Here is a 131,480-nt window from a genome sequence, read left to right on the forward strand (position 1 = left end):
GAGTATCTGATGCCTCCTGCATGGCCTGCTGCAGTGTGAGAACTCCATGGCCCTAGCATTGGGGCTGTACCCAGTACTGTGCATTCCTAGGTGATACTGTGAAAACATGCAGAAATGTGATTTCTTATATATTGCTTCCTTTTATGGTCTCTCAATGCACCCCTTTGTGTTTTTGTTTAAATACTTCAAGCTCTAGGTTTGCTTTGTTCAGCACAGTCTGTTCAACACAAAGGAAAGTCAGGTATAAGTGATTAATTGGAGCACACTTTCCTTCCTTAGCTGGGCTTTTATGGACCATGCAGGTGCCTATTTCCAAAACAAAGTTTGTTTCTGTGGCTCCACTCTGGAAAGCACCTTCCTGTGCTAGGTTATGATCCCACAGCAATTAATGAAGTGTTGCAGAGCTGGTCATTGCTGTCTATTTAGTGTGGGCCAGTGTGTTTCTAAGTACTGTGACAAATTGGTTAAGGGAGCACATGTACACGATTTGCTACAGCTGAGGAATGACAGCAACAGAATTACCCTGTCCATTTGCATGCCCAAAGGATCTTGACAAGGCCCTAATGACAGCTCTCCTGTTGCTTGTATGAGAAGAAATTGTAATTTTGGGAGCAAGCAGAACTAAGTAGAGCTTGTTTCTGCAAGCTGAGTAGAAAGGTTTCACCAAAGCTGATGCAGTTAGAAAATGTGTATGTGCTGAAGTAGAAATGTTGCATGGAAACACATGTGGTTTGACAAATTTTAATTGTCAGTCTCATGTTGGATAACTTGCCTGTTGTATCACATGCTTGATCTGGGAACTGCACAGAAACAAAGCTGCTGAGGTTTGCCCAGGAATCGCTGCCCTGTAGTCAGTCCTGCATCCTCTGGCTGGCTGAAGTGGGACTTCTTTTGCTCCTTAGAACCTGGAAATTTGATTCTTGCATGAGGCTGATGTGACTCTCCAGTTTTGTTGCTCCACACACCCAAATACGTTTGCCATCATTATTCAGTGCTGTGCAGCTGTGATATTGGAAAAACACCCAGATATGGTCATTTTTCTCAACAGCTACTGAAGTCCTGGCCTGCATCTAATATTTTGTATGTATTAGGATTTCTGAAATAATATCTCACAGGATTTTAGCTTTATAGGAAACTTGCAAACTTTTTAAATGCCTATTTGAAATTACATTTCAAGTTATTGAAAATGTCTACAGAAAGGAAATCCTATTAGTCAGCTAGCTTGAGACCTGACTTCCACCTTATTGTTGCTGAAATTTTGAGCAGATGTGCCTGGAGGTGTTGTGACAACCACTATACTCTTAGATAGAAGTTGCTTTTATTGGTGTTTAAAATATAATTTACACTGAGGTTTACTTGCACACAGGCTCCAGAGGCTCATGCAGTGGAGACTGAGGGCAGAACAAGTCTGGCCATTTTTAAAATTCTTTGCAAGAAAGAAAATTGTTTTACAGGTTCTGATAAGATATTGGTCTGTTCTGTCTCTACAGAATGAGTTTCAAGCTCAACAGAACCAAGAAAAAATAATGTGAGTATTTTCTATATTCAGGAGATGTTTCTTTCTTTGGAATTTGGTCACAGGTGTATTTAAGGCTTGAATAAAACCCCACCTCCGAGAGCCAAAACCTCTAGGGAAGTTTAATTGTTGGCTGAAGAGATCCTATGACCCAATTCTATGTAGTCATCTCAAATCTGAAATATTGTGCCTCTAAAGCCTTGGCATGCCTCCTGCTTCATTTCCAAGTGGCTTCACAGGATATTGACATTATACTACCTGTGGGATGCTTGAGTTTCTCTGTGTGCAATTTTGCTGCCCATAAGTAAACAGAGACTGAGATCTTAATGAAGTAAATTCCAGGAACTGCATTCCTGTAAGAAAAATGAAAAACTCACCCAGAGCCATCAGTATTTACCTTCTAGATCAAATCTCAGGTCAGGCTTGGGGTAAGCTGTTAGGAATTGAAGTCCTGACCTAGGGACAGGACAACTAGTTTGGAGTCAGCTGCTCTGTCATCAGTTTTATGTGATAATTTGGGCAAACAGTTACATTTCACCTGTTCTTGGCTCCTCATTTTCAACGCGGGGGCAGTAATATCTTTCTGTCTCACAGGCGTGGGAACACAGTACAGCTTGTGAGGCTGGGTCATTACTGGTTTGGAAGTAGGACAAATCCACCTGTTCTCCTGATTTTACAGATGGCAAAGGCAACGTGGGGAGCTGGCTTTGTCAGAGGCTGTGCAAGAAGTGATGGACTAATCAGTGTAGTCTGGGAATAGCATGTTCTGATGCCAGATCCCTGCTTTGGCCATCCTGCTGCTGTCTCTGCTATGCTTGGCTTTGCATCCGAGGTGCAGAGGAGTTTCACCTGGGGGAGTAAATGGATATAAAAACCTCTAGTTTCTCTCCTTTACCAGATGAATTTTTTCCTGGAACAGTTTAAGATTAGCTCAGTCATTAGACTCTCTAATTCCTTTAAAAATGGTTTGTTTTTGCTTTCACATGCTGACAACATGCTGATGCTTGTCACTTGACTTGGCTGCGTAGCACTTCCCATGACCCCAGTGAGATATTTTGGAAAGGATAATAAAACAAGCATAAATTGGCCCTGAAGAAGAGCATGTTCAGTAAGTGTGTGTTGCAAGCACTTACGTCAAAGAAGCTAGAAATCTGTGCAGAACTTTTCTGTCCCTGCAAACCTTGTCATGAGGTAATTTTCTGAGGTGCTGACTGCTGACACAAGAAGACCTTGACGGTGTTTATGGAAAATCTGGTTGTCTTTCCCTCTAGTATTTACAGCACTCTCATAGATCCCAAATAACCTTGTTGATCCCACATATCAGTGGAACATAGGAGGCTTTGCTCACGTATCTGTTGGAGCAGTGCACATCTGCCTGGTACCATGCAATTTGGGTTCTGCCACATAGTTGGTTTGCCTATTCAAATGTTACTGACAGAGCTGCATGTGGTCAAAAAAAGTGTGTCCATTTTCATCACTGACAAAAGCCAGTGAAAGAATAATTAATGCAAAGATACGAGAAAAATTAAATCCAGAAATATGTCCATATTACATTTTTTTGCTCCACCTTACCAGATTTTGTTTTCATTTTGCCAAAGACTGCAGTACCCAATTGCTCAAAATGATTGACTAGTTTATGTAAAAATAAGCAGATTGTTTTGTCTATCTATGGCTGAATGTAGACTGATCCATTTTTTGATGTTTCTGTAACAGGATGTTTCATGTTTTGCAGACTGGGTTTCCTATGCAGAACTGGCTAGCAGTTACTGCTGGGTTTCCCAGTCCACCCACTAGGGCAGAAGATATTTTGGTGTGAGAGACCCACATCCAAGCCTCCTTTGGCAAAGGCTGATGCCCAAGTGCTTCAGTCACCAGGGGATCTGCATTAGGTTTGGTTGTACAAATGGGGGATGGCTTCAGGAAAAAGCCTGAAATACACAGGGAGATATCTGATGGTTCCTTGATTGGGAGCTCTAAGAGAAAGGGTGATTAGGGCAGATAGAAGTCCATGAACCTGGATCCTCTCCTACATGATGAACAACCATTGCCAGGGCTACTCTGCCTTCTGTCTCTGCTGAAGCTGCTCCTCTTCATTTCCAGTAACTTCTGAGGTCAAAGGGGGTTCCTTGGCCAGGTGCTTCATTCAGCCCAAGAGGTACCACCTCTCTTCTGTAGCCCAGGAACAGTTTCTGTTCTTTTGGGAATCCAGCCATTCTGTCTGATTCTTTAGGCTTTTGTAGAAAATGCCTCCCAAGGGAAATTACTTGATTTCCACCTAATAAAACATTTCACTTAATCTGAAGCCAAATGTTTTCAATTTACCAGATATTCCAAAATAGGTAATTCTCAGGGGGACCCACAACAACACTTCCTTTTTTTTCTCCTCCTGTTCCATGACAGAACAGAATTAATTAACTGGTGCCTCACCTCCTCTCATGCTAAAGATGAGGTGGCAAAAGCAGCAGCACTATCTGCCCTTGCCTTGCAAAATGTGCTCAGGCTGAGGGAACCTCTGGGGGCAGTGACAAGGGGGCACTCTCCAACCCTGAGGTTGAGCTCATATTTGAGTGAGTCACTCCTGCCTGTTTGCTTCCCAGTGAAAAAGCAGCCCTGCATTAGAGAGGTAAGTGGTTCAGAGGTTCAGGACTGTCCTCTGACAAACAGATGAGTTTCTCAACACCATCTGTCCTTTGGGCACCTTCATCTGTACCCACTGACAGCTGAGCTGCTCCTTTCACATGTCCTGGGGCCACTGAAATGCTCCTTCTTTTGAGTTGTCTGTCTTGCTTGAACTGTATGGAGGACTGAGGTTCCTGCTGTCATGAGAGTGACCTTCCTCCAGGCACCACAGAAAGTGTCCAAGGAAGGATTGTGGGCTCGGTTACATTCCTCCCCTGCAGCTGCTGCCTCTGGCTCTTTTGTTTCGCAGTAACTCTGCCTCCAGGCATGATGCCTGTCTGTGTTATGGGGATACCTTCACCTCAGCTTCCAGTGTCAAATCTGTGATTTCACTCATCAGTCTTTTCTCTCCTGATCTGTCATTTGGGCTGTGATAACACCCCTATGCTACTTAGGAGGGCTAAATGAGGGAGAGGAGGGACAAACTGTCTTCCAGCAAGGCAGGAACATAAAGCTGGAGCTGCAATTGCAGCTAGAGAGCACATAAAAGCCGTAATTTCTTTGCTAGTGCACAGCCCAGAGACAAAGCCTCTGCAAAGCCCTGCTGGCAGCCACCCCAGACAGACATCTGTGTGGCACATCCCCACGGGGGTGCAGAGCAGAGGGGATGAAATGTCTCTACTCTGCAATTAAGGCTCTCATTTTGTCACTTTTATTCCCTTCTTGTGAAAGTGGGTAACATGTTCTGCTTTTCCCAGCTCCCACCCTCAGTGCAGAGCTTCATGGTGCTTGGGTGCTCCCTCCCCACTCCATAGAGCAGCTGCCACCACATCCACCTGTCCCCACTGCCCTGGCAGAGCTGGGTGACCTGCCCCTCTGCCTGCCTGCCTGCCTTCAGCTGAGTGATGGTGTTCCAGTGTTCCTGAGCACTGCTGCAAGGCACTGACCAGCACAGGACCCTGCCTCTGGGAAGCCACTGCGTGAGCCTTGCTCTGAGGCACACTGCAAAGGCTTTCATTGGGTGTCTTTCCTTCTTGTGGCTGACCAGGCCTTTCCCCATTTCTTGTTATTTTTTAGAGAATTTTTTGGGTGAATCCTCTGTTTCTATGTCTGTGATTTAAAGCACTCTGCTGCAGGCACCATGCTATAACCACTTGCCTGTGCAGCTCTCCTGTTCCACCTGGTGCTGTGCTGCCAGGGCACACCAAAGTGCTGAACTCTGAGTAGATGGGCTGCACTGATCAGCTGCTCAGATGCACAACAGCTGCTTCTGGGATGTTATTGATCTGTTGTGATCCTGATTTCACAGAGACCGAAATCTGGACAGACTCTGGGAAGGAATCAGGTCTGCTGCACTTCATTGTCCCATTACACCAGCGTGTGTTGCAGGTTTTCTCTCTTCTCACCTGCAAGATGATGTTGTACATCCTTTATCCTTCTTCTTTGTACCCTCATATACAAAGATCATCTCCAAGCAGAGCTGTATTTCTCAGCATTCTAAATGAGGAGTCACCAGGCAGAATGAGTCACTGGTGCAATTTTCCATAGCCTGATCTAAACTTTTAGGGCCTGATTTCATTATTATTGCTTACTTCAAGTGGTTTCTTCCTTCGTGCTGAAATCAGCAGGATTTCTTGTTCACTTGGGTGGAAAGTTTTTAAAAAACACACAGGTTGTTTCAGGTCAAGGTTCAGTTGGGGGGTGAAGAACAGGAAAAATGCTGGGCAAGTAAACAGCTGGTGATGAAAGCTGGTTTCAGGTAACCTTCCCTCTGCTGCATGTTCTTTTGTGTTAAACACTTGAGTGATTTAGTAACTTCTGTGAGCTCCAGGCTGATGGACTGGCATGCAGTAGGGTAGAGAGATGGCATTCAGTGGACAGCTAAGAAATGCCCACTGAAAATGGTATGAATTTCCATATCTCTTGTGGAAATGTGAAGATTTTGGACAGCAGGGAGTTAGATGCAGTGCTGTTTTTCACATTTCCTTTTCCACTAAATCCTCACTTGGGAAATGGAATAACCATCTGACCATCAGAGCTGAGTACTCCAGAAAAAGCATTTAGGTCTTTGAAGGAACCCAAGGACCTGATACCCTTTCCTCACACATCACAAAATAGATCTCTGTGATTTCTCAGGATGTGTACAAGGATGCCATTATGTCATGTAGAAAGAAAATTAGAAAAGCAAAAGCTCAGCTAGAACTCCATCTGACCACTGCTGTGAAAAATAATAATTAAAAGTGGTTTTATAAGTACATTGGATAGAAGGCAGGAGAAAACAGTCCCCAAGGGTGAGGAAAAAGCCAAGGTACTTAAAGCCTTCTGTACCTCAGTCTTTAAAGGTGGTTATCCTCAGGGCAACTGGCTCCCTGAGCTGGTAGACAGTGACAGGGAGCAGAACAGAACTCCTGTGATGCTCACAAGTCTTTGGGACTGAATGTGCTACATCCAAGGGTGCTGAGAGAGCAGCAGCAGGGTTTGCTAAGCCACTCTGCATCATTTATTCACTGTCCTGGCTGACGGGGAGGGGCCCAGATTATTGGAGGCTGGCCAGTGTGATGCCCACCCACAAGATGGGCCAGAAGGAGGATCCAGGGAACCACAGGCCTGCCAGCCTCGCCTTGGCGCATGAGCAGGTTATGGGATAATGTTGAGGACAGATAATTTTGAGTGAGATCACATGGCAGACACAGGAAAACCAATGGATCAGGCCCATCCAGCGTGGGTTTTGAGAAAGGCAGTCCTGCCTGACCAAGCTGATTGACTTCTATGACCAGGTGACCTGCCCAGGGAATGAGGGAAAGGCTTTGGGTGCAGCTAGCAACCAGACAAGAGGACATAGTCTTAGCTGGTCCAGGGAAAGTTCAAATGGAACATCAGGAGGATTTTCTTCAGAGAAAGGGTTGTTAAACGTTGGAATGGACTGCCCAAGGAGGTGATGCAGTCCCTATCCCTGCAGGTGTTCAAGAAAAGAATGGATGGGGCACTTAGTGCCATGACCTAGTTGAGAAGGTGGTGATTGATAAAAGGTTGGACTCAATGATCTCAGAGGTCTTTTTCAACCTAATTTATTGTGATTTCCCAGCATCACAGATTGTTACTTTTCCCTCCTGTCCTTCCTGCTAAAACAAACCCCGTCCCTCTGCAAGATTTCTTAGTATCATGGCCAGTCTCACTTGAAAAATACTCTAGAATTGAATCTTTCAGACCTACTGTATTACATTACCTTCACCCTACTCACATCTTTCTCTTTTTTTCAGGTAAAGTCCTTTTCACATGCATCAAAAAAATCTTTTGCTTATTTTTGCCATATCTGCAGACTTAGGAGTATACCTGGGGTGTTTTTTATTTTTGTTTTGGGGTTTTTTTTGGGTTTTATTTCAGCCAAACAACAGAGCTCAATTCTGAGAGTGGCAAGAGTTTGTTTTTCCTCTCTGAATTTGTGCTTTCATAATGTCTTACTAGCAATGTGCTACACACCACTAAGTGAAAGTATTCCAGAGAACATCACCCACAGATCTTATCCAGAAGGATTGTTCCTTCTGTCCTTCAGGACAGGATATGTTTTCTCAGATTCTGTCAAGAAAACTTTTGCAGAATAGCTTTCTCCTGACTACCACAGACAGACTTGACTTTTTCAGGTTTAGCTGAGGAAGACTTTGACCCTGCCAGATCTAGGGCAAGAGACCCCTGGGGATACCAAACCAGGTCGTGGACCCCCACTGCACTTGTGCCAGAGTACTGGTGAGTCAGGTTGGTTACTGTGTTCCCCAGTGAGCTCTGCCCTACTTTCTTTCCTTCCTTTATCCCTTTTTCTCTGTTCCTTTTCTCATGGCAGAAGAAATTCAGCCCCTGTTTCTTCAGTTAGTAACTTCTTTTTATTTTTTTTATTCAGTCCAAACTTCCCACACTGCAGAGATTTTTTTCATGCTGGCCATGATATCATTCTGTATGTAGACCCATCTATTTCTGTAACCTTTGAAAGTGTGGCTGAAAATGGTAGAGTATATTCAAATATTTTGAGAAAATTCAATGTTCTAACTCTCAAAATGATTAGATAATAGAGTAGGTTAAAAATATGCCTGCCCCACCTTTTTTTTTCTCTGCTCTTTCCTTATGTCCTATTTCCATAGCTTTTAATCCTTATAATAGCTAATCCTTTGGGAGTAAGGATGAATCCCTTGATACTAGTGGACTTGGAAGGCCTGTAACTTTTCCTTTTCCTGAAGCAAATACTAACTTTGCCAAGCTGCATAATCCCTGCGAATACTCTCTCTGGCAGCCCATGTAACCCATAGGATCTTCCAGGTTGTTATTTGCAGTAGAAATGGTTGAGAGCAAAGGCTGTGTTTCAGATGGAGTGAGCCCTGGTTTTTAAGCTGAGGCACATGGGTGACGAGTAAGAATTGCCCTTGCACATTATCCCAGGAAAGTGCATGTACTCTTTGATATTTTTTGTGGGGGAGTAGCGTCTCTGTCCTAGTTTTGGCCATGAGATAGTTGTTAGTCTATACCACCTCACATGGTTGTTGAGGGTGGAGGAAAGGAACTCTCTGGGTTAGTAAAAGAAGGGTGTAGCTTCTGGCCAAAAAAATGTGGTGGGCAGGAGGGGAGGATACGCTGTCCACCATTCTTCATTGTCTTGGGGTCTGTGGTGAGCATTTTTGCATGTGAATCACCCTCTCTTTTGTGTACTTTTGTAATAAACATTGTTGCTGTTACTGTTTTTTTAAATATCATTGCTGTTTCCAGTAAATTGTTCTTATCTCATCCCATGATCTTCATCTTTTGTGTCTCAATTCTCCACTCCATTCCACCAGAGCAGGAACGGGGAGGAGAAGGGAGAGCAAGAGAATGGCACGTGATTTGAGAGTCTCAGTAGGGGCACTGAACTGGGGAGTAGCATTCCTAAGCCATGACAAACACATAGGTGAAATCCAAACCAAAAGAGAAGGGGACTAGAAGTCGGGCAGAAGGCAGACTGGTTTATGAATAGAGTAGAAAAGGGAAAGCTTTTCCTGGTTTAGCAGAAAGTAAATGAGGAGTGATGAGGGGGATGATCAGAGCCAGACCTGAGCTCTTCCCAGATTTGCAGGTGATACCTGGGGGTCTGGCAGGACCCCATGGGACAGCAGCTGTTATGGCTTCCCCTTTGGCTCTGTGCAGCCTCCCAGCTGGAAAAGTCTCCTGAGGCTCCACCTGCTCCCTGTTTGTACTGCGATACGCGCCGCGGGGCTGTGCGCAAGGGACCTGCTGAAACACGGAGTTTCTGCAGATAAAACATCCCTTGTGACTCGGTGCCTTGTGCTGTGCAGAACAGCCACAAAGCTGCTCCCTCTTGCCAAAACCTCCACTGGCTTAGACCTCCTCTGAAAAGACAAAATGCCCAGGTGTTTGCTTGTTACAGCTGTAGGTTTGAAAAATACCTGTTCTTCTCAGTGTGTGTTGTCTTTAGGGATCTCACACAGAGCTGTGAGTCTGTACATGCTGTACCACCTTCTACAATATTTTCCAGGATCTAGAAAGCTAAAACCCTTAGAGGAAAAGTTGTCCTTCCAGAGAGACTATCCAGACCAGGCAGCTCTCAGAGATGGGGCTGAACTTGCTAAGTTAAAACTCTCACACAGGTCTTTGTTATTGCTCCAACACAGCTGTATCTGGAAGGGGGCTTTGGGCAAGTTCTGCTTGCTCATTCTTATTGAGATCAAAATTTTCACATGCCTGTCCAAATTGTGGCCTGAAATTCCAGCTTGGAGCCTGGCTCACAACCCAGCCCACCCAGTGAAATGGGAGTGAAATTCCCAACAACTGTGGCTGCCGTGAGCTGCCTGGATATTTATTGAGCTCTCACACATGAAGCGGATTTCTTCTCAGAGGGAAAAAAAAAAAAAAAAAAACAACAACAACAAAAACCCCTCCAAAACAAAACTAAAAAAAAACAAAACAAAAAACCTTCTTGATCTCTCCACACTGCACATTTTTTCGTCTCAAAACAGTCAGATGTGATTAAAGCATGACCTGGTTTGTCAAAGCGTTGGTGACTTGAGCAGACCTGGCCTTCACTTGCAGTGAAACCCTGAAGCAGGAGCTCATAGCCTGGGCTTCACTCAGCAGCTGGGATCAGTGCAGCCCCAGCCAATTGGGTTTAATTGCTGCAGACGCCGTACGCTGTGCAGTGGGATGCAAAGTGGAAAACAGGCTTTCAACCCCTCATGTTCTCAACAGACAAACATGAAAGGGGTCCATGGCTTCAAAGGGCAGAGGGTTTGCATGGGAGTTCCAGGGAATTTGCAGGGGGAATTCTGGTGGAGCTAGGTTTGCACAGGGGCCAAGAGCATTCCTAGAGCAACACTGTTGACGTCAGTGCCTCATGCGCTCGGTGTCGGATCCTCATTTGTATTTCCTTCTGAGCTCACAGGGCCTGGCATCTAGTTTGTGCTTTTGTTTCAGCAGCTGTTGCTGGTCTGGCTGCTCCAGTAATTTCCCCAGTCCCTGGAAAACCCACCCATGAGCCCATTCTAGAGCTCTGTGATTGCTCTCTTAGGCATGCAATTCCCAGATTGACTCCCTCTCCACAGACTAATTCATCTGACTAATTACCCCCTTCTTGGTGCTAGTTTGTTTTGAATGCAGAAATTTGGCCATTGCAATTTATTCTATTCTTTAAAATTCCAAAGTCATTGAACAACGAAGAATAGAAAAATCCTTAATTCAAATTCAGCAGTGAACAGAGGCAGCCTCTCTCATTGACCTGGCATGTGAGGCTGTCTTTTCTGAAAAAGTGAGGCTGTGGCCCCAGAAATTCAGCTACTCCAGAGAAGTCAGACAGGAGGATCCTCTTGTCCAGAACTGCAGCAAGCACTGCTTGCAGGCACTTTCTTAAGCAATATACAGGTAAATTATTGGGAGATTTTTTTTTCAGTGGGAAAAATGAAGCAAGACCAGTGACTCCTAGAAAGGAAAAATGGATTTCCCTTAGTGGATTAGAACAAGAAGTATATATCAGCACCTTATCAGTGCAACACTCTGGCACAGGAATTGCCACAGTGGCTTACACAAAAGGTTTGTCATTGAGCCCATCTTTTATTGCTTCAAAGGACAGCACAAAATACCACTAAAACAGGTACTGGGTAGCACCATGTTAACAACCAGGTTTGACTATGAAGAGTACTTCTGCTGTCCATAAATCTCTGCTGGGTACTTTTGCATTCCTGTGAGCACTATTTCTCAAGCAAGATCTCAAGACAAGGGCCATGTCTTTCAAATTCCTGTGGAGCTATGTTTTAATTTGAGGTCATTAGGGATGCCTAAATGATCTCTTACATGGGTGTGCTTATGTCTGCCTTCTTCTATTCTTGCTCATCTGCTTTCTTTTGCTTGTAAAAAAACGTTTTCTCTAGATCCTTCTCTATGTTTTTATATGGATTTTCAAATCTTTCTAGTTGCCTCTCTACAAATTTCAATTTAATTTTGATATTTCTTCTGAAAAAGGATAATGAACACTGTTATTTCAGTGGTTAATTTTGTTCTTAAAACACCAGCAAAGGCAATTTGCCCGGTTCTCTTAATAAGTTAGGACCTTCTGAAAATCTTACTTTTTCTTAATGTCAGGGGTAAATGATGTGCTTCCCAGTTCAGATACCTCTATGCCAAAAATGACTGCTTATGCCAGATTTCCACCTGCTGCATTTTTGCTTAAATGAGTATTTTGAAATCATCTGGATGAGCCTTCTTATCCCAATAACATCTACTTTCAGGGAACTGTGGTTATGCCTCTCTGAAAGTAACTCGCAGACATTCCTTCTTTCTAGGACTATGACTATAATGATGTTTTAGTTTCATGGAAAGTAAGTTAAAGCTAAAATTCCCTGAAGGAGCACAACAGATTGAGTCAAAGTCCATGAAAACCTTGTTATCTTAAGGCAGCCCTGGAATGAAGGATGATCATTTTGCTTCTGTGACCTTCTTGACTCTTTCTTGAGGTCATAGCAGTCAGGCTCACACCTGGTGCTGTTTAGTGGCACGTCTCAGTCATGTTCCCTGGGGCAGTTCTGTTCCAGACAGAAACCACCACAGCTTCTGTCTCATAGATCACATCAGAAAGTGAAGTTTTGGGGAGAGATGGAGTTTGTTGCTTTCTGATCTGTAGATGAAAGATTGCATCCCTTTCCACTTACCTTAAACATGCTGGTTTAAAAGAGATTGTTTTATTATTAAAGTAAATTATTAGCTCAGGAGGTTGCCTTGGTAGGTCTCTCTCAGGTTTCTTCTCCAAAACTCTGTGAGATGTAAAGTGACTTGTACACAAAATACTTGCTGCGGTTAACTGTAGAGAGGACCTGTGAAGCCAGAATCAGAAAATGGTGGGGGAAAAAGAGCAGTGAGATATGGTCATGGAGAAATGAAGAGAATTCCTATGAATGGAAGACTTCCTATAAAAGGCCACACAGTACTACCTGCTTACCCCCATTTGTCTCCCTGGAAAGTTTTAGATTGTGCTGGAATACAACGTTTTCACATTCTTTTCTGTCTAACAAGGTATCCTCTTCCTCTATTCCCTTTCCCCCATCTCTAATATTTGTGTTTGAGTTAAAGGTGGACATAAGGGGAGTGATATTTGGGTTCCCCACTCCTCTTCCCCCATGATCTCTTATTTATTTGTGTAAATGTGTTGTTTTATTGATGCACATGTGCCAGAGAAATGCTGGGCTCAGCTCCAGGCAGTCTCATTTCCCTCTTCCATCTTGAGACATTCCAGACCCAAACAGCATAAGCTTGCACAGCTAAATATTTTGGAGAAAGCAACAAATCTGTGTCACCAAAAAGCTCTAAATATCCCTCATAATTTAGTATGTACAGAAGAAGAAATAACACACCATTTCTATGGAAAATCTTGGATCAAATTAGGAAAGGTTTATATTTAAACCATCAATCATTGTAATCAGCACAGCATCTCACTTCAGTCTGATATCAGAGGTAAAACACCACCATACTCAACTCACTTCTAACCCCAGAGCACTGAATTACCAGTGTGCTGGAGACTCTTTCACTGAAGATCAGCGTCTTTATGCTGTTTCCTCTCATTCCTCTTTTAATCTTTCAGTACTTTCTATGAACACAGAGAGGACTTATGGATAAGCACACTTTGGAGCACAGGCACTGTACTGCCCACCTTTGTTGAGACAAACATCACCTACTGCTATGGGCACTGGACCTGACACCAGCAACTTGGTCTGCAAAGGGTTCTGAAATTCCCAAACTTCTCTTAGAAGTTGGTGCAGAAGTTTGCCCTAGGTTACCACAACCCATAGGAGTGGTGAACTTCAGCAGGAAAGTGAAGAATACAGATGGGACTGTCTGCCTTGTTTATACTGTTGCAACCAATTTTGACAGAGGCTGTGAACCAAAGCATGAAGTCTGAAAAAAGTACCAGAGGTTTGGAGTATCTTCTTTGGACTTTAGTGCTTCTATGAATCAAGCCTTCAGCCTGGACATGTCCTGGACTGTCACATGGCCTGGATGTGAAGGCAGTAGAGGAAATGGAAAGCAAATAGAATTCTGGAGAAAGAGGTCCAATTTATCCTCAGTGATGCTGGAGTAACCCAAAATGGAGGATCCTTCATATCCAAATGCATGAGAGAGACAGTGTCTGGCTGCCTGGCTGTGCTTGCTCTGCCTGGTAGTGACTGGAGCATGCTCCAGTTGCCTCCTGTCCATGTAAAGGTTTTTAGAGCTTCTCTCATCAAGTAAGAGCAACACCATATTTAATTAGTTTCCTGTCAGCTGGCACAATGCCTTGAAATGGTTTGGAGAGGAGGGAATGCAAACATTGCATGCCTGCTTCCAGCCTCTGCCCAAAATGCACTCAATCACACCAGCGCTATCATTGGGTTTGATTCTGGGCTACAACCAAGTGTTGAGACAGGGCTACAGGTTACACAGATGTGCAGTATCTTTGCATCAGCCCAGGCACAGCAATGCCCTCAGTTTAGCTCCTCAGTTCATGGCAAACATCTAAAGCTGGTCACATGCAAATAAATATTCCCAGTGGATAAGAGGGAGGAAAAAGAGAGAGAAAGAGGGAAGAGCTAAGGCGAAGGCTTCACTGACTGCAAACGGGAGAAGAAGTGAACCAGCACTGAGTTGCCAAAGTCTGGATTTTTCTATCAATCTGGTGGTTGTTTTTGCTTTCCTTAATGCCCGAGCTTTATGGAGATCAATGTGTATTTATTATTATTATTTAAATAATTTTAAAATATTTTCTAGCACTATTTTGATGGAAAATAGATGCTGGTTTAATTTCTAATTTTTTATTGGAATAGGGATACACAAATACTGAGAAATTACACATTTTTGTGTCTATTAATATATGTATTTTTCTTTTAGCTGAGCACCTGATGGAGAAAAAAACCCAAACTCTGAAAGATGTAAATAAAAATTCTTTTCTTCCTCCCTTCTTGCAAATTTGTCTGTAAATAACTATGATTGGTTTTAGACTGGAGGCCAGACCTTGACCACCTAATCAGTGGATCAGCTGTGCCTTTTCCCCAGCATCACTTGTGAGCATCTGGCATATTCTCTATGTGGGACAGGCATGTGGCTTGCACCTGGGTTTGGAAGTGAGACAGCAATAATCTTGTTCTTCCCCCAGTGGTTTGGAGCACAAGAGAGTGAAACAACACAGCTAAGGTGACTCCAGCTTGGGCACCCGAGGTCTTCCACACCTTCCACTCCTGGAGATATGTAAGTGACAGACAGCGCTGCCTCTGGGGTACTGAGTGACCACTGCCATTCAGCAAAGTCCCTCTGTCAATGGTCAGTAATGCAGAGGAAATGGGGAGTGGTTTAAAACTAGCTGCTGTTATTAAAGGAGATAATATTAGCTTAAACAGATGCTGGTGCTTTCTGAAAGATGTATCCTTCTGTTTGCAGACAAAAAAAGTTCAAAGTATGCTAATGAGGGGGGCTGGTTTGGAAATTTGTGATGTCTTTCAGAACATAACTATACTCTGGTTTCCCTCATTTTGTATATTTGAATTGAGTGAAGTTTAAGGAGTTTGATGAAGATAGAATAAATGAACTCCCATCAGACTGAAGGAGCCTGGGTACAGGCAGAACACATTTCAATGTATGCTGCCTTTGTTTGCCAACATATTTCTTTCTTCTAATTGGAAGAAAGCAAGTTCAAGTTCTCTTGTGGGACAAACAGCCTGCTTTGAGTCATGACCTCTGGGCCAACAACAGACTTAATGGTTTTTCTGTTAGGTATTCATCATTCCTAAATAGCTGACTCGAAGTGCAACTAATTTCCTTCATAAAGGTTTCTGTAATTTTGGTCACTTCTAAATGAAAGCAACCTCACTCAAACAGGAAAAAAACAGGAAAGCAGAAAGCAGAAAGATGGCCATAATGCATACATTCCAAATTGAAAGTAAATGTGTGTATTCCTTCATAATTCCGTCCTATTCAGCTGCTATGGCGGCAAAACTGCAGAGAAGAACGGGTGAAGGCACATGAACTAAATGTGATCAGCAAGATAACTTTAGGGTAGACTCAAGTTTGGATTCAGTTAAAACAAAATCTCTTGAGGGTGAGGACACTCAAGGAGTGCACAGTCAGATGACAGGACAGGCCAAGAAATTGGGGAAATGATGTGAAGACTCTTCTTTGTAAGTCTTTGACATACTGCAGGTGAGATCATGTTCCCTCTCTCTCACCTGTTCTTGATTTACAGAGGGTGAAAGCTGCCACTACAGTCTGGGTTATAGGCATCTGACTCAAATTCAAGCCAAGCAGCTCACATCTTTAATACTGGTGAACTCTATTTCCTTCTGTCAGTCAGCAAGGGTGGTGATGGTCCTGGACATGTTCCAGCAGTCTGGAGGGGAGATTTAGGTGGAACTGGCCCCTGCTCAGTTTTCACTGCACAACTCCCATGACACAAAAGCAGTTCCCTTTCTGAAGTCTTGCCAGATGCTTTGAAGGCTTAAATAGAAAAAAAAATTATTTTATCTCTTGCAGTCACGCACCAGTTTTAAGCTGGCAGTGGTGGCAAGTCGCACAGGGAAATCTTCCTTTGTTGGCTGAACATGACATGCCCTTTCTGGCTGCACTCAGGGTATGATACCCTGACTCAGATCGCTGCACTTACCTACTATTTTAAGAAACAGCTTACTAAATCAGAGGAAATTCTTTTGCTCCCACAGTGTATCACATTTGGAAAGTGACCTCAACATGTGAGCAGCAGAGACCCGGTAGGCTTGAGACACACACCTGCAAAGGGTGCTGGGCCTCAGCTTGACAAAGCTTTATCAGCTTTGGAAAGAGGGGTTTCAAGTATTCCCTCAGGCTCTGGGGTGGGGATTTGCTGTGACAGTCTTGGGTTAGGAGATGATCTCTGCAGAAGCCCTCTTTGCAATTCTGAAGTTAGAGGCTGAAAACCAGTAAGCATCGGCATTCTTCAAGGCACCAATCTGATTGTTATTAACATCTCAACAAGTGAGTAGATGAACACCTGTCATTTGTTGACCTAGAAATACTTTCTTATATGTTTCTAGAACCTTTTGTGAAGTTCCCTAGAATTAATAATTGTTTAAAAATTGTTTAGTAAACAACTCAGAGTTAAAATGATTTGAACATAACACAGTTCAAACTAAGACTGAGTTTTCAAAGAAAAGGTTTGCCAGAAACTGCAAAACAAACTTTTCTTTTTCCTAATGTAATAAAACACCAGTCAGCCTCCAAAGAACCAGATTTTCAAAAGTTTCTAGCAATAGCTGTGAATTCTGCATGTTCCATTCCACCCTAGAAGGCACACACCTGATGATTGATAACCTGCACGCATTCTGCTCTTTAAGTACTGCAAGGAAGCCACCTGACTCAAACCAAGGCTACAAGGACATGGCTTCTGATTGGGAAAACCATCCAAGGGGGGGGGGGTGTGTGTGTGATTCTCACACATGCTTTTCTGGGAGCTCCTTGATGCAATCTGTTGAGCGTACCTGACAAAGTAAATAAACATCAAAGAGAGCATTTCCTCAGCCTTTTTCCAGAGTTATAACTGCACCTGTATCCAGGATCATAAGGCAAAATCTGTCAGTCCATTTCCTCTTCCAGTAAAGTCTACAGGTAAGAGCAAACTATTACTATCTTCCTCCAGTTGTGTTTTGCTTCAACTGTAAGGTATGGAGAATTATTTTTGTTTGCTTTAGACAATGGGTATAGTTAATTTCTGGGGCATTCTAGTTCTGGATAAATGAAACTGTTATTATCATGAGGCACTGAACTCTGAAAAGACATCTAGCACCTTTTGTTGGTACTTTTCAACAAGAAAAATTTTTGCTTAGTATTTCTTTTGACCTGTAACAAGTCACTGAATTGCCTCTCTTTGTAAAGTGGAACAAGCTGTATGACTCTGTTGTAATGCTGCAGTCATAAACACACAAGGCATTTGCCTATTCTATAGTAGACAATGAGATTAGGGTGACCACAAACTGTATTTTTAAGAGTAATTATTTGCATCTGTTAACCTTTTTGGAACTGGACCAATGTAGTGGGATGCATGTTGGTCAACTCACCATTGTTTGGTGGGTAGGGAAGAATATGCTGTTTATTGGGATGGAGAAGCTGCATGTTGAACCAAACCAGACTCAGGACCAGCAGATCTAAGTAGTTTTGTGGCAGACTCCTAGACGGGTCTGTATCCCTGCAATGTGCACTAGTGAGAAGAAACAGTGGGGTCTGGCAGAGATAAGGAGGTCAGACTCAACATGCCCGCATGTGGTTGTTGTGCTTTAAGAACTGGGTTGGCTCATGATCAGTGTCAGAGGGAATGGGCCTCTAAGAGACTGGAACTGGATTTGTGTAGTTCCACACAACCCTAGATTGTTCAGGCACTGCTCAGATACACATCTTCATGCACCTGGATAAGTCCAGCATTAAGGGAACTGACTGAGAAATATTAGGAAATATTTCTGAGCTATCACAGGAAAGGGATGAGATTCCAAAGTGTAAGAGTAGATAGTGATAGATCTGAAGAAAGGAGAAAGGAAGTGGAACAAACTAGGTAGTAGTCACCACAGTTATAATTTCTGGAAAAAGTGGGAAGAATGAGCTGTGCATAAATCTATAGAAGATAACAAAGGGGTGAGTTGCAGGTACACACACCTGTCAAGAAAAAAATCCTATCAGAGCCACCTGCCCTCTGATTTTTCACAGAGGAACCAACCAGGGAAGAAAAAGGAGATGTCTTATATTCTGACTTGGCTAAGGTTTTCCATGTTCCTTCACATGATACTCATAAGGAAGCTATGGGCTCAGAACCCATGTGAAACTCCAGGAATTTCCATCACAGTCCCATGGAAAAGCTTCTTCACTGAATATTCCTTGGAGCTTTGCATGAAATGGGAGGGAGCAATGGGAAGACTCTTGTATTTAATGGCTTCATAGGTGCAGCAGAGATAATGCTTATCAGATGTGATGGTGGTGTCATGCTGACGAGTATACAAGCACATGGGAGAGCAGGGTCAGAATTCAAAGGGCTCTTCAGGTGCTGGAGGATCAAATGAAATAATATGCAATATGGAGAGGTACAAAATAGGAATTATTAATCTACTGCACAAATACAAAGTAGGTGACAGCTTGCAGGACAGCAAGAAGGTTTTAGTGATTTTAAGTGATCACAAAACGAATGTTTTAAGTGCTTTGCTACTACTGTTAAGAGACCATTCTTGTCCTGGGACAAACAGACATGAATATAGTCTCTGAAACAGCCTCCTTTCTCTGCTTCACACTGGTGGGGTTTTGGATTGAGTGTTATGCCTAACTGTGGATTGCAGGTTTCACAAAAGCCATGGATTAGTTTAAGAGTGTTGAGACAAGAAAAAAAAAATCAGATGTCTAGAGAAGATTTTCTCTACATTTTTTCAATTTGTTGACAAGGCTGTACACTAGTCTCTCAGCTTGTTGTGAAAGAAGAAAAGCAATTTTCTGAGTCAGTGCTAGATAGGATAAGAACTCTCCCTTACAACTTACATTGTAGCAGGAGAGATAAGGGTTAGCCTTTAGGAAGCCCTTCTCATTCCAAATGTAGAAGAGCATTGACTAAGTTGCTTAGGAGAGTTTGGGAGCCTTTTAAGTGAAATTTCAAAAACTCTGTATCTTCCAGGAATTGTCATGGTAGTGCTGCCACAGGTAGATATGTAAATAACAAGAGAACAACAGGGAACCCAGACAGGATAGCTGTGCAAACACAAGAAGTCTTTGGGCAAGCAAGTTTCTTTTCCAGTCTCAAGCTATTGGTAATCTTATTGTGGAACAGACCAGACAGAGTCCCTGCCAAGGGACTCTGTCTAGGCCAAGGGTAGGAGAAATTACTCAGTAAGAAAAGAGGTGTTCGTCAGCCTGTTTACAAACAAAGTTAACAGCACCACCTGCACCCTTCTGTTGACTGTTTCTGTCTTATTTTAGTCTGCAAATACTAATGACAGGTTGTACAACTGTTGGAACAAGGAGGATCTTCTCCCCAGCTTAAATTTAAGTATCCAGAGGCCACTAGTTTTAAAGGGATTTCAAGTTCTGGTTCTGGATCCATGTGAGAAATTGGAAAGATTTCCAGTCTTGGGAGACTTGACTTCCATCCCGACCACTTCTACATTTCTTTTCCTGACCAATTTTTTTCATCCATGCACTACTTTGAAGGGAAGATAAGCTCTTAGAAGCATTGGCAAATATCTACTTACAGCTATCAAAACCTTGTGCTAATCCCACTTCTGGGTGTCTCTTCTTTCCAGACAGAAATCAATCCAGTGTGGTTATTTTAATATAAATATTAGCATAAAATTTCTGCCAGCCTTACATAAAAAGTTATTTCAGGCATCTCAAAAACCTCCCTCTCATTCACTCCCTTTCAGAGCTGGACAGTGGTGGTTCCCCCAGCCTGTTCTCAAGAAGTTTACATTAAAACAATTTTTAAAAACAGGACTTTATTTTTGGTCCACATCAAGTTCAGATAATGATTGCATAGCTGGGTGAGACACCAAAGAGTTGTGCAGATCAGGCAGTTGCCATTACACCAGGCAGTGTTGACCCACAGGGTCTCAGGCTGTTTCCTGAGATACTAATAATTACACAAGGACAATAATGTTCCTGGGAGCAATTGCTGACTTTTTAAGGGCAACATCATTGAAGCTCTTGCGACAGATAGGGAGAATGAGGGAAGGAGAATAGAAAGGTCTCTATCTCTCATGAACTGACTGCAAAGAAAAGCTTAAAAAGACAAAAAATAATTAAAGAGTATTTAGTATTAGTTGCTAAGAAAGCATGACAATATGTGAGGGGACCATTCCTTTTTGGGGAATATATTTGGCTCAGGAAAGCAGAAGCTGAGCTGTCTCTGTAGCTCTCTATGGGCAGTTACAAGTTTTGTGGCTCAGCCTCAGACACAAGGCTACCAGTAAGTGCCAGCACCATTTGTTATTCTCAGGGTGGGCAGAGCAGAAAAGAAGGCCAGGGTGAGGATGATGATCTGCTGTCAGTGCAGCAAGGCTGGAGCAGAAAAGCTATGGGGCTCTGGCAGAACTGAGCTGCACTGGCAGAGCCCTGTAAAAACCAAGGACACCTGTAGCAGTGGCTGGCCTCAAAAAACTGCACTGATACCATCAGCCCTCCCTAGAAAAGGCTCTGTGTGAATGAACAGGTCATTTTGGGGGTCATTAGAAGTCTCCTGCTTGGCTTTTAGTTATGCTACAGGAAACAAGATCCCAGTTTCAGCTCCTGTAGTTAACTCAGGCAAAAGCAGTATAAGCTCCTCACTATTATAAATTAAAATACAGAAGAATTCTCACCCATGGTTTTATATAGGAATTGGATTCCAACTGTTTATTGTATAAGACCAAACATGGAGGTCTCCGTGTCTACCTTTAGCATCAGATAAGGGCAGTTAGCCTGCTCTTCCTTGAGTCTGGCTTTTCTCTTTTAAGGCAAATACAACAGATCCTGAATATGCCTTACGTAAAACTAGAGAGACCAAAAAAAAGAAAAATCATGGCAACTGAAGGGTACAGGGGAGATAAACGGGATGACACCTGATTTTGTTGTGTTGTTACTTAAGGAATTTTATCTCTTGTATTTACCTTAGTGTTCAGTGAATCTGAGTTTAGAGGCCACAAAGAGGAGGGGTTTTTGGCTTGGTATCTGTGGGTTCTGAAATGACCTTCATTGTTTTCTGGCAGTAGAGAGGGAGAAAATATTTGCAAAGAACTCCCAGACCAGAGTCAGCCCAAGAAGCAGCGATGGCCAAAAATGAAAGAAACCAGACAAAAATGCATGCCTGACTAATATAAACAATATGTTAAGAGGGAAGCAACTTCTAGTGCCCATTTTCTAGCTAGAGCCAGTAGCTCTTCTTTACCTCTACTCCCTTGAACGTGATTTTTCCTTGCAGTCCTCTTTCCCTATCAGTGACTATGAAGAAATTGCAAACAGAGGCCACTTTGTCGGATGCCACACCGTGTCCTTCACAGTGAAGCCTCTCATGTTTTTTTTTTCCCTCGGGAGTAATGCAAAATTTCTGTTGTTTAGAAAATGACAATTTCAATGAGCCCTGCAAGGAACTTAAATGTACGTGTGAATGTGCAAGTGCTGAGTTGCCTATGCTTGCCTTGGCCTTGAGTGCCTGGCAAGCCTTAGTGGTGAGCATGAAGCACTGCAAGAGCTTTCTCTGCATGTAGGATGACAAATATCAGTGTCATATGGAAAGTTAAATTTATTTGCCCTAACAGATACATTTGGTTTGATTTCTTGCCTGTGGCCTCAGCCAGTGTTACTTCACCCTGAAGAAGAAAAGGCTCTGTCACTCGCTAGTGGTGTGCTTATAAGTTTAGCAGAAGTGCAATCTGCTCCTGCCCTGAAATTTGCCACCATTTAATCTGTAACATAAACACTTATTCAGTCACAACTTACAGAAATCATATTATGGGAGCTAAATCTACAGAAATTTAGATATCTTGAAGAAGAGAATGGTTTATAGGAATCTAAATCCATTTCTTCTCTTAAATCCCTCTAAAAAATTATTTTAGACACTTAGATTCCCTTTATTTCTGTTTGGTTTTAGTCACAGGGTTAGCCAGTACTTGAAACACCCCCAGTCTAACCACCACTTCCTGCTCCAGGGAATACCATTAAATATTTGCATGGGATGAGTAAGCAGACTTATCAAAGTGATTTCCACAGAAAGTGTATAAACCACAAATCCTTAATTGTTTGTGTAGCTGTTACACTGACTTTGAGGGTGGAAAACACTCAGCACTTCCAATAGCTCACTCTGCTTGCAGTGGGACAGGTCCCGTGGGTCTGCTCAGGATTTCACTGGAAATGCAATGTGCTGTTTAATCGTGCACAAAACTGACACTTGGGAAAAAAAGAAGAATCAGTCCCAGAAAACCTAGGAACTGAACAGCTTGTGTCTTCTTTTCTTCTGCAGTTTTCTTTGTCCAACTCCACTTAACAAAGTATTTTTGAAGACCGTCCTACTGCCCTCTGTGGGCTTTACTGTGAAGTACCTTAAATAACTGTGGGCATGCATTGGGATATGACTCCCGCAAAACTTTTGCTTCTCTTCTCTCATGCCCATGCGCTGCAGCTGCTTATTGAAGTGATACCTTAATTTAGCAAAGCAATTGTACACTCCCCACCCCTTCATGTGCCTGCCAATGCAATAAGAAGCCTAAGAAAGGCAACTGTAATGGCTGTTTGGTCTTGCTGGTTCTGAAAGGCAGTGAGATATAATAAACTCATCTCCAAATAAACATACAGAAATAGAAGAATTAGTAATAACTTTGGAAGGAAGATCCTGGTACGTATGAGATCCTGCCTTAGTTTTAGTTGAGGTGCTTTGTTTCAATCAGCATTTTGTGGTTTTTCAGAGGCTGGCCTGAAAGGTTTTGCAGGAAATCAAGTGGATAATGAATATTACTAATAAGCTTTACAACTAGGAAGTCTGTGAAGCAGAAAGGATGTTTTCCATTTCTTTACAATGGTCAGTTTTTAAAGAATGTAAAAATAAAAGCTGCTTTGGCTTCAGTTGTTTAATGCCTCTTGGCAATCTGGGGAATCAGATGCAGAACAGAGAGTGCCTGGGAGTGCACTTCTGCGCCATCCCTGGCCAGAGCAGTAGCTCAGATCCAGAGGAACTGGCAGAATTAAGAGAGTTTAAACTTGTTCCCATTTGCTTGATAACATTGCAAAATATTATATTTATTTATTTAAACTATCTACCAAACTAGGGAGATGCATGAAGTTTCTTGCCTCAATGGTTGATTTGGACTTTAATTTGTAAACTGCAATTATGCCAATGAATTTTTGTTAGAGTAACCTCTTGAGAAATAGCCCTCAGTCTGCTCAACTAGTCTGGTTCCAAGGCAGTTATGTGAATGGGCATCAGGTGGTTGTGGTTTTGGTCACAGTGTTTCTGGGCTTTGCTTAAGCGCTGCCAGCAGCCACTACACATCCTGGGAAGTAACCTTCCTGTGATCTAGAGCATTGTAAGAGCCAACCCAGCCCCTTTCCCGTGCCAGACGCTCCTGTGCTTCACTTAACTGCAGCAGAAACTTCCCTTTCCACCCAACCATGGAAAGCCATGTACTGAACTTTTGGAAAACGAGCCTGCTGGGCAACTGGCCCTCCTGTTAAATCTCTCGCTAACACACTCCCAGCCTGCCAGAGCTCTCCACATGTTCCTTCCCACCCGCAGGTTTCCACGCACACCCACCGTGGCAGGCAGAGGAAGGTAGCTGGGGCTGGAGCACCCTCTGCAGGGACCTTCCTCCCGTCTGCCTGGAGGGGACAGCCCAGCCCCAACCTACCGCACTGCCACGGTGGATGGAGCGGAAAGGTCAGAGAGGTCCTGCTGTGCCCAGCCTTGGCCTCTCCGCTGGCAGGCTATGCCAAGGGCATTCTTTGGGAGAGGGAAGCAGCGTGACAGCGGAGATGCTAACCCACATGCTGCTTGTATGAGCCATCGTCTTTGCAGCCTGAAGGCATTTATGGTTTTAAGGCTTCATCATCATCATCCTCCTTATTATTATTATTACTATTATTATTATTATTATTCCTATGTAATAACAAAATAATTTATTGTTTTATCAGTGAAAATAACTGAGCCATGAAAACTAGTTCAAGAATTATTGTATTTTTTAATATAGTGAATCTAAGTTCCATTCCTTTTAATGTTTGCCTTTTGAAACTGCGGCTTTTCCTGATGCCAGGATATATGACAAGTTACTTTTGAGAATACTCTGCTGATGCCTGGCTAAGTTATGGCCCCCAGGTATAACAGGCTCTAGCCAAGCTCTCAGGCTTATTTGAAAAGCTTTTTTAAAAGGCTATTTCATGCTGCCTTTAATCTATATTTACTACTTAACTTCTGTCATCAATGACTCTACTCATGGTTGCCCCGGTCTTTTTGTACTCCAGTATACAATCTATATAAAAGTCCTTATGTAATTAAGTATGTACTTGTAGAGCATAGAGTGCCATTCCCATGAAAAAAAGCCAGGAAAGTAAAAGCACATCTTATGGACATGTGGAAATACAAACTCGAGTTCAGCAGATCACTAAAAAATCCAAACTACTCTCTCTGGTCATCACACCATATTAAGAAAGATAGTGCGATTTTTAAAGCTAAGTATTTTTTTTTTTTTTTTAGTCTTTTTGCCTCTTTTTTCTATTGCCCCTGCCGCCAAGACAAAGTATTTAATGAAATTTAGCCAAGATCAAGTTTTCTGTTTCCTTTTCACAGACTGAGAAATGGAATCATAGAGGCTGTGAATGATTTATTAAAATCCAGAATGAAGGTATTACAGTTGGATAAAAAACCTAGGGCTGCAATGAAGTGGATCTCTTGGTCTAAGAGGAAAATTAGAAACTTAGTGTGTGCTTCACCACCTGTACAATGGCCACAGGTGATACAGGATATGGACACACTGTGTCATTCTGGTTTCCTCATTAATTACTGGTTTATGTTTGTACTTGGTGCCTTAGGGCTCAGTCCTTATCCTGCCGGACTGGGGTCTGGACTGAGATTTTGACACCGATGTGGCACGGTGCTGCCAGCTCTGTCCTGCAGCGTGCCTCGAGGCCACCTTCATGGCTGAAGCGGCAGGAAAGCTCTGTGAAGTCGAGTTCCGCAATCACAGATCCCTGCAGGGCTTCGAGCTGGTGTGGAGGAAAAGGAAGAAATCTTGCATTCACTCTCTGCGGTCCTTCAGCCCAGTTAGAGATGTGGTAGAAGACGGAGTGCGTACTCGATCTCACGGTGGCGTGTAAACAAAGGACCGAGCTGGTGCAATGCCTGGTCGCTCGGGACGGCCAGGCTGGAGGCACAGATCCTTCGCTGGTGTCCAGGAGCGCTGGGCAGTGCCCCCGTGCGTGTCTCCCCGAGGCTGCTGTTCCCCAAGGGACACGGGGGCAGGGGGGACAGCCGCTATCACGGACTGCCGCCGACTCCCGCAGCTCTCGCCAGGCCAGGCCCGCCCCCCCAAAGGCGCGGTCAGTGACCCGGGCCCGGAGGCGCGGTGGGAGCGGGGCCGGCCGCTCCACGCCGGCATTCGACGGCACCGCTCCCGATGTCTCCGCCCCGCCGGAGCCGGGGGTGTTGCGGGCGAAGCCGTGCCGGGCCGTGCCTGGCAGCGCCGGGCGGGGCGGGGCGGGGCCGCAGTGCCGAGCGCCGTGAGGGGGGGCGCGGCTGCGGCGCGGCCGTGGCTCGGCACGGCCCGGCACGGGGTGATGCGGCACGGCCGGTGCTGCCTCCTCCCGGGCCGGAGCGTGCGGAGGGACGGACGGCAGGAGGCAGGAAAAGAGGCAGGGTGGGAGGGACCCCACGGCGCCGCTCGGAGCCCGGCCCGGCCCCGGGAGAGCGACAAGCGCCTGGCACGGGATAAAGTTATCCCGGAATAAGGCTGCACGCATGTGCGTCACCCCGGATGTGAACATGCCGGCCCGGCTCCCCGCTAGCTCGCTCCGCCTGGCTCCAGCGGATGGGCTGAGCCGTGCCGAGCCGAGCCGAGCCGTGCCGAGCCGTGCCCGAGGCCCTGCAGCCCGGTAGGGGCTGGGGGAGGCCGGGCCGCCCGAGCGCCCTCGAGGGCCGAGGTGCGAAAGCCCCTCCCGGCGGGCCCGGGGCAGGTGCGCAGCCGGGGGCGAGCGGCGGGCGCGGCCCCGGGAGCGATGGATTTTCGTGGGAAAAAGTACGAGCGCGGCAGTAACTGGTCGGACCCCGAGGTGGTGGAGCTGCTGCAGCTCTGGGCCGACGAGTCGGTGCAGATAGAGCTGGAGAGCTGCTTGCGCAACCAGCACGTCTTCAACCGCATCGCCGAGGTGCTGCGGGAGAAGGGCATCCACCGCACGGGAGACCAGTGCCGGGAAAAGATCAAGAAGATGAAGCTGGAGTACCGGCGGATCAAGGACAATAGCAAGGCCCCGCGGGGCGGGAGGACGTGGAAGTTCTACGAGGTGATGGACCGGGTGCTGACCAGCCGGCCGGCCCTGGCCTATGGCTCCCTGAGCGGCAGCATGATGGCTCAGCAGGTGCTGCAGGGCAGCATGGTGGAGAGCTACCACCACCAGTTCACCTCCTCCACCCTGCCCTTCGGACACTCCCAGCACCCCGAGCTGATGGAAATCAAATGTGAGGAGGTGAACTCTGATGACCACAGCTTGACCCCAGAGCCCCCACAAGCCATGCCTTACCAGCAGGGCTCCCCTGAAGAACAGGAGATGGAGAGAGCCTTCTTGGAGAGGGCCCAAAATGACTCTCCCATCTCCAGGGTGGAGATTCCCATTGAAACCAGTGTTTCACCTTCAGGTAGGGATAGCCTTTTACATTCCAGCATAAGGTTTCTGCCCATTTTCCCAGAAAGAGAAGATTAATTCTGGTGCAGAGATAGACACCTGGTTTTCTCAATGACATTTGGGTCCTTGCTTTTCCACATCCCAGAAAGCTTTAAAGTAGAAGGCTGATATCTGAATTTATGGTGTTTTCACCATTCCCAAAATGCAGGTATCTCACTGCAGGTAAATATAATCTAGAATTACTGAGCTAGGTGAAATACTGTGCATGAAATCCAAAGAGCTCCATAAGTTGGGCTAGTTAGATTTCTGTATATAATGCTGACAGTAAAAAACTCATTTGCATGCTCCTATGGCATCACTTGAACATAACCAGAGCTGTCTGCTGTCCTCATGCTGAATTGTATCATGACACCCTCTTCTGCCGCGGTTGCACTGTAAACTGTCCTTGCATTGTTTTAAAATAATGTTCCAGATCTTACATTTTAGCCCACTCAACAGTGAAGAATACTTGGGAGTAATCATTGCCTGACTTTCTAAGCTATTTGGTGGGACTTGCACAGAAGATGTTTGTGCAAGTCACTGGCAGAAACCGTGTTTGTTTAAAGGAGATGTGTTTCCTGCACTGAAAATGCAGCTGGGCATTGCTTAGCTACCAGGATGTGTATAGTCTGGGAATCCTGGGGGTTTCAAACCAGTCTAGGACAGGCTGATGGAAGACCATGAATTGTTGGAGAAGAAGAGATGATAACAAATGTGAGGTTCATGTCTGAGTTCAGGAAGAAGTTGTATGTCCTCTTGGCTGTGGTGCTTACAAAGTTAGCCTAGTGGAGGGAACTGATGATTATTCAGGTTAATGCGAAGACCATGTAAGGGGCTGGGGCCGGCATCGTCATGGTGTGCCCAATGTGTGATGTTAAAAACAAACTTCAAAACCGTTTGCAAACCTCAGGATGTACCTGACAGGTTTTACTTTGTTATTTCTATAAACTCTATGGTAGATAAAAGGTTGTTCTTAGGCAGGAGAAGGAAGCGAGGTGTGCCCATGCCACTTTGCTTGCTGCACTTTTTCTTCGTTGCTTTTGTGTATTCACAGGTTTCAGTGAGCCAAACATGGCAAACTCATCACGGATCCAGAACGTTGTTCCCCGGCCTGGCTTCTCTGCCTTGCATCGGCTGAGAAAGAAGCGGAAAGGGCAGCGCATGAGGGACCCACTGGACGATCTGCTGCTGAAGACTCTGACGTCCCAGCGCGCCATGGAGGAGCGCTTCCTGCAGATGGAAGAGCGCCGCTTCCAGCGAGATCTGGACGTGGAGGAGCGCCGGATGCAACTGGAGCAGCGCCGCTTTGAACTGGAGAGGGAACATGAGTTTCGCATGTTCAATGTCTTTGCTCAGATGCTCAGCATCCTAAAGCAGAGCCATAGTGGCTCCTCCTCCTCTGTTGCCATGCCTCAGGGTTTGGACTTCAGCCAGGCACTGTCTGAAATTGAGGGAATGGGAGGAAGAGGGAGCAACCTGCAGGAGATGAGGCTTCGGCCACTTGCCAAGAGGAGGGTTGACGTGCACAGCTTCTGTAACCCCAGCGGCTTCCAGAGAAGCCCCTACCTCTCTGCTCGTGGCAACTTTGCCTGCGCTTTTCAGGGCTCCACTGAGGAAGGGTACAATGCCTATCATGCTGACAAGTATGATGAAGACAAGAACCCCAACGTGAGTAAGAGCCTCAAAGTGTTTTCCTGGCTTCCTTGTTCGGAAAAAATAGTTCCTTAGAAGTTTGCTGGCAGATGTGCTAAAAGTGTGGGGGTTTTTTTTGACCTCAGTAATACAAGGTGAATAAAACTGCTTGTTTGAGGAAAAGAAGTTAAAAGTAGCTTTGTGGATCATCTAGATACCAAGGATGAATGCTGTGTTCAGCTCAGGTTTGCACACTCTGATTTTTTAATCAGGGTAGTAATAGCAGTAGCAGACCTTGAAAAATGTAAGCAATCTGCAGGAAGAGAGCTTATGTTCCTCCTTCCACCTCATGACCTCTATTGCCCACTGAGGACTGTCTCTGCTTATCTGATTATATCTGATTATTGCAGATGATGGGTGCAGGAAGTAGAACTACTAAGTAGTGGCCTTTTTTTTTTTTAATTACTGTTAATAACACTCATCACTTTCTGCCCATTTACACTCAGCTGCTTGGTTTTAAGTAGCTCATCATAGCCCTCTTGTGGCACAAAGGCTGTGTTAATAGTTCATGGCAAACTATTACTGAGTAACAAATATAGTAAATGTAAATAATTTATATGTGGATTACTTTTATTTTGATCCTTCATTCACATGCTGAACTAATTTCTTGAAACATTAAAAATATTCTGTTACTAGCCCTGACTTAAGTTGCGCTGTGTTGCAGGGATGAAAATTAGATTGTTAAACTAGAAATACACTGGGAAGTTTTTGCTACAAGGTGTATTATGAGGTACAGGGTTCTGCTTCTACAAACTGTTGTCTATGTAGGAGGTAGGTTTTTTAAACAAATACCTAAAATTAGACTTGTACTTTAATAACATCAGAAGTGTATAGTTATTTCAATTTTCTTTCACATAATAAAATTTTATTTACCCAAACTCTTCTAATAATGAGAATGTACTAGTCGATTTGAACTCTTCAGGATCTAATGCCATAGTATATATGGCCAAATCATAAACCTGGAACTGTAGAGTCATCCCTTCAGAGAGGAAAACTCAGTATTTTAACTACTTATCATGACTACATGTTTATATGTTTCTTGAGCAAATCAGTAGAGTGGAATAGTAATTAATGGTAAACAAATGCTTTTAAGATAAACATATCCAAAACCTTGTTTAAAACTGCTGTTGAAGTGTTAACCTTGTTTTTTTCAGAGTTGTTTTAGGGTTTCTTTTTTTAGTTACATATCATAGTGAGTGAATTCAAGATAAGATTAAACATGTTCTGTAAAGAAGTATAAACTATTAGTACATGTTCTTTACAGACAGTTTATTATTATTGACTAAGAAGCCAAGTGCTTGGAATATATATGGAAATGTACACATGTAGATGCATGTCTTGAGTTTTATATAGTGAAGTTTATGAGAACTCTATTTTGACTTTTCCTTGGTAAGCTTTTTGGATTCAGTTTAGTGAGGTGATAGCTAAGGTGATGTACTCACATGTTTTATGTGTCTATAAACAATACTGTTTCTTTTCTAGGGTATAATAAACTTTGGCACCAGTGAGAACAAGCTCTGCTTTGACCTGATGTCCAAGCGGGTAAGTTCTATTCCAAAATAAAACACTGAATTTGCTGTGCAGTCCCTCTTCAAAGCTTGCACTTTCCTAGAGTTACTGCTATTACTCAGGTTTCTCTGGTGAAGTTTTTCATTGCAGATTTTAAATTTGTTGGAAGTCACTTTTGAATACAACTACTTGTACATTTATTTATTTTATTTTTCCAAGAGGATAGGAAGATGAGTGTTTTTCTCTTCCTCTTCATGATGGGTTTACCTCTGGGGATGTACTTATAAAAGAAAACTAGGTTAAAATAAGATGAATTTTATTTTCCCTTGCTCACAGTAGGTTATTTAATACATATATTTTGAAATTACTTTTGAAATCTATTTAATTTTGGATATCTTTACACCTGTCCATTATAAAGTCACACAACTTGGACACCTGGTTCTGAACTCACCTGAAATGTGCAAGTGTGGCAGCAGTGAAATCTCTCAAAATCAGAGTGGGTCAGCTGCTACCTGCTGGCTTTGCACCAGGCAGAGAAGTGCAACACATAGCAGAACTGAAAAAGTAGAAAAAGTTGAAAGGAAACAAAAGAACTATGCTGTAGAGGAATGCTTCTAGATTTCCATTAAAATCACTGCCTGTGGCAGGCAGCCTTTGAGGTGGGCAGGTAGCACCTTTTCCTACCTGTGGCTGTGTGGGGGGAGGGAAGGTGCCTCAGGGTTGGACAGTTGGACAGTCTCTGCAGTTTGAAGTTCTTAGTTTCTCCCATTCCACCACTTCCCACCCTCAAAGTGTTCCCTGCTTTATTTCTCCCTGCTACTCCACTGGCTCGGGGGATGCTACCCCACCACTCCTCCTTCCAGCTAAAAGAACATGTAAGGCAGAGCTGCTGCCTGCACAGAAAGGTCTTCTAGGCTGTGTAGGTGGTGCCTTCCTTCCTTCCTTCCTTCCTTCCTTCCTTCCTTCCTTCCTTCCTTCCTTCCTTCCGCCACTTCCGCCACTTCCGCCACTTCCTTCCGCCACTTCCTTCCTTCCTTCCTTCCGCCACTTCCTTCCGCCACTTCCTTCCGCCACTTCCTTCCGCCACTTCCTTCCGCCACTTCCTTCCTTCCTTCCTTCCACCACTTCCTTCCGCCACTTCCTTCCGCCACTTCCTTCCGCCACTTCCTTCCGCCACTTCCTTCCGCCACTTCCTTCCGCCACTTCCTTCCTTCCGCCACTTCCTTCCGCCACTTCCTTCCTTCCGCCACTTCCTTCCGCCACTTCCTTCCGCCACTTCCTTCCTTCCTTCCTTCCTTCCTTCCTTCCTTCCTTCCTTCCTTCCTTCCTTCCTTCCGCCACTTCCTTCCTTCCTTCCTTCCTTCCTTCCTTCCTTCCTTCCGCCACTTCCTTCCTTCCTTCCGCCACTTCCTTCCGCCACTTCCTTCCGCCACTTCCTTCCTTCCTTCCGCCACTTCCTTCCTTCCTTCCGCCACTTCCTTCCGCCCCTTCCTTCCTTCCTTCCTTCCTTCCTTCCTTCCTTCCTTCCTTCCTTCCGCCACTTCCTTCCTTCCGCCACTTCCTTCCGCCACTTCCTTCCGCCACTTCCTTCCGCCACTTCCTTCCGCCACTTCCTTCCTCACTTCCTCACTTCCTTCCGCCACTTCCTTCCGCCACTTCCTCCACTTCCTTCCTTCCGCCACTTCCTTCCTTCCGCCACTTCCTTCCTTCCTTCCTTGTCCCTTCTCCTTTGAACTAACACCATGTCAGCAGTAAGTAGTGCAGAGGGAGACAGTAGTAAGCTGCATCTTCATTAGCCCTTCTATGAAAGTGAGTTGAGACTTTGTCAGGTACTGTGTTCATGCTTGTGGCAACAAGCAGAACAAAGATGTTGTTGCCAGCTTCTCAGTCCTTGCAGCCTTGAGTAACAGTATGGATTCACTGAAGCTGATACAGCATCAGCAGGGATTGTAGGCAAGTAATTTTTTTGCTATCTGGGATTAAAAATACTTATTGCTGCCACTGAATAATGTATCCAGTTTCTGTTTTCAACTTCTGACCCTTAGAGAACACTTAACACATTACTTTTAGGGGTTCTCCTCTTATTAATTCAGAGTCATTTTTGGCCAAGTATGCTGGTATGTTTGGTGTTTCATTCTCTAGATAAGTTTAGGAGAGAGATGTAAGGAGGCACAGTTCTTGGAGCTACATAGACTCCAAGAACATCTACAGCAGAAGGAACTTTTATCCTATACTATCAGGTTGTAATTCTGCATGGGATAAGGACATTGTCTTTAAACTCCAGAGCTTGGCACCAGTTATTAAAACACCTCTAGAAAATGTTATGGTTTTGTTATCAAGTGTGAAACTTTCACACTCCATGTGGAATTTCCCTCCTCCTTTGCACTATCACCTACTTGGGTCACGTCCACCTTTATTTTTTTTAGTATTAACTCACAGATTTGATTGCCATTAAATGTTTGGAAGGGGCATTGTATATAATACTTGTTTATTGCCTTTTGTTTATCTAAAATGTTCCCTCAGCCTGTATCAATGCTTGCTGTGCTTTCCCTTACAACTTCACAGAACTGGATTATGTGAAAGCCTGATATTTAAAACCTTGAAAATATTTAGGTAAAAGCAGTGTGCACATTTTATCTAATTATAAATATTAAAAAGGACCTCCATAGTTCAGGTCAATCTGTCTTTGGGATCAGAATGAGCTTCTTATAAGGAACAAAGTGCCTGCCCTGGGAAATAATTATTAGGAAGATAATTTCAATCTTCTTGTGTCTTTTGAAAGCTCCTGTTACATTTCAACATTTACCAAACTGATCAGAAAAATAAATCTGAAGAATCTGCCATAACTTTGAACTGAGACATAAATGAAAGCTGTAATTCATTTAAAAAATTAATAGATTGAAAGTTAATTAAGGAAAACGCATATCTGACTCCAAATTCCTTTCTAACTCTTTCTGACAGTCTGGACCTGATCTTTCACAACTGGCACTTATTTTTCCAGCCAAAACCTGTTGTCCTCAAAGCTTGGTCAAAACACTCTTGGTTTTTCTTTGTTTGCTGAGAAAGACTTTTGCAGACGCCTTGGTTATGGGCATCTTTTTTGTAGATTTCTGTGCAGAGAAGTTTTGGCTGCAGTAGCTTAGCAGAAACCTGTAGTTCATACAACCTGAAGGTATCACAGATCAGTTCGCTGGTTCTTGCTTCTTCAAGCTGCATTAATTTTGATGGTCAGTAGCTTTCCCAATCCAGTTTTACAACTGAAATTGCACAAGTGTCTGTGCAGATGTGTGCCTATGCAAGGATCCTGTCTATCTCCATATTTCCCTTACCAATAACTGATTTTAATGATTCTTCTCATTTTTCCCAGCTGACACAGGCTGATATGAATCTCATGGACCCTTCACTGCTTCAGTATCCTGACTGGAAAGGGCATCTGTTGTAAGTCTTTTCTGTAACACTTCTCTTTTTTGACTACTTGTTTAATAAACAGAACGGATGAATACAAACCTTTTCTGCTACATCCTCTAGTTAAAATGTTTCTAGGTCACTTAAGTAATCTTTTTCTTTGCAAAACTTTCATTAGCTGTCCTATCAGTTCATCCAGTTAAAGTCTTTTATGTGAGAGAAGATGCAAATTTTCTAAACCAGAGTTTTAAAAGCACTTGGATACATTAACAAATTGGATAACTCCAAACAATTCTTTGAAACATAGTGAACACTTGGGGTTGTTAATCCTTTTCTGTGCCAGATTAAAGCTCATCAGAAATGTACGCACCATTATAGACATTATCTGCGGCACCTCTGCTGGGTATAAAAATCATGTCTGTTCCATGGGCCAGAGCTATCCTGTTTTCTAGCTATTTTCACCAGACTGTACTATCCCTGACTTTCCTAAGATGTGAACCTGGTTTGGAAGCCTCTTGGAGAATATTTCAATCAGTATTTGCTTTTGTGTTTTTCAGTTTACGGGAAGAAGTGGCTCGATTTCTGACCTATTACTGCAAGGCCCCTGCACCTCTCAAAGCAGAGAATGTAGGTAACCCAGTGCTGGTTGGTGTCTGTACTAATGTGTTGCCATTTGTTGGGAAAAAGTTTCAAATTCTGTTTCTTTAAACAAATGATTTGGTAAGAATGCAAGCTATTATCAAGTAAATGAGATTGATTCTGCATTTCAGTAGCTTTTGATGCACACTTCCACCAGAACACTTCAGGCCTACTGCATATTTGCCTCATGTTTCACTTTTGTGTGCCAGCTCCTCCTGCTGGTACTCTTAATGGGGCTTTGCATTTTGATCTCCCTATTTAGCTCAGGGACCTACTCTGCCTGTATCCCTCAGCCTTGACAAAGAGTGCCCACTGTTTCAGTTGAGTTCCATGTCATCACATTCCTCTGTTACACCTCAAGACAGAGATTTGTAATTGAACCAAGAGTTAGTTTTAGCCTGTGAAATTTGTGGCAGTGTTGCTATAAAGACATCAGGACCTGAATCTCTGCAGGACTTGCTGACTTGTGAGAGATACAACCTGGATAAAGGGGCCTGTGGAGGTCAGGAGCTCCTGTCTCTGCTGAGTGCTGAAGGCAGCAGGAGCTGGTGCGGCCATTGCTTTTCTGGCTGCAGTAATTCAGCAGAACCCCACGCTTCCTGTGAACTGAGGTTAACACTGATCAGATTGCTGATCACTGCCTCCTCAAGGCACCAGATTTGTCCTGATATTTGGAATGAAGCTCACGGTACCTGTGAGCATTTGTCCGAGACAGTAGTTTCCACTTTTTGCCCAAATTTGGCAGGACGTCAGAACTGCTGTTACCATGAAGAAATGATGACACATTTACTGTTGAAAAGTATTTTGATTTACTAGCATCTCAGAACTGCTCCCCAGCTTTTTCACTACCTATTCTTTTTCTAAATTGCTTATTAGAATGAAAAATGGCACTAGAATGAAGTGTCTATGAAAACAGGATTAAAGTTATTGTGGTAGAAGTGGGATTTCAGCAGGAAAATTCTAATGGAGTATTAGGGAGGAAATTTATTTCAGTGATATTGTCAGTGATACTGCTTTATAGTGTTGACTCTCTATGTATGGATTTATCACTAGCATTTCTCTTTCTTCTGTAGGTGATTGTTTTAAATGGTTGTGGCTCTTTATTTTCTGCATTAGCTACAGTCCTTTGTGATCCAGGAGGTAAGTGGATGGTTGGAACATAGTTTTGTTTTGTTTTGGTTTTTTTTCTGCTGGGAAATAATGTTACTTTGTTTAAATACTGTTAGACAGAAGTGAAGTAGTGGAATTGGCATTGGCCTGCTGCAAAGTTCTTGTTTCCTGCAAAGTTGTGCTGTGAAATTCTTCATTTCTGTGGTCTGCAGGTGTCATGCACGCACACTTGTTGCCTGCCCTGTCTGCCTTCACTGTTTTGTGGTACACTTTTTTAGCTTGCCAGACTAGACATGGGCTATACTCATGGTTACCTGGGCACTTGCAGAAGAATAAAGAATTAAAGTAAACATAAAGTGAAGAAAGAGGCAGTAGAATTGCAGTGTTTCCAAGGGACACAGCTGTAAAAATGCTTTCGTGTTTAGCTAAAGCACATTAGGAGAGAAAACTGTGACCTGTTGGTAACTAACTTTGTTTTCTTGGTTCCAGAAGCTATTCTGATTGCTACTCCCTGTTATGGTGGTATTACCCAGAGTATCTTCCTCTATGGTAATGTCAAGCTGGTGTATGTCTATTTAGACAGTAAGGTAAGATCTGGGAGAAGGGAATAACAACCTCTGCAGTTAAACTGGAAAGTTGAGCTTTGGGAATCTCTGCAAGCAGTTCTCAGAACAAGGGTACACTACAGCCAGTGGACATTTACACAGTTTATTGCTGGGAAAATGGACACATGGTTTACAAGAAAGTCACTTGAGACCATGAATCTGAATTCCAGTTTTGTAGTTTTCTTGTATTTTACTCCCAGTAAAAGTCCTTGAAAGGAAAAAAATTACCATTTTGAACCTTGGAGAGAGAAGTTTTCCTACGTGTCCTACTGAAGGTGGTCCCAGGGTGCAAGAGCAGATGGAAATCTTGCATTGCTTTAGTTATTCAAGGATAGCAAGAAAATTCTGGTTTTGGCCAGCCTGTGATGGACTTTACTTTGATTTTACTTATTGATTTATTTATTCTCTCTGTAGTATAGGAGGATAAGAAGATGGTTGCTAGGTCATTATTGTTGGGGGTTTATTTTCTTTCAGGGAACATTTGTCAGTGGATTGGCCCAAGGCAGTCTCTATTGAAACAACTTTGCCTTTTCAATCTTTTCTATGTCTTTCAGATTACTGGAACAAGTACTCGACCCTTTCAGCTTACAGTGGAAAAACTGGAAAAAGCCTTCCAGGATGCCCGGGCAGAGGTGAGTTTAGCTGAGCTTCACATTACCAGCTAAGTTTACAATATATTGGAGATGTCACATCCCACATGTGGCCTAAAGATCAAAGCATTTTCAAAGCCTAGCACCTGGCTTTCTGGTTGTTCTTGTAGATCATCTGAGATGATGGCTTGTGAACTCAGGGGCACTTCTAGGGGGAATGTCTCAGTTTTGTGTCTGTCCAGTTTTGGTCACAGCACAAAAGGATAAACGAGACAATTCACAAATCACTGGAACCCATTCATATAACCAAAAATAATGTACTTGGGCATGCACTAAAATTTGGGACTACCCAGGATTTCCCCTCAGAAAGGCAGCTGATTTGCCTGAAAACTGTTTGCTCTACACAGCAGGGCAGATGAATACACTAAGAATGCCGAAAGTTTTTGCAGGAGAGAACTCTAGAGAATAAAATGCAAGTGAATATCACTTTTCTGAAGAGTTAGTCTGTAAGTTTGGCATTGTCCTAAATCCCATATATGTTAAGCTGCATCTTTGAATTGTTACCAGCTCTGACATCTCCAGCCAAGTGTGCTTTAGATGAGTACACTTTGCATTCACCTAATTCAAATTCTCATCTTTCTTGCCACTTTCATGGGCAGTCTTCAGTAATTTATTATTTCCCAATTACTAATGAAACTCAGAAAAAGTACTTCCATACTGAGAAAATGTAGACCATCTCTGTCATTAATCGGTTGACCAGATGGCAAATAATTACTTGGTAGTGGCAATTCCCTCTTTTCAAAATCATAGATTAATTCTATAATATTTTGCTCATTTCACTTTGCAAATGAATTAATTGTAAACAACAAAAAAAAATCTTAATTTGTGGCTGAAAGTTTTCTCATACATATTTAACTTTGAGGTGAAAAGTCATAGTGGAAGCTTCAGGGGAATTCTGTGTCACACTCAAGTGAGGGACTGCTCAAGTAGAGGAACTGAAAATTTATCCCATGGTAGGCACTCTCTTAATACTATGGTGTTTGTATTCTGCAGGGTGTCACTGTAAGGGCCTTAATTCTTTTGAATCCCCAAAATCCTCTTGGGGACATCTACTCCTTGTCAGAGCTACGGGATTACCTGGAATTTGCTAAAAGGTATGTCACTTTGGAAAGCTGAGATATCCTGAGTCAGATACAGCTTTCAAACTCTGGTGGACTACTTGCTGTCCCTGAATTTATCTGTGAATATCTTTCAAGTCAGGTGAATAGTCTGTTCTTTATACATATTGGTGGACTTAGGAAAGGAGAGGGGAATGCTGGGATCATGGACCCTGCAGTCATCTGGGCTGGCAAAGCAGCTTGTATCAAGGAATGCAAGTTTTATTTTTCAGTGATCTGAGGAAACACTGGCACTGGGCCTCCCTGGTAGAAAGCTGTGTTCTTTTCCTCCCAGTTTTTGAGTACCTGTAAAGACAAAGAAGTGTATGGATATGGTTTCATCGTGGATCATAATACTGTTTGAGATTCGGATTCTATGAGATGCTGAGTGGATGGGTAGCACATATAGGAATTAATTTTCACATTGGCAATTATAGGATCTTTGTCTTGTTACATGGTTACAGTGGGTGACAGGTGGATATACCGCAAATCATTTCAATGTACACAAAATAGATCTAAGTTGAGAAAAGTTGCTTTATTTCTGCAAAATTTGGCATCCCCTCTTCTTTGTATAAAGCAGGTATTTGGAGGCCTGAATTTATCTCTGTTAAACCAGAAGCAGCCTTCTTTTGTAATCTCCATTTTGTCCTTTTGCAGACATGAATTGCATGTGATAGTAGATGAGATCTACATGCTGTCAGTTTTTGATGAATCAGCCACGTTTCACAGTGTCCTAGGCATGGACAGGTAAAAGCAGCTCCTACTTCCCTGGCCATCTTCCAGTGACAGTTCAACATGATGCCTTGCTGAGAACTTGTGACTGGAAGTTAAGTCATGAGCTAGTAAATTCTGAATCCACCTTACATTGATTTATGCCCCTTTTTCTTTTTCAGTAATTTCTGAATGGCAAATGCATTTTGTCAAGTACAATCTAGCAAGTAAAAAATGGTAGCTAGCTTTTCATTGTGGTATATTTCTCAATGTGTGCATCAGTATTTGGTTATGACAGTCCCCAAAACAGAAAACAGATTTTTCTTTTGTTGAAAGTGATGCTCTTCTTCCTACCTAAACGTCTTTTTCCCATGTTTCTGTTGATGCTTGCAAAGACTTTCAATTGGTGTTTACTTCCTAATTTTCCATAGAGTAGTCCCAGATCACAGTAGTATTACAGACTGGATAATGGCTTTTTTTAGGTATTGTTTTAATGAGATGAAGAACTTTTAAAATATTTTTTAAAATGTGGTGTGTTGTTGAGTTGTTTGGGTTTTTTTTTTTAATTTTTAGTCTTCACCAGTGCTGCTAGCTATCTTTTTGTGCTCAGTTGCAAGGAAATTAAATATACTCAGTTAAGTGTTAGCTCTGTCTTGCTGGGCTTAGATGTAAAGGAACATCATTTTGATTCTTGACAAAATACATTGGCAGAAGCCTGATTTCTGGCATTAAATGTACGAGCTTCAGGAAATCTGCATGTAAAATGTAGCACTTGTAAGCATCTGTGTCTTTGAAATATTTGAAAACTGTGTCTAAAGCTACTTCCAAGGGGTTCCCAGCTTCTAAAGTTAGGTCACATTTGAATTTTCCCTGCTTGACTGCTGTTCAGTGGTGCACTGTCTGTCATTGTGTAATGCTGCCTCTCTGTTTCTGCAATGCTGCACTGGTGATCCAAAAGCTTCAGCACCTATGACACTAACTGCCCATCTGCATCCTTCTACATACAGATTGCCTGATCCACAGCGGACTCACGTGATGTGGGGCATAACCAAGGTGAGTGCTGGTTCTTACCGTGCTGTGCCTTTGTGGCTGCTGTTCCTCATGCTGGAAAGATCAAGTTAGTAGTAATAGGATCCCAGTTGTTCAGTGTAATAAAGTAGTCTCTCTGTGCCTTCTGCAGGATTTTGCTGTTTCTGGGATTCGTTTTGGTACTTTATATACAGAGAACCAAGATGTTGTTAATGCAGTGGCTTCTTTGTGTTATTTCCATGGGGTTTGTGGACCTGTCCAGCACAAGGTTGCACAGCTCCTCAGAGACAGAGGTGAGTCAGTAGCTCCATATACAGTCTTCTGCCATTCTGTGTGTTTTAATACCTGGAAAATCTCCCCTTCCCTTACGTTCCCTAGTGGTCTCCTCTTTCTACACCTTAATTGACAGTCTTCCATTACCCTGAAGCTGCCCATGCAACACAAGGCTGACAGCTCTGCAGAAAAGCACCATTTATGCAGAACTTCTGATCAGCAGAGTTAGAGGAGCAGCTTGGAGGAAGCATGGTAGCTATTTATACAGAAATTGCCTGAGTTACCCAGAACGAGATGAGCAGAAACAAAGAATACAGGCTTGTAGGACAAGGAAAATGGAAATGGGCTTCTTACTCTGCCCAGGGTGGAATGTTAACAGTCCATGATGACTAAGAACTATAAATGTAGGGAAACTTCCTCAGGAAGGTCAGGGAGATACTCTTCTGCACAGACATGAAACTGCAAAATACTTCTTGGCTGTCCTTTTGTTATTTGAGGAAACAGAAAACAAAAAAAGGAGGTAAAGTGTGAAGCAGAAAAAGACAACTGGGCATTTTCAAAGCTTCAACAGATCTGAATGCTTCCTCAGTTTGTGATTCTTTTCTTTTTCTTCTTCTTCTTCTGGTCAGACTGGATCAACCAGGTGTACCTGAGGGCCAACCATGCCCGCCTAAAAGCTGCCCATACGTACGTGACAGATGAGCTGAAGACACTTGGGGTTCCTTTTCTCAACCGCAATGCAGGCTTCTTTGTCTGGATTGACTTCCGAAAGGTTGGTACTTCTGGGAAGTGAGGCTTCCCCTGGGGTGAGGGCAGGCATGTAGTGCAACTGCATCTAGAGGAAGAGTTAATATTGTGACAAGCATTTTGTTTCAACAAATCTGTCATCTGATGAGGAGAGGGAAGGGCTGCCAGGTGTTTCAGTCTGATCTTTTCCTTTTGTCAATCTGTGAACTTCCATCCTTGCAGGAGTCTTACTGCTCTCAAGCCACTTCCCTCCCCATTTCTTCCTTTGTATCACAACTGATGTACTTCAGAGGTAAAAGGTGTCTCACTTGGCCTTTGCAGACTTTATGGGAATCACAAATTCATGAGGATCTCAGTGATGTAGTCTATATGGTACTAACCTCTGGCCCTTCTGATGACTCTCCTAGTACCTTAAGACAGGCACATTTGAGGAGGAGTTGCTGCTCTGGAAGCGTTTTCTGGATAATAAGGTCCTCCTGTCCTGTGGAAAAGCCTTTGAGTGCAGTGAACCTGGATGGTTCCGCATCATCTTTTCTGACAAGACCCACCGGCTGCAGTTAGGTGAGTAATGTTCTTTTTCCTCCCACCACAATTTCTGCACCACTATTCCCATCTCTTCTCAATCCTAAATTTAGGCTATTATTATCCTCCTGTCTTCTCTGTTTTTTTCTCCCTTTCTCCATTATCCTTTCCTGGATCTGATGGATTTGGAGATGCTTGTGGCTTAAATTAATCCACCAGTGTTTCTCCTCATTGTACCACTGCAGGCATGCAACGGATACGCAAGGTTTTGGAGGAGCGTGAGCAGGAGTTACTGGCTGAGGAGAAGGAGCAGCCTTGTCAGTCAGATCAGGATGGTAAAGCAGATAGCACAGATGAAGTCATTTTTGTATCCCGCCACCAGGACCCTCTCTGTGCCAGCAGCTCCAGCCTTGGTGACCTCATTGGCCTCCTGCAGCAACAGATGCGTTCATCTGACTGGCTACAGAAAAACACAGCTGAGCAGTTTGCCCAGGAAAAGCCAGAGATCTATGATGTGTTCAGCAAACTGGTGGGGAAGCAATAGGGGTCAGTGTGCCTCCAGGGGCTTTCCTGAACAGTAACTGACGCCTAACAACTCAGTAGTGACTTCCAGCAAATAATATATTTTCTGTATAGCAAGAGAATTACTTTGTAGGCCCCCTCCTCTCCCCTCTGTTTGAGATCTCTGATTTGTACTATATACCTGTGTTTGCTTGGATTGGGGTGAGGGTAGGGAAGGGGGGGTGTCTTGTTTGTGTGCTGCTCTCTGTTCTGCAGCATCATTGTATTTTATATTTAATTAATTTCTAATGAATATGCTCTTAACTCTCTTATAAGGTCCTGTGGTGTAATTTTTTATTCTTCTTCACACTTTCCAAAAACAGATTCTAGATTAAGTTATGTGAGGTTTCCCTTTTCTTAAATGATGGTCAGATATAACTATTTGGGGGCCAGCTGTCTCAAAGAGGTGTTTTTGGGAGATAGAATCTAGTGTCAGCCCTAACTTAGCCCTAGCTAAGGGTAAATAAACATGTGCATAGATTCATCTTCATGACTGAAGCTCTTAGGACCATAGTCATCTAGGCTGAGTTCTTTAAATCATTTTGTTTGGAGCTGGTTTCCAGTCTGACCTCAGATCAGACAGTATCCACTGCCTCAGGCTGGTGAAATGCCTGGTTTTGTTTCTATTCTTCTTTTTTGTATTCCTATAAATAAAATGCACTCATTGGCCTCTTGGCAGATTGTCCAGAAAAGAGCTACAAATGGAGAGGCAATAGAAAGTAGATGTTGTTTTTGCATTTTTCTATTCCTGGAAGTTCATCCCTTGTGGTTAACAACAGCATATATTGGCAAAAGAGTGCAGAGAATGCTTCTGCCATCATGTTAGGTGTACCTGCAGGTACAGCTGCTTCTGTCACCTACCACAGGCATCCAAGGATGCACCTTCCACCATCATCACAATATTGAATGCAATTTTTTTTTTGTGTTTCTCAGTTTGCAGGGTAATTTTTTTTTGACTGAATGGTATTCTTCTGTCTCCTCCTCTTTCCCATTTTAAGAAACTGTTTTCTGTATGCTGGTGATACAGTATTTCAACTGGAAGGCCTCTTTCACAGATAAAAAACTATTTAACTTCTGGTACTATAAAATTTAGGTATCCTAAAGGAATTGGAGCTTGTTTTTCTGCATACGTATTAATCAAGAGTTGAAGGAAATTGCTCATGAAAAATGAATAGAAGTGCATAATTTCCCTCCTCATAGATTTTGGCAGATGGGCATGAGTGACAAAAGCACATCTGCATCATAAACCAAATTACCAAAGCATAGGCAATTAATGCAACCACAGTTTGCTGTGTGGTGATGGCAGAGAACTGCTTGGACAGGGGAAGAAAAGTCTGAGCAGTGGCTGAAGAGAAGATGGTGCTGCTTGTGACTGCTGTGAGCAGTAACCAGCTACCCCTTCAGTGCTGAGGCCAGGCTGGTGAGGTGACAGGTAAGATCAGTGTAAGGGACAGTTATAAACAGAGTATTTGCTAACTAGTCTGGCATTTGTCCATGGACAATATTTCCAAGTCCACAAAGAAAGCTATAGCAGAAGACAGATGTCATTAATGGAGTGGGAAGTGCGATTTACAGCCAAATCACAAATGGACTTCCTGATTTTCCCCCTCTTATGTCCCCAAGGCGGACATGAGCAACAAAACTTTAGGGATCGAGCTCTTTGAAATCAAGAACAAGGTAAGACATTAGTTGAAGTGATATTTTAGGGAATCCCTGTAGCAAATTCAACCCATTAATTACTCCTCATTTTCTTTTGTTCTAGTCATTCTTTCTGTTGGAGTATATGAATATACAAAAGTAACAATTTATATAATATTTTTCACCCATATATATTTACTGCTCAGGAAGCAGATTTATTGTACTGTTTCTGTGTGGATTCAGCTAGTAAAGCACGCCTCTGCAGGAAAGAGGGTATGATGTGCTTTCAGAATCCTCACAGCTAGTACAGTATGGCTGACAGTCACATCTGAGCTTGCTGTAACTCAACAGAACGCACATATAGAGTATTTTCTATGTTATTTTGAATTTTAACACCTGCCTTAGGATCTGTCCACTGAGGAATGTTAGTTTGGTCACAGAAAATATAAATATAACTAGAAATGAGGCAAGAAAGAAACATGGTCATGAGACTGCTGTTGGAAAAAAAATGGGGTTTTTTGACTGTGCAAACCCCATAAATTTTGTAAATGGCCTTAACTGGTTTACAAGAAGTGGTAAACATGTAGAAAGTCCTGTGCATATGTATACAGAAACTAAGTCAATTCCTATTTTCTCTAAGATTTGCTCTAAGATTACCCCTAGAGGAAAAACACAGGTTCTGCCTGTACAACTTGTTTGTTCTTTCTGCTACCTTCATGTTAGATGTTTTCTCTACTTGATATATCTCATAGTTCTCATTAATAGCCTTTTCTTTTTCTTTGTGGCAAACCTCTACTGATAAAAAACATCGCAAAAAGATTAAAGATTCTTCCGTGCTGTCCCTGCCTTCACTTTTTTTTTTTTTGACCTGCTTGTCAAGTGATGGGCAAAGAGACCAGCACTTCAAATGAAGCCAGTCAGATCTATGTTTTTAAAACTTCTACATTTCATCTAAAACAAGAAATGCCACAAAAATGAGTATAACACTTCATTGCCTTCATTGCTTGTATTCATTGTAATCATACAAGGTGATAAAATCCACTTTGCATACAATATTTATATTCCAGTTATCATTCATTTTAGCACAGAAAGGATGCTAGATGGTTTCAAGGTCCTTGCCGTGTTCCAGTCACTCTCTCTTCCAGTTCCCCTCCTTCTCTGTCCCCCTCCTTTGCCCCCTTGCCCATTCTGTCTCTCTTCTCCAGGGAAGTATTCAATACTTTTAGGGTAGAGGTGGGAATTTCCTGTCCAGGACTGCTCTCTGTCATAGAAACTTCTACAGCATACATTTCAGGTATACACTTGACATTTCATGTTTCTGGGAAGGAAAAAAATCTGTAAATCTCGAAATTATTAACCTGTGTTACATTGAAGTTAAGCAGACAACATAAGTGGAGCCCGTTCAAAATATATATTTATGAAAAATCATGCATACTTACAGAAAGAATCTGTGAAAGTAAGTTTTCCTTACAGAAATTTAGTAAGTCCTAAGCAAAATACCTGTAAGGGAAAATATTCACTGATAACTTAAGAGTTTTCCACCTTAACTGAAGAAAGGAAGTTGCTCAAATGTACTGTGTGATAGACTATATTTTTTAAAAAATAAATGTTAATCCTTTAATTGTTGCCTTTCTATCTTGAAACATCCAACAGGTCACACAGTTGGGCTGACTGCTTTGTCTTTCCCCCTTCCCCATAATGACTCAGCTTCTTGAAACCTGCCTTGGGGTCAAACTATCATTTATACTGACAATTTCTCTGCAGTCCTCTTCCAGTTACTTGGTTACAGAATCCCTCTGTTGCTCTCATCCTGCTGGCAGAGTGGTGATTTCATTTCATCAGAGAGATAGTGGCACACAGGGGCTCTATGCTAAAAAACCTCTCATGGAGGAAGCCATGTGAATTGCACCCCTGAAAATTTCTGCACCTAAAGTATCAGGCATACAAAACTGCTTTTGCACTTTCATTACTTGTGCAGCTATTTTTGTAAGATTGGCTGACCTAACAAGAAGTTGTTTTGGTTATTTCTGAAGCAATTCAGACCACATAATGAAGAATAGGGCAAGGTAGCCTACAAGGATTATATGCAGAATGATATGTGTTCCATCTGAGAAAATCAGAGTGGCAAGATCGACTCATTTTCCATTCCAATTAATGCTTTATTTATTACTGACTTACATAAAACACTGGCAACTGACTGATGACAAGATCCGAGATTATTTGCAGCCAGCAAATGTACTAAAGAGTCTGAGGAGGTTATAAATACTTTTTGTCCTCAGTTTGCCAGGATTGGTTATTTTTAGCAAATAGCCAGTCGACCTTATCAAAATGAAGAATCAAAAATAGTCTGGAAAAACACTGCAAGGAAAGGCTATTTTTAGCTCTCTGTCTATTCCCTGCTGCTATCCAGCAAGGTCTGATGGCACAGCTCATGCACGACTGCTTAGTTATTCTAGGCGAGTGCTTGTTATGACCTGTCCTTTCCCTGGATGCCTCTCTGCAGAAGGCATTCAATTGATTAAAGATTAATGCCTCTGCAGACCATGACAGCTGAAAGCTTTAGGGAGGGGAGAACACACACTGGCAGATTGTTTCTATCTGCATCTTTCTGCCACATTAACAGTTTCGTTAAGAGAATCTTGTCTAACTGAATTTCCTTGTGTCTCTTATCCCTCAGTGGGAGCTATTGCAGCACCCCTTCTAAGTATATTTGCACCTCTTTTTTCTTTCAGTTCAGGAAGGGAGTAAGGAAAGTAAGAGTTAAAACATAAATCAAATCACTGTTTTGACCAGTGTCATCCATCACAAACCAGTAGCACTGGAGGTGTATGATGGACTGGATCAAGACAGAAAACCATGTAATTGGCTGCTAGATAGTTTGTTGATCAGACTAGTTAAAAACTGATATAAATGAGGGTACCATTTGGTTGTAAGACTTTAACCAGAACAGTGAACCAAAGCAAGGACCTGGCTGCTACAATATCCTTCTTTCTCTTATAATAGAAACTCTTTAATTTAGTTCAGTACCTTATGTATTGGCAGTAGCCAATAACAAAATTTTCAGAAGAATGAACTGAATTATGAGTTTTTAGTTGTTATGCCATAGGTAGAAAATAAGGTTGTCCTCAAACCGTTAGATTTCCCCTTCATATTTGCTTTTTAAAATTACCTCCTTGTACTCATTGTAATCATACAAGATGGAGGCAGAATGTGCTGCTTCCATCACTGCACGAGGTGCACCACAATCTCACATGCAGCTTCTTTACACATGGAGACACAGTAGCTAGCAAAAGGTTCTCCTCTGTACACTGATCATCCCAGCAGAAAATGCAGGATGCTGTATGCGACAGCCGGCAAATGTATGGTGACACGGTAAAGCCCTTAAATTGCAAATGATCCCAAAGAACCACATAAGGCAGGACATTAAAGGGCAAAGCAAAGAGAAGTGAAATATCTGATTTCTCCTGTGCATTTATAAAAATTGATAGCTGGTTATCCAGATGCTGATGAATATTTTCACAAGCTATAAATGGCAACCTGGAGTCTAAAAATAGATGCTGTGCCGCAGACTTGTCTGGCTTAGCTACATCACTAGAATATAAACAGGCTCCCTGGTGTGGTTTCAGGGAAATCTCTAGCAAGACAGACCACATCCTCCATTTTTCTTGCTACATAGCTGATGCCTCTTGAATGTGTTTAATATAGCTTTTAATAAAATTGCATCGGTTTTCAAATTTTCCTACAGGGATAAAAGGATCATCAAGTCTCCGTGAATATTTCAGCCGCAATTGATTCGATGCACTTTCTTCTCCCCGGCGGAGCAGGGATGCGGAGGAGGCGTCCGCGGGCGCTGCGTGGGTTGGCGCAGGCTGGCTCGGTGACCCCCTCCCTTCTCCCGCCGCTGCACGTGGCCCAGCCAGTGTCCCTGTCACAGCGATGGGATCCCCTCTCCTTGGCTCCGGCACATCCAGGCACCGCTCATGCTGCTGAGTCCCATAACTGCAGGGATCCAGCGCTCATCCGAGCGGCCCCAACGCGTGAATGGGGCACCCTCCAATTCACAAAAACCAGACACAGACCCATCCTCCCGAAGGAGGGCTCCTGCCTCTGATTTATGAATGGGGCAGCTTGCGGCAATTGGAAACTGATGGGTTACGCCCAGAAACATAAAGTGCTGTAACAAACCCCGGTAACTTGTGCTTGAGGGGACGAACAAGCAGTACCAGAGGAGAAAGCCAGTACTAAGGCTCAGAAAGGTGCTTTGAGATCTGAGTGCTGTCTGTTGTTGGTTTGAATGTCACATTCATAAAAAGAAGAAGGTAGCAGTGAGTCTGAGGAGAATGCTACATCACCTGCAATGCCACGTGTGTGAGGAGAAGCTGAAGGGAGGAGGAGAAAGCACTGCAGTGACAGTGTTCTGCCTTTTTTTGTGGGAGCACCGAGCTGTCTGTGCGTGCATGTGGATGGCTTTACAGAAAGCAGTTTTCCCAAGGGCAGGTGAAGTGAAAGAGAACTAATCTGTTGCTGCCAGTCAAGGCTGTTTAAGGACACTACTGTGTGTGTGACAGAGAGATTCAGTTTAGAGGCTTACAGCAGGGATAGGTGCAAACCCCCATCCTTTCACAAACACACATTATAGGACAGCACACCATCACATCACCATTGTACATAAGATACAAATCTATAAAAATGGCTACAATAAGAGTTGAAAAGGGGAAAAATACAAAAGCTGACACTGACAAGAGATACTCATGGTAAGAGTCTTTCAAAGACCAAGGATTACAAGATAGAAGCAGAGCTGCTCTGCATTTTCTCCCAGGGGGCAGAGAGACTGGAAATGCTTCTGGCTCAGAGATTGGGGGGCTGAAGGGGCTGCAGCAGGAGAAATTTTTGCGGCAGGACATAATTGTTGAAAACTTAATGGTTAAAGTGTAACAGTTGAAACAGTTGCAGTCCTAACAGCTGAAAGTTGTTTACAGGTGAGAGATACAGAGTCAGCCGTGGGTCTGCTGTTCTAGCCCAGAGAGCAGAGAGGGATGAAGGACATGGTGTCACAGGCAGGGACACCAGGCTGCTGCGGCTGGAACATCTCCATTGCACCACTGCCCTGTGCACGGTTCAGCTGCAGCGCTTGTGGATTGCTCAGCTGGGGAAGAGAACGCTCTGGGGGACCTCAGAGCAGCCTGAAGGGAGCCTACAAGAAAGCTCGAGAGGGACTTGTTACAAAGGCATGTAGTGATGGGGTAAGGGGGAATGGCTTCATACTGAGAGAGGATTTAGATCAGGTATGAGGAAGAAATTCTACACTGTGAGGGTGGTGAGGCACGGGTAGCCCAGGGAAGCTGGGAATGCACCATCCCTGGAAGTCTTCAAGGCCAGGTTGGAGGGGCTTTGAGCAAACTGGTCTGGTGGAAGTGTCCCTGCCTATGGAAGAGAGGTTGGAAAGAGATGATCTTTAAGATGGCCTCTTTTAACAAAAACCATTCTATGATCTTACCTACTTGAGGGTTTTTTTTTGTTTTTTTTTTGTTTGTTCTTGTTGTTTCCTTTTCTGCCTGTTTTTTGGGTGGGAGGGGGGTTTGTGGGTTTTTGTTGTTGGTTGGTTGGCTTTTTAAAAATTTTTTGGGGTTTTTTTTTGTGTTTGGCTTTGTTTTGGTTTTTTGTTTGTTTTGGGTTTTATTTGGCTTACAGACCAAGTCAGCTCCCATTTTTGGGAATGAAACCAATGTCTCTGATTCCCACACAGCTGGAGTTTTGTGCAACATATTTTCCTTCTCTATCTTCTATTTGAAGAAGATACTTCCAGTTACTTTTATGAAGGGTTTGGGGAAAGTGTAGATTTGGGATATTTCCTTACTGAAGTAGTGTGTTCCAGCAGAAAGTGGCACATGACCCAAATGTCCTCTGTCAACGAGAAAGCCCAGTACGGTTTTGAAAAGGCACATGGGACTGGAGAACGCGGATGCGTTGGAAAGCAGGCTGGCGGCAGCTCATGGGAACAAGTGTTGCACAGGTAGATGATGGCTGAGGTGCTCCCCATGCCCTCTCCGCCGGGAGAAGCTCCCATCCCATCCCATCCCATCCCATCCCATCCCATCCCATCCCATCCCATCCCATCCCATCCCATCCCATCCCATGCCATCTCATCCCATCCCATGCCATCTCTGTGGGGAGACCCCCGCGGGCCGGGTCTCGCTGCACGCCCGCCCTCCGGCCGCGAGAGGGCGCTGGGCGGGCGGGGCCGCTGGGCGGGCGGGGCCGCGCGTGCGCACCGGCGGGGGCGGGCCGGGGGCGGCGGTGCGGGCGGGCCCCGCGCGGAGCGGCCGGGGCGGGCGGGGCGCGGCCGGGCGGCCCCGGCGACTGCGGGCGGCGGTGAGTGCGGGCGGCGGTGAGTGCGGGCGGCGGGGGCGGCCTGTGCCGTTCCGGCGGGTGGGCGGAGAGCAGGGGCTGCGGGGGCCACAGCGGGGTGGCGGCCCGGCTGCTGCCGGCCGGGTTCCGTGCTGGCTTGGGCCCGCCCGCCGCGTCGCTCGGAAGGCGGCCCGTCCCGTCCCGTCCCGTCCCGTCCCGTCCCGTCCCGTCCCTCGGCCCTTGCGGCCCGTCACGCTGTTGCCGCCTGTGTGTGCTGCGTCTTGCTCCCGTTACTTCCCGCACCCCAAGCCCGTACGGCTTGTGCCGTGCTTGCAGCTGCCCAGGCGGATTGTTGCTGTGTGAGAGGGAAGGTTTCCGTGCATGGAGCGGTGCCTTCCATTGAGGGCTCTTCCAGCCGGGCTCCGGGCTGGACAGGTTTGAAATGCTCGCTGCAGAGTGTCATCACGTAGCTGGTTCTGGTGCTGGGTCAGAATGAGGAATAAAGGACGTGGTTAACAGTCGGAAGCATATGGGAAGTTTTTAGTTGTAAAGCTGACTGTAATGTAGCATTCTGGCTTCTGTCCTGATAACAGCATGACACGTGTATTGCCTTGCACAGGAGATTTTAGAGGCTTCCTCCAGAATCAGATTGTGGCCATAAAGTGATGAGAAGAGCCGTTAAAAGTGGAATGTTTATTAGCATCTGAGATTATTTTAGTGCTACTGTGTGTAAGTACAGTCAAGTCATGCATTAGCCACCCCATCCTAACAGTCTTTTGTTAAGAACACAAAATAAACATAATTCAATTTGTTGCATCTTTTGATTAATAATGAAATTAATGCTTTTGTTCATTTATACTTATTTTATTCATATTTGATGTCTGCTGGATAGTTGACATGTCAGACTTACTTTATAGCTCACAGAGCAAGAAAACATCCCATTTTTCCAAAAGAAAAACACATAATTATACCATTCACATTCTTTTTCTGGAAAACATGCTTACTACTCTTCAAAAGTTCTCATTATGGAGAATTCAGGTTGAATTTACTTATTATTGAAAGTTTTAGCTGAAAACCTAAGCAAGTTGTTGCTTGCTGATTTTTCAGTCTGTAGTAAATGTAAATTGTCTTTTGCAGGAACTACAATTCTTTGTGTAGGAGCTTGTAAGAAATATCGAAGATGACAGTAGTTCGTGATACTTTATATTACATCATGTTTTTCATTTCAGCTGTAGTTCAGGCTGTAGTGAACTGATTAAATGCTTTTCTCAGTGTGGCTGCAGTGGCAGCTCATAGAACACTTTTGTGCCCCACAAGGCACATTTACAAAGATGACAAATCAATTCGTTTTTCTTGCCAGAAGTAGTTTGCCATCATTTTAATCAGATATGGTGGGACTCCTATGAAATTCTGTTTAGAAGCACCTTTACCTTAGAAACAGTATCATGGTCCTACGTTGTGTGTGATGCCCCGTTATAAGCCCTTTGTAGGTATCCAGGTTGTTTCTCCTGTAGATAAGCATTTTGTTTTTTTATTAGCATTGCCTCTGACTATGCTTTGTTGTAGGCGTAGTGGGACTTATGAGGCCTCACCACTTCTGCAGTGTCTGAGATTTCCTCTCCCTCTCTCTGCCCAAGCTGTGCCTTTTTCTGGCCAGCGGTTGTTGATTGGCCCTCATCATTTCATTCGAGCCAGGCCCAGCAGATCAGCCTCAGCTGGTGCCTGCCAAGTGGCAGGCCTGCTTGGCATCCTGTGTTCCAGTGGGACTCATGAGCATCTGAAGAAAGCCTACTTCAATCTGCTGAGGCAAAGACCCTTTCCTGAAAGGAGTAACTGCATCTTTCTCTGCATTGTGGTAACTGTGTCTCTATTGTAGAGTTCCTCCTAAAACCTCTCTCTCTGTTTTATAGTGACAAGAGATAATTGGTGCCATTATGTGTGCCTCGGCCAAATACAACACCCGGGGTCCAGCCCTCATCCCAAGGATGAAAACCAAGCACCGCATCTATTACATCACTCTCTTTTCCATAGTTCTGCTTGGCCTCATTGCCACAGGAATGTTCCAGTTCTGGCCTCACTCCATTGAATCATCCAGTGACTGGACCGTTGAAAAGCGCAGTGTCCATGATGTGCCTGTGGTCAAGCTTCCTGCCGATAGCCCCATTCCTGAGCGGGGAGACCTCAGCTGCAGGATGCACACCTGCTTCGATGTCTACAGGTGTGGCTTCAATCCCAAGAACAAAATCAAAGTGTACATCTATTCACTGAAAAAGTATGTGGATGAGTATGGGACGTTGGTGAGCAACACCATTTCCAGGGAGTACAATGAGCTGCTGACGGCCATCTCTGACAGCGAATTCTACACAGACGATGTCAACCGGGCCTGCCTTTTTGTGCCATCCATAGATGTCCTCAATCAGAACGCCCTCCGGATCAAAGAGACAGCTCAGGCTTTGGCACAGCTATCCAGGTATGTGCTGAAACTTCAGTGTGTGAATGTGAAGAACACAAAGTGAAAAAAGTGAGTCTAATGCAGGAGGGGAGAACGCAGTGAGTTAATGCCAGCAGTAGGCTTTGACAGAACTTGTCTCTATGTAGAGAACACCTTTCTAACTGCAGTTTATTTCTTCTTTTGCTGTAGGTGGGATCGAGGCACAAATCATTTGCTCTTCAATATGCTGCCTGGAGGGCCACCGGATTATAACACTGCCCTAGATGTTCCTAGAGATAGGTATGTGTTGTGCTGTGTGATGGACAGATCTGGGTTTAAGTGCCACTGAAGAAGCAACAAGCTCAGAAGGGCAATTGGTAGCAAAGGATGTGCTCCTTAAACTTTGCAAAGATAGACTATGACTTGCTTGCTTCTCAAAAAAGGAAAGTAAAGCCTTGTATAGAAGAGGTATTTACTTTTGAAATTTGATAGTTTAGCCCCATCCTTAAATTTATAAGGGATGTGGCTGATAGTTTGCTTTTAACTCTTGGACTTGCTATAAAGTTGGAGAACCATGATCTGGTGTGTAACTGATTATGAATGCTTTACAGAATGTTCCATTTGATGCAAATTAGAAATTCAAAGATGACTGTAGCAGCAGCTTTCTAATAGAAGTCAGGTTCTTCAGGGATATTTTAAAGCAGCTGCTCTGCTTGACAAAACTATGCTGAATTTCAATAGTTTTTGTTGTCTTAATAATTAGACTATATTAGTAATTGAACAAGTGCTCTTAGTTATTCTCTGGCAAGTGTGCTTTAAAAATATTTACCAGGAACTTAAAAGGCATACATTCTGAGCTCAATTTTCACTTGCAGGGTAGTTTAGTTTTGGAAGAGGAAAGGAGGTTGCAAGGCAAAGAAAATTGGAATTAGAGCAAGGCGATACTGTTGCTGAATGTTTCTAATATGTCAGCCTATGTGTGCTTAGTTCTGCTGAGTTAGGTCCATTGTAACCAGGGCTTTTCCTGAAGGTCAAACTTAACTTTCTTCTGCCAAATGTTAATAAAATCTTTCCTGAGATATGGGATCTTTGCTAAGATGGTGGTCTGTGAAGTGTATCTTGTTTTCTTTTCAGCAAAGACAATTTAAAACATCCTCCCGTACCAGAACAGATTTTTTTCCTGCACATGTTTAAACAGTAAATTTCCTCATTGTAATTACATCACTGTGAAATATGTGTAAGTTTTTTCCTCCTCTGTATGAAACATGCTATATGTATGGATTAACCTGGAGAGGGCAGTCGAGCATCAGTCTCCTGCAGACAAGTCTGTTAATCTGTTAGTAAATACTTGAATTTGTTACCTTAGATTTATACTTAAGGAAAATTTTCATTTGACAATGGCATGGACTGCATGCTTATGGATACGTGTGTCTATCAAAGAATTGAATATATTAACTGAAAGTAGTAGATATGCTACAGAACTTTTTATTTTTACTTTTTGATCTCAAATCTCTGTTTACATTTGGCCTTGCATGCCTTGGCTTAGCAGGCAGGAAGCCTATTATTTTGGTAGGTGTTTCTCCTAAGTATTTGTCATGCTAACATGGAAAACTGAGTAATTTAAGTAAAAAACTGAAGTCTTTTTTGGCATTCAGCTGATGTAGTTTGCCAATCTGACTCAGTCCACAGCTGTATGATCATGAGCTGTAATACATTAGAGAGGCAATAACAGTGCTTGGGATGGAAGAAAAAAAAGGATATTCCTTTTTGTAGGCAGTCAGCAGTTGGGCTGTTTGATGTACAGAACCTATTCTACAGGTCACAGGTATGAAGACAAGGGACCTGTGAAAGAAGTTGGGAGTGTGGACCTAGTCCTGGGGAGGCCTGAGGGTGCAGTGTGAGCTTTCAGTATGATTTTAGAGACCTTTGGAGTTCTTAGTTCATGTCTAACAGAACAAGCAACGTGGGTGTGTTTCCTTAATTTGAGAATATTTAAAGGTGTTAGGAATGGGTACACCTATGAAAGACAATTGTTTGTAGCATCACAGGGTGAGAAGCTGCTGGCCAAAATAAAGGCATGCTGGCATGGTTCAGTTGGTTTTCAATGACTTCTCTGAACTCTACCATGACAACTCTAGAAAGACTGCATTTGTGGGAGTTTGTGGATCACTTGTGAAATCCACAGGTAATATTTGTGTAGTTTGCACAGGAGTGTGGCCTGCCTTCTAATCAACATGTCTGAGACAGTTGAACTGTAGTGGATCATGAAGTTTAATAAACTTGTGTTCCAATCACTTGCTGCAGAATGTTGATCCAGATAAAGTAAGACCTTATACACAGGGGGTTCAGTTATATAATAATTTTACATCTGGAAAAATTCTTGGCTAAGATACTTCACTAAGGGGTTGTTTGTTTATTAAATCTTTAAATCCAATTTCCAAAGGCAGTGTAAAAGTGCTTTATTCCATAATTTCAAAGGTGAAATTTTGCCTTGTGGGCATGGAGTTTATGTTGCTAGTATTAGCTGCCGTTTACATTTGTAATCTCCTGCCATAAAACCTAAAAGATAAGCTCTATATTGTCTGTTAATTAGTGCTGTTGGATTCAGTACAATGATGAGGTTGAAAGGATTTCTTTTGCAGAGAAATTCTGGTGCTGTAGAATTGAATTTATGAACTAAGATACTTTTTATTTATTTCTGTTTCAGTCCGTGAATTGGGTTCAGTGCCTTGTGAAGTTTGGCAGAAAGCTACTGCAGATGGCATTGGACAGAAACATTTAGAGTACAGGCCAGCTGGAGCACTTCATGGAGAGAAAGAAGGATCAATATTTGAAAAGTGGTGAAAAGTTGCTCAGGGACAGTCATTCCTTGCTGATCAGTGCAATTTAAAGATTATTTGTCTTGAGTACATTAGGAGTTAATATCCCTACTCTCTTAATGCACTGTACAATGAAAATCCAAGTGGAGTTACTTAACTGGTGTTGGTTCCCTGTGGATTTATTTAGGTAAAAGTCTGCATGACACACATCTGCTTTCTCAAGGCTGATGAGGTGCTGTCGTGTTTTCACTGGATCCTATTAAGACAATCTGGTTCTGGTTTCCCAGTTTGGGAGGAGGGGGTGTAAAAAAGAGAAGGGAGATATAAACTGCAAGAACAGTAACACTCAAGCTAATTTTTTTTTCTCTCTTCGTGTAACTGAATTAATATGGATAAGATATAGAACATGCAGCTTCCACTGTGAGACCTAGTCATAGCACTGTTGTACATGTCACCAAAAGCAGGGGGATGGGGGACATTGGAAAGAAATTAGAAATTATTTGGAACCTAAACTCAGCATGTACTTAATTTATCATCTGGTTCTCAAGTTGATTTTTGTTCCTATCATAGTTTGTGTTCCGAATGAAGAGTCACATTTATGGCAAAGTGTGATCATGGTGTTTGAGCACTGAACAATTGTGCTGCAGGTCAGAGCAGGAAGTGAAGTATCTGTGGGCCATCTGATGGGGATTAGAACAGGCACAACATACTGGTGTTCATCCTGAGTGTCTTGTTCTGATGGGAAAAATCTTGGGTGATAATTCGGTATGATGGTAATCTCTTGTCTAACATTTGTGGAAAACTGCTTTTCCAAACACCTTACCAAGGATTTCATTCAGTGATATCTGAAAACAAGAATAGTAGCTAATGGATTGTTGGTGACTCTTCCAGTCTCATGCTGACATTTTGTTCCTGTGTGTGTCCTGATTACTGAGACCTGTGCCTGCTCTGACCTGAGCTGTGACAGTAAGGCTTCTCAGTGTAATCATAGCTGCAACAATGGGTACAGCTCCTCGAGATCATTTCTTTAGTGCCTTGTCTAGTAATGTATTTGTGTCCTGCTCCTTTCCACAGAGAAGGAGACAAACTGGAATTGAGAAATATGGTACCTCAAGCAGAACCAGTATCCCAGAAGCAGCTAAAAGTATAGCACACCCTCCTGTTGAGTGGCAAAGGACTGAAAGTTTGATCAGCTCTTTGAGAAGTCTCACAAAAGAAGCTGAATCTGGGCTTCTTTTGGAACTAGGATGATGTGTTCCTGATGCCACCTGGTCACTGGACATGAAATGACAATGGAAAAACTGTTGTCCTGTACTAGCATATTTCAAAGAGGCTTGGTTTGTGATAGGAGATAGTAGCAAACTTTTTTTTTTCTGGAATTCTGCATGATATATTGCTTTCTTCTATACATATTGTTCTCTTTTGTTTCTTAAAGCACTTCTGTGTGGCAAAAGGTTGTCCCATCTAGGAAAAGGCGCTATGCAGGTCATCCTTTTGGAAGGTTGAATTGCATTTTAATTTATCAGTCCTTGATTTTTGCCTTGCTGTCTAGAATATAGTGTCACAAGCAACCTCTCCTGTTGGAACTTAGTGTCATAACATACAGATTTCTTGTTTTCATGTTTTCTGTTTATAGAATTTTTGTGTAATATAAAAATGAAATAAATTTCACTATTACGATAACTTTGAAAATACAGTTGCAAATAATTTCCATCCTGAGACATCCAAAGTCACTATAAGATGCTAAAATACTCTACTGTGATTTGTATCTGAAATACAGCTTGTCTCAAACACTTTGAAAGTTGTGCTATACCCAATTTTAGTACAGGCATCAAGGAATATCTTAACTAGTACAAATAACTCAGAATGTGTTTCTTCAGATTAAAATTGTCTTAGGATATGTAAACTTGGAAATTGCAACAATAACAGCAATATATTAATTTCCCTATATTAATGCAAAAATGGTCCATTCCTCAGTGATCCTACACAATTGTAAGCACTCTGTTAGAATGCTTACAATTACACGATCCAATTTAGCAGTAAACCAAGATGACAAAAACTAAAGTCAGCCTAAAACCAACATGAAAACATGCCACTGACAAATGCTGGGGGAAAAGCTTGTCTCGGAGCACGTGCCTTCTTGTTCTGGCAATGACAAGCAGTGAATCACTGGAGTTTGAATGTTATACATTGTCAGTTTAAACTTTCTTGTATTTTCCAGAGCTCTGTTGGCTGGTGGAGGCTTCTCCACTTGGACTTACCGGCAAGGCTACGATGTCAGCATTCCTGTTTACAGCCCATTGTCAGCAGAAGTGGATCTGCCAGAAAGAGGACCAGGGTAAAATAATACCCATGAATTGTGCAAAGTATATTCAATATTATAGTCAATTCAATATCATATTTCATATTGGTGATTGTGAAATATAAATATAGCTAATAACTTTATGGTGAGCTTGGGCAATTTTGTGTTGTTTTTAACAGCTCTTGCTGTTAAAATAGATGATGCTTTCAATGCTGATGGTTCCAGTGGTGATAGTTCAATTGTCAACTGCTCCCTCTAATAGCTTTATACTTTTCTTATATTGTGGTGCCCAAAACTGTGCAGAGGACTCAGAGTGGAGCAGTCCCCTCCTTTGACCAGCTGCCTGATGCACTCCAGGACATGGCTGGCCACCCTGGCTGCCAGGGCACTGCTGACTCATATTCAGCTTGCCATTGACTAGGACCCCCAGGTCTCTTTCCACAGGGCTGCTCTCCAGCCTCTCGTTTCCCAGTCTGTCCATACATCCAGGTTTGCCCTGTCCCAGGTACAGCCTGACATTTGTCTTTGTTAAACTTCATACTGTTGGTGATTGCCCAGTCCTTTGATTTGTTGCAATCTCTCTGCAGGGCTTCTCTGCCTTCAAGAGAGCCAAGAGCTCCTCCCAGTTTTTTGTTGTTGACAAACTTATTTAGTATCCCTTCCAGTCCCGTGTCCAAGTTGTTTATGAAGATGTGGAAGAGCTCAGGCCCTAGGCTGGAGCCCTGAGGAACCCCACTGTGACTGGTTGGCTGCCTGATGTAACACCCACCATTTGCACCTGACCTGTCATTGAGCTCATAAAAAAGAAGGACAAAAACTTGTATGTGTGATTATGGGAATACATACATCTGGAGCTTAGAATACTGATTTGATTTGTTTCTTTTTTTAAAGTAATGGAGTAAGAGATAAACACAAACAACACAACCCTCCCCTACCCGAACCTTGTAGTTGGAAATAAAGCAAGACAGTTGGGAAATAAAGCACTGATTTTCTAAGAACATGTAATTAGCCATTGAAATTAACTATCCTGGCAATGGTGGCTTCTCTAATCTGTTCATGTCTTCAGAATAAGAGGAGGTAGAGGTTTGGAAGACATGCTTTAACTGGTTATGGAAGGTTCTTTTTATATTTCATAAATCTTCTAATTACACAGCTGGAAAAGTTCCACTGTAACAAGGTCTTACTCTATTATGGTTTAAAAGATGAGCAGACAGAGGCAGTGGGGATCAGTGATCTGTCTGCTCATTGTCAACATCAAGTTTACAAATGTAGAAGCTTTAGGTCCTTTTCTTCTTACAGTGTTCTGAAGAGAATATGAATTTTCAAAATGGAAAACTGATTGAAATGGTGCACCCTGTGTTGGACACAAAAGTTATCAGTCTTTGGGTTCAGTTGTCTTTTCTGGTAAGGGCAGTGCTCCTGCTGTTGCTCTTGGCTGCTTCAAGTACAGTAATGCAGTCAGTTAGGACAAACTTGTGCAGCAGTGGTTTACTTTGCTCACACCCTTTGTGTCCCTGCTTTGTGATGCCTTGGACCAGGCCAGCGAGTGGCATCTGGTTGCATCCCAGCTGATTGTTCGTAGGTCTCAGGTGTCACTACATTGTGACACAGAGTGAAAGCAAGCTTTTTGTTTCTGTCTGGGGAGCAGAAATGTGATGATAGGCTCCAGCATGTACAGAGCCAGTTGTAAAGAGAGAAGCAGTCATATTGTTCATGTCCATGTAGTCAGATAAACTCTGTGTCTCATTTTGGGTCGAATAAGAGAAGTAGGTCCTGTGTTCAGTAAAGGTTTTGGAGATTCCGTTTCTCAAAACTGTTTTTTTTTTTTTTTTTTTAATAGTGTTGGGCAGCCTGGTGTCCGGAGTGCCATCCAGTGGCCACTCAGCGTTACTAGTGAGACGGGTTCCCAGCCTCGACTGCTTTTTGCAGGAGGGATGGGATGGGGACACACCGCCCAGAATCCAGGCTTGCTTGGGATAAACCTTTTCATCACACTGTGTTAGTGTGTTGTTTCTTGGGAGATGGCCTGTTCTTTCCTTTGTAGCAATGTTTGATAAGCTAGATTTTGAGTGTCATAGAGTGATGACAGTTTCAAGGCAAAATTTGCTTTTAAACGTGTACACAAACAGACCTTTTTTTTTTTTAGCTGGTTATATGCATTTATTATCACTCATCTGTATCATTATTTCCTTTTTTTAAGGCCTCTTACAGAGCTGAACTGAGGGGGTTTGATTTACTTGCCTTTTTATTTGGATTGCTTAAAATCCACTTCTGCTGGTAGCAAGTTGGTAGCAGAGCAGCTGGAGACTTGTGAGAAAGAATGTTTAAAAAAAATACTATGCATCTGTTAATTGGAGCAACTAGAGTGACCAGCATGAAAATGAGTAGAAGAGGTGAGAAGAGCAGCAGGAGAGGTCTGACTTTATAAAGTGTGTATGTTTGTGTGTTTTCAGAGCTGTAAATTAAAGATAGCATCACATGGAGTAAAACTGGAACCCTAAGTACAGGCCTTGTGCTTCCTGTGTTCTTTTGGCAGCATGAGGGCACTCACTCACTATATGTGTTCCTTTCACTGGGGAGTGGTTGGAGCAGTCTGACTTCAGCTGACCTGTTTTAAAAGAAAACCCAAGTAGATGAGTATAACAATTATATTACATGCTATTTTCCAGTATTAGTATAACTTTTTTAAGCAGCAAGTGCCTAATTTTAGTTGTATTCCTGTATGGTTTACTTCCAGTGTTTTTAAACATGTCAGTATTTAAAATGTTCAGCACATTTTAAATATTCATGGTTTTAGAGCATGGTATGAGTTGAGAGTGTATGAGATAACATACACCATATGGACCTTCAACTTTTCATTGGAAGTGTTGCCTTTATATTGCCCCAAGGGATAGAACTGAATCACAGTTAAAAAGATGAGCTTGTGCTATTGCTGCTGTCACCATATCAAGACTAAATAAGCTAAATACTAAATACTGAGTTGTTAGCTCAGCATCTTTTCTCAAGTAAAATTCATGAGAACATATATGGGAGGAGAAACTAGAAGCACTCAGCACTCAGTGTCCTATCTACTTTGTTTTAGTACACAAACACCAAACAAAAGTACAAACAATCCTGGCATCAGTAGCAGGCTGATTTAAAATGAAGCTAAATAATGTTTCTCTAAGTTTGTGTAGAAGTTATAATGCAGGTGCCTATTCTAATGCAATAAGCACTCTTACCAAGTACAAATAAATTCAGAATTGTAAATGATGTTGAGCCACTTGCTATCCCAGACTTAATTATATTTCATCATTACCCTTTCCAGTGTTGTCTGAAAATCTGGTCTTGGCAGCATATCCACATTTAGTAAATCTTGTTCTGCTTCTCCAGAATGGAGGGAAATGTGTTCTTGAGATCTTGGAAGTAAACTTGCAGTGCAGTCAGGTGACCTGGCTGTGTGTTTTCAGCCCTCGCAGGTATTTCATTCTCTCATCTCAGATGGCTCTGCACCCAGAGTACCACCTGGAGCTGGAGGCTCTTCAGGCTGAGAATGGGGAGTCAGTGCTGATCCTGGACAAATGCTCAAACCTGTCAGATGGAGTCCCTGCCGTTCGCAAGCGCTGCTACAAGAATCAAGTCTTTGATTATCCTCAGGTGCTTCAGGTAAGGCTGTCTGTCCTGCAGACTCCCCTTCCCAGCAGTGTCTGTTTTAGCTGTGATTCTGTTCCTCTTTAGCAGTGGTAGGGTACTTCCTTGTATTTAATTAGTATGCTGGATATCTTTTAAAACTGCATAATTTGTTATGTTAGCTTGAGTATTATGTCCTAACTTCATCCTTATTTTTAAGAGGGCCAAAAACGATGTGCTCAAACTTATATGTAGACTATGATTATATGAGACTGGTCATGGTGGTTTAGTAACACAAGACAGTGTTATGTAAACTTAAAAAAATTACACAGAGGATGCTGTCAAATCCAACAGCAATGGGATGCTAAAATGGAGGAAGGGAAGGAAAAACTTTTAGAGGCAGATAAAGTTGCTCACTTCAAAACTGGAGAGGAACATTGGAATCTACATCTTCCAAAACAGCTGACAAAAGGGCTTTCAGCAGGCATGAATTTGTAATTAATTTCTCAGCTATGACAATCCAGGCCTTGCTAGATGAAGCTTGGAGCTGAAGATGGCTTTGTCAATTGGATAGAAGGTTAAAATTAACTCTACTTACATGTAACACTCTTGCTGTTTAGAGTTAGTCAGATTACATTTTTTGTATGCAGCTTAGTAGTTAAATTGTACAAAACTATCTGTGTAGATATGACAGACTGAGCTAGAAGGCTTGTCAGCATGCAGCTATGAAAACATCTAGGTGAAATGTGTTTCATGGCCTTGGCCCAACTTCCAGAGGCCTTTTGATGTGTCAGTGAAGATAAAACTAGATAGTGTTCTCAGACCCCTGTGTCTCTTGGCAGTTCACTAGCAGAGGTGCTTTGGCATGCAGTGTAGTGAAGTGAGTTATGCCATAGGCCACTGTGCTCTGTCTGTGGCCACCAGCATATAATCTGTCTTTGAACTTCAGCAAATGATGGTAAAATAACAAACAAGCTGAGGAAAGCCAAAGTTTCCACCCCTCCTGTTATGTTTTGTAGGAAATATGTTTAAAATTCCATGTGGAGGAGGAGGAGAGGGAGGAAAGGGTCACTATGAGTCCTAAACTTTGAGTAAAAAAAAAAAAAACTTGTTTGCTTTATTTCTTTAAATACAGATTGAATTGCTAAAGGATGGCAAGTCAGGCAATCTCTATCTTGCTATATATGATTTTATAGCTCAGAAGAGAGCTGGCACATGCCGAGATTGTTAAAATACTTTCCCCTGCATTTCCCTTTGGAATGTCTGGCTGATAACAGTGGTGATGTGAGGAGATGTATTTATAGTAACCTTTGTCTAGACAGGAAAAATGGTTATCTGGGCAGATGAGCATGTGTGTCCACATCTGGGCTTTTTTTTTTCCTTTTTTGTCTCTCCCAGACCTTACTAGTCTCTTCCACCTGCTACTGTGTGATCTAGTGAGTCAATGGTTAAAATGTGTGTTCATTTTCTCTGCTCCTTCCCTTCCCCACACCCTTCTTTTCCTTCTCTTCCTGTCTAAGAGTGGGGGAAGGGGGACTGGGATCACAGTTCATCCTTTCCAGCACTGCCTTTACAGATGTCTTACTAGACAGACTCTTGGACTTCTGGGTTGTTAATGCTTCCTGTTTGCAGTCTTCTCTTGGATGAGATTTTCAAGGCTCTTAGTGCTCTATGGGTATGAACACAGGTCTTATGATTGCATCAGGAGACAAGTGAAGAGCCAGCAAAGCCCCTTGTATTTCCTAGTTCCATCTTGATGTTTTGCTGCCCTGCTGAGCATTCTGGCTCCTTCAGGCCATGGAACACAAGCTGGAAAGATGTTTTCTTATCTGTGGGAATCTCTGTATCAACTTTATAATTTTTCTTTCTTAAACTTAGGGATAATACTGACTTGAGATTTTCCCTGTTGTGTAGCTGAACTCTACTAGCATTTGGTTTGAGACCTTGAATCTGTAGCAAGATTCCTCAGTGGCAGTGAGAACCAAAGTCCCTAAATACAGGGTGAGGGCAACATAGTCAAGAAGTCTCTGCTGGAGGTTAAACTCAGTGCACTTTGTCTTGTTTGTTGTGGACATGAGTAAATGTCCACATTATACTCTTCTCTGTGACAACTTTTTTATCTTTGAAGCTCCTTTCCTTCTGCCCTCATTCCTTTAGAATAAGTAGCATTGATAGAGTCAATCTTTCCTTGTAGATTTCCTTTCAAGGTAAGTAATCATCCTTTATTTACCACTGGAAGTGCACTGCCCAAGACTGAACCCTGCTCTGAGTTTTGTTACTGTGAAGAGTAAGTGAATCCTTCAGATTTCTTCAATTGTACATCTTTTTGGGCTGTAATATTACCTGTGAATGGAGTGGTTTGTTTTTTCAACAGTACCACATTTCTATCCCATGAATACCTTTTATTTTCCTGTTCTTTTGTAGGAAATGTCCTCTTCTGCAAAGTGCAAATCTTAGCCAGTTACTTCATGTTTTGTATTTGTGCAGTTTGCTATTTTTCTCTAGGTGTTGAATTCTATATGCATCAGTATTTCTTAGGTGATTTATGCATATGATGTCAAAGTCTAATCCTGATATCCATTATACCTGCTAATCCCACAAAATCATAGGTAATGTGAGCTTTAATAAGTATGGCCTTAATTCTGCTACTCAGTTAACTGAGGGACACATTGAATGCTGTTGTACTTAAAAAAGATTACTTGGTCCATCACTGTTTTATTTGTGAGCCACTGCTACCTACTTTATACTTGGAGTTCTGTAACTGGAGTTTTTGCAACTGTGGAGCCTGTAAGGGCTTTATCTAGCCCTGATTTCTTAATTTGCATGGGAAAATGCTGCCAAACATGTCAAGTGAGTTGAGATATGAAATCTGATACTTCCTCACTATCCATAGAGCTGCACTGCCTTATAACAAAAGAAAATTAAGTTGTCTCCATACTGTTTATACTCAAATAAGTTTATCTTAATTGTTGTTCATCTTGTTGTGGCAGACCTTTGAAATGTTTGAAACTTATTTTTCTCCTTGAGTTTTCTCAACTGAATTTTAAAGTTTGGCCATTAAAATAAAGCACAGAATTGTCCTACCAGTCCATTTCTCATTCCTCCACTTGTGATATTTTTCCTAGCCTCTGGAAGATAAAATTGTAAAATTATTTTGAATTAGCTAATAATTCAGAATATATTGATTGCACAGAGCAACTTGGTTTTCCTTTTGACTTGTTTTTTTGTTGTTTTTTTTTTTAATGAAAGGAAGGGCAGGAAAACATAATGCATATATACATACACACACATAATGCAAATATAACATTTCCTTTTTTTCCTCATCTGTGTGTCATTTGTTGACAGGAGTCTACGTTCTGTGTTGTTCTACGTGGAGCCCGCCTGGGACAGGCAGTGCTGAGTGATGTTCTTCAAGCTGGCTGTGTCCCAGTCATCATTGCTGACTCCTACATTTTACCTTTCTCTGAGGTTCTGGACTGGAAGAGGTCTGTGCCCTCACTGTTGTACATTGAACCACTGCCTGGGATACTTCACTGCCTCAGTGATTTGAATCAAATCTGTGTGATAAGTCGAGTGTACTGTGGGTTACAGGAAATGAAATACAGAGGAAGATGCACACTGTCTTTGCTCTTGATCTATTATGTATCAAAAATAGGAGAGGAAAATAAATGAGGCTGATATGACAGAGCATTTGAATAGCTTGTAGCCCATCATTTTTTCTTCTAAAACAGATTTGCTGTATAATCTTGTGCTTGAATTCAATGAGGACTGGTTTCCATTCAGGCTCTTTTAAGGAAAATATATACTAAATATTGCATCACAGAAATGCAAATTTTCTGTATTGCACTATGATTCCTAAGTTTATATGAGATGGAAAGATATCGTTACTTTGTTACTGAGTACACTGCTAGGAGTTTAGATTGTTTTTCTATGCACTGTGCCCAGTTACATGGTCTTGGGATAGGGATAATATGTACAAAAATTATTTGGTTTATTTTTAACACTGTATATGCTATTACTGTTTGATTATTGTCAGCAAGTCAGTGGCAATCCAGAGATGAGAATTCAAGATTTCTGAATCTCTGTCCCTTCCATAGTTATTTGATTGTCTGGACAGATCAGTCTACAGACTTTGGTGGCATTATCTTTGGGCAGACTGGCTGGTGTTGGGAAGGAACTGCTGTGGAGTATTTTGTTACACTGAAAGAAAACTGCTTCTTTTTGCTTGTGTTTTTTGAATATGTCTTGTTAAAATAGGACAAGATTCTGGATTGGAAAAGCAGTCTTTTAATGAAAATTTCTTCTGGAAAACTTCTTTCAGTGTAGAATTTCTTTCTTCTCACCTTGCCATATGTTTTCTTTCCTTTGCTTGTAGGGCCTCTGTTGTCATCCCTGAAGAGAAGATGCCTGAAATGTACAGTATTCTGCAAAGCATCCCTCAGCGACAGATTGAAGAGATGCAAAGACAGGTAAAGCAATGTACCATGGTCAAATTATTGTCCTTGCTTTACTCTTGGGGTGTAGGTTCATACACCTGCCTTGTTCTGAAAGCTTTGGAATGCAGAAATATCCACTGTACTCTCATGATAATATTTTTATTATTTGACCCTGTTCTTTCTTTGTGCTAAACATCTGCATTTGGCATCACTTTTCAGTGGGATGGAAGCTCTCCCTGAGTGTACTGCCTACTGACCTCTATTAACATATTTCTGATGAAATCATGCTGTATATTTGTTTTTCTACATGGTATTTAAATGGTAGTAAAGAAGTTCAAGAGTCTGTGTTTATTTCAAAGGAACCTTTGGTTTGTATAAAAATTTTAGTCACTTAAAATGTGAGGGCAGCATTAAGTCCAAAATATTTTCAATATTTTATCTACATTGACAATTTCTCTGAGAGAGAGAGATTTTTCTTATTTGATGACTGCAAGAGCTGAGACCCTGAATTGTCAGGCCAGCAAAGAAGATATTAACATGTAATGTGCACTTGTATCTAGGATATTTCATCCTTGACATCTTAGTGTACTTGAGCATATATTGTCACCAGGCAAGATAGTACTCTTATCATTGCCTCAGTTCCTCATCAGGAAAATCATAGAGGAAGTAAGAGCTAGGTATTTAAGGAAAAAGTAAACCATCTGATTTCAAGTGACTTTTCAAGATGCATGGAATTTCTGTAGTCAAATTTCTGCAAGAACTGTGAAGTCATGTGTCTGAAATTCCCTTACACAACCTTAGTGACAAAGTGGTCCTTTGCATGGTCCTTGTAAAAAGTGACCCAAGACATTTTTTCAGAATGTAGCCTACAACAGTCTAGTTATTTCTACTTAGGCAGTGCTGAAAACTTCACAGTGTATATTAATAATAATACATGGGGAGAAAATAGATTCTCAAATTTAGATGCAGATATCTTTCATACCTGAATTTTGTTGCCAGCTTCACTTCATTCTGTTCTGAGTCTGCAAATACCACAGCAGCCATCAGGGGTCTCCTTTCTCTTTAGTGCCTTCACACAAATGAGCCATTTTGATGGGGCCTGCTGGCAGCACCAATGTGCCACCAAAACCAGGAGGTGAGAAAGTAACCTTGGTGTTACAACTCCTAGAGATGTGATTTTTGGTTTAGAGATGTCAGCGCTAGGGAATTTTGCCTAATAAACCTTTAAAAATCATATTAATAGTCTGTCAAAGTGTGCAATAATTTTCTTGTTGACTATTTCACTGATAATGCAAAATAATAATTTCAGGATAGTGTTCTCCAGCTATGGACAATGCACATGACATTATTGACACCTTAAACTCTAAAGTAGGAAATCAGGTAACTCATTTGTAAAAAAAAAAAAAAAAGCCAACAAAATAAAGACAAAGGAGCAACCCCCCTAAACATTCACAACAAAACAAACCAACAATAACCCCCTTAATTTGGGTTATATATACATTATCTATATTACCTGTAACTATAAAATTAACCTAAAATAGATGATATTTTAGTGCTCACAGTACAGATATAGTCTCTGTTCAGAGGGAGTTTTTGTTGGACTATGCATGGTTTGCAATAGTCATTGTCACTGGGTTAAAATATCACTGAACATCATTGGAAAGTGTGATTCTATTGACTGATTGACTGAAGGTGTGATGTGTTTTTCTAAAGCTTCTTCTCACATCTTCTTGCTTTTATTGTGTGGTTTGATAGTGAAAGTAACAGGATGAAATCACAAGGAATTAATCTTTATAATTTTATCTCTGTGTACTGAGGATACTTAAACATGTTATCCATACATTTCATGTCCTGTCAGCTTCATTTACAAGGCAAAATCCCTGTGTGTCTCTGAAATTCCCTTGCTGAAAGGTGTTCTGTGTTCTAGCCACCTAGAATGGTGAAAAGTACTAAATGACTGAAACTGTGGGGACTACCAGTAACCTGACATGTATGGTTGAGATAATTTTTTCTAGGCAAATAGAACAAATCCTTGCTCTGAGTTTCTCCTTGCTGAAAGATGCATTTATCATATCTATCAGACTTTTTGGGTCTGATAACTTTTGTGGGATTGGAGCCTTGCTGTCCAACTGCATTGGTTTCAGTTGTTATCTTATGATATAATTCTTATCCTTATTTGGAAAAAATCAAAATTAAAACAAACATTACTGTAAATGTTAGCTTGCCAGTTTTCTTTGTTGATTACTTTGTACTTTTTCCAGTGTTTTATCACCGGAGATTCTCTGGAGATCATACATCAAGCTTAAAATGTAGACATAAACATATAAGCACACCTGTATATAATTTTTTCAAGTTGAATATATACCTGTATATAATTTTTTCTAGGTGTGTGCTTGTAAACATATAAGCACACACTTACAGATACCTGTATATAATTTTTTTCAGCTTGTCTGCTTTTAATGAGTAAAATTTTCTCTATGCATATTTTTTTCTTTGTTTCTGGAGGTACTTATAGCTATACATCAGCTGGGTATAGAAGGGAAGTTTTGTAGAGAGAAGTCATTACATTTAAGTTATATAAGAACTCATATTTGAAAGTGTGTTCTTCCAGTTTGCACACTTGTCATGGACATCACATAATACTGTCATGAAGAGGATAAAATACAGGAGTTTCAATTTTGGAGACATCTGCTAGGATCAGGGGCTGGTATGACCCCAGCTGTGATTTCCTACAACACAATTCTGTTTTGCTCAACTTTTTATCAGACAGTACATGGTATAAACTGGGAAAGAGATTAATTGGTTTGAGCAGAGCTTGAGTGTGGGAAATCAAAATTAATTCTACTGTCCTACATCATCCCTGATTGCACTGAGATCTCTGGAGATCAGCTATATTAACTTATGCTTTTATTGTCAAACTTGCAGAACGGTTTGCACTCGACAATTACCAGTCCAGTTTCCTGTCTGTCCTCACAAAAGGGAATAGTTTCTATGCTTGTAGCCTGATCTGCACAATTGTAAAAAATTGATACATATTTTCAATACTCCAGGTACAGCCTCTGTCCCTGAAAACCAGATTTTCACATACAATAATATATAATAAATATAGTAATAATAGTTCTTATTATTATTTTGACCATCAAAACCAACCTCTGCTGATTGAGCTGCTAAAATTAATAGCAGTCTGGATAAAACTTATGTATCTCTGGGATTGCTGTCTTATCTGTTTTCTACAGTAACGTTGTCATTCTCATTTTCTTTGAAGCTTCCTTGATCCACCCCCCTCTCACAAATAGTTCCTTATGGAGTCTGAAACACTGGCAGAAGTGCCCAGGGGCAAGTTGATAAGCAGCTTAGCTGCACAGGCTTGATGCTGCATCCTATGCTTTCATTTTATCTGCACCTCTAACCAGCATCCAGGTAATAGCAAAGTTCTAGAAGTGGAGGGGAAGAAGTAGATATAACGGGCCTGTATGATAGAGAGTAAAATTTGAATTTTTCTCTTGCCCCTGCAGAGTGAAATAGATAAAAGAAAAAAAGCTAAACAAAACTTTGCTGGTATTACCTTGTCTCACTCCTTGTACTGTTTCCCTTGCAACAGGTTTTGGTTTTTTTGTTGTTTGTTTTTATTTTTTAAGGTTTTGCTTTGGAAACCTTTTCGTCTCTGGAAACATGTTTCAGCACTGTAGTTGATGCATAAATGTCTTTAGTAGTGTGAAAGTTTTCCTCAGCTTATATCTCAGCCACTGTGCTTTTTTCACCCTCTTTTTGTGAGGTGAATCTGTCTATACAAATAGACAGGCATTTGTAAGTACTTATCTTCACTTAATACCAACATACTTAGAACTCTTTTAGCATGGACAGACTCACCAAGGCACAGAATCAGAAGTACTATGTAGTGGGAATAGAAGACTCATTCTTCTGTTTATTTAGGTATTCTTACTCTCTGCAGAGATTTTAGGTAAGGAGTTTGTTTTCAAAATGTGGCTTTGTGTGCCTGTTCCTTTTTGACGTTGTAACATTCCCCATCTCCCAGAAATAAAACTTCTGGATTCAAATCTGTTCTGGAAGATTGGATGACTGTGTGTGCTCTGATGGCACAAGGATGATGAGCTGGTGTTCTCAAGTGTGGGAATTCTTTTCATCCTGGTTTTCTAGGGAAATGTGTATGATCACATACAGTGTGCATGCTGATTTCTCTTCTGATTTCTGATAGTGCCCAATTTCAACTAAAGTTACAGAGAAGTGGAGAGGTTGGAGATAAGAAATTCCCTGAATTTCTTATCTGGGCACCTGTGTAGGAGTTAAGTACCCAAGAATAGCATGGCCTTTTAAGAGAAACTTTGCGGCTTGAGCTAACAGTTATAGAAAACCATTTGCATTTATCCATTATGAGTTGTCTGCTTTGGGAAAGGTTTTATTTGGAACTGGCACACCTTAGGCCACAGAAATTCAGGTACAAAATGGCCAAATGATAGAGTGATAAATTAAATTCAGTATACAAAGGGGTATATGCAATTTAAAACAGGCTTCTCATAGGCAGTTTTGGCCTCTTAACTAGCTGCAATCACTTGGAAAAGAGTTCTTAAGAACTGTAATAAATAGTTATGTGAAAGTATAAATTCCATAGTCAGTTATGTTAAAAAAATACAAAGAATTTTTAGCAAAGAGAGAACAAGATGGAAAATACTCTGCCACCATGTAAATCTGTTGTATGTCTGCACCATGAATACAGTCTGTAGTTATGGTACTCCCATCTTGAAAGTTATGTAATAGAACAAATGTGATCAAAAGTTTCAAGAGGAGACTGATGAAATAGTGTAACACTCTTCATCTTTAAAATAAATGATTGGTGATGATGAAGCAGGAATATAATACAGAACTAAAAAATAAGGTAATGAAAAAGTGACTGGATGTGACTGTACATTGTTGAATACAATTTCATTTGATGTCTCACAGTACTTTTATTATTTGGAATCTCATCTAAAAAAAAGGAGATGATCTCACAGAACTAAAAAGTAGTCTATGAGAATCACTGCTTCATAATTTTGTGTGAGTGAAGGGGTTTTATTGACATATAAGGCAGAATGAAGAAATCCAGAGAAGGAAAATCTGTCAGAGATGAATGCAAAGATATACCCTCTGGCTTAAAAGTTCCTGCACTGCAGACTTCTGGAAGCTGGAGAGTACTTTGAGGAAGTGGTGGCTTATGCCTGCTGTGTCTGTGGGAGGGGGATTCCTGAGGTACCTGCTGTGGAGCTTGGTATGGGAACACAAGGCCATTTGGTCAGACCTGGCAGCTTCAGGACTCATGTTTACAAAAGACTTGAGTATTATATTGCCTTGTGTAATAACATTGTCAGATAATCAGTGGGTTTTAAAATGCATCTTCACTAGCTGCCAAACACTTCAGTGGGACACTATTGAAAGTGATGTATAGTTTCCTTCTTTGGGTGAATGTGTAATTTACTTTCCTGAAGCCCCACAAGGTACCCTCTCAAATAGCTGGCCACATACCATTTTTGCTTTTCACTAATTAAAGTTTCAGATAATCACAGCCTCTTGTGTTTTTTAGCGTGAGTGGACAATTGAAGGCTAAAACAGGATGTTAATTCAGGGTAAAATTTGTGGATAGAAAACATGTAGTTTGCAGTGTTTGTTCCCACAGTTAGAATACCTGGACAAGCTGTTGTAGTTTTTCTTGGGCAGATCCCATGTGCCTCGGCCCTGAACTGAGGAGAAGTTCAGAGTCCAGGTCAAACAGAGCTGAAGACACAAGCATAAATCAATGACTTGTTTTAGTGCCACGTTAAAACAACATGAGTGGCTGGCTTTTCCGACCCTCCTCCCTTTCATTTAATGTGCTTCTTTGGCTCTTCTTTAAAGAGGGCTCTGTAGAGTAATTTCAACTCTTATCAGCTTGCTGACAGCTATATGAGTCTTTCTGTTGGCTCCAGGCAATCACTGCCAGCGTGTGAAACATCCCATTCTTGCAGTGAAATGGTCTTGGATAGAGTTAAAGCAAATGGGTGGTGGAGTTTTCCTGTGGGTGGTGCAGCTTACATGAAAGAGATGGGATTTAGTTCTTGTTAACCAATTAAACAGAAATTCATTTCAATATCTGGACACTAGATGCTCTTTGAACATACTTAGGCTTTTACAAGTCCTTTTAATGAGAATATTAAATGTACAGCTGCAGTTTTTTCCCTGACAGGGGACAGCTTCTGTCTCTGGGTTCTGTAGAATCATCATTATCAAATTTAAGAAAACTTTCATCTGTCTGCCATTTGTAGCATTTTAAGGAGTGTGACTGCAGAGCCTAACCCTGCTTTAATCCTCCCAGAGTGCTTCAGTGAAGCTCTGGGTCCCCCATAAATGTCAGGCCTGGACAATTTGCCATCTTATCAGATGCAGTGAAGTTAGTTCCAGCCTTCTCACCCCTCCCCCAGAGGAAAGATTTGTTGCTGCAAACAGCAAAGGAAAGAAAAAACCTTTTTCCTGGCTTACTGCCAGGATCACCATGGGAGTTGTAGAATCCTTGGCATTTATATATGAGACCTTCATTGCTCCCCTCTCCCTTCAGTTGTTGCAGAGAGTATCCTTATCCTAGATTTTTTTTCTTCTTGTCTGTCCTGCCTTGTTGTTTTTCAGAATGAAGAAAACTGTCTTCGTGGCATCTCTGAGAAAGAGCTCTGAAATTTGAGACCAATCAGCACCTCTATGTACCATTTTTAAAGGATACATTTGGGTTGCTTTTGTATCTACATTGGCAAATTCTAAACAGTAAAAGGTTAAACTTTACTGTAAGAGGAAAATTATGCTATTCTGAGACAATTTTATTTTCGTTTTCAGATTAGATTTTAAGAATCTGTGCTTTAAGAGTCTGTATCACGTTGCATAGTGGATTTTTGGATACCCTTTGCAGATTGCTATACACAACTTGAATAGACTACAGATAAATCAGATGATTCAGAAACTGGAAAGGCATGTACTTTTAGAAAGAATATTTGAAATTATTCTGTCATGCACATGAAGCAGTTAGCTGCAGACAAATGGATGATTAAGCATGATCTCCTGGTGTTGGACTCTTTCTTTGTTACTGTATGCTTTCCCTCTGCTGCTGTATAGTCTGTACCACATCACATTCCTTATCAAAGCTGCTTGCTTTGTTTGCCCCCTTTAATTGTTGAAAGTATTACAACTTTAGCATTTATCTATATAGCATAAATACACTTCATGGCTGTAGTAGTTTGCATGTGAGTATATTAAATAGAATAGTAAATACACCTTGGTCTTGTATCCATTTTACTGAATGTAATTAACTTATACAAGGTCAAATCATAATATTAATAATGGAATTTAGAAATCTAGATCCTGTTTTAATGACTGTATCAAATGTATGTTACAGTACAGTAGGAACATCTGGCTTTTAAACTAGAAAGGTCTTACATTTTCTATAGAAACAATTTGCTGACAGATCATCTTCAGCCATCTTTTCCTTTAATCTTTGTCTGTAAATTATGCAGATATATTGAATAGTTTCTTAGATGGCTGGAGGTAGGAAAATTATGAGTCTTTTTTCTTTTTTGCAAACTGAATAGTGGGCTGTGTTAGGAATATACTGTAGTGTCCCTTGGCTTTCAAATGCTGTAATTTGTGTCTGGGGTTTGGCTTCTTCATTTTCCTTTTTTTTTTTTTTTTTCCATTGGGAACAATTTTGAATGCTCTTTAGAAATTAAAGTGGCAGCTGGCATTAGTTGTCATTGAATTCTGGTGACTTAGCTCTGTAGAGATGCTATGAGCAGAAGGATTGTAGAGGGTGTGCGTATTCCAGGATGCTAATGTTGGTAAGGAATCATGGATAGAAATTTGGTTTCATATAGTAGAGAATAGAATGCTATTCCAGATGTTTACCAAGAAGAAACAAGAATAAATAAATAACTCTTTTTGATGTCTTTCAGTGATTTTTGTCATGTTAATTTATTTTCAATCCTGTTTCATTGTGGTGTGACTACCACATACTATTATCACAACCTGCAGTTAATATTCACCTTTCCCATTTCATCAGATAGCCATACAGCCATGTGCACTTTGAGCCATGAAGGATGAGGTATTTTTATATAGCTCAAGCTAAGATCAGTTATTTTTAAGATGTGGAGGAAGAAAGCAGTGCCATGTCCTAAATGGAATTTTTCCAGTAGATATGGAAAAACCTGCATGACTGCCAGTCCTTCAGATTTATCCTCTGAGAAGTCAGTAAGATGTATTTGTATTCAAGCAACGCTGGCAGTAATGTCTGTGGTTAAAGTTGTCCAGTGTTGAGAACTGTGTGTATGGGGGTATGTGTGTTGTGTTTGTGCTTATATAAAACAGAGCTGTATAGCTTACAGGAAACTGAGCAAAACATGCCTTCATCAAAAGGGCGAGTTCTTCCTGGTATGGAGCTTAAGCTCTGAAATTGAGGTATGTGCTGATTTTTGACAGCTATAATATAGTGGTAACCTTACCTAGATTTTTTTTTTTTCATCCTTCAAAAAGCTGTCCTTTCATGTGTGTGATTGGCACTGGGCTTGGTTTGTGTTTAGCTTCTCTAATCAAGGTAATTTAAGCTTCTATTCTCCCAGCATTAGTACAGCAGTCATGGGAAATCTCAAACAAGCCAGATCTTATTGCAGCAGTTGACACAAATAAAAGCAGTTGTGCTTTTATTTATTTATTTTTGATGCTGGATGCTGATTAAAAGTTTCCAAGCATCCTTTAGCTATGCTATAAAGCCAACCAGCAGAGAGCAGGGCAGCTGCCGAGGAAGGGAGATGCTGGTGGACACAGGACAAGATCACAGTGGGAAGCATCAGTGTGTATAACTCAGAAAGCTGGGAAAGGTGTAAACAGATCCCCAATTTATCTATAGGGTGGGCTCTCCAAACACTGTTTTATTGGCCAGTGGCTCCTGCTTTACTAACCTCTAACCTCAGCAGTACTCAGAGGTGCTGCCCACCAGCCAGCCTTGTCTTTGAACCTCCCTTGGCTCCTGCCACCTCAAAGACTTGCAGTCAGATTCCTGTGTTTTGCTTGGGACCTCACCTCTCAGCAGGATGCCTGCAGCAGGGAAAACTGATCTACCCTGAGAACATAGACATATTTGAAGGCAATACCCCTAGGAATAGAAACCTATTGCTTTCAGTTTCAGGAGCTGTCTGTCACTTGTCAAGAAATGTGGATAAAACATCTTCCCACCCCCCAACTTCTGGGCATGCAGTATTTGAATGTTCCCTGCAATTACATACATTTATATTTGTTTTCTGTTGTTTTCCTGTTGAGTCAGTGATAGCACAATTCTAGCTCACTGTAGGTCTGGTTTTATGTTGAGTGTGTTGGGAACAAACATCTTAATAAGGATGATCCAGGTTCAATTATTTTTGACTACTCCCCATATTAGGTGTGCCTGCCACTTCCTTTACAGTAGTGGCCTGGTGAAATTGGAGTGATTACAGAGCCATGCAAACTCCTGGAAACTGGAGGGATGAGAGTGGGCTATTTTTTGTGTTTTTACATCATTATTGATGACTATGTAGATATAATGGCTTATCTGGAGGCTAGAGTAGTATCTATTTCTCTTTTTCAGCTGTGTTATTTCTATGGTGTCAACACATGCCATTTGCTTGTAAATAGCAAGACAAACTGAAAGCCCTTTGGGATCAAAGGGAATTCAGAAAATGGTAGTAATATTTTAATATCACGTTTTAAAAGCTGTAAATGCTGCATAAAATTTTGGGATTTTGTTTGGTTGTGGGGTTTTTTTGAGTTTTGTTGTTTTTTCCTCTCATCCTGCTGCTTTCTTTGCTGGCTCTGTCTCCACACTTTGTAACAGTATTCCCAGCCACAGCTGAGAATGGGGTGGGTTCCTTGCTGCTCATAGTGCTGGTAGCTGTTTGTTGGCTCCATAACTGAAAAGTATTTTGACCATGGATTTGTAGGGTGCCAGGACAGTAAGTCAGGTTTCCTGGCTGGTGCAATGTTGCCTTCTGCATAAGAGTTGCTAAGTTGACATACTCATTAATCAAAGAAGCAGATTGAGGTGCAGAAATATATGGAGGGAGGAGAGAGCACCAGTGCCAGGTGATATTTTTATCTATTCAAGTCTTGTGTTCTCGCTATTTTTAGAATTAAGTTGCTATTACTAGGACAAGGAATAGCGGAAATCTGTATTTTAAGGGTAAAGATAACGCAGGATTTCAAAACTACATAAAAGTTGCCATTTAGTGAGAGAGAATGAGAGCTCTTTTATTGAAAGTACCTTCTTTTGTGTCATGTATTTAAGCAGAAGAAGGCTCTTCATGAGAAGATTAAAACCTTAGAAACACCAAAGCAAGAAAGCTTCCAAAACCCACCACCCCTAAAACAATTCAAAAAACTCCTCAAACTCCCAAAGTTATGTATGTAAAAGTATGGAAGAAAGAGTGAAAATGTTAACTTTAACAGATAAGGTACTAAGAATTGTTCTTGTATATGCATGGTATGTGTTGTATGTATGGATTACGATGATTGATGTGATTCTTTTCAAAGCACCAAAGAGGAGAATCTGAGGAAGGCTGCTGTGCAAGAAGCCTAGTTTTAATATCTGAGCTTGCACTCAGATTTTCTTTTAACTTTTTCTTTTAACTCTTCTAAGAGTCAGCAAGTAGTCTCCAGCAATAAAACTGAGAGTGAGTAGAAGTGAGTTATTCCCAAGTGGCTGCTATCTGAAGGGTAAGATTAGCATTTCGAACTCTGACCTCTGTCCCCTTATGAATTGGCAGCTTCAAAAAGAAAAAGGAAAAAAGGAAATTTGGATAATGGAAATATTCAGTTTTCACTCTGTTGTATCTGAAGGAGGCAAATGTACTTGTTTCATAGCTGAAATTACTGCAGCAGAGAATATTGAGCCAAAGAATTAAATCAACTTACTGCTTCACTTTTGAAGACACTGTTTTTGAAGCTGAATTACAATAAAAAACAGCACCATGAAAAGTCTGTCTAGAATCTCTTTCTTAAAATATTTAACTGTAACGATACAAATTATTGATTTGTTTGCTCATACTGCTGAAGTGTCCTGTAATTAAGGAATATTCCTCTATAGGCTACTCATATAATTTGTATAAGTTAAATAGAAGAATTGAGTGCTTTCAGAGCTTTACTTCAGAATTGTGCATAAGTCAGTAACATGGAATGAAAGTTCAGAAATAATATTGAAATAATGATGTCAGATTACATTAGGAGCAAACCTTAGTTAACTGGAAACAACAGTGTGTGCCCTGCATTGTTCTACTGTTCATTCCTTTTTTCCCTTGCAGAGGAGCCTCTGGTTTGAGGTTCAGATAACCCCGATGCTGAATTATGGATTAGTCTTTATCTGAAGTGATCATGGGCCTCCAAAACTTCAATTCCTTGCCTATCTCCATTTTTAGCTTTAGAGGTGACATGTTGTTACTCTGAACACTCTTTATATACTGTCTGCACTACTGCTTTTCTTGGATAGGTCTGCAGTGAGAAACAGATGCAACACAGTCAGTTTAGGTTGAATTTGAAAGATGCTTTTAATCGGATATTCTATAAAAACGTGAAAATCAGAAAACTTTTCAGTTTCAGGCAATTTAGCATGATTTTACCAGTATTTAATTGATTTAATGGATTAGCTTTTAAAATTCTTACATAATCCATGTATGGGGACAAGAAACTAATTTTTACTTGCAATTTCTAAAGAGTTTACCTGCAGTTTCGTGTAATTTTGCTGGCACCCTAAAAGTAAGATAACTTTTCAGAGCACAGCTCTCTTACTGTTTTTCATGGGCTGAGAGTTGTTTTTGAAAAATGTAACCTAGATTTGTGTAGCCTGGATTTGCATTTCAAGTCCTCATCCCTCTCTAGGAAGAATGAGACTACTTCAGGTCACTATTGAAAACAGAACTTTAAGGGAAAGAAGGACCACGGCCTACAGCTAGTCACTTATTTTGTCCTCTCCTGATCCATTACTAAGAGAGGAATGGATTTATTGGAAGTTATTTTAAGGTACCAGAGGTCTAAATGTCTGTCTGAATAACCCTGTTTTTTCCTGCACTGATTACCAAGAATAAGCCAACCTGCCTTAGGTTGAATGTGATCGAGTGATATCACCAAGGGTCCTAAACCAATCAAGCACTTTTTTTTAATCCCAAAATATTACAATTTTTTAGAAACAACAAAATAATGTTTAATTCTTAATAGTATACAGTCTTCTGAGGCTTTCTGGTAAGCCTGTATAAAAAACCTAAACATATCACTGGTTTTAGCTGATACAAACTGGTATCATCTCTGCTGGAGAACTGCTTACTAAAAGTACTATGTGTGATCAGCAAGGAAACTGTTGAAGCAGGGAACCAGATGTAGGAACAATAAAACTGTACAGAAAGAGGGTGCAAATTACAATTCATCAGCAGAAAAATGTGGGAACTTGGGGCTATAAGTTCCTCAGTCTAAACCCAAAATTTATCTTGAGAAACTTTTTCTGAAATGCATATTGCTCCAAAAGAGTAATTTACCTTCAGTCCCCTTTTGCACAGGAGGTCAGTAGGGCTCTTGAAGCTCAGGTTTACTATTGGACTATTATATAACATCAGCTATATTCATATGCATCTTGAGTATAGGGCAAACATACAAAAATTCAATTTATCTTGAACCTCAGTAGCCCATTTAATTCTACTGCCCAATGGCAATAGTTTGGGGGCAGGGGAGGTTGCCTGGGACCAGTCTTAGTAGTTTACTTGATATAATAATGTGCTGTGTCTCAGTAACTTAAAATATGTTTGTTTATATTACAATAATGCATAAAACTTTAGCAGGCCTTGTGGATGCACTTCCATGTCCAGAGCTGTCAGATGCACAGCTGAGCTGTAGATATTTACTGTAATATCTTTTGTATCCCTGTTGAAGGTACATGTTTTAGCAAAGGGTTACTGCAGCCAGTTACTTCAGTTACTTAGCTAAATATTTTATTAATTTAAAGTTTCTATTTACAAATAATAAGAGAAGATAAAGTTAATGGGGTTTTTTCTATTCTTCTATCCATCCCAAAATTTGAAAGGTTTAGAGTGGTTAAGTCTCATAGCATCTCTTTGAGGTCAATATTACACATACTGCTGAGATGCTGAAGTAGAAGCAAGAAATCTAATAAATGCCAAACTTTTATCTGTAAATAAGTAACAGAACCAGGATTAAAAGTAAGATCACCAAGTTTCCAGGCCATTGCTGTTGCAGCAGGTAGGCCACACTCTTTTTTGCTTGCATAGACTTCTCCAATCCAGCTGGGAGTAAAAGCCAGGAACACCAAGAGCCATTAAGAAGGGAAAGCATTTAAGTAGAGTCACCATAGGTGGTGTGAAAATGGTTGTATTTCAAGGCCTTGTAAACCCTTTCAAGGCATTTTGGAAGCACTGAACTGTTGCAGTGGGGCAGAATCTCACAGCATCATGGCGCCTGACCTAAAAGTTGAGAAAAGTGGTGGTTTATGGGCAGTTAAATTTTACTACTCTTTTGCGAATTTTTTTCCCCCTCTTGCTACTTTTATGAACTCCCACCAAATCATGGGCTGTGAAAAGCCAGAAGGCTAGAAAGTTCCTTTCATGGACTGTTTTGCCCTTGATCTAAATGTTAAAGAAGATAGTTCTTTGCTTACCTTATGCCCAGTGGTTTTTTTTGTCAAAAACCAATCGAAAGATTTACATTGATCTGTCTTGCACTCCACACCAGAGCACCATTAATGGCATTAAAATTAGAACTTATAAACATTATATGAATGAACTCTGTAACCTGATGCTATGTTGGCTTGTAAAGAGCTAATAAAGAGATGCTAGTCCCCCAAGTGTGTTTATTTCTAAGGAAAATAACACCTTACCTAAATAAATGTTACTTTCTATGAGTAGGCTGCCCGTTGCTACATGCTGCTGCCTGATGCTTGGTATGAAAATAAGTTCAAATGCTCCCTTCCCAAGCTCTTGCCTGTGCTGGTATGTACTGAATATTGGCAGTTTAGTTTCTTCATAGTCTGAACTAAATCCTGGAACTGAAAACAAGTGGAATTGAACTTTTGGGTTGGATGCTTGCTTGCTTGGTTTAAGGAACAGCTGTCTTGCAGATATTGCTAATCTTTCTCAAGGTGTGCATGTGTATTTGTAGAGATAAATTGGTAACACTATATTACGTTAAGAAATTTTGGCCTTCACAGAAAGTGGTGGGTTTTCATGGCTGATTTGATGAGGATGTAGCAGTTAGAAGTGGGGCAGGAGGAAAGAAGAAAGGAAGGGCAACAACTTAGAACTGCTTACTGGCATGCCCATGTTTGTGAACTTAGTCTGCAGTGCTCACTGCTTGGCGAGAGAAGAGAATTTGGTCTCCGATTCCTTCAGTCTTTGGCTTCCATAATGAAGTTGTCATGGCTTTGTTAAATTTACTGCAGAAAGTGAATTCAAATGAACTAATTTCATGGGCAATCTATTGTGTAATGAGAACTTCCAGTCACTTCCAACCCACTGAGCAACCCGATAAGATAATGTATTTCTCATTGTCAATCAAGTTGTATGGTATGCTTGATTTGACTCTTCAAAGCATTGGTAAAACTGTTTTCAAAAGTAATGCTTTTCTGTCTTTCATTTTTGATCTATCCTAGATCTTCTATTTATCCAGAAATTTAGAAGGAGAAGAGAAATTGGATTTCTTCTTTCAGTTTTCAATTCCTTGTAAGCCATAATGGTTAATGTACATTGATCTTTTGTTGTCTTGGCAAACAAAGTACAAAGCAGATGTTTGATTTCTGTTAACCACGTAGGTTGCCCATGGCCTAAGCAATATTTAGGTGTATACAAAGTTAGTTTTCTGTACAAGTCTGTGTGATTCCTAAGAAAAATCTGGAAACTTCATCAAAGAGTACTAGAAACTAATTTCAGTTCAAGTTGAAAGGAGGAGTCTGACTTCATCATAGTTGTAGTCTTGTGTAATCAATTCTATGTGAAAGCCAAGGTCTGGACTTACGGATTGTTTATTTCAAGATCCTGAAAGGAGTTCAGGTAGCTCTAATTAGTGCATTACAATTACCATACCTTAAAAACATTGCTTAGTGTATTAAAGTTACTCTTGAATTTCCTGGATTCGTAGATAGAAAAAAGAGGAACAGAGAGCTCATTAAAGCTGTGTAAGAACAATAAGAAAGTTGGCATAAGAGTCTGGAACAGAAACCTTTTCCTTTTGTTGTTGTTACTCTCCCATATCACAAATGTGTTCATGGGATTTCTATCTCCTCTATTTCTTACATTCCAACATAAGATTTTCAGCCTCACCAAGCAGAGTAGAAAATAGATTTCAAATGGAATCAACATATATCTTCCCAATAGAAAACTTTCCCAAAATATTTAGTAACTCAGCATGTGGAGCAGCAGACACTAGCAAGCCATGTTAATCAGTTCTGCTTTATAAAAGCAAACAAGGTGGGGAGGAAGTAATGAGACCCTGAAACATCTGTTTGGGGACTTCAAATCCCCTTAGAAGGTTTTGAGTTCTGCCTTAAAGAAACACAACTCCAAAAATATTACAACTAACTGTGGGAACATTTTATGGCTCTTTACAAAAAATTAATTACATAAATATTAGTCTATAAAACACAAATTCCCTCTGCCCCCTTCTCCAGATTTGCTTCAGGTATAAAGGTGTAATCTTCCCTGACATTACAAGCATTCTTTAAGTAAAGAGAAGCTAGATCAGAGCCATCCTACTTTTGCTGAAGAAAGAAAACCATATTTGATTTTTATGAAGTTAGATAGCAATAGATATTGTGGTATTAATAAACAGTCTTAGAACATTATAGGAATCCTGTCATTTAATGACAATGGAATACATAATCCTGTATTTCACACTATTAATAGTTACTTAATTGCTTATAAAGTTGTATGCTAAAAGGCTACATAGTTTCTCCTTCCTACTTAGTGCTGCTTGCAGCAATTGTTCTAAACTGTTGTCTATCATGAAAATAAAATTTAGAATCCTTTTTGTTTAGCATACTTGAAAAAGGAAATTACTGTTGTGGTCCATTTTAATTCTTGATCTGCTTCTGGTTTTCTTTTTAGATAGTTTGCTGTTTTGATAATATATTTTTCTTCAGGGATAGGATATGGGGAAAGAAATATTAATGCTTTTGCTTAGCATGTGGTGTTTGCTTTATTGTCTTTTTAGTTATTCTTACCCTTTTATGTAATTCTTCTGCTTTTACACTTGAATGTGGAAGTAATTTTGTTCCGTGTTCCTGGTAATCAGCCTGTTATCCAGCTGTTAAGTGCTATCAGGGAGAGAAATAAGGGGAGGGAAGTAATTCTATTCTAAACTGAAGTTGCTTTGCACTCTCTCTGGATGACAACCTCCAGAGTAGTGTCATTTTGGACATACCCATCACTCTATGCATGGGTGTCCAAACTCTATGCATGGGTGTCATGGGTGAGTTAAAATTTAACTCTATGCAGTTAAATTTTGAAATAGCCTGAAATAGTCACAGTTACGGCTGTTTGCACAGTAAACGTAGTACTTCAGAGAGCAAACACCTCTTTCCTGGTTTATTTTTAAATTGTAACATGGATTTTTTTCATCTTAAATATTTGCACAAATATTCTACTGAATCTGTTTTACGAATTTAATTTTTTTTACTCACAGAGTAGAATTCTAGGGCTGGTGGTTCAGCAGCAAGACTGTAGTCCTAAACCCCATATCTTACACTCTGAGTAAAGTACAGGGTAGCATAAACATGAATATGTGCAAGTTTGTGCTTATAATCTTTCCTCTATACTGTTATTTAGTCTAGGAATATCCAAAAGAAAGTGTAAATGCAGGAATCACTATGTGTCTTCTGTTAAAAAGTACTGACCTTCAGAGTGAGATCTGTTGGCATTTGTTAAAAACAGATAAACAAGAGTTATTTTTGGTCAATCCTAAGATCTGTACCTCCAGAAACTTGGTGTTCTTTCAGTAATTGAATAAGGTAAATAATATGGTAACTAAATAAGGTAAATATTATTTAATATTTTCATAGCATGCTATTTAAACTGCTAAACTCTAGACCCTTTTTTGCTATTTAAGAAATCTGTAGCAAGAATAAAATAGCATTTGCCCAAATTTGTGTATTGTCTTCAGCTGTGTCCTGACTCGGAAAACTTCTAAAGTTTCCAATTAAAGAAAAAGTGCATTTATTTTAATTGCTCTACCTTCTAAAAGCAAACACATACTCTTATAGCTGGTGATTCACCATAGGGAGATTGCAAATGAAATTAATTTCTTGAGACTTCAGTGTGCTGCAGTTTCCTGAAGAAAAGTAAGATTGAAAAAAATATCTTTTGGGCCAGAACTCTTGACCTACGTGGTTTGGTTAAGCATGTTTCCTTCTGGGTTGGATAGGGACCTACGGGATCATTTGATAGTTCCAGGGATTGAAAAAGTATGTTTACATCTCTTAACAGAGAGTCAGATAAGTCAGCATTTTCATTTCCAAACCTCTGCTTTTCTTCTGTAATTCCTGTCATACACAGAAACTGGGACAAGAGGAAAACTTGTATGGGGCCTTAGTTTTGGAGCAACTCATCTGTGAAATTCGGAGCACCTGTGTATAACAATCTCAGGCTTCATTTCACCAGCTTTACACTGTGCTAGAAATTAGCCTGGATTAACAATTGTAATAAATTGGCATGTACATGTATATTTCTGTGTAAAAATAATGATCATTTACTTGTATAAATAATATTAGGTCTCTTGGAAGCTATTAGTCTGGTAGGTTTTGTGAATATGGAAATTCTCTATCTGATCAAGTGTTTTAACATCTAATATTGATGTTAAAAATAGACTTTTAAGTTCTGCCTTTCAGGCAGAGTGCTTTTATTTGACTATTTAACTGTACTGTGGATTCCTTTACCTTAGAAAAAATGGAGTATAGGTAACTTATTTTTTTCTATGGTCAAAATGCTTTTGACATTTTTCAGAATGAAAATGTATGATCTAAGTGTGAAAGTACTTGATTCCTTCAAATATTTTCATTCTGTTTAATCTCTTGCAAAATAATGCTGCTGCTGCTTTTTATTGGCTGTGAGTCCTTTTAAGGGGTGGAGTTGAGTTTGAAGCCTTCAGGCATTATGGAAATACTCTATCTACAATAAACATGCCTCCTAATTTAATTTCCACCTGACATGTAGACTGCATGGAACAGATTGTGCATGGCAAGCCAAAATTGATTATTAAGCACTGGATCTGGCAGTGTGAAAGTGAATTTTATTTTCTTTACAGGCAAGGTGGTTCTGGGAAGCATATTTTCGATCGATGAAAGCAATTGCTCTCGCTACTCTTCAGATTATCAATGATAGAATTTACCCATATGCTGCCATTTCTTATGAAGAGTGGAATGATCCCCCAGCTGTGGTAAGCAAATTCATTTGATTTACTCATAAAACAAATTGTGGTTTTGGTTTTTTTTTTCTTGTATAAAAGGTGTGTGCGCTATGAAACTCGGTAATAATTCTGTGTCTGACTTTGTGTGTGTATGTGTTGTGCTGGTAACTTGCACAGATGAAGCTAATATATTTTATGACAACTGGCAAAATAACTAGCAGTTTTATGTCCTGGCACAAAGATGAGAACTTTTAACTTTTGCTATTGCACACATTAAATTGCTTCCCTGTTTAGATTTTTTTTTTCCTTGATGCACACATGCGCACACACACACACACACACACATGCTTTATTTTTATTTAATTCAGAGAGAGTTTGGAGCACTGTATATATTTGGACATAGTCTGTATAATGCAGAGAAAATAGCGGAAATGCTGAAGATCTCAAAAAATCTGGGGGAATATTTCATATAATTCTGTTGAAATAGCTAATTTTTCTTATGCCTAAAATTTTCTCTATGTTACTTCTTAACAATTTCTCTAATACAGAAACTGATGATCAAAGTTTTACTGGATTTTTTTTTTTTTGCCTGTTCTTGGTTTAATTTAAAGTTTCACTGGTTGAACTCACTTCTGTTAAGAAAAAACAGTGCAGTATTAATTAACCTCCTGCACCAAGCAGCTGGTTCTGATTTTTTACTATATAAAAGCCTGTAGATAATTTTCACTCATAATCAGTTAATTTTCTCTGTGTCAAAATATAAAAAATAGTTTTGTTTTACTAATAAAACCAAACTTGTTAACTGTCTTGCTTTATGATAGTTTAGAACAAGAAAGCTGGGTAGGAGTATTGGGTAGGAGTAAAGTGGGTTTTACTTGAAACTTTTCAGACCCATGGAGTGTGAACAGTTGCTGATGAAGAGTTAGAAGCTCATTGCTGTGTTTCAGAAGTTCTGTTTCCATTGCCAAGCCAAAGGCATTAATAATCTCCTCTTGTCCTTTCTCAGAGAGGAAATGTGGCCCTGATCAGTATTAAGGGAAAATGAATCTGCACAAGTGTGTACTTGACAAGAAGGGAATCAGAATATCTTAACACCTTTACAATTATGGTAGCAGAGCCAAGCACCTTTAAACATGCTTAGTAAAATGAAGAAAATGCTTTAAGGATTACTGAGGGAACCTAAAAACATATCCTGGATTCTCTCCTATACTTTTTTTTTTAAATGCCCTAGTCACAGTCTCAAAATTGTCTTCTTGTTGGGCAGTAATAATCTGCTTGAGCCTGTGTCTCATCTAGCTCCTGCGTAATATCCACTCTTAGCACTGTTACGATTTCTAGTCAGCCTGGATGAAACATTATAGTTGGAAGGACTTAAATATGTACATTTGAGGTAGCAGAAAATGGCAGCTGTATCCTCTAACTTTGATAAGAAGGCAAAGTAACTAATGTCCTTTTTGTTTACAAGAAAATTGTGGTATTCTTTTTTCAATAAACTCATGACTGAAGTTTTTAAAGAAAATTATTTCAGTCTCGGGGCTAGGATATAGCTAATTGTTAAAATAACTCACAGTATTTTGCATAAGCAAAATAATGTGAGTTAACATTAATACCACAGTGAAAATTGTGAGTAACTTTCATAAATTCTTGTGTTACTGGCCAGAACTAACTTCCAGAACTTGCCATTGTATTCTGCCTTCAAGGTCACCTGAGTGCAGCCAGTTCCTTTAGCTCTGCCTGTTGCTCCATGTGGTGTTGTGGTCAGTAGGGATTAGGTACAATACTCTTCTGTACGCTTTTGTTCCTGTTACCTGTCTTCCATAGGAACACAAAGGTGTAGGGTGTGTAGAAGAGGTGCAGAGGTGCAATCACTGTTTCAAGGGCTTACTGAAATTAGCCAGACATTACTTTAATCAGTACAAGGCTGCTCAGATCCCTGTGCTCTGGATAGTGAGGTTTTGAAAATGAGAGCACAGATTTGCCTATGGAATATCTATACAGGAGAATGCCAGCTTTAAGGAATTTGTGCATTTAATTGCTAGGACAAATTCAGCTGTATAACAGAAAGAAGAGCTTGCTGTGCAAGTTCATTATGCAGAGAAGGATACTTAGAAAGAACTTTTGGCCATGATTTCTTACCTGCCCTCTTCCTTGGTTTGAGGTGGGAATTTTTTGTGTGTAATTTTGCTTAGTAATTCACAGAATCCTGGGAAGTAATAGAAGAAGTTTGGTAAGATGTCCTGGTTCCTAATTGTTGTGCTGTTCAATTGTTACAACTGCTTCGTGTGTTAGACAAAGCAGTATAACCATTATTTCTACTTAGACAATTAGAATGGCTCATAACTCTCCAAGGTGCACATTATACTTTGCATTTTGTTGAAGTATGGTAGCTTCATGTGTTTGCTTCCAGAACACCCAAAGTAGTCCTGCACTCTTCTACAGTTGGGTCACAGTTTCCTCTTTCATGTGCAACCTTTTTTTTTGATATTTCTATTTCACTTGTGGTGAACTAACCAAAATAATATTCCTTATATAAAACTTAGCAGGCAAGAAAAAAAAAAAGAGTGGTGGTGTGTGCAAGGGAGGGACTGCGTGGCTTGAAGGCTGCTTAACTTGGCATTACTCTGACTTATATTGGCTCAAAATATTAGTAAGACTGTTGCCTGAGTATCTTCACCAGAGTGTCCATGCAGCAGTGGTACAGGAGGGTGTTTTTCCAGGAGGGAGTTTGCAGTATGCAGAAGATAAATGCATATACAGTTAATTCCATACTTAGTATATTGCACAGGGGAAGTGATCCAAGCAGTTTTATGTGTTTTTATGGGCTGACTGAAGACTGTTGGCCTTTCTCAAGCAAAAAAAAAGTAATAAAGTGGGTTATTTTTCTACTTATTCACTGTCCTATTGAGGAAATGGAAGACTAGTAGCATATAACATGCTAGTATGTTATGGAATAATACTTTGAATAAAAATGCATTATGACATATTTCTTCCTTTTAATGAAGAGGAGCAAATGATACTTTTGGGGCCTGAAATTGATTCCGGTACTACTGGAGCCCTTTACATCCCAGACAGTCTTTTGATGCAGGCATGGAAGTTTAATGTCTTTTATATTTTTTGGCCCAACCATTAACCATTAGGCAGAGGCAATCAGTTACATCCAAGTAAGCCAGAAAATGAGTGATTCTACAGTGTGCATTTTGATGGTTACCAGTTTGGGCTGGATTAGAAATAATGACTTGGGCTTGAGATGTGATCTGTTACCTTCAATTAAGTACTTTGTTATGCTCTAATAGAGGTAAATTACTTCCTCACTTATGCTCCGTTGTAGATTGCTGAAATTCTCCTCTTTGCCTTATACCTCACTAATACGTATGGGTTTCTGAAAAATGAGTAAGACAGGTTTTTTCAGAATTCTTCAGCTGCTTTTGCTGAAATTCTTTCAAGCCTGTTTATAATGCAGACCTATGAAACATTAGATGGTTTTTTTGTCAGGGGCTGCTTTTGAGCTCTGACCTTGGATGATACAGACCAGAGCTTAATAATCACTTGAGAATATCAGTATGTGAACAATAAACATACCAGATTTCATTTCTTCCAGTGAGGCAGAAAACAGCACCATCATTTGGTGTAAGCTAAAATAGCAGAGTTGTCTTAGTGCCCAGAATGCCATTCATTTAGCAAAGCCTAAGAAGAATGTTAATTTACAGAATACTTTGTGGGTCCTGCCAATTACTAGGAACTTGACACTTGTTAAAAAAATAAACTATTCCTAACTTCTTTGACTAATATTTTATAGTCCTCGGTCTACAGATAGTGCTACTGTTATAACTATGCTTCCTTCTTAGTTCTGTTTGTCATCTCCAAAGCATTAAGCAAATATTAGCATACACTTTTTTATCTACCTGTAAATGAGAGCAAGCTAGCACATTTCTGGGCAGTGCATATTTGGTATTTTTTCCATTGAACACTATTAGATTTCTGTTTCTGCTGTATTTTCCAGCTACTTGTGTGATGGTTTCAATCAGCTGGATCAAATCTTGCTTTATTTATTATATTAGAAGATATGTATTTTTAAAATATTAAATAAAATTCAGTTTATTGATGGCTTTTTTTGGTGTTGGTATTATGGACTGGTTGAACGTCCCACACGTATTCAGATGTAAACATTGGTATTTTTATGTGAGTGTGAAACATGATTTAACAGTTGGTTCTTTAATTTACCTGCCCAGAGTTAGGGTACTTTTCTTACACAGTGGATTATTCTACACTAGGTAGAAGTTCCTGTATATCTTGTGGCTAATTTTTTATGTGAGGAGGGTTTAAGATCTTCATTGAAATATGAAATGATGGCCACTCAACTTTGTAATGCTGTTGGGTGTAAGAACTTTGGTTGGCTCTGGACAAATAGGGAGGGTTAATTCCTTTGGGTTTGCCCTGTGACCACTTGAGGATGGGAAGCATGATGAAATACTTTCTCAAAGTATTGAACAGAAACTTACCATAAATAATTGGAGGAAAATAGAATAAATCAAGGCTTTTTTTGGTCTGGTAATTCATAATTGAAACCATGTTGAGGTTAGATTGATTTTAAGAACAACCCAGCTGAAAAAGCCTTAACCACAGTGGCAGGGGATATATCTCTGTTTTGCTTAGATGTGTAGGACTGCTCAGCTACTAAGTTCAGCACACTGCTTTCCTTACCTCTGTGTTTTTAAAAGACAGTGAATTGTTGTTCAGACTATATGGTTTCAGTAATAGGTAGTTTACAACAAGCAGGCTAGATGTTGAAAATAAAATAGGTGGGAAAGCTCACTGTCTTGTTCATGGGAGCAGTGAAATTTTATTTTTCTTAAGTGCTGTTGCTGAGTTTTCCCACTAAATGATAGCTGGGAGGTTCTTGATTCTTCTTTTATATGGAACATCTTACACAGCCTTGTTTTCCCAAAGACCATTCTGTGATGTAGTTCCTAATGTGTCTACTGTTCCTTTCCTCAAGTCTCTTTCAGTGGTGAACAACCAGTTAAGAAGTTTTGGGACAGGACTGAGTCTTTGTTACCTCTGATGTTTTACCAGTATTTCTGAGGCTCCATAGAATTTAAATATTAAGATTGTCCATTTCTCAGTCCAGCTGTATGTGTTCGTTGATGCTGTGGAGCTCCCACCTCTCTCCCTTCTGTACCCTGCTAAGAACGGTCTGTTATAACCTTCTCTGCTAAGTTTAACCTGAAGACTCTACCTCAAATCCAGCCTGAAGCCTCCCATGTCATGAGAATTCAGCTCCCTTAGTGCATCATGCCTAATGTATTTATTTTTCCTAAAGTAGTATCAGGTTGTTTTTGATGACCAAAAGGGAGGACAATATTTGATTGTAAAGGAAGGTGCCTTGTTTCTAAGGCATTATCACACATGCACACTTGTAGAAAGCATGCACAGGACAGCTGCATTAGTCTGAATCTTTTTGTATATACAGAACCCTTCCTGACTTCTCCCTTCTTCCATCTTCAGGCTATTCCCAAGCTCTCACTGTCACTCACATTCCAGTACTCTGGATTTTCATATGAACTGCAAAGAGCTGTCAGACAACTGAGACTGCGAGACTTAAGTGACATGAAATTACTCTTAGGAAACTAACATTTCAATTTGATCCTTTTTGCCCATAAAAATGATTCACAGCAAGTAACCTATTAATCTTGGATTAATTATCCTGGCTCTTCTAATGATATTAGCTGGGAGGGTGATGGTGAAGGGTTGTCTTATCTGTAGCTGAGTGTCAGCACTTTGTCAAAGAAAGGTGATGGATGCTCAATCTACTGTTGCTGTTTGCTCTCCTCTCTGAGAGTGAAAGTTCCTGTGAATTTCCATCACGAATGTTAATAAAGATGGGAATAGAGCAAATGTGCCTTCATCGCTTGGTTGCTTGAGCAGTGACTGGGAGAACCCATCCCTATGTCATTAGCCATTTCATGCTTTGCTGCCGTAATGGAGATTTAATTAGGTTGCTGTTGTATTAATTGCCTGTATGGTTTTCTTTTCCCAAGCAGAAATCTGGAAGACTTTAGCAAATTATGGAGGCTTGAATTTGCCTGATTTCCTGCAGAAAGTGGGGTCAATAGGTCTCAGACTGTAGACGCACTCTTCAGGCAGGCAGCAGGGGGTTGGCTCTTAATGGCACTTGAGAGATGCTTAATTGCCTTTTTGAAATGTTTTTCTCAAATGAGAGGCATGGTTCTCCCATCCATTAGTGTGTGTCTACAGGCTTTTCCCTCCCTCCACCATCCTTTAGTAAGTGCAGAAGCAAAGCCTCCTTTAAAGTTGCTTTATTTTCCTAAGTTATGACCAGCAGGGGAGAATTTTCATGCCTTTCTGAAAGTAGTAGAAGTTGGGATTTAAGGAATGTACCTAAAATTTAACTTTAAAAGAGGAATTCATGACCATTTTAGATACATGTGCACGTGCTTGCACACAAATGCATGATATATTTCTTTCTGTAAGTACCTAAAATAGTCTTAGATTATGGAAAAGGAATAATGCTTTTCAAAATATATGATAGCAAGCAATTTGTTAGGAAGTGCTGTGGACAAAGAGAAAACATTTCTAGAAAAACTTCAAATGGGAGCCATCAATCTAGGTAGCAATTTTCACCCGTAAGTAATAAATAGAACATTGTCTGCAGATGGCTCTACCAGTTATTTCTTCTTGTAGGACAGAAACATAATATTTTCTTGGCACTCTGATTATGATGTTAAACCTCTGTTTCAAGTATTAATGAAAAGAGGTTTCTGAGACTTGTGGTAAGAAGCTGCTTGACATTACCAAGGTCATTCAGATAATAAGTCTTGGGGTGGGGGTTGTGTGGAAACAAGTCTGTAGTCAAGCTTTAATGAGGTGGATTATGCTCTGGTAACATTTAGATTGTGAATTGCTGTAGGAATTATTGGAGCTACAGCAAAATCAGAGGGCTGTCCCCATCTGCCACTAGTCATCTTGTACAACTAGCAAAGTATGTACAAAAGCTTTAATTTTAGAAAATGTAATAATCTGAAAGCAGATTTTTCTCAGCACATAGCAGTTGCTGAAGTAATGGATGTATATTTTCCGAATTACTGAGTGTGATTTCACTGGTAACCATGTCCCTTTCAAGAACCAAAGTTCCATATTGTACTGTTACTGTTCTTACATTATCCTATTACTCCTCTTGGGTAAAAACTCAAACTTTGTGTTTTCCATTAGGATCCTCACAAAGAGTTTAAGATGAATGCTGCTTTTACCAGACCTGATAAAATGTGTGTAGCTGAAGACCAGTCTGTCTTTTCAACTACTTCAGGAAGTCTACTGAAACATATTACTCCTACTGACAGGTCCTTGCCTGGAGCATACTCTTAGACTATCCTGGAGAAAAGAGTGTGCCAGTGCTGTGCTTAACTTTTCTGCCTCACATATTTATCCCCTCTTCAATTTTGATTTGTTCATAGAAGGAAATCATATTCACATCCTTCTTTTTTCTTCTTTACCAAAATGTTGTGATGTCTTTCAGTAAATAGGCTCTTTATCCTCCTCGTCCTTGAAGTCATTGTAGAGATGTCTAACCATTAAACATGAGGAATGTGATTGTTGAGTGTATAAAGTTAACAAAGACTAAATAGGGAAACAGAAAATTTCAACGTTTACTTCCTACAAATGTGGCCTTGTAACTGAGTCTGTAAAACTTGCTTTACTCTGATACAAGCAGGCCTATGGTATGAGTTTAGCTGGAGAATTTCACAGTATTTCTGTAAACTGCTGGCACTTGCTAACCTCTTACAAGTCTTCATAGTTTTTACAGGCTAGGATTCAAAACTTCCTTGCAAAACAGCATCATTCAGTTTCTGCTTTCCCAACTCCCCTTTTCACCTTGTCCCAAAGGGCTTGGTTTTTCCCTTTGCTTCTCTGTCCGACCCCTGATTGGAACGTCAGTTGGAATGGAAAATTTGAGACTAAAATGCTGGTGTTTTCATTCTGTCAGATGGTCCCTTTACTGCTTCTTCTCCCATGTTGTCAGCTCCAAAGGGGGTTGGCACATTCAGTGGGAATGTAGTTGTCTGTCTTGTCTCTTGCCATCTGGGCTGACTTCCCTATGCTGTGTATTGAAGTAAGATCTTTAAAGTCTCAAAAGGGATGCTCTAGTTAAAATTCACAAGGAGCAGATAACTCTGAAATTCATCTTTGAATCTCATATCTTTTAATTTTTCTTTTAATGTAATAGGTGGGCTTTCTCCACCATTGACCAAACTTTGTGGAAACTCGTACGTTGCTCCTCTTTGTACCTGCTTTTTCCCTTTTTGTTTGGGTGCACATTTTATGCCAAGCTTAAGGGTTTGTTCCTTTGCTTTTGTTGTTGTTTAACACTTTTTCACTCTGAAATTGTAGTGCTGATTAAGTTTCCCTTTTTTTATTGAGTCCTGACTCTAAATATAAATGTCTTGAAATAGTGATTAGTAAATGAGAATTGAACCATGCTGGCTGGGCTCAGTTTGCCTTGGTTTTCCTTCTCCACAAATCTATTTACCTCTTCCACTTTAGTTTTTGCCTTAATCTCTATCTGGTTGCAAAATTACAGTCAGACATAAATGAAAATTTAAATAAGGAAGAGATTGGAATAAAGGTTTTGAGAAATTGCCAAAGTCAGAATTGGAGAATTGCCTGATCTGAGCAAATTACAAATCTGATGGTTAGGGTCTGGCTATATGAATTAGTCCCTGTTGTGATAATTTACCTTAAACAAATTGCTTTACTGTTTTCTTGTCTTCCTTCACAGAAATGGAGCAGTGTGAGCAACCCACTCTTCCTTCCACTGATCCCACCTCAGTCCCAAGGTTTCACAGCCGTGGTTCTGACCTATGACCGAGTGGAGAGCCTTTTCCGAGTTATCACCGAGGTGTCCAAAGTGCCCAGTCTATCCAAATTGTTGGTAGTCTGGAACAACCAGAATAAGAATCCACCAGAAGGTAAAAACCCGTGGAAGGGATGGTGGAGGAAGGTGAAACTGGGCATAGCATATCTATTGACACCTGTTACAGAATGACCTCTCTTCTACATGATTTATATTCAAGAAGTATTTCATGGTTCTTTCAAAATAATTGGTTGGGATTTTTTGTGACAAAGTGTTTGAAAGTAAAGTAAGAGAAAGCAAAGTAGATAACAAGAACAAAAGCATACCAGTGGTTGTGTTGCTAACTTCTGAATCAAAAGTTATATAGTATTGCAGAAACATTTCTGTCCTCAACATTTTTAGAGGGAGTAGTAAGGAGAAGCTTATTTTTGATCTGTCAATACTTGCTTTTATTTCTTTGTAGACAGACTTTTGTCACAGTGTATATACTGCTGCTACTGGACTGTTTCTAGAGCAAATGTGGTTCAAAGCAAAGTAGTTTGGATGCTTGGAGCTATAAAATAAGTGAATATGTTGATTGATTGAGAAATGAAATGAAAATTTGGGTCATTTCAGGTGTCCAGAATGGAGTCTCCATATCACTAGAATATCATGTGAAAATGCTAATGCTTGCCCAGTAAGACAATACATAAGTGCCTATTTTAAACTATTTCTGTTTCCAATACATTCAGTATACTGTGCTGCTCTCTGTAGTATGTGAGTGAGTCTGGTGTCATCTGCATGGTTTTTAAATTGTTTTTAATATGTGGTTATTTTAAAATGAGGACTCATTCACAGGGATTTTCCCGAGTTATTTATATGTGTAGATTTTTGGAATGAGGTTTGATTTCAAAGGTATATTAATTACTCCAGTGTGAATTCAATGCTGTAAATCTCTCAATTATTTTGTTTTCAGTAGCTGAGGTGTACTTTGCCAGCCTGGCATACTGCTGTACTCTATCCCCTTGAACCAGGTCTTAATCTCAGTCTGCCCAGTCCTCACAGCTTGCTGCCTACATTTTCAAACCAAAGATCCCTATCCCATGTTTTTTTGTCTCCTTCTATGCAATGTCATTGTACACTCCATGGGCTGCTCTGTGTCCAACCAACTCCTTTCTTTCCCATCTTAGGCTGCCTGCCTCCTGACACCGTGCTGCTCCTAATCTGTTCCCAGGTCCTCAGCTCGAAACGCATGTCCTGACATTAGTGAATTCCATTATGAAATCACCATGGAATAAATGGGAGATCTTGCCCCATGTAAGGGACACTAGCTAGGCTTGGCCTTTGGTAATCCTCTCCAGTGCTAGACAGACTCTCCAACACTGCCCATTTTATTTCTGTGCTTACTGTACTTACCTTCCCTAGGGCGACTTTCTCCAAGGTCTGAACACCAGTACTAAAATCCTGAGTATTGTGCTGGGCAATTAAAGCCTCCTCATTCTGGATTAAATATTGTAGCTATAGTAGCTGAAATGAAACTGGTTCCCATGTGCTGTGCATATGGATCTGTCATTCTCATCTGAAAATGTGGTGATTTTGTGGGACAAGAAATGTTGCCTTCTAGGAATACGTTCAAAAGAAATGTTGTATCGTGGATTCTTCTGAAGCAAGGATTCTTCTCCTGTGTTGTTAGGACTCTTCACTTTATAATTCTCTTTCCAGAGGCTTCAACTGCTGCTTTGTTCTACTCTTCAAGGTTAGTTATTCTTCATAGCAGCAAGATGCAACATAGAAATTAATCCCTGACCACTTGTCTCAATTTACCATCTCCTAAGAGCTGCTTAGAGCCAAGCTATTGCTACCATTCACTTGGCTCATTTGCCATTTTGGCAACTTGCTGCAGTTGGAAGCAGAATAACTTTATTGCTTACTTTAAAAAGTGTTCTTTATTACTTCTGGGCTAAATACCTCAAGTTTAGTCATATTTTAAATGTTTTGCAACCCTTTAGAGTAAAAATTGTAGTGTATAAATTGATAGCAACAGGAATTTTTGAAGTAAGCAGTTATTTTCTAAAAGAAAAAAAGCTTAGTGATATATACATTTATGTGATCACTGAGTGTGGGTGGATTCAACCCAAATGAATTGTTTTCACATTTCCTTCAAGTGAGTCTGAGATACAGGAGAGCTGAAGCAAATAGATCATTAAAATGACCTTTTCAATAATTGTTTTCATCCTGAAAATCAAAGTGTGTTTGATTTTTTTCTGCCTCTATTACCCCTAAGTTATAAACTAGTTAAAAAAAACCCAACCTGTAGAACTTAAAATTGTGGACTTGAGAGCACAGTTGAAAGCATAAGCAGTTTTGTCCTTGCATTAGCCTAAGCATTGCATTGAAGCGAATAACTATTTGTTTTTAGTGTCCCTTTTCCCTTTATTGCTGTTATAATCATTGTAATCTCTTGGCCCATGGCTAGAGAGAGGTCAGTTTGATTAAATGAACTTGTTTTATTCCAGATCCATGCAGGGCATTCCACTTGGCTCTTCAGCCAGTCTCTCGTTCAGTCTGTCTATTAGTGATCCTAATCCTCGGACTTCAAAGCTTCTGCTGTTTATAGCCTGTTAAAGCCAGGAAGTTTCTGATGGATTAGAACAAGGAATGAGTTTGAAGTTTGTAATGTGCACCACTGTCACTGATAAAGTCTAGTTTATTACCCTACAGTAGTATCTGCACTTTTATGGCTATTCATTTTTAATTGGTTGTAGTAAAGCAGAGGTGCTTAACCTTCTAGAGCATCAGGTGCTTTATTTCTTGGTCCTTTCCACGTAAGAGACATGTTTCAGTACAGAAGCAGATCTTGGCATTTGTCATTGCAGCTTTTCATGTCTTCGTTTTGTTTTGCATGTGTAAGTGGGAGGGCTGAGTGAAGAACATCCAAATTGCCTTCCTTAGTGCGTATGTGTGCTAAATTGCAAATTGGGCTTAGGTTTCCTGGGATGCAGCTGGCAAAGTGCCACACAAGTGACATGTGGCCTATCCTTTCTTTCCTCTGTCATCACCAGAAAATTATTATAACTGAAAATACCATTATTATCAAAACAATATGATATGCATTTGCAATAGTGCCTTTATGTAATGATACGACTTAGGAGGAAAACTGGGTGAAAATTATATACTCTAAAAATTGTACAAAATTTAAGATCATGGAGTCACAGGTGGTCACTGCCATCAGTAGTGCTGAGCATCCCAACTAAGAGGTTGTAGCTGATTTCAGCTGCTGTGCAGTGGTAACAAGTGTGGGGAGTGTGCAAGGTGTCTGGAAACAAACTCTTTTCAAACCTAAACCTCTCAGGGCAGATGCAGCTCTGATGCAACAGAATTTTTTTGATATGTTGGCTGGTAAAAAAGGTAAGCAGGTAAGAGGGCAATGGATTAATTACTTGACTGGAAAGTTTTCAACCAAGTAATGTGAAAAATATAAAATTGGAGAACTACATGTATGTGAGTGGGTTAGATATCAGTAGTAATTTTAAGATTGTTTTTTGCTTAGCCTTAAGAGTTTGCAAGGGTGATTTTTTTTAACCTAATGTCTGAGAGCTGTCTGTGGAAGTCTGAACTGATGGTTCTGTGTTTTCTTTAGAATCAGTGAAAAGAAACAAGATGAACTATGACAAACACAGATGTCTTGTGCAAAGACAACAAAGTTTGAAGTTTACGCTACATTTTTGATGGTAAAAATATTGAATCTTATATGTGAAATAGCAGAAAGAAAATATCACATACAGTGATGATTCTACTTTGGAACCTTAAAATATTATAGAATCAGCTTGTTATCTTAAGTACTCAATGCATTTAGGGACGTGATCTCTGCTCAGTGTCTTTGGCTGAGTTTTGCTTATTTTCTGTGCCGTGACTTGTATGCAAGAAGCCCATCAATGCAGCAGTAATGTCAGTAGGCCCATAACTGTGTGTATAATACTAATAAAAATAGTAAAAGCCTTGAAATACTAGAGGAAAAAAATCTATTTTTTCCCGTCACAATGGATCAATTAAAATAAACATTGTGGTCTAAGTGCCTGCCGCTGGGAATATTTTGTAGAAATTATGATTTTCTCCATCAGCCAAATATTTTTTCCTTTCATTTGTGTTTTTTCTAAATTGCTAGTTCTGAAATTCAAGAAAATAGTCTGTAATAGAAATTCCCACCAATATTTGTTTCAGACAAGTGAAGAAACCACTTTGTCTACCACATAAATAATATTATAATGTAAAAATCTGTTACTGTTAGTAAAGATGCAACAAGCTAGAAATCATGTGTGATGGACTGATTCCTTTGGTTGTATTATAAAAATGAAAAATGTATTTTAAAGAGTGTGTATTTTCTGTTTAGTTGTGGATCCTGGAGCTAAGTTGCTATAAACTTCTTATAGTATTACTGAAACAATAATCTTTGTATTTCTATTTGATGCTGTTAATGGACAACATTGATATAAACTGTTGGGGCTAAAGAAAGTGAGTATCCTTTGGATTGCTGTACCTTAAGGAAGTATTATCTAAAAACAAATTAATAAAAACAACTGCAGTGACAGGTTTGGGATTTTTTTGAATACTGTGCCTTTGGAACTCAGCACTGGTTTTTTAACCCAGGAATGGATTTTTTAACTTCTAAGTTTTTAATTAATTTGGCTTCTTGATGATGGACTTAATGCCATTTTCCTTGATTAGCTAGAGAATTAATTCATGATGATTTTAGTCTTCCATAAGGCATATTACAAGCATTTTGCAATACTGCTTCCTAGGGAAATCTGGAAAGTTAGCCTATCAAACTGATCTTAAAACACTGGGCTCTTGTGTCCTAGAACCAAATGTTCTGTTTTGTTATACACAAGAGAAATTCTATGGATTTCTGTAGAACAATATAAACACTTTATTGTGAGTAGAATGCACCTGTTTTGAGCTCTAAACAGACTTTTTCACTCAGCCATAATGGAAGGAATTCTGATAATAAGTAGATCTGCCATGCCTGATGTTGCTTCCGACAATTTTTTTAAACTTCATACTTCGGCAAAATTCTGCCATTCTGTATCAGAGACTGAAAAAGTGTTAATTAGGTTTCATCAGCAACGTTCAATTAGCTACATTCATGCCAACTACTATGGACTAGCTAGAATAAGCATCAGATGAGAGCTTGTACAAAAGTTCAGGTATGAGTATTGGTTATGCTGTATGGGATTCTGTGCAACTGCAAGTACAAACACAGCATGTTTAGAGATGTTTTCTGCCAGTTTTTTATCAGTCTTTGTTTACCTTGCAAAACTTCTGGAAGGGTTTTTCCTTTTTATATTTCCAAATGGACTCCATAGAAGTTTTGAGAAGTGAGAGCGTTATATGAATTAATGTTCTGGACCCAGATTATCACTAGTCATGAGATATTCTTAGCTGTTATTGAGGCAGTAAAGCAGAAAAAAAAAATGTTTGTACAAATGTCTTTGTATGAGTCATCAAAATGCCATGATTTTAGCCAGTAAGTGGATTTTTAAAAATTTGTTATATTGGTTTTCATACTGACAGGCATTCAGTTCTTTCCATCAGGAGTGTATGCTGTGTTTCCAGTTCCTCATTATCCTTACCTGCTGCTTCCAATTGCAAATGCAACAAACCATCTGCATTCAAGTATTACTTGCTATTTTTTGAACTTGATACTACTTAGAAGTGGTGTCCCAAGAATAGTGGTTAGCTCTGTACAGCTGCTGTACTGATTCTCATTTTTCCTACGCTGAGTGTTGAAACTGGGAATGGATGATAAGTATGCAGAGCAAGTAATTCCCTTTGTAAATACACTTCTGTCTGCTGACAAGATCAGCAATAATGTTTGGGCTGCAAAAGGACTTGCTGAGATGTTATTAGCTTCCCAGTTTCTCAGAAGCAGGGATACAGAGAATGGTACTATTTAACAACATGATGATGTGACCTGGCTCTGGCTGGGAAAGGGTTAATTTTTGCAGCCTGTACCACCTCACTATTCTGTACTACCTCTCTCAGTTCGAGGGAAAGGGAGTCTCTTCCAAGGAGAAGGGCTTCCTTCTGGTGGAAAAAACTTGCTGGGAGGAGCTGTCTGGTATTGTCTGTTGTTGGGTTTTCTTCCATGAGAATAGTTTCTTTTCCTGTACCCTGTTGTTAGTAGGTTGCCACTACTGTTCATTTTATCTCATTGCTGTTTGCAGTAAGTTGCTTTTACCTCAACCTGTGATCTTTGCCTTTTGTGCCTCCAATTCTCCTCCTCTCCATCCTCCTGCAGCAGGTAGGGGGAAGGGAAAGAGGGAGAGAGTTGTGTGGTTTGGAAAGTCTTGGTGGGGTACTGAACTGGGGAGCACCATTCCCAAACCATGGCACAGTGCCATTTCTCTTTGAAAAGAAATAATACATTCCATGGAAATATTGCACTCTATTATTTTTAATGATCCCCCTTTTATGTATGATGTAACAGTTCATTCAGTACTGAAAACAGGGCTGGATTTCAGACTAAGAAATCATTTTTTATATATGAACAGTGTGCAAGCTTAGTTACATTTTCATTACAAACATCTGATCACAAGCCTAGGGAGGTGTGGAAAGTGAGAGAGGTTTTTTGTGAGAGGGTATTCCTTTAGGTTATAATGAAATTGCCTCTTTCTCATGAGTGTCCTCCCTTCTCTTATCTGCATGTCTCATGTGATTCACTGGCAGCTGTAGCTGAGAAACACATAATTAGAAGATGGGATTTTTTGCTGCTCTTTTATATGGGAGTGTTTTAACTGCAAATGTAACTATGGCACCTTTTTATCCTACAGTTTAAATCATCTTGAAATCATGCTTGAAAATTTTGCTGTGAGATTTGGACTTGCAGGACCTGTGGGCTGGCCAGAATCACCACCATGTATGGGTTGTTAGGGTCTGTAAGCCCATTAGAAGAGGGAGCTGCATTGGACAAAGTTGGGAAACTGATGATTTTGTGTTGAGAGGACCACACACTGTTTCTATGGGCTTCTCTAGCAATCAGTGCATCAGTAGTCCTAAATAGCAGATAATTCCAATCGTGACCTGAGTCATTACCAGAGAGCAAGTGTAAGTGTTATTCACTCTACTCCTGATTGTTTCAGTATGACACACAATAGGAGATGCCTGTCATTCTCTTCAGAATCCTTACATACATAGACTTGTATTCACTCCAGAGAGCTCTAATTCCATAATTTGCTTCTATTTTCAGCTGCATCACAGAGTCCTCACTGATTTTTAAAAAGTAAGAGTAGTCCCCAGTCCAAACATGCATTTTTATTTTTGTACAAAGGATCTTGTGCCATGATGTAAGATTCTTAAGCTTCTTTTGTGTTTGTCATACTCTATTGTATGTCTGACTGTAAGAATACAGCCTGTGCTTTTACCTTGGTTATAACAAAATCTTATAAACTGAGAATTTCCTCCATATATGTTTTGCTAGTGCTGAAGTTTCTCAGAACTTTCCAAGCAGTTTCTGTAAATTCAAAGTCTGATATTACAGAAGTGGCAAACCTTTTTCTAATTGCTCTTTAAATACATATACTTTTCTTTTGTGGTCCTTTAAAATAAATATTGGCAATTTTAACCTTCCTGATAGATTCTAAAACTTTGACTTCTGAAGTGACTGTTGTCTTTTTTATATATGTATTTCTTTTGGAGTTCCTGTGGCAGAGCTAATTTGTAATACTTGGATCTCTCACTGGAGCCTGCTGTCCTTTATGATAGCAAATTTTGCCAGGGTTGCCATTTGTTACCCAGGTGCCATTTTGTCCTAACATCTCCCATGTGCTTCCACCTCTGTAGGGGCAGCAGGCTCCAGTATCAAGTCAGCCTCTAGGCAGCAAGTAGCCTTGTGCATTTTGCATGCTGCAGAGTAACTGGTACCCTGATGTCTTATTCAGAGTTTCTCCAAAATGCTTGTATTTTCTTTTCATTAATCTAAGGCTAAATTCAGAAACTTTATATTATGTTTCTCAAAGCACAAATATTTGACAGTAACATACCCGTTGTTGAGAACTGGTCATTTTGAGAGACTTTCCAAGACCTTAGTAAATCATGTGGATTTAAGAGGATTTGCTGACATCTGAGATGCGTGCTGATTATAATTAGATTACATCTTCATTTTTCATACACTTTTCATTTTTTTTTTCTTCTCTAACTATTTTTTATGCAAGTGACATGTCTGTTAGTAAGCTATCAAATAGCTGATTTTTCAGAAGAGCTAGAAGTTTAATACTTACATACATGCTTGTTTTTCCAAATTATTATTTTTTGATCCTAGTGATTTTTCAGTTTCAATTTCTGTTTCAATCTATTCCTGCACTTTGTTGCAATTTGGTTGTCATTTTTTTTTCAAAATGTAGCAGACACAAAAAGAATAGAAGGCTGAATAAAAGAATGCTTAACATGTACCAAATGTAAACTTTGATGCTACACATAAATACAAATTTACAAATTCATGCCTACATATGACAATTCTGATTGCAGCTGAAACACTTGTAACAGTATTTTTGGGATCGTTCAGGCTGCATAAAGTTATTTTATACTAATTCTGGGGTTACATTTGGATAATTATAGGCAATTATCCAAAGGTCTTTAAGAAGCTTGCAAACATTACACAGTCTGTAGTTCTTATGAGGCAATGACATCTGTCTCTGTGAGGTACCTGTAAGTGTCTGTTATCATTTATAAAATGGCACTTGCACATTGTATGCTAAACCAGTAAGAAAGCAGTGAGTGAAATCAAGAATACTAATTTGCAATAATCACTTCCAGTCATTCAATGCTACTGCCTCCTAAGGTTACAATGACTAGGAAGCTGAAAATTTCAGAATGTCACTGGTCTCCTACTGGAATCATCATTTCAGATTGTGATTCCTGCAGGGCTTTTAAAGACCTTATGGTGGGTGCTGAGAATAAAATGAGCTTGTAATGCTGTAACTGGAATCAATGCTCCATTTCTGTAGTGGCCCCAAGGAGCTTGCTGTATGTCCCCAGCTGGTGGCTGACTGTGACTCCCCTGGAGTCCATCAGTGATGGGATTGAATCCTTCCAGCTGACTGCTGGTCAATATCACTCAAACGTGCTAGGGCTAATGCCTTGCGCCTTCTAGTAGAAAGACAAGGGTTGAGTGAAACAGGACAAGAACATGCATACGTGTCAAATAAAGGCCATGGTCTGCAAGACCACACAGATAAAAGTAGATTTTACAGACATGGTTTCAAACTTACAGGAAAAACCTTGGGGTAGGAAACTGAATACTGAATACAGATTTGGCCAGTAAATATCACAACGTGTTTCTTTTTTTTTTTTCTTTTTTTTTTTTTTTTTGGCCACCCATGCCTGCCAATCCTTTCTAAAATACAGCTCCAAGAAAAACTGACTTTTGAAGACTTTCTGTGGTTTGGAAATACTGCTTTGTTTTCCTGAGTGAAGTAGTGTTCAGACTCTGGTGTCTTTTAGCAGTGTGCAGATTTGTGAGGTTTTTGAGTATTGTGTGAGCTGTTAAGTCTGAGAGGCCCAGTGGTGATGGAGATGGACACTTCTTCCTGAGAGCAAATTTTACTTGTACATGTGGGAATGAAGCAGCTTCTCCTCTTCTCTGGTACTCTTCCTACTGCAACAGACTGACAGTGGAAAGAGTGCAGAACTGTCTTGGAGGCAGACCTGATTCAAGGTGATAATGGAAGTGAAAGTGTGTGCACATAATTGTATCCTATTATTTTTGGTGTTTGTCAGCCAGCATTCTTCAGATCCTTCTGTTGAGAACAATTCCAGAATATGACCATATGCTGTTGTTTAAAAACTTAAACCATTTCCTTAGGTTAGGATTTCTCTTTATTTTTGTCCTTACAGTGGCTTTTTTCATTGACACCTGTTTTAACTTCCACTTTTTATTCTCAGAACACAAAAACAAGGATCTTATTTCCTTATGCTCTTTTCTGAATTTCTGTATTTGCTCCCCATGTCCTAGTAGTTTGATTCAAACTTCCTATTTTTTCCTGGTGACAGTCAACCATCTTACTGTTCATGGAGTTTGAGGCAGAAGGTGCAGTAAGACCATCTGGGTTGACCTGTGTGTCTTAAGTCACCACATTGCCTTTCTTTTCAGTCCAGTGACTTCAAACTTGACTGCATCTTCTATAATAATACCCAGCCTTGTTGAAAGACAAGATGTACAGAACCAATTGCTATCCTTTTAAACTTTTGCCAGAGGTTAACCACTGTTGCTATTAAAAATGTGTGCCTTATTTATACTTTGAATTTGTCTGGCTTTAGATTCCAGTCATTGTTTTTTGTTATGTCTTTCTCCAATTTGTTGGAGGTACATGTCATTTTACTTCTTGTGTAGGTGCTTGTTAAACTTGTTAAGCAAATCTACTTTTTGTTCATTCTTTTAGTAAACTAAACAGATTGATTTGCATGTTCTACTAAAAGGCATTTTCTCCTGACCTCACATAACTCATGTGATTCTTTCTCTACCATTTTCAGTGTTTTAACATGGTTTGAAATATAAAAGCGCCAGAATGAAACAGTATTTTAGCTCTGTCTTTCTGTGTCTGCATATAGGTAAAATTGTCCTGCCCTTTGCCCTGACTTCTTACTACATACCCATCTATACATACAAAAATTATATAAATCCATTCTGCTGCAGCAGCATGCTGAGAACTAGTGTCTGCTCTATCCTGTTAATCCTTTTCAGAAGCTGTTTTTAGGGAGAAAGTTGCCTTGGTCCTAGTGTTTAATTGTGTCTCAAAAGTGTCAGTGTGTTTTTTGTTCAAATGCACCTAGTTTTACAAAGCAGTCCTGTCATATAGAGTTCAGTAAGCTCTGTGTGACTTTATTGTGCTCACTGTTTTTCATGTCTCCAGGCTTTGTGTCACTTGCAAACTGCACTGAAAATTTATATATATTTCAGACATGAAAATGCCAGTGCCTTCAGGCCCAGTATCAGTTCCTCTAGACTCCACTTACCACAGAATCAGAGAATGGCTAAGCTTGGAAAGGACTTCTGGAGATCAGGTGTCCAGTTCCCCTCTCAAGCAGGAACATGCGCTCTTCAAGAGCAGAGATTTCATTACGTCATTGGGCAGCCTTGTTAGTGCTCAGTCACACTCACTCTGGAAGGGTCTCCCCTGATGTTTGGAGGGAGCCTCCAATGTTTCAGTTTGTGCCATTGCCTCTGGTCCTTTTACTGGCCACCAGTGAAGGGAGTCTGGTTCTCTCTTCTTTGCATCTTCCCTTCAGGTATTTGTTCATAGTGGTGAGACCTTCCTTGAGCCTTCTCTAGACTAAATAGCCACAGCAGTTTCAGCTTTTTTTTTTTGTAGGGAAGATGCTCCAGTGCCATCATTACCTTTGTGGTTCTTTCCTGAACTCTCTCCAGTTTGCCCATGTCTCTCTTGCTTTTAATTAAAATACATTTTCACAAACAGTTGCTTTTGGGATGCATCATACTGTAATGACTACTGTTAACCTTTGTGCTAGAAATTGTGCATGGTTATATGCATTTGGAATGAATGTTTAATATTCAGACCTTCCGTTTCCTTTAGCTTGGTGCTCTATATTTACACCTATAGTTATTCTTTTGTAGGAATAGAATAGGGTTTTGAAAATTTTTGAATATATGTAGAAGCTGTTAACATGACACTTAAGGTGCTACATGTTAAACACATAGGAAAAAATAGAAATGATACCATAGTATTAATTGGTAGGGTGAATTTGATCCAGTTTTGTATCTGTGGGGGGCTCTGTTGCCATTTAAATCCTCATCTGACTTGTGAATTTAATGGTTGTGTACTCCAGTGCTCTATTCTACTTGGATGAATGCTATAGGGCACAAGTTAGAATCCATTTGTATTTATCTAGTTTTAAATTATCACTGTAACTTAGGACTTTGAAGATGAAAGAAATTGTTGAGACACAGAATCTACTCCTTAGCAATAGTCAATAGTGCTAAACATTTAATTGATATAATAATTTCTTTTTTTGCTTAGCCCTTGATAGAACTAACATTCTTAATCAAATTATTTATGATCCTAGACTTCCAGTCAGTGATTGTATACTGCAGCTTCAAATTATTTTAGTTGCAGTTGAGTGAAGTATCTTTTCACACTGTGTGCCCTGAACCAATATGTATTATCCCTGCACTTGCTCTGCGCGTGTTGCAAGTTGCTGTTTGGGGCAAGCTATCCTCTGTGTAGCTGCCCATGAAGCTCTTTGTTGAGAGATACAGAGGGAAATGCAGCTGAACTTCTGTCTCTTGCCTTCGTTGCTCTCATGTTTGCCAAACCGAAACTGCTGTAAATTCACCATTAAGAAACATTTGTTTAGGAGCAAAGAAGAAAAGAGTAAAAAGCAGCTAAGATGGATATGCATATTCAGAAGTAAAGTATAACATTGAATTCTATTTCTTTCAATTTTTCTCTTTAGATTCCCTCTGGCCAAAGATTCGTGTTCCCCTGAAAGTTGTTAGGACTGCAGAAAACAAACTTAGCAACCGCTTCTTCCCTTATGACGAGATTGAAACGGAAGCAGTGCTGGCTATTGATGATGATATCATTATGCTAACTTCAGATGAACTCCAGTTTGGCTATGAGGTAAGAGAATTGGTTTTCCCCTGTCTCCTAGGCCATCCACTGCAACATTGCATATAAAGTGGAGGAAGCACTGTGCAGTCTGTTGATTCAGATTGTTGCTCCTCTCTTTACTACAAGAGTTCAATGCTGACTGAAACAGTTTTCCAGATAGTCATTTCTTTATTGAAAAACCTGCCAGCTAAGAGGTTTTCAGTAACTGGCACAGGAGTGCAAAAGACTCCAGAAAATGTAATGGAATAAGTGTAAGGGAAGCAGTCTGAAGACTGAGCTGCATTCTTCTTAACTTCAGATAAATCAGAAATGCTAGGCAAGGGAACATGTCTTTATGGGCAAGACAAGTTTCAGAGATTAAGTGTTGGGAACAGAGGAGGGGGACCATGTCCTGGGGACATGCCGAAGTAAGGTGAAGTGCAGTGAAAGGAAGAACTGAAGAATTTCAAGGAGGTGACACATGGATCATGTGCTTGAAATGGCAAAGCTTCAGCAGCTGCTCTTGTGATGAGGGTATGGACAAAAAGAGAGCTTGTCCAAATCAGTTACCCATGGCAGTACAAAGAAGTGACAGTCTTCCTAGCTACTTGAATTGTTTGTTAAAAGTACACTTGAAGCAACACTGTTGTCTTCCTTCTAAAACTCTGTTTTGAATTAGCTAATTTTTTGTCTTCCATTTGTATTTGAGTGTATAACTGTCCATAATCATTACTGTTATATGTGCATATTTAAGATAAAGATGCTCTATTTGTAAACAAATCAGAAACATTAGAAAATGTAATACCATACTTTAAGAAAGCTTTGAATTATTTAGTCACACCTGTACATGCATTATCAACAGCAAAACAACACTGGGCTTCCTAAGTGAGAGCTAAACATGATACTGTTACCCAAGTTGAATGAAATTATGAAAACTGCTTCTCTGAGGTGGAGAAAGCTAGTGAAATGTGATAGTTGTCCAATTTTTAGCAATCTTAAGTGCAGTTAATACAAGATGATATTTTTAAAAAATACGTTGAATGTATTTCTTTAGCGTATGTACATGTGGGGTGAAATATTGCTCTTTCTCCCTCTTGAGTAAAAGAGACTGTTAGCAAGTAAAAAGCTTTTGGACTCCAGAAATGTCTTGTGATGATGTAGGTATGCTGAAGTAATAACAAAGATGTTAAGTAGTGGAGACAGAGGTTTCATCTATCATGTGTGTTTCCAGAAAGGAAATACTTTCCTTGCCAGGTTAAGAGTAGTGAGTTAATACATGAAGTGTGAAAGATGGAAGGAAGAGAAGACATCTGAAGGAAGGGGATTTTGGCTACACAGACCTTCTCTATACTTTGTTGTCTACACTGAATGTTTTAAGCACTGTACTGCAACAGCAGAGCTTACTTTTGCCTTTGTTGGTGCTTATAACTACTAGTTCTGAGAGTGATCTGATGGGATGAAACATAGCAGATCCATAATGTGCATGCTGCATAAACCCTTGCTCCATTTGCAATTTAACTTCCCTTTTCATAAAGCTGTCTCAAAGTGCCTAAGAGTAAGGAGTGACTTAAAGTCACCTAAATGACTGTGTAAGTAGTTCTGCTATTGGCAGAGCAGGTTTGAAGGGCTTTGAAGCAAAGATTCAAACTGCAGCTGAGTTCCAGCTGTGTCAGCCAGAAGTCATGTGAAGCAGAACCCTGGTTTTTTGTGTGTCTGAACTGTTGATTTTAACACCCTCAGTGGATAATATTTGTAACATCACATGTATTGAGTCTGGTCACACCAGAAAGGAATTATCCTCATGAAAAACAAAAATAAGGCAAAGAAAACTTGATGTGAATTCCCCTGTGGTTGGTGTAACTAGGGGATAGTCAGGACCTGAAACTGTTTGTCTCCTAGGATTAAGTCCAACAGGTCTAGAAATTTGATTATGCTGGCTCATTTATTGGCCTTATGGCCATGTGCCTTGGTTGCAGGGACTATTTGAGTAACAGTCCTTATATTCTGTGTGTGAATGTAACTGTTTGGACATGAGATTGTTTAGTTTGGCAGACTGGAAACTATTTCTTTTGCAGTTTTTTGCATTTTATTATAAATCCTATTCCTTTTTAATTCTGGGAAGTCAGCTTACTGCACAGTAACATTGATGGAAAATTGAAGTGCTGTATTGAGAAGATAGCTGAGACAAACCTATGAGTGATTTGAATCCTTGTATTTTGAGTTTGGCTTCACCACCCCCACTCCCTCAGTAAATTAAATGAATAGAAATGTCTTTGAATACAGAAACAGAACAAATTATTCTAGAAATACACAGTTTTCCTCGTATAGGGAGTGGGTGATGTAGCTCCTACTCTCTGGCACAGAAACCAGGGGCTGAAGATTGATCTTTCCTGTCCTTGAGTGTCTGTGACTTGCTTGACAGGCCTGAGCTGGCTCCCAGATGTTTAAATTGTCCTCAGCCTGTGATAATTTATTTATCTGTTTATGTGTGTTACCAGAAAAGTATCTCTCAAAGTCTTGACTCATTTGCAGGGGAATCCAGAGGGAACAGTAGCAGCATATAAGGTTACTAGAAAGTTTTCTTTTAAAAGTAGGTCTGCTTCTGCTTTGGTCATATGAAGGGCTGGAAACGTGACATTCAGTAATTTTCTTTTCTCTACGGACATCCTTGAGACTTTGCATTTAAACATGTGACAAAACCCTCTCTGTCACACACTTTTCTGAATGCATAGAGCAAGCCTAAAAAAAAAAAAACCTGAAAACTTTGATCTCTGTACACTTTCAGCCATAAAAAAATATAGTAACACTCAAAGTGTCAGACATTTTTTACTTGTTAAAAGTGAACTATTACGGTACAGTGATTTATGACCTTGCATAAATCCATTGGAGCAAGCAGAAAAATAGTCCCTGTGTGCTGCTGTATTAAGGTAGCAGAATACTCATGACATTCTGACTTTGAAAAAAGTAGTTCTGTTAAGTTACATGACTTTGGATGCTGCAAAAAAAACTTATGTCTAGATAATTTTTTTCCCACTTACTGAACTTTGTTGTTCACAGAGAGAGCATCAAAGAGACCCAAGAAGTGGAACAAGTATTTAGATTATCATAATCTTAAAAAGTTAAAGCAGAACCAACTCTGAAGAGTTTGGTGTTTAAATACATGACTGAAATCAAGCATTGTAGCATTCCCACCTCTGTGTCTCAGCTCGCCTTGAGGCAGATGTCATAGTATTTAGTAATTTCTTATCCTATGCTTATGTAGCAGTTTGTCCTTACAGAGACAAAATATTTCTATTAGACCAATAATAGAAATAGTCTAAATGGGTATTATTGTTCTGGGCCTATATTTTTCACTCAAAATGTGCAGTTTGGTGCATTGCTAAATCTGCATTTATTCTGTTGAAAACTTTTGGCCTTCTGCTGTTAGATGATCTTATTCTGTCTCAGAATTTTTTTTCAGTGCTTCATGTCCCTGTCACTCTTTAAAAAAATCTATTCTCTATTGCATTGCATATTTTGCTAGGCTGAAATTTTCATGAAGTTGGAATGACTTCTTCAGAGGAATTCTTCCCTGCTCATTTTGACGTTAAAAGGTTAAAAGTTTAGTTTTCAGCATTCCTTTGTAGAACAAGTACTCCAACTCTGCTTAACAAAAGAATTCTTCACTGCTGGCCACATTTAAAGCTCTTCTTCAAACTAATGATATTTTACAAAATGTGTGTGTGCAAAACATCTTGCATCCTTTAATGGACTCTGTGTTTACATTTTACTTAATTTTTTTAGTAATAGCACAAGCCATTCCTTTGAGGATTGGGAAAGAATTAAGAGTGGATGGGGCTCTGGAAGACAGAAGGAGTATGATGGGTTGAGTTTGTTTTCATTTGTAGAGAATAATCAGTGTTTCATTCTTAAAATGTCATGGTAGCTTTGGAAATGCTGACTATTTTTCTGTTCATTAAGTTGTTGGAATTGCATGTGACTTAATATAGTCTACTGAATTTAATGCATAAATGTTTGAGAATGTTTTGTAGAAGGATATGCTTCCCTGTCCTTCCGGCTACATGGAGAGTTTGCTGTTCTGATGGCACAGCAAATTGCACAGAATAGCTGAGGCTGTGAGGCAGAAAGAGCTCTGGAGAGATGAGGCTGGAGGGTGTTTTAGCTATACTGTTTATGTCACTTGAGAACTTGACTTGGAAACAAAATTACTATAATTTCCTTTTGGTTTTCCTTTACAAGACTTTTAGTAAAACTACTAAGTCAGAACTTCTTTTTGACATTTCATCTGGGAGATGCTTCATCCAAAAATATTTATCTTTAGGGTTGACTACCAGAGTCTTTGGAATGACTTATCAGCAAATAAGCATACCTCCTCTTCACTTGGCAATAGGATTTTCCTTGGATGGGTCCCTTACCAGTATTAAAGCAGACCATCCTTCTTAGTCTGAGAAAGCTAATAAGATCACTGGCTAAAATGAAATGTACTCCTAACAGACTAATAAATTATAGGCAACCATCAAACAAGAAAATGGACAGTAATACAAAATAGAGAGTAGTATTAGAATCATTACCACTGTTTTTATTCTGAAAGCTTCCTTATATGCAGTAGCTGTATATATTAATTTTGGCACAAAGCATATGTATGGATTTGGGTAATGAGCTGGATGGAGCCACTGGGAGCCTTTCCAGAATTACCATTGAATGAGCTAGTGGTGAACGTTGTGAAAAAGCCAAGCTTTTCCACTGACTTCAAAAGCATTACTTTTAAAGGGAATCTTTGTTCAAAACACCATAGTTATTTTTTAGATGCATCGAACTGACAATTGTCAGAGGCCAGGACATTCTTTTACAGAGTAGAGTTGATATTTAGAGTGACAGAAGAACATCTGTATGAGTAATGTGCATTATAGTTGGCTTCTATTTTATTTCATGTAGACTCTTGAAGATGACACCAAAGGGCAAAAACTATAAGGGCTATGAATCCAGGGTTCTGTGTTGAGAAGGCACTGCACTCCCGTGGGAAGCAGTAGCTGACTTTAATCTTTCTTTCAGCTGCTGTTAATATGCATGCCATTTCCTCTACAAGAATTCTTAGCCCAGTACGGTGCAGATCTGTGGTGTTCCATTAAATCCTTTGTTGAGCCTCAGTAGCTTATGTGGTGGTGCCTTCCAACAGCTGGGAGATAGACATTTTAATATTCAGGTTTAAAACTAAGTCATTAAATTTTTGAGTCCTGGAGAGTGAGGAATAAATTTTTGAGTGTCGTACATTTAGTTTTGTGTTCTTTATTAAGGTTTTCTACATCATATCAAAATAGATATCTCAAGGCCTCACTGGCTTGCCTGCCAGAAGTCTGTATTGTTTTAATTACCTTATGGCATCAACTTGTAAGTGTCCTATGAATTCTCTTCCTTCAGTTCCAAGTTATCTTTGCTTTCAAGAACCCTCTGTGTTGGAGCGTTGTCATATCTAAATACTATCCCAGTACTTGTGCCCTAGAGCTGTCTAGAAAGATTGATTTCTGGATAAAATAGAAGTCGAGGAGTCAGAAGATCTGGTTCCCATTCTTGTTTCCTGTATGATTTTGGCAGGTTCCCTCATCTGGACGTTTGAAATAATAACTGCTCTCATCATGGGATTCTGAAGCTGTATTAACTGACAGCAATAAAATGTGTTGAGATGTATAGATGAAAAGGTATATAGTAATGAAAAATCACAGAAACGTAGATGCAGAAGCAGTAACGTAAAACTGATTGTTTTATCATAGTTACTATGACAAAATACTTGCATAGAGTCCTTATAGTCCAGGCCTCCCAACTGAAATGCACTGACACATAGGAAGTGGCCAAAGTGAACTGCTGATGGGGTGACATTTGCAGGATGGTGGAATTCCGGATAACACTTCCTTTACTGTGCATTCAACTGTAGGGTTTCCTTGTCTTTTGTACAGATGAAAGAATTTGTGAAGGGATCCTTGGGGATTTTTGAGGTACTTTGTTCTTGTTGTTGATCTTGCATACAAAAATTTCATTATATATGCATCTGTTGTTTATACATTACCAACCTAAACCAGAAACTCTTGTAACCTGTTTGTTAGAAAGTCAAGATTCATTCTTCCAAACAAGCCTAGCAGTTATTTGGATTAGACGACAGATTTGGAATAATTTGTCTGCAAATAATGCAGACAAATTGTATCTAGCAAACAAATAGCATTCAGACCCCTCTAAACAATTATAATCCTTCCTCCCTTTTTCTCTAATGCAAAAATTGTCCATTATTTAATGTGGCCAGCAGTGTGGAGAACCGGGGTTGCGTTAATGATGCCCTTCTCCTTGTTCTTGTCTACTGTATTTGATCCTGTAGTCAGCTATAAAATAATGTATGGAGTGTCAAGGATGGTATCTTGATTGTATCCAGCTGTCTGGAACAAGTCAAGGGCAAAGCAGCCTTCCATGTAGCCAAGCACCCACTAAAGAATTCCAGAAATATTAAAATTTAAGCCAGTTCCTGACAAAGGAAGCAGGTTGGTTAGATCCAAAGCCAGCTGTGAAAGTAGTTAGGTTGTAGTCATATCTACTGAAGTTAACATCAAAAGTTTCATTTTAATTATGCTTGGGTTTAGTTAGAATTAAAATCTTTTTGAATAGTCATTTGTGTGTTTCTGTAACAATTATTTTATTAGTCCATTAGTGGCCTTTTGCTCTGGGACATGATTTCTCTGAGTTGTAGGGTCCTTCCACAGCAAGCTTATTCTTTTTTGTACTCCTTCTTGGCAACTCTTTGTTCCAAGAATTTGGACTTAGAAGAATTTAAGTGATCTTTGCCCCACTGAAACTCTACCCTTCCAGATGTGTTGCATTTGCTACCCTTCCAGAAAGCAGATGTGTTGCATTTGCTTTCTGTGCAGGCCTGGTTAACAGCATGTCATGTTTTTTTCTCTTCAGGTCTGGCGTGAGTTCCCCGACAGGTTGGTTGGATACCCAGGTCGCCTGCATCTTTGGGACCACGAGATGAACAAATGGAAATATGAATCAGAATGGACCAATGAAGTCTCAATGGTGCTCACTGGGGCAGCCTTTTATCACAAGGTGATATACAACTTTCTCTGCACTAATGTACAATGTGTACATTAGAAAAGATCTATATGTGCTTCTGTCATTGTTCCATCAGTTTTTGTGGTGCTATGATTATGTTCTTTAAAACAGTTGTAGAACTGATTTTAAACTTTCCCTAGACCTCTTTCAGTTGCTGTGAAAACCACTGATTTGTCTCTGACAGTGAAATAAAACCAGTTCTTACCTTTATGAACTTAGAAAACTCCTGCCAGTTTGTATGACCTGAAAGTACATAGCAAATTTTGCAGGGAATGTATCTTTGTAGCTGGTAGGTTCAGAAAAGAGAACCAATTTTAATGAAATTTCTGTGGTCGTCAGGAAAGGAATAATAAGCAGTTTAGCACCTAAAAATTATTTTCTATCTGCTGAAGTAGTTCTTGTATGAAGGCACTATCACTTAGCTGTCTGCTGTTCCATGACTGAAATATTTAGTCTTATAGTTACTGTATCTGTATTTAAAATTATCTTTTCTTTCGCTCTCTTCTCTGCAGTATTTCAACTATCTTTACACCTATAAGATGCCTGGAGACATCAAGAATTGGGTGGATGCTCATATGAATTGTGAAGATATTGCCATGAATTTTCTAGTAGCAAATGTCACTGGAAAATCAGTCATTAAGGTGGGGCTTTTCTGCTGTTTATCTTTATGAAATTAAAAAATATGAGATACATACCTAAGTTTATTCAGTAGGCTTTAATATGTTACTTAATCCTCCATTTTTCTCTAATTGTCTCCCAGTATGGTGTCTTGGTCTCTTTCTCATGATAGAAAAGCCCTTCTGGTAAAGTTTTTGTGTTAACCGAGAACAGAGAATTATTTTTTACCAGTTGTTTCTGGTGGTTATTTTAACCATCTAGATGAGCTATAAAAGAAGATAATTTAAATGACAGCTGTACTTATGTGTGTGTATATGTACAGGCCCACAGACATATATTTTAACTATTTGAGATCGCTAGAGGAAAGAAATTGCCAACTGTCCACAGCTCGCTCTATTGTGGCCTGACAACAGCTGATTTATAGGAATGTTAATTGCAAGAACATTAATTGCAAGATCAGCTTTAAATGAACTTTTTATCCCTGAATTAATTTCCTGACATGTTTCGACACGTTTTCAGGTCTAGACATTCACTCCGTACATTCATTTCAAAGTGTGTCAGCTTGGAATGAGATTTAGAGGCCACCAGGCATTACTTCAATTAGCAGGGTCCGTTCTCCCTTCTGTCCATCATCATTTACTGGGACTGGTGGCTGCATTTCCTAGAAAAGTCTTTAGAAGATAAAGTGTGTGCTTTTGCTGAAAAAGTTTCCGAGCTGTATGAGGGCAGAGCAGAGTAATTTGGCACCTCTGTGCAATTCGGAGAGTTCTGCAGGGTTTGCCAGTCAGCTCTTAACTGGAGAGAGCGAAAGAGCGCCTGTTGGATTAACGTTACGGTGAAGTATGGGAAGCTATATTTCATCGCTGTTATGGCTGCAAGAACAAATGGTGTTTATACAGGGACCTTGGCAGTGAGAAAACAGTCATTAAACAGGAATTAAGGAGCTTGTCATCGCCACTTCTTTTCAGTTACAGAAGGAAAAAACCCTCCAAGCCGTTTTTATTAGGCCCCTGTGAATTTTGCAGTCAGCCGGGCCAGATGGAGCTGAATGCAGGAATAGAGTGGCTTTTTTTTTGTACACCCCCTCTTTTTGAGACAGCTCAGCTTACACTGCAGGCATGTTCAGAGGTATTGCACTGCTCTCTGTGCAAGGAGATTAATGTCCCTTCTGTTGATATTTGATAATATCTGGCGTGCCTTTCTTCAGGTGACCCCACGAAAGAAGTTCAAATGTCCAGAATGCACAGCAATCGATGGGTTATCACTGGACCAGACACACATGGTGGAAAGGTGAGTGACCACTCTCTATTTCTCTGATTGCCTTGTTCTGATCCCTAAAATCTTATCCTGTGTCTCATTAAATTAGGACCCAAAATTATAGTGTTTTTATAAATTACTAATTTTGAAAGAATCTTACATGGATTCGATGAACATAAGTTATTCCTATGAGGGGTGATGTGTCACTGAAAGGTAGACTACTACAAAAAAGGACTTTAGGAGTGTACAATTTTTAGCAGCTTTGCTGTAAATCTTTAGGACAGATATATGAAGTTCAGGTTCTTGGTTGGCAGTACTGTCAGTAATACCACATTTCTATTTGCCGTGGAATATCAACTGTAATAAGTATGAATTCTTTTTTTAAACTAGATAGTTGGTAGCTTACCAAAGACCAGAAAGGATATAAATTATTAATAAAATAATTTGAAGTGATATTTGTACATTGTCTTCTTTCTAAGGATTGTGAAGCACATTGCTTCCACTAGTGAAGGGCATTTGCTGCACAATTCCATGTTGTGTTTTTTAACAATGTCAGCATTAATTCCACCAGTTATTTGGTGGAATTAACCTGAGATTTAGGACCAATGAAGGCATCTCACTTTAGGCTTCTTGGTCTGTTGCATTTCTCCTGCAAACTTTGGGGAAAATTATTTCCAGCAATAGAATAGGATGAGGTAGATAAGCAGGGGGAAGAAGTCACCAGGAGATACAGACAGTTGGACTTGATGATCTTAAAGGTCTCTTCCAACATTTTTGATTTGAAGAGGTGACAAAAAAAATCTGATCTGCATTTAAAACAGGCCATTTTAGATTTGCACGGAGAGGTATAACATGGTTATCTTACTAGTCATTAGTAAGACACTTATCATTTTAACAGTCAACTTTTTTCTGTCCTCTGTAGAAATCAGAAAATTTTAAGTGTTGTATGGGCTTTAATAAGACTGAATTAAAAAAAGGAGTATGCAACTCAGAAGTAAAACATACCCCATTAAGATGGTAAAAATTACTCTGCAGGAAAATACTTGAGAAAGCGGTGGGAAATTTTGTAGATCTTAAATGTTAGCTAAAAGGGAAGCACAAAAGGTTCCCCCATACCTAAGAATTCTGACTTGGCTTACAGGATGGGCTACCAAGCCAGTTAAGCTTTCCTGTGGTCATAGCAGTAGTGCTACAACAACACATGGGAATTTTAGTTATGAACTAGGTTCTCATTAAGGTAAATGCTATAAAAACAGAAGATGAAAAAATTGCTCTTTGCCTTGAAGTGCATTATGATGCTGGGTAAAGGTCATGTTTCCATGTCTATAGCAGTTCTTGTATCCTCAGAGTAAAGTGTCATTGACAGTTTATTGAGAACATGTTTAAGCTGTTATTTTGCTTGTCTGCAATTTTGAAAAGTGGGGAATACTGGGTTGTGGGAAGTGTTAGATGGACTGCAAATCCACATACTTTTATTTGTCCAGCTAAAGAAGTACATGCTGAGGTAGAGTCTGAGTGCAGGAGAATCTGGAGAGATAGACAGTTTAGGTATATTCAGGCTTGATTTTGAAAATCCTTAATGTCATACTGAAACTGCTTGCTAGACCTATTGCCTTCTTGCCCTGTGTTATCATCTACCTAAATATAAGGGAGTTATTTGAGAACCTGAAAGGGTTTTTTTTTTTTTTAAGTTTTATGCTAGATATTCATTTAAAGTGGATAATAAATGGTAACAACTCCTAGAGCAAATTTTCCTAACTTAGTAGTGAGTAAGGCTCTCATATCTATCTATCTATCTATCTATCTATCTATCTATCTATCTATCTATCTATCTATCTATCTATCTATCTATCTCTCTGTCTATCTCTCTGTCTATCTCTCTGTCTATCTCTCTGTCTATCTCTCTGTCTATCTCTCTGTCTATCTCTCTGTCTATCCATCCATCTATCCATCCATCCAATCTATCCACTAACTATTTTCAGGGTCAGGAGAGAAGCTGAATGGAAAAAAGTGCATACATCAGGGAATACTTGTCATTATAAAAGAATAACTTTGTACTGATAACTTTACAGTGTTGGGTATCAGAAACAATACCTCAGGTGTCAGGCAAAGAGCCATTTTCAGCTTTACTGCAGCTTCCCCAAGTGCCTGACTCCTTGCTTTCTAGCATTCAGAGATAACAAACAGGTAGTCTGAGCTAATTACTTGCCCGGATATCCAGGGATCAACCTACAGTTTGTGAAACAAACAGTTTATCAGGGTTGCCAAGTACATGCACAACATTTAGTGTTAGGTTTCTGGTTCAGAAATAGCAGAGAGATGCCCAGCAACTGCCTGTTGGTTTTTGTAAATGGAAAAGGTTTGAGAATTCAGTTGTGGAGATCTGTCCAGAAAAGATATGTAACTAATTGGTTTTCTTGGGCCTTTTGACTCATTCAGAAGAGACAAAGGAAGATGGTGTAGTTGAACTCTGTCTCTTATTAAGAAATTTTATTATTTTAGCAATACACTGAATCAAGGGAAAGCCAACTTTTATTCTTCCTGCTGTCTAATTTATTTGAGATAAATAGAAGACTTTAGTCCCCAGGGTTATCAAACTCCATCATTAAAATATCTTAACTGAAGAAAACTTTGAACCAAGTCTTGTCCTAGGTTAGCCTTCACATCAGGTTACAGAAGAAACTGCAGGATGGTCTTATAATCCCTGTATTTACAGGTGTTTAAGTAGCAACAAGTTTACTGCCTTTAACATCTTTACATCTGGCTCTCAAAAATGGACAATGCTTTAAAATGTAATCTGGAGGGCAACTGCCAGTACAGTAAATATAGGAAAGGGCTGAGCTGCTTCTGCAGCCGCAATAACAGCAGTGTTTTATTTAGGAAATGCAAGTATTTGTCAGAGTCAAAGTAGGAAGCCATTTCCTTAAGAGGCAAACTGCCCAGGTCACAGTTGGCCAAAGGTTGCAGGTACAGGGTTACCCTGTTAGGTTAGGGGTGGTCTCAAGGAAAATCTGTGGAGGCAGCCATGTTGTGGCAGTTTTGCGCTCCCCTTAGGATGTCTTTGGCAGCCACAGTGCGCCTGGAGCTCTGATCTTCCTGGTTTAAAAAACCCTAACCCTAGGCATAACCCTAACCCTCTTCAGGTAAATCAGCTGAGGATTTGGGATGGTCCCAAGGTAAAAGCTGAGGAGGCAGCCATGTTGTGGCAGTTTAGCGCTCTCCTTGGGATGTCTTTTGCAGCTGCAGTGTGTGTGGACCTCGGGGCTTCCCCGTTTTCAAAACAGTAACCCTAGTCGCAACTCTAACCAAAACCCCATATAATAAGAAAAGACTTAGGCTATGGCTAGCTCCAAGGAAAAATCTGTGGAGGCAGCCATATTGTGGCAGTTTTGCACTCCCCTTGGGATGTCTTTCGCAGCTGCAGTGTGCCTGGAGCTCAGGGCTTCTTGGTTTAAAAAAACCTAACCCTAGGTATAACCCTAACCATAACCTTAGTCATGTAAATCAGCCTAGGATTTGGGATGCTCCCAAGGTAAAAGCTGTGGTGGCAGCCATGTTGGGCCAGTTTTGCATTCCCCTTGGGATGTCTTTTGCAGCTGCAGTGTGCCTGGAGCTCTGGGCTTCCTGGTTTAAAAATCCCTAACCCTAGGCATAACCCTAACCCTAACCATAGTCAGGTAAATCAGCCTGGTAGGTAGTTGGATTTTAGCAGTGATGAACCTGTTTAAGAGAGACCTTAACAAATACCAAGTTCATCCAGGGGTAATGTGGCTCTCAGTTTCGAAATTTATACAATCTTAATGTCTTATTGAGCTGAGTACAACTGCATATTGCGAGCAATGGAAGAAAAAAAAATAATACTTGGAAGCAAATATGCCTCTGTTACTCTGATTTTGAAAAACTATTGACACAACTAAGGGACACACCTGCCCTCCATATTGAGATGACAATACATTCTCTTGGCTACCTAGCTTTCATTGTTTTATGTTCTAGATATCCCTTCTGGTTTATATTGTCCAAAAGTGGCAAAGACTTCAGAATTCAAGTGATTTAGTTCAGTGCTAGAGATGAAATTTTTGGAAAGTATCTTTCTTTCGAAGACATTTTCTGGCTTGTGCATGACATGTATTTCCTTTTAAAAAGTCTGTTTCTCATCTTTGAATTTGATATTTATTTGTGGAGGGCTAACTTCTGCTTCAGCCAGAGTGTTTAGAACATACTAATTTTTCCATTTTTAATTTTTGCCATTTCTTTAACAATGAAATGGTTTCCTGGTGGTTAAAGATATTGTACTGGCAGGCTTAAATGGACTTTACACCAAAATAAGTTCAGCTGTAGAAGGATCCCATATTGATATTTTGTCATAATACCTCACTTTTGATTTGGGAGTATAACCTCTGGAGGGAAGAGGTCAATTTTGTCTGCCCTATGCATTTAGTTTTGTCTTTTGCTCTGAGGGTGCCACTTAGTTTTGGTTGTGACAATGGCTGCTCTGATGTGGACACCTGCCTGCCAGGCAGTAGGCTGAGATAACTAATTCATTTCACACCAGCCACCAAGCAGCTGTTACATTACAATGTCTTTCAGTCATTACTGGGAAAGGCAGGATTTGAACCAGTAGACTAAAAGTATTCTTGTATTCCAGAAACCAGTGAAGGCCAGCAGCTGTGCAAACCTCTCACATGCACATCTCCCAGTGCATCTATCTCATTGCCTGTGAAGTTTGTGGGTTTCCTGCCATAAGTCTTCCCCAATACACATCCACATCATGGATTAGTTAACCACATTTCTTACAAGTAACAGATTATTTGAAAGTCTGAATTTATCTAAAAATCAGATGTGTTTTAAGATAACTTATGGTGGGCATTCTGTGGGCATCCTGCTGTCTGCAGGAACTACTGCAATGAACCTTTCAGTGCTTGTGGTCCAAATCTCATTCTCTTGATGGTTCACCTTGTTACTTTAGATTATTGAACATCTACCTGCATCTTCACTTAAGTCCTCATTGGTGGCTCCTTTGCTATTTCAGATCTGTGCTACACTGGAGCAGATAGTGCTTGTCACAGGAGTAGAGGTTGTGTCCCACTGTACATGGTTTTCTCTTACACTCTGAATTTCTTTTCATTTGTTTGTGGTCCCGATGATTTGGATCTGAAGATAGAAAGGTATGAGGTAGGATGAAGTATGAGAGGATGGGAAGGTATCAGAAAGTGAAATGTCTGCATTTACCTGTAGTAATATTTATTCAAGTATCACTTCATATGAAGTAGTTTTCTGACACTTTTCTCAGGACAGAAAATGGTCTGAATGATGACCATTATAGTTTGAAACAGCTATGTGGTTGAGGAAATAATTTTGAAAACTTCTCTTGCTGTCCTGTCTACTTCAAAAGAGTGTTTGGGGCAGCGTTCAGCAGTCCCCATCACAGAACTGTCACACTCAGTTGGTGTGATTGACCAGGTCCTGATGAGGAAAATTATCCTGGAGCCGTAGTGACCCCCTAACCCTCCAAAGGGGTCGGGAGAGGGTACAGTGGTTGGAGAGTGAGAGACCTGCTCTGCCACCACCTGCAGCACTTCAGTCTCTGCAGCTGAGTCAAAGTGCTCACTTTGTTGTTTGTTTTCCCCTTTGAATGGCAAAAGAAATGTCACCTGTTTCCTTGTAGCTCTCTGTTAATGTACAGGGAACTGTTGTCATGATTCTTGGTATCTGACTTCCTTAAAATCTGTTTAATGTAGCAGTCAGCTAAAGTTAGCTGAGCATTGACTGAAGTGAGATGAGCCAGGTTTTCTCTGCCTTGCTTCCACAGGTATAGCCCGTCAGTGAAAAAGTTAAAGGAGCAATGTCACGGTTACACATCTGCTTGCTTGTTTTTTGAAGAACGTGGCTGTTCCTTTCCACATTACTGACACTGAGATTATTGAAACTGAAAGAGTCACCAGTGGTTCAGTTTTTTTGTGCTAATGTAATGTCTTATTGCTCAATATATCTTTATTTAGACAAGGAAAATAAACTAGTTAGTTTGTTTCATTTTATAGTTTTAATTCAGCTTCACCTTTAAATTACAGTACAATCAGCTCTGCCTATTCTCTGAGGCATGTTTATTTTTTTTGTGGGAAAAGATAGAGCTTCTGAAGAAGCCTGAAAAAAGACAGACTTTTTGTTTTTAGAACTGTGTTTTCACAAAGCCTTGGTTTTTGCAAAACCTTCGTTATAAACGAAATTGACCCAACAGTGGCCCTTTAAGAGACATGTTGGCAGTTAATCTGTTCTGGTTTACCACATGTACATTGCTTTAAGAATGACTGGAATTCTAGGGGGAGGGAGAAGGGAAGCTTTGACCTCCATGTGCACATGTGCTGCTGCCAGCATCCCCTTGCTCATCTCTGTGATTAAATGGGTAAATCAAAGAACACCAGCTTCTTTTCTGTTCTCTCTGCAGTGAGGCTCTCTCTTTATTTATTAGTAGCCAGCATGGCTGAAATACTTCCAAGTGCAAGAGGGAAGGTTTCTACCAGTTATTTTGGTGTGGGAGTTGGTAGCCTGCCCAGTTGTTGTTAATTATACTGCTTTCCTTTTCCCCAGATCTGAATGCATCAATAAGTTTGCCTCTGTCTTTGGGACCATGCCTCTCAAAGTGGTGGAGCATCGTGCTGACCCCGTCCTGTACAAAGATGACTTTCCTGAGAAACTGAAGAGCTTCCCCAATATCGGCAGCTTGTAAAGAGTGAGACAAACCTCCATGAGGAAAACAACAGCTGAAAAGGTGCTATGAGGAATATAAGGCCCTGAAGACAAAACTTGCTAGAGAGTGGGTTTGCATCTGAGAGAGATGAGGATTAATGTTGTTGTCTTCCTTTTACATTGCACAAAGTTGTATTTGAAATGTGGACAGCTGCTTCTCAGTTGCTCACAGAGAGTTGAATCTATTTGTGGGTTCTCCAAAAAATGTCACACTTTTGTCCAGAGGAGGCTATGCATCTGGAAGAATAAAACAGAATCTTGCTCTCTGTGGTCTGTCTGGCATGACTGACCTCTTCTATCAAATGTGCTGCAGGCTCTCTGGTTAGTGAGCACCCATCCATTTAAAGCAACTGTCTGCCACGTACAGCTGTTCTCTTTTGGGAGGAGTTTATTTCCTGTGTGGCTGGTGGGCCTCTGTCTTTTGAGCTTTAACTGTTGTCTTAAGTAACTGTAACAAATATTTTCTTCTGTAATATGAGACAAATGTTTATTTTTTTACAACATCACAAAAATCTGTTTGTTTTCACCTAGTTTAAAGAACAAAGCAATTTGTGTTACTTAAATTATTTTGATGGAGATGGAGACACAGCAGCCGGGACGATAGTCTCCTTCAAAGCAGAGACCTGCAGGACAGAACTGCAATTGCTGCACTTCCTGCATAAATCTCAGGTTTTCTGCTGCACTCGTGCAAAAGACTCTGACTCTTTATCAGAACTAGTTGTATTATACAGAAAATGATTTGTCTTTAGTCTTATATTTTTATCTGAATTATAAAACCAGCAATCAGGTTACACTTTTACTTTGTAGCCATCCATAGGGAAATAAGTTTGTTATGTCTGAATCCTCTTCAGCAAGCTGTGTACTAATTTGTAAAATACCTTCTATATTTGCAGAAATTCCCAGTTCCAGCTTCAATGTACAGGCACATGTGTATGTGTAAGACACTCTTAACGCACACTTACAAACTCCTGTAAGTTACCATTGTTGGAAAAACTATTGTGTCTTTGGTTGTAATTTAAGGAACCCATTGCCACAGGCTGAAACATATAGCTTAAGAAGTCTTTTGGAGAAAATTTACATTTCTTAGGAACATTTGTATTGTTTCTCCATACTGAAATGAACCTGAATGAGAAAACAAAATGCAACAAAATTAGAAATAAAAGTTGCTTGGACTGTTACTCTTGCCCTTCAGTATTAACGAGGGTCCTAAGTTGGGCTGAGGAAGCAATCTCTTTTCTAGCTCCACTGATAAAATGCTTGCTGCTAGATAAGTGTGATTTCACTGTCTTTTGAAACTTCTGTTGGTGCTGGTTACAGACACATCCTACTTGACGGGCTGTTTTTCTGTGACAGTGCAAGCAACCTTATTCCTCAGATCTGCCAAACCCCAAACAATAGGACAAGTGTTAGACATCATGGTTCACCCCCTCTCCTAAACTGGATACGCAGCAATGACAGAAACCAAATGAAAGTCAGGCTAGAAACAGGAAACATCTGCTCCTATTTGTCTCACCCCCACTAAGACTTATCTTATTGCCCAATGCAGTGGATGTGCTGTGAATAAAACTCATATTGGAACAATAGCTTTGAGGGGATGCTTCACTTCATAACCTCCCTGGGATGTGCCTGTAAACTGTATCATCTGACTCTCTGGGAGTGTTTAATTACTAGTAAATGTTTTTTGCTGCACTCTTTGTTTCATTCCTGAGTTGCTATGGGAGGTAAAAGGATAGCTGTTGCAGTGACAACTGCTGTCTGCACAGTGGCTATCACAAGAGAGAGGAAGGTTTGTTACTCATTATATCTCCTTTGCAGCCTTTCAGGTTTATTAACATGAACCTTCTTTTTGAATCTTCCCATTGATTTATGTGCTGGTGCTTGAGCATCAGGAGATACCAGCATATTTCCCTTGAGAAGTTTCCTTTAAAAGGGTACCTGTAACCGTGCAGTAGTCAGTTTTAGCTGTCCTTTTGGAGCTGATCTCAGCTTGGCAGGCCTTAGCAGCTTAACTGAGTTATAACACCTTCCTTACAGAGTTGTGAAGCTTCTGTGATTTTTTGATTCTTTCTCAGTAAGCCAGTAAAAGGTTCGTTTTGCACGGAGTCTTTTAAGACACTGAGGATTTGAAACACTTGGTTGAATATTTTTAGATGTAGACAGCCAAACCAGTCCTGATAAGCTGAGGTATAATCTCCAGTCAATAAAAAGGTAACATATCCTTGTGTCTGCATCCAGGAGCATCTGAGTAGTTTCCCCTTGCACAAAATGTCCAGTGACCTCTAACAATAATGTTTTATCCTTTGGCCTTTTACATATAGCTCATTTACAATCCTATTTGTCTCTGTTTAATGCCATGGAGAAAATTGGGCGATTGACCATAAAGAAAAATTGTAAAATTGCCTTCTTACTTGCTCTCTGCATTTATTATTGTGATGTTCTTGATGCAAATTCTGTAAAGGTAAGATTTAATTGTATGTCTGATTTACAGCGGGGGTTTTGTCAATCTTTAAATTAGGTAATTTTTAACTTTTCATTGTATATATGATATCCAAAAAAGCTTGATAATTGTATATTAAAAATTAAATCACATGAGTGTTTATTGTATTTCACTTCTGGAATGGCACAAGGAAACATTAATTAATTCAGAAGGGAGAATTAAAGTGACAAGCTCTTTTACTACATAAATCTGTGTTAAACTTGAATATTCACAATGCATTTCAGAAAGGTCTGTCAATATTTTGTCTTTCCCATAACTGCAGTTTGACGGCTGTCTTGAAAATAGAAGTTTGGTCTGCATCCCAGTCACCTTTTGGGGAGAGTAGTTGTTACTCTAATTTTCTGCCAAGATTTGACAATAGCATTTATCTTGGAGAAATATAGAACAGGTTGGTTTTTTTTTTTTCCTTGCAAAGAGATACAGCAGATGTTAAATAACTGTGCCTTTGAGAAGAGATTTTTGGCTGAGTCACTGAGATTATGGAATCCAATGTGGTGGCAGCTTTTTGTTTCCAGAAGCCCTGTGGATCATGCTGCAAAAGGGCAGTGTGTGCATGGCACACCTTGCTGCGTGTGCATAGCAAGGGGAATGTGCTGCAGGGGCTGCTCTGCCAGTCATGGGGAGTCCTAAGGATGCCTTTTTAGCATCACTAACTCTTCCTATAATGCAAGAGTTTTTTCTTCCTCACGGCTCCACTGTCTTATTACAGGATGTGAAGATTCAGGCCCTAATGTTTTGAATGACTCTGTCCTTCCATCTCTAACTCCTGCTCTGGAGCCTCCTACCATCCATCATGCTTCTGCTGATGTGGTTCAAATATGCTGTAGCAACAAGTTTATCCCTCTTAATTATCCATTCAAAGGTCTTTTAAACTCAAGGACTTTGGAGACACATTTCAAAATAATTGTGAGGTGGGATTTAAGTGATGCTCAGTACTTCTGACTCATTTTGATTTTAGGTTGTATTGGTGAGTATTGAAGCATTCTGAAAAGATGCTATAATGAGACACATGAAAATGGATTTAGAAGGGCAATTTTAATGTTAAATATGTCTCCAAGATTTGATATGAATGCCCTCCGTAACAAATGTCTGATACATTGGGTACTTCTCACAGGTAGAGCATGTTTTGATCAGGAAAGTTCTCAGAATGGTTAATGGGTACTGCATAAATCTGTCCAGCCCTCTTACATGGAAGCTGCTCTCACAACCAAAGCATGATACATGGAAGAAAATCTAAATCGATGGTGCTGATGAAGAAATGGAATCAGAGTGAGTATGAATCTTTTCATTTTTCTCTTTGAAGATTTGCATACTTAAATTTTACCAAGACTGCTGCAAAACATGTTCTTTTGTAAACTAAAATGTAAACTGTGTAGTTCTTGTCGTCAGGGGTAGTCTCATCCACGTACTTGAATCACAAAAAACAATCGGTAACCTTATGTTTGATTAAATCTGTGCTAGAAAATGAGCAATTTCCCAATTCCAATTGGTCCAGTTGCTAACTTCAGTCTGATCCTAAGAAGCTGAGAAGAGCAGAGCAAATCCTGGCAAGTATTTCACCTATACTGCCTTTTCATTTCAATTTTTAGGCTGAAAATAATAATTTCTGTGAAAACCTGCCAGAAAATACCAAACACAATACTTCATGGGATCTGCAGGTTATCCCATGAGCAGGTGGTCACTTCAAACCTCTTGCTGACTTTGGCACGTGACACTTGCTTAGCAGAAAATTCAGGTACAACACATTTGTTTTGCTATTGAGTCACGGGTCCTTAAGTTGTGTCTCATGCTGTTGGGAGTGCCTGTAGGAAAGTGTAAGTTCTTTTTATGATGCCTGCCACTGCTGTATTTAAGTGCAAGAAATTGATCTTTATGGTCCTCCTGCATGGGTAAGATCAGCCTCTTACTTGTAGCTGTAGATAAGGAAACAGAGAGAGGCAGTCAGATTCTCTTTGGAGATGTGTGGGTAAAAACAAGATTGAACACCAGTATCCCAAGCCTGGGATTTAGCAGAACAGCTACACTTTTGTCTGAATTGTTGTTTGTCTGGAGTTTTGGGTTCCTCTCTACCAAGGCAGAGGACTGTTAGCCTTGACTTTAAGAATCAGCAGGCTTCAGCAGGCCCTGGCTTGAAGCCATTTAGAGACATTCCTGGTGCACTCTGTGTAATTTCAGCCTGATGGAAATGGCTGTAATGCAGTCCCACCTCCGCTGATCTTCAGGATTCCCCTGTCTGCAGCTTCTTGTGGTTGCTTTGAAAGTGAGTTATGTTTCCCATTAAAGGATAACAGGGACAATTGAGGCAATTACGTGGACTGGCTTGGAGCTAGCAGCACGAAGGGAGTTTTCCGACTGAAAGCAGTGCAGCTCAAACGTTCTTCCTGCAAGGTTGCCTGTTTGCTGTCTTCATTTGTCTGGAAAAGGATCCCATAATTGTCCTTCAGATTTCCTTTAGTCATGCTAAATGCCTGTTTACTTGCATAAACAGGAAGTGCTCCTGCTCCAGACAAGCATACCAACTCTGACCATGGACAGAGATCAGTGCAACTTGGTTATGATTTTATTAGGTCTATAAACTTGTGTCAGTGCTCAGTACCAGACTCTGTGCAGGGGGGATGTTGTGACTAAGAAAATATCAGCATAATTATTAAGTCAAATCTAGTAGATTTTTTAACCTAAATTTCGGTTGAGGGGGTCTGGACAAAGGTCAAAGCTGGATCATTTGACCAATGAAGGCATGAAGAACTTGAGATATGCAGACCCAGATGAGGTCTTCCATGTGTCATTACAAGGTGTGGTTTCTGTTGCATCCTTTGCTTTTAAGGATGAAGCTTATCTCTTTTGGCCCCTACTGTCATTCTGTGCAGTGATGGGAACCTGTAAAACAAAAAAGCTTGGGACTGACTGAACAAAGTGCCACTTACAGATATCCAGCTGCCCAGTGTGAATACCTCATGCTCATCCAGGAGATAAGTCCATAATGCTCTGGAAAGATACCTGAGGTTTTTCAAGCCACCAGCTGTGTTCCCTCCCATGTGCCCATGTGTATATGTGCCACACACTCAAGAAAACCATTGTTTCTCACCTGCTTGGCTGCCTGTTTGTAAACTTACAGGTCCTTCTTTTATGAAACTTGTCTTTGAAGGTGAGAGGCAGGTCTCAGCTGGGTGCTGACCACAGTAAGTGCTGGGTGCCTTCAGTTGCAGACTGATGGGAACAATAACTGCTTTGCCACACTTCATACAAACAGGGAGGGGAAAAGTTTTTAAGGAGAAAGGACCGTAAAATGAGATCCAGGAATTCAGTAAGGCTACAGCAAAAGGAGCAGATTGCTAACTCAGAGCATCTGTCTTTGCCCTGTGAGTAAGTTACGAACTGCAAAGCAAGAGAAAGTGGAAGATCCTTTCACAAATAATAAACACTTGTTTGTCTTAGATTAAATGCAACACCTTTACATGTGGGCTCCAGCTGGCCATAAGTAGATGCACCTTGCATGGCTGTTACCTTCCTTGCCAATAAGATTATTGAACATCCATCTGCTTAAAGGTTAATAACCTGCTTTTAAAAAGAGGAAGAAAAAAAGGCAAATCTGTTTAGTTTACAGGAATAAAAAATTGTTTTTAATTTAAACTGGCCGAACTTTGCCCTGCCTCAAAGTCATATTCTCCAGCAGAGAAGGAACGCGTTAACCTAGGAGCTGTAGCCACATCTCCCAGAGAGAAATTTTTCCATGTGTTTTAAATAACTCCGGTAACTCCACTAAGAAGGTGCAGCTTCAAGAGGAAAATACACATTGCTAATCTGGGTTCTGCCACTCTCTAGTTTAGAGAAAGACTTTTTAGTTCTTTGGCATCATTTAGGCCAGGAGCAATTTCTGATGTAAACCCATACAAGCAGGATGTTACTGAAACTGGCTTTAGGCTCTCAACACTCTGAACTCTGCCAACATCTGGAGAATCTGGCTTTGAGTGCTTGGGGAGGGAAGGAATTTTTCTCCTACAAGTGAGAGGAATGGATAAGCTTGCAAAAGCACCTGCATTATCCATTTCTTTGTGAGACAGAAAACAGCCATGCACCATCTGAAGCAAGCTGATGCTCCCAGACAAGTGATGGAAAGGCCAGAGGGGCTCTGTGGGTCTTGGTGGGTTGTTGGCAGCTGCTGGGCACCTTCTCAGCTTTGCCTGGGCAAGACAGGCCCTTTCCAGTCCACCCAGCATCTGGGTACAGGGACTTGGGTCCTACTGGGCCCAGTGCTGGTGGGTCTATGCAGTCTGAAGGAAACAGTTTTGCAGCTGAGTTTATTGATGGAGTGCAAGCCGCAGAAAGGGCCCTCGCAGAATGCAGATTTCCCTGCAGCGGGACAAGATCTGTGCCCTATGAACTTGTGGGGCCCAGACAAACCCTTCCGTTTGTGTGGGGACAAGTGAAACCCAGAGGGCTCAGTCTGCCCCCCAGCCCACTGAGCAGCTTCTGGCTGCAGGCAGGCACCTCTGGGAAACCCTACAGACCCACAGAGTTCGAGAAGAGGGTGAGTGAGGCTTGGATGCCTCTGCTAAGGTGGAGATGAGAGGGAGTGTGATGGCCTGTGGGAATATGGGAAACACCGCCAGCCCCAGGGCTTCAAGAGACCTTGTGGTTGGTACCCCTAGCATGACTGTGCTGTGTAAAAGGGGTGGTGCCACAACATGGGGACCTGAGGGTCCCCAGTTCTGCAGCCTCTTGCTGCCAAGTCAGCTTCTCCCTGTGTCAGCTGGGATTACCGACTGCCTCATTAAGGACTGCTTGAGCAGGGCTGGGAGACCTGCAGGAGCTCTGTGAGGCTTAAGCTCTGCTGAAGCAGCAAGTGCGGAGCAGTAAGCCAAGGGGACCATCCTGCTCTCCAGCCCGTGGCCAGGGTGCCGAGCGGTGCCGAAGCGCTGCCGCCGGCGGCGGGGCCCGGTGAGGCGGGAGCGGCCGCAGGGCACTCCGGGCCCGCCCGCTGGCTCCTGCCCAGCGCTTTGTACGGCAGAGGCGGCAGCCCGTGAGCTGCCACCTGTTGTTAATCTACCCCCGGCTAATCCATTCTGGACTGCGTCAGCAGTTCAAAAGGGCACTGTTAGTATTTTTTGCCAGCTTCAATTAACGTGAGATTTTGGAGGCCCCTCTGATCACATTTCATCTGTCATGAGTCAGGAACAAACCAGCCAGATTGCAGTTGAGAGGAGAGAAGAGAAGGAGTTTATTGCAAACCAAAACTACAACAGTGTTTGTGCCCCCTTGGCCATGGTGGCTGGGAAGCAGGGACCTTCTCACTCCTTTCAAAACCTGGAAAAATAAAACTGGTGACTGGAAATTCCAGCCCTTCACCTCCAAAAAAAAAAAAAAATAGCTGCAAGTGCAATAATTTACTTCAAAAAAAGTTAAAAATAATCAAGCTGCAAGACTGTTTGTTCTTTTTTAATATTCCACTGTAATGAACTGGTAATACATGGTTGCATAGGCAATAACATTGCATGGCACAAACCTCATGTGGCAACATTTTAAATGATTTTTTTATTCTTTTTTTTCCTGAACATTTTAAAAACTTTTTTATTTTTTTATATGTTCTACCCCAGGCCGTTAAGCTAAAGAGAAGAAAAAAAAAAAGGTAGCATTTATACAAGGTTACAATATTTTACAACAAAAAACCAATAATATTGATTGAGGTTTGTTTTCTTTCTTTCTCCCAGTCTGTCTTTCAAGCACTGCACACCTAAACCAATATATTATCATACATTGAAAACTGTCCTTCAAAATCAGTAGTATAAAAGTCCTAGCTCTACCTACCTACCTAGCTATGTGGGGGGAGTGGAGAACCATGTTACCAGCAAAGAGTTAAGGGGGTGTAAGGCTGCTCCCTCGCCTCCTCCCAGCTCCCTTCGGGAAGCTGCAAAGGGCTGAATGACTTTCCATCCGATTCCACCCCCTTCCCATTTGGGTTTAATTTCTCCCTCGGTCTGTTTGCTTTTTGCTGTGTCAGTCAGAGCAGCAAAATAAACACAGGGCTCTGCCTCTACTTGATTATTTTTCAATCCTTTCCCAAGAAACTACCTTTTTGCCTTAGTTTGTTTGGAGAGTGTTTTACAATGTGCTGCCCGGTCTGAGTGTACTCTGGGAATCGGGGGAACACGCTTTCCACCCCAAAACACCTCCAGTGCAGGAAGAAAGCAGCAGGCAGCCCTGCTGGGCAGCACACGGGGTACTCCTGGGCCAGGCTGGTGATGCATCCCCTTGGCTGATGGGGCTGATGGGGCAGGTGAAGCCATGGGTGCTGCAGCTCTGAGACCTCACATGTGACGCCTTGTCACTGCGTGTGGCCTTTCCCTAACACCCTACCCATGCCATGGCTCAGGCCAGGTGTGGTCCAGCAAGGACGTGTCACCCGGCAGGGATGTGCATTCTGGCAGGGACAGACGCTTGGTCACACCCTGCCACGGCCTTTAGAGGACAGGGAGGGTGGTTCTCTTTTTATTTTGCTTGGTCTTCCTCCCTGTAGGCTCTACCCAGGTAGGGGCTGGGGCAGTGGGACCTGAACTGGGTGGCATATTCTGGAGGGGGCAACTGGAGCCTGGCTGGAGAGCCTGCTGGGAGTGCAGGTAGGTGGCACTGCTGGCAGTAGGTGACGTGCCAGGGGGCTGACCTGGCCCTTCTCCAGGAAATTGTTGAGGCACAGCAGCCCTAAGAGTCTGGACCCCGCAGGGCCCAGCAAGCCCAAGCCTAGTTCCCCACTGGTTTCAATTGCTACCAAAGCACTAACTACTGCTTGTAGGCAAGAAGTGCCTCTGAGTGCTTGGCAGCGAGTGGTACCCAACCACTTTTAAGCCAGTGCCAGGAACCCATGCTGCTCTTGCTATTTGCATCTTCCTGGTCTCAAAGCTGTGGGACAGCTCTGGGGTTCCCAGCCATGGGCAACATAAGGCAGCCACCTTGTAGGATACCTGCTGCATAGCCAGGGCCAGGACTGCTTGGGAGAAATGTTTTTTTCCTCCCTCCATGAGGCTGGAGGGAGCATGTGGGTGAGCTCTGTGGGCTGCACCCACAGAGGATGCCACCATGGGCATGGCAGGTGTTGGGACAGCTGACGCTTGTGAGACATTTTGGTGGTGGATGGGGATAAAGCTTGCAGCTTTGAAGGCAAGTCCAAGCCAGGGAATTGTGATTCAATGTATAGACAGGAGTAAAATACTAAATAAGAAATAAATAGAGAAGAAAGTCATAAATAGAATTGAAAAGTATTAAAATAACAACAATAATAATAATTAAAAAAGGTATCATCATGGTAACGTGGGATTGCAAGAACAGCACTGACCCTGTGACCTTTAAGAAATGCAGTAGCTGTAGGCTGGCTAGGTTAAGATACACACACACACATATATATACATATATATAAGTGTATATATATATATATATATTTATACAGTTTTTCATGTTAATTTAACAGCTAGTTTTAAAACCCTTTTAAATTAATTTTAAAAATGTGTTTTAAGTACAGATGCATGTAGCTTAAAAACTACCAGAACAACTGCTTTTGAAGGTTTGGGAGGGACACCCCTTCCAGCATTATCCAGAAGTGTGGGTGCAAGGGACTGTGCCTGAATGGCAGCAGCACCTGGGGAGGTGAGGCAGAGCCTGATGAGCAGTGGGGCTGCCTGCAGCTGGAGGTGGGAGGGGAGTCCTGCACAAGGGGGTCCAGGGAACAACATTCCCCTTGCCTCGTGGTGTTTGCAGGCGGGCTGAGGGCTGGGCACACACAGTGGTGTTTAAATTAGACTGAGTCCAACATGTGCTTTCCACATGAATTTTAAGGTGAGAGAAAGTGGGGGCCAAGCTTCTCTAAATGCCAAGTCTGCTGCCAGGAGACTGTCCTCTCTCTCTCTCTAGCAAGACAGGGATACAGCACTTAATCCTCTGGGCTGTTAAACAGCTCAGATGAAATACTGGCCCCGTGGAAGTCCGTGAGGAAAAGCTACCTTTTAACTTCAGTAGGGAATGTAGCTAAGCTCTTGAATAGATACAGCCCTCCACTGGAGCTGCCTTCAGAGCTTGCAGGCTAAGTGAGACCTGTCCCCATATGCCTGCCTGCCCCACTGCCCTCTCCTTAGCTCTGCTTGTTGCTGATTTGCTTTGTCAGCAGTGGTACTGGACTGTTCAGGCAGCAGCCCTCCACTGATTGCCTGCTGACATTAGGAAGCATCAAGATCCCCAGTGTACCTGGGAAAA

The 131,480-nt window shown here is 40.7% G+C and overlaps 2 protein-coding genes across 2 annotated transcripts; both read left to right on the forward strand.

The window, feature by feature from the left end:
• Positions 1-26,829: 26,829 nt before the first annotated feature.
• Positions 26,830-41,736, forward strand: ACCS (1-aminocyclopropane-1-carboxylate synthase homolog (inactive)). The gene is made up of 15 exons (XM_058807282.1): positions 26,830-26,993; positions 28,074-28,687; positions 30,194-30,253; positions 33,588-33,658; positions 34,183-34,252; positions 35,338-35,404; positions 35,864-35,961; positions 36,534-36,611; positions 37,623-37,723; positions 38,384-38,473; positions 39,445-39,490; positions 39,618-39,759; positions 40,369-40,511; positions 40,894-41,047; positions 41,254-41,736. The coding sequence occupies exons 1-15, from the start codon at positions 26,870-26,872 to the stop codon at positions 41,550-41,552; spliced, it is 2,157 nt and encodes a 718-aa protein (XP_058663265.1). The 5' UTR covers positions 26,830-26,869; the 3' UTR covers positions 41,553-41,736.
• Positions 41,737-49,504: 7,768 nt separating this feature from the next.
• Positions 49,505-121,018, forward strand: EXT2 (exostosin glycosyltransferase 2). Its single transcript, XM_058806799.1, has 14 exons — positions 49,505-49,579; positions 51,466-52,025; positions 52,197-52,286; positions 57,027-57,143; positions 60,557-60,752; positions 64,062-64,201; positions 65,092-65,185; positions 83,477-83,608; positions 92,373-92,562; positions 104,895-105,061; positions 111,977-112,120; positions 112,639-112,767; positions 113,952-114,034; positions 120,587-121,018. The coding sequence occupies exons 2-14, from the start codon at positions 51,490-51,492 to the stop codon at positions 120,723-120,725; spliced, it is 2,157 nt and encodes a 718-aa protein (XP_058662782.1). The 5' UTR covers positions 49,505-49,579; positions 51,466-51,489; the 3' UTR covers positions 120,726-121,018.
• The last annotated feature ends 10,462 nt before the right edge of the window (positions 121,019-131,480 follow it).

This window comes from Ammospiza caudacuta, chromosome 6 (assembly GCF_027887145.1).
Source record: "Ammospiza caudacuta isolate bAmmCau1 chromosome 6, bAmmCau1.pri, whole genome shotgun sequence".
NCBI classification, from domain to species: domain Eukaryota; kingdom Metazoa; phylum Chordata; class Aves; order Passeriformes; family Passerellidae; genus Ammospiza; species Ammospiza caudacuta.

What these genes read in the sequence shown, in the direction of transcription:
- ACCS (XM_058807282.1), top strand. Translation starts at nt 26,870, where the DNA reads ATGCCTTACCAGCAGGGCTCCCCTGAAGAACAGGAGATGGAGAGAGCC. An exon ending in AACCAGTGTTTCACCTTCAG is followed by an intron (nt 26,994 to 28,073) that starts GTAGGGATAGCC and finishes GTGTATTCACAG; the next exon opens with GTTTCAGTGAGCCAAACATG. An exon ending in AGTCCTTTGTGATCCAGGAG is followed by an intron (nt 35,405 to 35,863) that starts GTAAGTGGATGG and finishes TCTTGGTTCCAG; the next exon opens with AAGCTATTCTGATTGCTACT.
- EXT2 (XM_058806799.1), top strand. Translation starts at nt 51,490, where the DNA reads ATGTGTGCCTCGGCCAAATACAACACCCGGGGTCCAGCCCTCATCCCA. An exon ending in CTGCCAGAAAGAGGACCAGG is followed by an intron (nt 57,144 to 60,556) that starts GTAAAATAATAC and finishes GTGTGTTTTCAG; the next exon opens with CCCTCGCAGGTATTTCATTC. An exon ending in GGAATGATCCCCCAGCTGTG is followed by an intron (nt 83,609 to 92,372) that starts GTAAGCAAATTC and finishes CTTCCTTCACAG; the next exon opens with AAATGGAGCAGTGTGAGCAA.